At 39.1% G+C, this 144,179-nt stretch overlaps 1 protein-coding gene across 3 annotated transcripts; it reads right to left on the bottom strand.

Moving 5' to 3' along the window:
• Window positions 1-51,024: 51,024 nt before the first annotated feature.
• pcdh17 (protocadherin 17) lies at window positions 51,025-137,556 on the bottom strand. 3 transcript variants are annotated; one of them, XM_063881936.1, is made up of 5 exons: window positions 136,902-137,556; window positions 133,324-136,122; window positions 117,162-117,220; window positions 116,573-116,745; window positions 51,025-51,228 (listed from the first exon to the last, which is right to left on the bottom strand). In XM_063881936.1, the coding sequence occupies exons 2-5, from the start codon at window positions 135,817-135,819 to the stop codon at window positions 51,197-51,199; spliced, it is 2,760 nt and encodes a 919-aa protein (XP_063738006.1). In that variant the 5' UTR covers window positions 135,820-136,122; window positions 136,902-137,556; the 3' UTR covers window positions 51,025-51,196. The 3 variants fall into 3 exon arrangements, with proteins under 3 accessions (XP_063738006.1, XP_063738004.1, XP_063738005.1); XM_063881934.1 differs by lacking the exon at window positions 51,025-51,228 and adding an exon at window positions 85,319-90,014; XM_063881935.1 differs by lacking the exon at window positions 51,025-51,228 and adding an exon at window positions 85,319-90,014 and having other exon boundaries at window positions 116,573-116,742.
• Between the last annotated feature and the right edge of the window lie 6,623 nt (window positions 137,557-144,179).

Here is a 144,179-nt window from a genome sequence, read left to right as displayed (position 1 = left end):
AAGGACACAAAAAATGACAAACTCCAAATTCTGATGTATCTGTACACTTTATTATCAATGTTTTAGCATACTACCTACTTAAGAATGAAATACAGCACAGGTCATCTGTCTCTGGCATTTATATTTATTAACTAATTTTTCATTACCCACCCTGCTCTCATGTGAAGCAAGGGTGAATCATTTCTTCATTGTGTCAGGGCGTTGTTCATGTTGCTCCTGCCAAGAATGGAGATTGGAGATACGTGGACCACTCTTGGAGAAACAGTAAAAAAAAAGATGGGAAAAAAGTAGGAGGGCTCCATTTCATTAAGAAAGCAGCAGATGTTAAAGGTACACTAAAATGTGAACATATTACTCCAGTACTGAATTCACTTTAATGGCTCTTTGTACAATACAGAATCACCTTCAAGATTCTGCTCCTATGAATCACTTAATGGTTTGGCTCCTCGCCAGATGTATGATGTGCTCACTTACTATAACCCGTCAGGCCTCTCAGGTCATCAGGCAAAGGTCTTCAGAGCTAGATCAGGGTCCAATGAGGGGGCCTTCAGATACTGTGGTTCAGCTGTGGGGTTTCTCATGGATTGTGATGATTAATTGCGTTTTTTGCTGATGTATTTGCATGTATGCTATTAATTATTGATAAGACCTATTACCATATTCTTATATTTAGTCTTTATAGTTAAAAGACTATTAATGAACATATTAAGAAATGTGCCATTGCCATTGCATGCTAGGATAGGCCTTAACCCCCCATGACCTTGAACATGATAAGGGGTTTAGAAAATGCATTGCTGTACAGTTTAATATGGCAGGGAAAACAATACACAAACAAGAAATGTACATTATGCTTTACCCTGGCATGAATTTGAGACAGACACATACTGCCTAGGGTTATTACTTAATCCTAAACCAACCCAGACAGCACAGCTGAGCTGAGCCAATGATGGGTGATGTTTGGAAATATTATCTACTGATTCCACACGTTTTCATGTTAGCCTGCTTATCTCTTGTTTACATGTTCACTTTTCCCACAATCCTAACTTTGTCCTTCATACTTTTTATGTAACTATTGAACCTCATAATCCCAATGGTGGGTTATTCATCAGGGATGTACAAGGTCTAGAATTCTGCCTAGACTTTGAGACAGAGAGGCCTTTGTTTTGGAGCTCAGATGAGAGATGTTATACAGAATTCCTTTATTAATTAAGATTGGACATTTCAAGGCAGCTGTTGAAAAATACCTGAGTAGCCCAGTGATAGTGAAGCGTGAACTGCTAAAATCATGCCTAGGGCAGCACAATGATCAGGGCCGTGTTACGTCTGGGGCACAATAAAACCCAAATGCACGACTCGACACAAAAAGAGTTTCCAAAAAAAGGTTTTTTACTAGAGGTAATATTCCATAGTCACAAAATTCTAAGCATACACTCACTAGCGTGGTGGCAACTCAAAACGATTTGGCACTGGGCACAGAGACAAACACAGCTTAAATACACAAGGTGAAAACAGGTGTAAACAATAAGGGCGGGGCAGTTAATCAGGTCAAGGGGAGGGACAACCAAGGAGGGGAAATCAAGCGAGACACAACAGTACCCCCCCCCTCTAGGGACGGATTCCAGATGTCCCAACAAAGTCCCAAAAAATCCAACAGGGTGGGCGGAGGGGGTCCGGAGGCGGGATTCGGGCGGACGACCCGGGGGCACGGCAGAGGATGAGAAGGACGTCTCGGGCCAACGGTCCACGGGCAAGGCAGAGCACGAGACAAAGCACGGATGGGCCTTGTGGCAAGGGAACTCTGGAGGGCGACCTGGAGGACAGTGGAGTAGCTCCGGAGGGCGGCGAGAAACTTCTGGAGGACGGCCTGGAAGGCGGCGAGACAGCTGTGGATGACGGTCTGGAATGCGATGAGACAGCTCCGGGGGACAGCGAGACGCCTCTGGACGACGGGCTGTAGGACGGCGAGACGCCTCTGGACGACGGGCTGTAGGATGGCGAGACGCCTCTGGAGGAAAGTAAGGAGCGCCTGGAGCAGGAGGTGGCAGGGCCACCGAGGAGACAGGAGCACCAGTCCGCGGGACCCCCGACGGGGCATGAGCTTTTTTTTCGGCGGGACCCCAGTTGGTACTGGCATCAACGGGACCCCCGAAGAGGCAGGACATGGCTTTGGCGGGAACCCGGGCGGTAATGGTGTCAGCGGGACCCCGGAAGAGGCAGGTGCAGGAGTTGGCGGGACCCCCATCAGAACAGGTGGCGGCGGGACCGCAAACAGCGCAGGATCAGGTGTTGGCGGGACCCCCATCGGAACAGGTGACGGCAGGACCCCCAACGGAGCAGGTGTTGGCGGGACCCCCATCAGAACAGGTGACGGTGGGACCCCCATCAGAACAGGAACAGGCGAAACTTGAGGCAACTGGAAAGGTGAGACTGGAGTCGACTGGGCATGCAAGGCTGGAGTCGAGGCTGGGGTCGAGGCCAGAGTCAAGGCCGGAGTCAACTGGACAGGTGAGACCGGAGTCAAGAGGAAAGGCGAGGCTGGTGTCGGCATGGCCGGAGAGGCCGGAGTCGACAGGACAGGACAGCAGGGGCTGGAGCAACACTGGGTAGAGAGGAGGGCATACTCCCCAAACGTGTGAGCACACGTTGGACCCGTTCGGCAAGGAGGTTGATCTGTGACGAAAAGGCTTCCCGGAGCTCCCTCTGGCTTTCAGTCAAGGACTTCACTCCCTGGTGTATGGCCGTCATATTCTCTTCATGCTGCCGCAGGCGTGTCCCTTGAGAGCCGAGCGCTGCTCTCAAGCTTTCTGAGTCGGCTGGGTTCATTTCTGGCCAGATCGTAATGTTACGTCTGGGGCACAATAAAACGATAAAACCCAAATGCACGACTCGACACAAAAAGAGTTTCCAAAAAAAGGTTTTTTACTAGAGGTAATATTCCATAGTCACAAAATTCTAAGCATACGCTCAATAGCGTGGTGGCAACTCAAAACGAGCTGGCACTGGGCACAGAGACAAACACAGCTTAAATACACAAGGTGAACACAGGTGTAAACAATAAGGACGGGGCAGTTAATCAGGTCAAGGGGAAGGACCACCAAGGAGGGGAAATCAAGCGAGACACAACAGGCCGGGCCTGACACTACTACTAGAAGGACAGTTGTGTAAGTGAGCAATAAGATATCTAATCAGTTCAGAAGTTATTTGAGATGACACAACAGCTGCATTAATTTGTAAAAGAAGAGAGGCAAGAAAACAAAAAAGGAAAAGCTTAGAAGGTAATTGAAAAATAAATTGTGGAACGATCACCAGGCAAGGAAGTAAATACGTAGGTTTGAAATGTCAGAGGACATAGCTCTGTAGATACATTGATGTAAAGTAAGTAAGTAAGTAAGTAAGTAAGTAAGTAAGTAAGTAAGTCAGTACCGTAAGTAAGTAAGTAAGTGCAAAATGAGGTAGAGAAAGTATATTTAGAGTTTGCAGCCTGAGACATGTGTAAAGAACATGATTGAATCCATTCTTGGAGATGATAAAAGCAAAGGTAACTGCACGCTGTACTGACTGGAGATGATAATCTATAAGTGCCCATGGCGCTGGACACAAGTAAATTGCACCCCTTTTCAGATGTGCCAGAATAGTACTTGACACAAACCGTAGAGCAGAATAGTTGACCCATTTTAAAGGCATACAAAGGATTAAGAGGAGATGGAGAGAACTAGGGTTAGCTTTGACTGTTCTGTGAAGTTGAGAATTACTCTGTTACCAGGGAGCCCCCCCCCCCCATCCCCTAATTACAGCTGTCTAACTTTCACAAAAATATTTTTCACTGTTTCGCCACTTAACAAAGCAACCTGGTGGGATATAAAGTTTCCAAAAAATCTACTATGTAGATTTCACAAATGCCTGCAGGGGGAAGCCAGCAACTTCTTTCATGGAGTAATGAGTCACCGCAGTCACTCAGACCACTGCAGCCAATAGATGACTACTCCCCAGTGGAAAAGGAAAGGCATGCTAAGATTTTAACTTGTGTACCGCTGTTATTTGTCATTACATTGAGTAATGTTTGGAAAATGTCACTTCAGTCTGTCTGCTAGATAAATAAACACGTGTGTGGTAACATGCAGACTTTCCTGTGTTTCAGCAACATTTCTGTTTGTGTTCAATGTTTTTGCATATTCAAAACATTGCACACATATTTGTGATATTGTTTGTAATACAAAAAAAAAAAGGGTAATATTATGAGAACCAATTGTTAATTTGATGAGAAGAACAAACTGAACCTGCCCTGCATTATCCCTCTGCTGATATGGCAGCATCTGAAGAGACTTTAGTTGAGACAAAATGTAAGAAAGCACCTTTGTGGTGCTTTTCTAACAGAAACACTTCTCATCAGGTATAAATGTCACCATTGAGTGGCTTATTGTGCTCACAATTTTTAACTTCACCACCCCTAATAAAATGCAGTTAAGAGCAGCTTTTAGTGGGAAGCATCCTGGTGTAGGGAGACACAGAGCAAAGGTATCTATGAAAGGGGAGGCAGGGACTCAGAGGCCGGTCTCGAAACGTAATGATCACGGAAGCCAAAGCACCAGCAACACGACAGCCTGGATAATCTCGTGCTCTAGCCTGGAGCTCTCTCCTCTGACTAAGCGAACTACGCTGCTTCTGATTCATCCAATATGCACTGTAGCAATCATATTGCTGCATGTAAAGAAGGTGGGAACAAAGCAAACAAATACCTATTTCTCATGTTATTATTTATTTGCGTGTTTCACTATTTAAAGAGTTTCTTATCTAGTGGCAACATGGAGGAATTCATATTTTATAAAGCCAAGAACAACATTGTATCTAAATTTAAATATACATGTAACTGTTATAAATTGAGTAATTGGGACAATTATATTCCCATGGTGGGAGAACGTGACTGATGGGATCTAAACTATTGTAATATGCCTAGTTGAGTAGTATCTTTGAAGTGAAATGAAGTTGTGCTTGCACTGAGATGGTTAAAGAGAAGGATAATACATCTATAATGCGCTTTAGTTGACAATGGGCAAAATAATAAAGAATATTTCTGTGTTTTTACTTTATTACCTGAATAAGTAGAGGCGCTACTCCCTTCGCTTTACTTTGTTTTGTTTTAGTGTCAGTAGCTTATGCACAATGCATTCTAGTCATTACAGGCAGGCACCACCGACAAGCCTCCACATGCAGGGCAACCCTTAGTCTTTCTTGGTCAATAAATAAAACACTGAGGAATGTATTTGAATGCTTTGTGTTATACATATAATTTTGTTCAATTGTTATCTCTCTCCCGAGGACAGAATCAGAAACTTAAAATAAAGCAGGTTTAAAACATTTATTTTGCAAGTGGAAATTATAAACTTCATATACAGTTGTGAAGCTTCAGAGTAATCTACACATCAACTACATGTGTAATGGTGAGTTAAGGTAAGGTCATTTATTCTCTTATGTAAGTTCAAACCCAATATAAAGTATCCTTATTTTTTTATAAAATATTATCTAGTAATATTTTATCTACTACGTCATACTAATTGAAGAATTGAAGTTGCTCACGTGTTTTAAACACCTTAAGGCACATCACCCCTATTTTTATAAAGAAAGATTGAAAAATATATCAGTATTTTTCTCTTTCCAATTTAAACATCTAGTATTCAATAATAAAGGAATAATAATTCAAAAAAATCCAATTTTTATTTGGTTCTAAAGCGCCAGGATGACATTGCTTCTCAGTGCTTTTCTGAAGGAAATATATCCTTTATCTCTTTTCAAAATGGTTTCACACAGTGTACCAAATATCAGACTTACATTTCAAATTTCTAACTCTTTTGAGGGAGCTTCATTAATAATGACTTTTTCAGGTTCTTAACATAATGCATTTTCTCCCCACAGGGTAGGATGTTCGTGAGCCAAAGAAAAGACTGTTCAGTGGAAATGTTTAGAGAAAACCAATGTACCTTACTGTAAATGCTCACATAACTTGAAACACTATAACAGAATGGAACAATTTTATGGCCTGTAAACTTTGCCATTATGATATACAATATTCAGAGTCTCTGTACATCTTTCACTAAAAGTCTCTACTTTTCAGATCACACCTATGTAAGACACAAAGGAATGTATTTTCAGTAGGGGGGGTGTCCTGTCCATGGGCATGTGCAGGACAGTTTATGTCGATAGACGTTTTATGCTTATAATAAACAACTTGCTGAAAATAATACTATATTATGAAGCAGATGATCATTAGCATTTGAACCTGAAGCAAGCTCTTGCCTGGTGAATCAGTCCAATCGGTAAAACTGAAGTACCTTTAACCGGCTTAACACTGTTTTTCCACATGTCATATACAGTATGTCGCATTTTTAAGAGACTTTAGATGTCCATTCTGTCCAAGCTCAGAATCAGAACCGTTTTTTTTACTTTCTCCACTACCTTGTTTTTAAATCCTCCCTGCATAAGTTAATAGTGGTTAGTGCAAGCTGGACGAACCAAATAATTGGCCACTCCCCTATAGGAATTACTATGATAAGGATGTTTTTTAATGTGAAAGTCTGCTTTTATAATTGTGTAACTACAATATATATATATATATATATATATATTGGCACTTTAGAATCAAAGTTACCTAATGTGAACTACACAGGTGCAAGACAACGCCAGACACACTGAAATGTCTTGTCAGTGTAAAGGGTTGAAAATGGAGTGAGGACAAAAGCAATCGGGCACTTTCTCTCCTGCCTTACTAATGGGCTGCTTTGAGGCAGAAAAAGCATGTTTTCAGCTCACCATGGTAACTCATGATGAGATTGTTTGGCTCACCTCAATGACTCTATTTTGCCATTTTTCTTTTTGCACCGAAGATGACCATGTATTTCATGTCATTATCAATCAGTTCAGTAGTTTTAAAGTAGTTTAAACATCAATAGGTACAGTAAATGACATTGAATGCTTGTCAAGTGTTTCTCTTTATGTAACATAATCCATGTTGATGTTTTAACAAAATATACAAATGTCTGGCAACTCTGTAGCTGTGCTTTGAAATCAACAGTAGTAAGTGTGTTAACTGGGCCCTATTTATTTATTATTGAACTGACTATGGTAATAACTTAACCAAATATCTGGATAATTATATATCTCTGTGGTTCAGTGATTTCAACACAACCCTAGAAACATGCTTATGAGCAAAAATATGATCATGATGTTTCGCTTATGGAACTAAATATAATATATGTACTGTGTTTAAAAAAAACAACCTTTCTCTTATGCTGTACTCATTTGTGGATTTTTAAACATGCCAGGCTTGCTGATTATAACACTGCTTCAGCCTTCTGTATGATGAAACCACGAGACAGACTCATAAATAAAAAATACAGACTTAGGCCATGAAAACATGTTATTTCAAACAAGCATGATTTGATTCCAACACAGAAATACTGTATTTACTTTTTGTTACCCAAGTGGTCCAATGTGATTCCTCACAATGCACATAGGTAACTGAGCCCTACATGTAGATTTCTTCAATAAGTTATAACTGTTTGTCCCATTATATATAGAGACATCAATTGGGGTTCATAACAATGTACTTTTATAACTTCTTTGTTACTTGACAAGCAGCTACTCTACAGTCTGAATATATCTACTGACAATCAGAAACAAGTTAAGCACCAGTGACTGCACACCGCAAACTACACATGTTGTTACTGAATCAAAGCTTAACATTAGCTAGCTTGCAAGGTAAGAAGACTTGACGGCACACTGTATATTTTTCGTTAAGAATTATCATTACAGTGACACACAATTTGCGCCACAGTAATGGCTTTTTTAAAACCACTTTTTTCCCCTTCCCCATAGCTTTCCCAACAGCATAAGCCCAGCAAACCAAGGGGAAAGTAAAATTCTTGACATTTTCTAAACCAATGGGCTGTCATATATTGCAAGCAATAAGTAATTCTCTCTTACAAAAAGAAAAAATGGAAAGGATGCATTTCATCAGAATTTCATCAGAACGACCGACTGGTAAAAGACAAAAGTATTTTACGGTCGAAAGACAGATGTAGGATTGTACAAACAAAAAAGATATTTCATGTGTCAGTCAGCTTCACATTAAGTTTCCTTTGAATTTACCCCAGGAGAAACATGGGTTCAAGTAAAATCCAAACATTTCTCTATCAAACAAAAACTTTTCCCAAAGGCAACTTCCATACCTGTCCCTGTTGTACAATACAAAAAGACAACCTTTATCACATTTAAAGGGGACAATGCATTATACTTGAATGTTTTTGGTTACAGTTTGATTACATTGTTCTGTTTTGTTATTAATAAAGTATCAAATATTATAGGGTGGCATTTCTTTTCAATAACTAGGAGTGTATTAGTGACAGAGACTGTGCTGTAATGAGCCTTTTTCTTCACTTTTTTACTCATCCACATAGAACAATTTTCTAAAGCACAGTTAGTCCATCGATAAGGTGAATAAATAATATATGTATATATAATATGTCTCTGTTGTTTCACAAATATTCAAAAGCTTAAAGCTAATGAAACAGATCTTGCCGAATTTTGACAACTTTGAACTCTTATGCATGCATGCATCAAAGCATTCTTTCATTTAACTTTTACATACACTTCTACTATGTGTGTGTTTTGTTTTGATACCATAGTCTTTTGGTCTAACCACTTGTCGTGGCGTTTTAGTCCTTTCCTTTAAGAATTAAAAGGCCACTCTCGAAGTGCCGGGATTCGTGACGGGCCTCTGTTTGTTCCCAAAAAACACGAACCGAGATCATGGAGTTGAATCAGATTTGTTTGGTTGATCCGGCATACAAACAAACATAGGCTTTTTGTTTTAACGTAAAATAAAAGGTGTGTCTCCGTGTCCAAACAATTACAAAAAGAGCACGGTCAAAAAGATTATACTTGCTCCCGTCTAAGGTCCCCAGCTGTGTGTGATTGCCCCGCTATGCGCACTAAGATATATTATTAAATAAGTTATTTCATAATTAATAATATTCTAAACAGAAATGTGGCATACAAACATGAATCTAAATGGTCTAAGCCAAGAATGGCTCTAACACCACTACTAATGAGTTTGACCTAATGAGTGAATTAATTGCGATGCACGTGTTGGGAGTGGTGATTTTTATAGTACAATCATGGGTTGATGAGCGTGGTATTACACTGGGTGGATGATTTGCTCTCCTGCTGATAGGGTATCATTGAAACATTGTAAAATTACTCTGTGCTGTGAAATCTTAACCTTAGGCATGGATTGAGCAGAGTTCAAAGGATAACACTTAAACAAAATATGATGTCCTGCATTTACTTGGTCACTATCAACATTCTCTGCATCATTTTGCTCATTGTATTTGTTTATTTTTCTAACATGTGGATAGTTAACTTCCTCTGCACTAATTGTAGACTGGTCTTGCTACATTACCTGCACAGTTTTATTCTAATTTATCTTACTCTGTTTCATTTTAGCACAATTTTCTGTATATATTGTATGTATATTATTTTTGTTGACCTTACTACATTCATATACCAATCATTGGTTATCCTGTGTGCTTCACACTGACCATTAACTTTTCATCTCTGAAAAGTTTTACAAAGTTCTCAACAGAGCCATTCTCAAAAAGTTAAAATTCAATGGCATAGATTCAGGGACTGACTGTGGGTGGAGGTCACCAAGCATGAACACAAAGATGACTGAGCCGAAGGCCGAGTTAAAACAGAATATCAACCTAATAATCCATATAATTTGTTTGATCAGTTCGAGGTTAGGATGTAGGAGCAAAGCGTGGAGGAGGGATAAAGGACAATATAAAAGATGTGAGGGAGGCAACACCTGGATGTACTGCTGTGTTGTATTCATTACTGATGAAAGCCTTTTGGCAACGGCTGATGTTCAGCTGTCTTTTTCATACATATTTAAGAAAAATTAACTTGTGGTTTCTCTATAATGCTTGTGTTTTTGTGACAACCTGTGAATATATGACGTTTATACTGATGGGTCAATGCAGCACATTGTTTGTAAGTAAAGCATTAGAGCTACTAATCTTCTCTGATTACTGACATATAGCTATTTTTGTTGCATCACTTTTTCATATATTTAAATGATTTAAAACTTACTATTAACATTTGGTTTATGTTAAAGAATATGATTTCTAACAGAGGTATTTATGAAGATATTTTTCCACTTACAGGATTCGTATTCCGCTTCTATCAGTTTATGTTGATTTGTTCGACTATCATGTTATTATGTTAGCCTTACAATAGCCGTATATTTATCCCAGCTTGTCCCGAAATAATCTGAACATCATTATTCTGCCACTTGTGATGGATGTTCTTTTTGAATATATTTTATTTTATCAGCAATAATCCGGCAGTACTTCCCAAACTACACTGTTTGGACAAAGCAGTAAATTACGGTTTCATATGATTTTGGCTCTAAAAGGATTTTCCCTTGACCACTCGCATTTTGATCTGCTTATCAAAAAGATATGTGCTTATAATTAAAAATACAGCATAACATACTTATGTTTACACTGGAGAACATGGTGGAGTATTAAGCAGCTTAAGAGAACGATACTTTCCTCACGAGTCAGGTAGAGTCAAAAAAAAAAAGAGCTAAGATAGCCTGAATATTAGGCTTACATTTTTCAGGAGGACACAAACACAACTTCAAAGGAATTTTCCGCCATATTGCTGGATGTTTACAGTAAAATGCTATTGTTTGCAGCATCTAGTTAAAGCAAACATATAGATAGATGGATAAAATATATCAATTGATATATAATGGTTCTCAACTGGTTTCTGCTTCCACCAAATGGACAAAAAAGAACCAGCGTTCAATATTCAAATACAGACAATAATGTAAGTATCAGACAAATACATCTTAAACTCAGGAATGAAGATATGGTTCACCCACAACTAACCAAGCCGAAGCCTGTTCATGACAAGCATCACATAACTGTAATGTCATTTGGTGACATATTATCTGCAGCCTTACAGACATTTGCCAGTCCAGTGAAACAGAAAGAAGCTGATATCTAACTACAAGAAGGAACATACCTTTCAACTCAAATGCAAGGCTTACCAGAGAGAAAGACATCAGATATGGCACAAGCCTAAAAAATTTCACCGATAACCTTCACACTGCAATGCCCCTGAATAAATGTCAAATACTATCTTCTGTTTGCTCAGTGTAACCATTGCATCCAATCTGCCCAAATGGAAGTGAAGAGCTGTGGGAAATAAATCTCGAAATCCCACATGGGAAATTTCCAAAGAATAAACAAAAAACCAAACATGCCTTTATCACAAATAATATACAATATGGGTCTTAACATTGTGAGAGTTGTTTTTAACCATTTCCAAAACATATTTAAAAAATTGTCTGTTGTTGTCTTCTCATGCAATTTTGAGAAAGAGGTAGTGAAAGAGATGAATGAGAGATGTGTTATTTAACATGTGTCCATATGACTAGCAAAGGATTGCTTGCCCAAGGATACACTCATTGACGTCAGGTCCATGAATATTCCATTAGGGCGAGATGCAATCATTTTTTTTCCATGGAGGGCTCCAGCAGCTCATAATGAAGTTGAAGTTATATCTGTGTCTTCTTTTATCAAGGATAGGGTTATCAGATTTCTTAGTGGCAATGTAAGCAAGACAGCTGATCCAACCATGAAGCCCCACCCTTTGGGTTTACTGGTGTTACTTGACTGTTCGTATTGATGTAACCATTTCACATCGAGCTGATGCCAATCAAAAAGCGTTTACATAAAGGTGCAGGTATTTCTTTTCCTTTTTTTGTCCGCTGTATTTTAATATCAAACATTCATGAATGCGGATGAGTTAATTCTCTCTGTTCAAAAAGACCCAGTAATTGAGCTTGAAATTGTTTAGCCCATTGCTCTGGACAAATGCATGGACAAATTATTACTCAAGTTCAAATAATCTCAATTGATTCAAACCTTGCCCCCTCTTTTTCACCGTTTTGTCTAATGTACTTTCTGAACTCAAAACAATCCCTTTAGGCTCTTTTGCCCTAATGTCAAAATCCCTGTCAATTATTTTCTGAAATAAAAATCATTGAGAGAAATTAACCTTTTAAACCTTTCTTTCTGTGCTTTGCTAGCTAGTCAAAATTCCATGTCCAAACACATGTTAAATAGTTCTTGCATTGTTCATTCACTGACTGGTAAAACCATCAAGGACCTGGAACAACACGTTTCTTTCTATCTCACAATACTGCTCCACTGCAACAGCTAATAATTTGTATCATATGTATCTATAATGCAACAAAATTCATAAATTATTGATACAGTTATTTTTGATAAATTTAATATTTTAAATATAACACATTTGTGAACTAACTTTTGTGTATCAAAAGGCATCCCAAAATGTTCTCAATCTATCAAATTTCCTCCATCGTGTTGTACATTAATTGGGGAATTTCCCCCACAGACTGAAAAATAATAGGGTCTTTCTTTTTTGAGTTTTTATTAAGTGCATCTCTATTCACACTGGATGTAAGAGGAGTAAGAGAGTATGTTGCGCCTGAACAAAAACAATCATACATAAATTAATTATTGAACAAAATAAAAAATTGACTAGGGAGGTGGAGTTTTCATTAGGGACTGCATACAAACTTAGATGTAGTTTGATACATCTGATACTCAATGGGGTAGACATGAGGAGAGATGATGAGATAAAGGTCTCAGATGTTGGTATCGTATTGCAGCACTTTGCTCCCTGCCTATCGATGCTTGCCTCAACATTTTAACATGATGCTTCAGTTAGATCTGGATCTAAGGTGTTACACTTCTCTATGGCACATCCTTGTGCCCCTCATTAAATAGGCTGTGATTTAATATCACAACCCTCAGATATGTATAGTATCACTGCTATCTGCTTATAGTTAAGATCAAAGTGTTGAGAGGTTGCTCGTAACCTCAAACTTGTGGTGTAGCTAGGCTCGATTTACATTTTGTCGTAATGGAAGTTGCTGTTTTTGAGTTCTAAATGGGTTCTTACAAATTGTTAATGTAAACATGGACATTTATCTGCTCTTAATAAAATAAGTATTCACTTTTGATGCTTTATCTTTCAACACATATATTTTTGCAGGGTTACTATAGATAATGTAATCTGTTTTACAATGAGAGACTCTCTGTTACTACGTTCACAATCAAATCTCCGAATTGGTCTCTGATCAAAACTCTTAAAATTCTCAATTTTAAAATTAATAATCTAACGTTTTTTTCATTGTGTTATACCATAGTACCATATACCAAATATTGACCATAAATGGTTTTTGCAACATGTCTATACATTTTGACTTTAGAGCGTGGGCAATCCACTCTCTAGAGTCCAAATGGATAGACATGTTGCAAAAACCCTTTATAGTAAATAACTCACTTTTAAACTCTATAATGTAACATAGAATGTATATGTCTTACATTTAAAAGCACCCAAACAACTTCAATTATGTCAAAAACAAATTACAATATAAGACTGACTAATGAGTAATAATTTTCTTTCTGAAAAAGACACATTTTTAAAGTGCATATTAAATTAATAATTGTAATTAAGCAGCTATTTTGAGCATAAGCAAATAAAAAAATATCCAGAACAGATGGAGGACTATCAGACTATAGGGGCAAAAGCGTTGTTCAGTTTATTTCATGATGGAGTGTACAGTTAACATTACCTATTCCACTTCAACTGTGTAAGGATCAATCTGTATTTATTTGTGTTTGCTCATAAATCTTAATGCATTACTTAACATCACTTTTCCCTAAAGTATCTTTTAGGCTTCAAATGTATTTTTCGTTTGACATATGTGCAGAATACATCTGCTGCTGCTTTGGTGCTCAGGTGTTTAATTTTTGGGCAGCCGGTAGTGACAAGGCCTATGGGGAATTTGTGAGTGGACCTAAAGGAAGCTCACAGATTGCTCCCCACTGCAAACGGTTCCTCCAGTTTACATTTATGTGATAGGTGTTTCAGTTCAATGTCTTGCTTTTAGGAGATTAACTGACCTTTCAATTTTTTACAGGTGCGTGACAGCAGCCTTTTAACCTTTAGAAAGCATGTCATTCGTCCCATACATTGATAGTTGCTGAATCTATACAACTTCATATGCTAACCTTACCCAGATCATTTGTATCTATACCTTTTGAACCACCTCTTAGAATTGTGTGACCAGTCACTGGCTCACACCATAAATGCTCCCTTTGCAACAGTTGAAAATACCTAAGCTAATCGAAGAACTCTTGAGATGCCAGAGAAATGTTTGGTATTGGTGTTTCTGTACTTCCTCTAATCACTAATAAATGGCTGTAGACAGACAATGTTCCGATACCTGCACAAGCTGTCCTTTAAAAGGTCAAAAGACACATGCAACTTGTCTTTTCCACTTGCGTTCAGCTTTCCTGCATAGTCGTCCGATAGCACGACTATGTCTATGTGTCAATCCAAGATGGCTCAGGTCAAGGTTTTGAACGCATGATTTTAAATGAAGTGACAGTATCCAAGATTCTTTTGACAGGTGGAATAAAATAGTTCAATGACAAAACATGCCTGAGGAAATCACAGGCTATCCTGGGACTTACAATGGTTTATGAGGTCCTTGTTTTTGCCCCACATTGATACCATAGAGAATCAAAGTAGGTGTCCTCTATCAGTAACTCCATGCCCTGTCATTGAGAACACATGCCTCGGTATGTGGATGGCTAAGGAGTTACCCCTTTGGCAGAATGTACAAGTTTTCAAAAGAGAATGTCTCCTTTTAATGAAATCAAGCAATCAAGTTGGCAGCAGTCGACGTCCTAGCTTTACTAAGGGAGACAGATGCATCAATAAAGCAGCTGCGGATGGTGAGGGCACCAACATCCTCCCTTGTGTGTATCAGTGACCTGGGGTGCAAACTGTTTCACTGTGTCCTTAGCAACAGTCTGCAATGAAAGACAGCTCAATGTCTAAATTGACCAGAATAGCAATGCATTAAATTAATAGGGTTTGTGTGTTAATTAAGTAGGCACCACTGTTGTTTACAAAACCACTGTCAGATACATACTCTTACGTGAATATACCAGGTACATTTGAAAAAAAATACATTCATTTTCTTTTGAATGAGGATTAAAGTACAACTAGTGAAGGAGACCAGAAAGCACCATGCTTGCTGAATATAATTTAACACAAATTAAGCTCCAGGCTCCATTGAGGACCAACTACTGTTGTTCAGCCTTGCCGTTTCAAGTGCCCTGGGGTTATATGTGCCTCTACTAGTCAGTTCCTTTACAAGACTTAGCTGGGTTTCAGCACGTTAAGAGTGACCATGGTGACATGTTACGTAATTTAATTAAAATGATTTGCGGAATAATAAAATTCACTTCAGTTTGTAACTACTGTAGAAAAAAGGGGGAAGCCAGAATTGTAGTTTTTCTATGATTTATCTGGTATTTTTTCATTGCATTAAGTCTGACATTACACTGTTGATGTAGAAAGCTTTTTTGAACCATTACCTCAGCCGTGTTTATACCATAAACAAATACACTTTTTACACATTTATCATTTTCCCTAAGGAACCCATGAAGACTAAATTTACGATTGTTCTTTATCCTTCCTGCAGGCTTCTCTTGACATCTTTCTTTCTGTTCTGCGCACTTCTCTCTCAATCACACAGATAAATACAGAATTACTTTAGTGTGTAGTCCCTTACTTCCTTTGAGACATGTGGCTTGACTAAAATCAGTGTAAGGAATAAGTGTAGATTGTTTCTTAATCTCATTTTACTCTAACATATGATGTGACTGTAAACCCTCTTCACCTAAGGTGCCTATTATTGCCTGTGAAATCACAAGCACTGGCAATAGCAAAAGGGTCATATTCAGGCTCATTTAAGTGTGAGCACCACATGGTCGGTAAAAACAGTTTCAGTCAAAATGAACCATGAGTGGGCGTGGGCTGGCATCAATCATGAACATGAATTCAGCTACATTTATCCCCCTGAAAAGCAATATTCTTCTATCCTTTGCCTATGTTGGTGCAAACAGTATCATAAAATAACCAAGTGGGTGTCGGCTCAAGAAAAATCTGCTTTCAGCCCATGAAATTGATTCTTCCCTAGTGCAAGGTCACTGCAGTTGATTTGCACCAGCATGAAAATGGGCCCAATATATTTTTATTGGACAGTGTTTTGCACACAATATAGTCTGCAAGGCTTCAAGATGTCACTGGAACTGAATTACATTTTCTTTAATCTTCAGTCTAAATGCCACTGTAAACTGTGCTGTGTAGACTAATATACAAAATAGAAACGTGAGAAAACTAGTATCCACATTGTGTGCTTGAACAGGTTTTTAGGAGGTCTAAGGGTTGCATCATATACTCACATTAGACTATTAAAGTTGTTCTACCATTCAGACTCTCATAAGCCACGTAAACAGCTGAGTGGGAAATTCCTATGTGCATGTATATTTGTGTAATGTCATTGTGAGCATGTTAGCAACTGATGATAGTGTTTAACATATCAAAGCCAGAGAGAACATAATACCTGCTTCTGTATTTATCCCATACTTTGTGATGACTTATAAACACTTGATCCTGTGTAATCACAATGTAATCATTAATATAGTAATAATGCAAAGGGCACTTGAGGGGGAACCTCCAATAAAGTCCAAATATGCATTAAGACGCTCCTAATGTATAGGAAGGAGCCCTTTCATGTGTTAGGAAGTTGTTCTCCAACGGTGTGTATTTGAGTTTCGGTTTTAATGTGAGACATGGCTGCTACACAGAAGATGCGTTGTTGTTTCATTACAATTGTGGTAAAACAACAAATATATACTGTATATGTTTTACGTAGATGTTTCCAGTTGGGAACTAGTTTTGAAATGCAATATCCTTCCAGCAAGTTTATGGAATTTGTTTTTGTAATCCTGCTGACAGAGAGACAAAACGAGCCAAAAGAAAATAGTTATTTTGTCATTTTTACATCTTTTCACAATGCACAAGTGTAAGAAATGCATTTATGCAACATTTTTTCATTCCAGTGTGTGTGTTGTTGTGACAATAACCTTCCCTTTGAGTAGCTTTTTATGTTGGCTTGGAAAAACATCTAACCACATCACCTCCTCTTTATTTGCCAGGCTTCCTGTCAGCAACTAGCTGTTACCTACTGGAGCAGGCACCTGGACAGGCCCCTCCAGCTAACAGATATGTCAGCTTTCTCCTTGGCTGCAGTTGACTTCCCTTCACCTGGCCTGTGATTGTAGCCAACTGATCTTTGGCTCGAGGTAAGCAAGAGGGGGAGGAATTGAAAGGAATTAAGGAAGTGAACACAAAAAGAGGGATGATGTGAAGGAGAAAGGGCGTTAAATTGCAAGAGATCTGCGGAGAGCAAAAGAGACTGGCTAGCAAGTAAGGGGGAGGACACCTGGGACTGGGCCTTAATCCAGCTTGGACATCTTGCCACACCTGTAGCATCGTCTGTCTGGCAAACTCAAGTGAAGAGAATAAAGGGCTAGCCATATGCTCCATCGTGACCTTCTCCTGTGTGCTGCCATGGGGATTTTCTTGTCCAGCCAAATGTACTAAAAGGCATTGCCCAGAGAAAACAACTCTCATCCTCCACCTGCGAATCCCTCTTGTGCTGATTAATTTGTTGATTTTTCCAGTGACCACCGTCTGGCTGTTACTATTATAGTTGTTAATTCAAGATAAAAGGTCTAAAGAGGGGTTAAAGACACAATATTAATGATAACCCTCACCATGGAGGAAATGTTAAAAGTGATTGAGGGAAGCTTATCAAGGGAAATAATGTCCCTTCGAAGTGCAAAATGTGTGGTATAAAGAAAGAGTGCAATTATTTCCAAATGATAAATCATAAAACATAGTTTAATTCTAACAAGCGAGGATCAGAGCTGACCACCCAAAGTAGAATTTAAAGGCTCTTATATATTATTGAAAGATTTGTAAAGTGTTGGAGTGGTGAAGAAGTGACATTTTACTGCAGCATCTCTGTGGTTTTACAACATTTGAGGACAGACAGAAATCCTGATCAAAGCACTAAAGTCTCTGTTTCGGGTATTAGTAGCACTTCACTGGAAAAGGAATCCATCCAGTATTCATTGTGAGTATTAATAATTCACCACATGTACTGTCTAGTACTTGCCATTCATGTTGCTACACATATCAGGGACACACGAAATTGTTAGATTGAACCTTTAGTAATGATCAATATTTCATCTCGCATCAACCCAGGGAGCATGTCAAATGTGTGCATGTGTATGGATATGTGTTGTCAAATGTGTGCATGTGTATGGATATGTGTTGCTGTGTTAAAATATGATCCTTTTCTTGGTTTTAGAGGGCAAAATTGATCAAGAAAAGCTTTTATGAATCACCAGTTAGCACTGCATGCATTCATATACTATTTGAAAATCAGTAAACCATTGTTCACTAATCTGTTTTCTTTGTAAAAAAGTAAACATGGATCTATAATTTGAATTTGTAACTCGGTCTTAGCCAATCATGTGGAGTGCAGGAGCCCTGTCCGATGCAAGATGAATCCCAATTTGTGCAGCACTATATATTTACAGTACGTTATTTATTGGAAGAGAAGCGCTCTGTTGAAGTCATAGGAATCAAGAATGTTCTTAATTTATACAGTACTTTAACAGTTGCGCTTCTGAAATTAGATTTAGCTTGAGCCTTTCAATGCAAAGTTATTTCAATTTCAAAAATCAATTCTTTTTAACATAGCTTTTACAGAACAACGCATTACAATGAACTAAGCATCAAGGGTTCACTCAGAGAAGTTTGCTGCATTCAAACTTGCACTTTAATTTCCTTTACCTTATCTGGTAAACCAATTTCATTATTGTACAATAACACATGTTTAAACCATAAGAAACATTATCTTTATAATCAAAAATCAAATGTTATTGGGCTCTTATATTTCAAAGTACATGAAAAGGTCTGCGTCCAGAATCACTTAGGTGATGAAGAGCATAGACAACAGCATGACAGTCAAATAGAAAAAGACTGAAAGACTACACACTGACGTTTGTAAGAGAGGCATCTTGGTTTGATCTGCATTCTGTCAAAATGTAGTAAACCAGGTTTATGAACGTTCGGCTGTTCCTGATCTTCCTACATGTTTAGTGTTTTATCAACAGAGCTACATATTTACTCTATACTACTTTATATTTCATAGATACTAGATGATATTACTACTGTGTTATTACTGTGTTTTATGAAATGTATTGTTTATATACTGAATATACGTCCAACCTCATGGACTGCCAATTGAAATACCAAAGTCTAAAAAATAACATTAAGTCAGGGAGATGAGGAATAGCCTATGGAACAATCTAAAAGGTATGTTGCCAGAAATGCTTAGGAGGGAAGAAATTCACATTATCGGATGTGAAAGAAAAGCTGTAGGCACAATAGAGGGCAACACAAAGTGTGTCAAGCTCTTTTTTTGCCTCTGTCCTCAAAACAGGCAGGAGCTACAACTTGATCAAAATAAATTGATAATTGTGAGCAGGCTAGCCCGTCTTACTTACAGCAGGAGAACGTACAGTATAAATTGTTTTCTATATAAAACAAATCTTTACAAGGCAGCGAAATACTGGTTGAAAGGGCACTTAACCAAGCATTTATCCATTGGGGATTTAAGAGGAGTGTCATTTTTATCTATTTGTTGCCTCTCTGGAAGGTATTGTGGAGGTATAAGCCTTGGAGCTTTGTACAATATTGAAACAGATTAGATATATTTCTTATTTCTAGTCTATGCAGCGTAGCCTTGGTGTTTATTTGTTCACTGTATTACAGGAACATTGTTCACGCTTATCCAACACAAATCTAATCAATTCATCAGAAGCAATTCATTAAATATTTGAATTAAACTTCTTGATTTTAGAAAAAAAAAAGATTGCTAACAGTTATAAATATTAGGTTTGATCAGGTTTGGATGCCTTTCCAAATAAACAGATTAATCAGTCTGTTTATTTTAGAAAGTCATTTGCTGCACAAAATTATTTCAGAAAAATACTAAATAACTGCTCAGCAGCAGGGTTACGGACAATTTTTGTAATTCTAAAATTTAATTTGGGTTTTAAATGAAATATTTATTTCTACATTTCCACAAAATTCATATTAAATGATCTAAATGTTATCCTGTTGAAAAAAAACCCACAAGATCCTTAAAACCCAGCTCCCTTTTATAGAAAGCTTATATTTCCCAATATTGTCACCTCTGCGACACAAAGCGTAAACAAGGCAGACTTTTCTGTATGAAATGGGGCGATGCCTGTGAGCTAGTTCAGGCAGTCAACTCGAGCACCAAAAATACCTTCATACACAACGCCCCCTGCCACTCTTACAACCAACCAAATACAGTTTCCTTTAAAAGCTACCAGATCTGCCTCCATCCGCATGGCTCAATGCTGGTATGCTGCTACTTGACGTTGTTGCTGTTTACCTGAGTTTTCTGTCATGTTTTTACACATCAATCTTCTTCACATAAACAGTAACATCAACAATATAATCCAACTTGATTTATCTAATTTAAGATAGGACAGCACTGCAATATTACTGCAAAAGACATAGATGGCATATGAAACAATGCAATTTCATACAACTATGCCAACAGTGTCCAAAGAAGCTGATGTAAGTGTTTCCTAAATGATTAACCTCTTTAGCTTACTAGCATTAACTAGTTAGCAGTTAGCATATTAGTTAGCAGAATGGGCCATATGAGTGTATTGTGTTGGTATCCATTTCCTCTATTTTAAACTACAATCCTCTTTTTAGTTGTGCTACTTTGTAGGTGGTGGATAGTAGCCTGCAGCCTATGAGGATCGGAGGCAGATAGGAGCAGGTAAAACTTGTGTGATCCAGAAAAGCAGATTTAAAATGGAGTATTCAAGTAGCATCCGTCTTGAGGTTCAAAGGGTAAAGATAAGATAATATGCAATTAATGTAGCTAGCTTCATAATTGGGAAGATTTGAAGCCCCAAACATGTGCAAAACAGTGATCAACCTGCTCCCTCACTTTGTACCTATCCTCCAAACTTTTTGTTTATCCCCTTACCTTTTTTTCTCCTTTAATTTTATTTCTGTCCTTGTGAATGCATCTGTTCCCTCCCCAATCCCCATTTTTTATGCTATCCCATAGGGCTCTTCATTTATTTCACCCTCCTTCACCTCTCCTTTATCTTTATTTTCAAAGTCTCTTTTGTCTCTCCCTCAGTTCTGCTCCAAATTTGATTTATCTAGCTTTTTTTGGCAGTTCCCCTCTCTCCTTTTTGTCTTAGCCAAATTCTCTCCTTCCCTCTTCATGAAAAGTTTATAACACAGACAGGAGAGGAACATTCAGCTACTCTTGATGGAAGAGGCTGCAGGACATTAGCTTGTTGATGTCAGAGTGATTTTTCTCCCAACTGATGACTTGGAGTGTAACACCTGATGTTTGATCTTCCTTTCTTTCCTTGTTGGTGTTTTTCCTTCCATTCTCCCTAAATCTGTTCTGTAATGTATTTCTCTTACTTTCCCTTTCATTACATTTCCCAACTATCTGGCTATTGAGATCTCACAAAAGGTCATGCCAATCACTTTTTATAAAGATTACAGTCAAATTTAGACAGACTGTCAATATCTACAGAAATGCCTCCATAACATAACCCTTCAAAACTCAGCAGTGACTTGCCCAATATCCTGCCCACAAATATCAAAAACAGAACAAGGGGAAACATCCATTTTTTTGGGTAACTGATCTCTTTTCAATGATTCTTTGTACTTTGATTTTTTGACATCAAAATCAGGAACCTCCAACAAGTCATGACCCTCTCACTATATTCTTTGAGCCTAACGTAGCTAAAAGATATCCAGGAAAGCATATTATGCCTTACTTAAACCTACATATAGACAGAATAACCTTGCCTCTTTTCATATTATCTGCATAGAGAAAAAAAAAACAGACTTATTCTAATAATAAATGATTGTTGTTTCCAGTATCTTATTCGCTTATAAGAAGGCAGATGTGTGCATCCTTGAAGGTTAGACAACACCTGGCATACTGTTAACTGGAAATGGGGACCAGCACCCCATCTGCAATCCAAGGTTTCCGTTCCAAATGTGTGACATTGAAGCAACACTCAACAGAAGTCCAACTGTGTTCAATGCCTGCTGCTTTTTAGAACAAATCTTATACACAGCCCATGCCTTGCTTCTAAGGAGTTTTATATTTCAACTCCCCTTGTGACATCCTCAAACTGCTCATTTGAGCTTCCAAATATGTCATCGGTCAAGGTCTGGATTGATTGACCTCTATTGAATTACTTGGTTGACTTGGTCTTGACCCCCATTCCTTAGTGACCAACGTGTTTTCTAGAATATCTTTGAGGGCAAAGATCACTAGAATCTATCATCAGGTTTTCCTGTCAGTTGCTCTTCAGCAGTACAGCCAACATCTAGCTATTGCTTTCTGAAGCTGTTTGTATGGATCACGTTTTCTCAATGACCGTTCATATTTTGGTCTCCCGGTGCACAAAGTATAAGCATTGAGTTGTCAGCACCTGCCTTAGTTCAACTAGCTAATGCAAAATATTGGAATACAAAGAATAACTCTCTCCAGTTTATTCCCAAGTCATATAGCAATCAATGCAGTCCATCTTTTTTATTGAGACAACATCGGAAAGTCCGAATGCCATTGCATTCTTAATGTATGTATTAGGAGTGTAAGTCTGTGTTAGAGTTCAAGACAGAAAAAGCAAATTCCTCGGGGTGTGGACAAGCACAAAAAAAAAAAGACATACAGGATTGTTCTGGCTAAACTGGTGGTGTTCTAAACAGGAGCCATCACATTAGGCTAATGACGGCTAATGCAATAGAGGAAAGATTAGTTACTGCAGAGAGAAAGGGGGCAGTTTCGTAGCTAAACAAGAGCAAGGGTCTAGGGTTGAATAAGGCATTGGTCTGAGCATTCAGAAGCGTACAGCAGCAAAGAAGCTGAACTTACTGTGCAATTTTCAACATCTAATTCCCATGGGTTCTGATGAAAATTCAAAGAAGGGAAGAATAAAAGGAGCTTTAACTACAATTTTATGCAGTTAATTATTGTACTGAAGTAAGATTCATGGTTTTTGGGTGATCCTTACTAGTGGAACCAAAACATGAAATTGTCAGTGCTCACTGTTCGTTGGTCTATAAAAGCAACATAGCTCTTTGAAACGTGCAGCACCAGAGATAAATTAAAATCTCATATTTAATCTCACTATCTATTTCAGTTATTATAGGCACAAATAGTAATTGCATGTTTATATCTTGTTATGTGATTTATTTTGAATTGGCCTTTTTTGTTTGTAGCCACTTTCAAACCCCCGGTAAGCCTCTCAGACACAGGGATAATCTTTTTCGATCAGATGAAAAAACAAGCGCTAACAAGAAGACCTCACAGATAAAACCTAAACAAATCCAACAGAATGATATTTTAACATTTAACATGTTGTGAGAAAGGGATCAAAAGAGAGCAATCTAGTCCTTTAGGCGTTTTGGGCAGCTGTTCAACTCAGTTCTCTTTCTACTTATTTTTATTTTCTCTCTCTCTCTCTTTCTCTCTGTCTCTGTCTCACTTTCTCCGTCACACATATTAATGTGTGTGTGTGTGTGTGTGTGTGTGTGTGTGTGTGTGTGTGTGTGTGTGTGTATGTGTGTGTGTGTGTGTGTGTGTGTGTGTGTGTGTGTGTGTGTGTGTGTGTGTGTGTGTGTGTGTGTGTGTGTGTGTGTGTGTGTGTGTGTGTGTGTGCATGTGTGTTTGTGTCTGTATAAAGTATTTCCTGTGGATTGTGACTTCTTCACAGTTTACATGTATGTCTCTATTTTTCATAGGTTTAACATAAAAGCTATATCCTGGTTTTAGTTTTAGGCTTTACCAGAAAGTCATGTGTTGAAATCGTGTAAGGTGTTGAGGGGATAAATCACGTAAAGAGACACTTTCCTCTCCACAGCAGGGACTAAGCCCCAAAACACAGGCCACCAGCTCTGACCGCTGAGCTGGTTAGTCAAGCCCACCTCTTGTCAATATGGCCATGGACTTCACAGACAGCAGTCAGCTGATGTCCAAATGTTCTGCATTGAACTATATTTGTTAATGCTGCACTAAAGAGTATAACTGCAGTAAATACTTCAGTGAGCTACCACACATTTTATAAGAATCCCTTATTCGGCCAATGAAATCTTAATAACTGCACTTTACTCCATAACAGAAAGCACAACAATCTTTAGCAGTGTTTCTCAAACTTTTTCAAACTACTTACTTAAACTTCATCTTTACAGTGCTACAAAAACTGCTTGTTTTTCCACTTGCCGCACACACTAACTAAGGCACGCATCTTTTTTTAACTGTCATTTGACAACTTTAATAGAAGCTTCAAATGTTAAAAAATAACATTGAATACAGCCTTAGGTTTCCTTTCTTTAAGTATAGCCTCCTCGCTCATTGTCTCTGTTGTCACCTTAATGAGAAGAATTGTGGTGCCTATGCTGAGACATCATTAAAGCAACGTCTTGCTTCACACTGGAGAGTTTAGGTCTCAAATCAGGGTTTACTTCCATCTTGTTGTGCTTCTTTGTTTTCAATGTGAGGCTACTTACCATAAGGTATAATCTCACCTTTATTCCAAATGTCTTATGGATAACTTTTGCCATAGATCATGGCAGTTTCACAAAATGGACAACACCAGAAAAGCCAATCTGAATAGCGAATTTCTGTTTAATAATATTCTTTTTTTTTTTTAAACACACACTAGTGGCATCAGATCAAGGAAAAATACATGTTCTTAGGACCTTCAACCTGACATCCTGACCAAACCAGTGTATTGAGAAAGTTGCATGTTTGCTGTAATTTTGATTTAGACCATGCTATTGGACCTTTGTAAAATAATCTATTCTGTTACTGAAGATTGATTGTACTAATTTAGATTAATAAACACACTAACAAATGGTCATATGGATATAAATGTGCTGCATCAGATAGAAAGGTCACCTTCGGAGTTATTGAAGTACATGTCATAAAACACGTTTTCTCTTTACCATTTAACTGTTAGTATGGATTGAAATTCAATAATTAAAATATGGATAGATTTTTAAGTTATTTTTGTTGAATTACATTTTGTATTACCATCAAGGACATCAATCAATCATTTTATTTCTTGGTTTATATTTGGTGCATAAAAGCAACTATTTCAAATGAGAGCTATATTTAGTAAATGTTTGGTTATTTAATTTGAATTAGGACCTATTTTGCTTAATGCATAATTAGCAAGGATAGTTACAACTGATGTTTGAACGGTTACTTATTTTCCATAGAACCTTGAAAAGTGCTGTTTCAACAAGGGCAAAGTATTTAAGGCTTATTAAAAAAGAAGGATAGTCTTATACGGCAAAAATATCTCCCTTCCCTGATAGTGTGCTATCACCAAGTCTATATTGAGAGTTTTAGAGAGGCATCATGCTTTTTGGGGTTATCCCTTTCCTGTTGTGTGTTTCATAGGTTTCTGTGCATGTTAAACGTCTACAAATGCTAAAAACCCAAAGTTCATGCCAGGAGAGTTTCTATACGACACATAAACACAGCTCGCCCCTACTCCCCCCTGCCTGAAACGCCTACAGTTTACATTTTAAAGCATATAAACATGGCACAGTAAAAGGACAACCTATGTGAACATTAGCATATTGTATCCTCTTTAAACTCGTCTTCTATGTTTCATTTTTTGTTTTTCTAATAACAGGTATTTGTCCAAACTCTCCTTTTTTTTCATTAACTCCTTAATAAAGCTTTTATGGAACCCTATGCATTTTTTTTTTCTACAGTCAGAGTTCCATTTTCCTCTTTAATTAATGTGCTCAAGATTTTGCTGCCAAAAAAGAACACTTGTACTTGTTAACGCTTCCAAAAAACCCCTTTAATCCATATTATAATTGGGAGGTTGAATTCTTTGTGTCTTAAGCTTTAAAATACTGCTAGAGCTTTACTCCTGAAGCACTTAAAGCCTTGTTAAAATGCCCTTAAGCTCTACTGTTTGACCAAAATAATTGTATTCAGTTTTGTGACCTCCTGGGATTTTTAATGGAGTGTTGCATGCTGCAAGGCAAGTGTTGTATTAAAGGTTACCGAAAGATTTTCGACACAGATAACAAAAATGTCAGTGCATGTGCAGTTGGAAACTGTTACGATGTGGTGAAGCTGCAACTGCTCGCAGTTGTGCACTTATCCAGCTCTAGCCACATCTAAAGGTATGACTAAGAAGGTTTCTTCATTAATAAACAACATGATATCTTTTTATCTAACAAAATGCAATTTGGTCTTGAAATCTCAATGGTAGTGTATCCACACATACTTTGTCAGAGCTTTGCACTTGTGCATTCAAATACAATATGTTGCAAAATGTATGGATCAAAAAAGTCATTAATGGACATTGCCAGTGTAAAAAGGCGTGCATTATTGTGGGTGCCACAACATATGTTATTGTAGTGACAATCAAAAGGGTCTGGAGAGAGTCAGTGGATTAATGACAGTTAATGGTTAGTTGTGAAATCCACCTGTTTGAACTCACATAACAAGACAAAGTCCACCGTTTTTGTTGTATGTGCGCAACAGTTTTATTATAAAACACAGATTACAAAACACATCATAGTATAATTGTTGCATATACATTCGGAAGCCATTTGTTATGAATAAATACATTCTAATGTGTGTCTCTTGCCGTATAAAGGTGGAAAAAAGGGAAGACTTATGTTCTTCAACGGATGCTGACCCTTTAAAAAACTGCATGCTAGTATGTATTAGAATAACAATTCCTTGGTGTTGTGGTGGTTTAGTGTGATATATATTTACAGTCACAGAATCTTCCTTCTGGGATATGCCAAATCGTATGCCAGGAGACAGGTTTTAATTATGATCTCACCAGTATGTTGCATGTGCCTTGTGTTGGCTCTGATTAGTGCCTAGGGAATCAAGGCTGTAATTGTTTGTGCTAAGCGGAGTGTGTATGTAATGTGTGTGTGTGTGTGTGTGTGTGTGTGTGTGTGTGTGTGTGTGTGTGTGTGTGTGTGTGTGTGTGTGTGTGTGTGTGTGTGTTTGTGTGTTTGTGTGTTTGTGTGTGTGTGTGTGTGTGTGTGTGTGTGTGTGTGTGTGTGTGTGTGTGTGTGTGTGTGTGTGTGTGTGTGTGTGTGTGTGTGTGTGTGTGTGTGTGTGTTTGTGTGTATATGAGTGTGTGTGTCTCAGTGATGAGAGTGTTTGGTCACCCATAGGGCTTATGTTTCTACTCTGAACAGAGGAAAAGTGATTTATTTGCTCAGGGCCACACTGTGCGTCCAATCAGCATCAAGCACCCTAGGGTGACACCATCATGGTCATCTCCTCTGCAGGAAATGATGCAAGTTCTACTGAATTACATAGGGTGTGAGACCAATAAAATGGGCCCTATTCTTGTCACAGCATCAGATAAGGACCGGCTGCTGGATGCATTGCAGCAATTACTGCAGGCCTGCGCTCCTCGGCTGTGGAATTGGGAAATGATCATCTGTGAAGCACAGCAGAGTACCATCGCCTCCAGCACAATAACTCAACATGTCTACTTGGCTATGTCAGCTCTGCATGAAGAGAGAATGTGGGAAGAGGGAAAGAGAAGATTAGAAGGAACAAATAAATAAATAAAGAGAGCAGAAAGTAAGAAAGGATAGTAAATGCTATGAACAATCCTTAAGGTACATTTTATCATAAATTAACAAGTCTGTTAAACGTGTTTATGTGCAAGGATTCATGTCCTTACAGCAGTCAATATCAATATCAGTATTATATACTACAGATTGATCGTAAACAGTCAGCATCCTAAAATCAGGCATTGTTGCTCTCATTGGTTGTTAAATGGAATTCCAAATAATGTAAAATAATCGGTGTTGCACTTTGTGGTGCTCTTTGAGCTAAAGTGAACTGATATATTGGATTTTGCTTTGAGCAAAGACAGAATCAAATTACTGTTAAAGACAGAAGAATTACTGGAAATAAATTTGTCTTGTCCAGTCTGTTTTCTGGTTGAGTTCACCTATAGGCAAGACAACAGATGAAAGCTAGCATAGGGAGACAATAGGAGGATACATGTGGTTTTTAATGAATGAAGAAAATGAGAGAAGGAGTCATAGCCACAGGAGGAGAACAGATTCATAATGAAGATCTGGAATAATGAGGTGGATGTCTGTTTGTATCACCGGAGACAAGATGGCCAGCCATCTGCAATCCACCCTCTTCATCGCTGCATATTGGTTCATGCCAATGATCGTCTCCCAGTGGAAGTGTGCACAATGTCTCTGACAGGCTTACATCCTCCCTGTTGGAGAGGGTAGGTGGGAGCACAAAGGGGGGCCCAGTTGCAGAAGGTCTTAGGTCAATGACTGTATTAGACACACTGATTGATCCTGTGGAGAAAGGTGCTATCACATTTAATTAATGAGCAGAGAGAGGGTTTTGTGGGGAGGCCCTCTTTCACTAACCCGGAAAGTCCGACATGAGCAGGAACACTTACTGAATGTGAGTCAAAGGAATTATCTGTTTATGCATTAATATGGTATTTTGAATAAGCATAGGCTTATATTATGGCAATTGAATGTGTAAGTATGTAAGAACATGTGCTATGACCAGTAGAGGGAGGGGACAGGAAACTATTCAAGCTATTAATAGTTTTATATAAATGTGAACTAATTACCAACAGGGATTCAATTCAGAAATATGGTATGCAGGATATTATAAGGGACCATAAACCTTTTATGACATTGAAAATAAATACTCTTAAACGGGTAAATCTTTCACTTTAAATTCTGCAAAAGCTCGGAGGAAGAAAAGCCTTGATAGAGTCCTTTGTGTATAATAGTGTATGGATGCTAAAATATAAAAGAGTTTTTAACAAGCTGCTAAGTTAACTGAAAAGATGTCCTTGCTAAGACCATGTCCCTTTAAGCTTTCATGAAGCTATGTGTCTTATGGCATGCAATATCTCTGAATCGTTTCACTTTTCAAGTCCACATCGCATTTGGAAAGCGAGAATGTCTGGGCTGAGTGTGTTTGCTTGACAGGGGCAATCTGGCTGTGTGTGGGCACTGATGGCATTTATGTGTACATTTTCAGAATGTGTTAAGGAAACCGAGCAGAAGGATGTTCTGGTACAGACAGAAATGGAGCTTTCTCAAGGCTCCTGAAGAGATGGATGAATGATTGGACAGGAGAGAGCGAATGAGTGGAGACGTCACAGTCAAACAATTTTTTTTTCTTATTTATCAAACATTGTTATACAAAAGGAAACGTCATAAGCGATAGTACTGTAAAAGCAAAAAAAGATGATCCAGACAAAACAATATTTGTGTGAAATACAATCAGAGAAGATAAAAATAAACTTGTAGTTTAGTGGAGAAAAACAAAACGTAATTGTAAAAAAATAGGAGTTAATATGTCAGTAGTATTGTCCATTTCATTTTGTTGGGCACCTTTGGTTCTACTTTGGCATTCTGTAATTATTATAGGCGTGCATGCTTGTTTTTCTTTAGATCAGTACCCTGAGGAATAGTGCCTCAGTGGGTGGGCAGGATTGTTTCTTTAGTGTGAAAATATAACAGTTTAATATGCCTGACCCCAATGCCTAAAACCGAGGTTCATGTTCTGTCTCTCATCAACAATTAATGTTGCTTTGGTATATTAATATTTAACCACAAAAACCAAAAGCTTAACCAAATGTGTTTTTTGCCTAACCTTAACCATATTATAGATGCCTTGTGTATACTGTAAGAATACAATTATTAAAAATAGTAAAAGAAAAACATATTTCTAAATAGAATCCAACTTTTTTTTTAACATCAGTTTCTCTTTGCATGCTTGTAGCCTGAATTTCCTTAAGGATTGTCAGGGTTAGGGTTAGCATAGTCAAATCAGCACTTTGATTTCTTAGTTAAAGCTACACAAAAGAACCAGGCTGTGAGAAGATAAAAATGTACTTTGATTTAGAGCTGTGTGTTTTCAGATTTCAGCCTCAGTTTGGCCTGACCCCTGAGTCATACAAATATCTGTTATATTGTTATGAGTCCCATCGGTGTTTAGAAGCGCAGTTGGTGCACAGAGAAAACAGCTGCCCATCACCCCAGAGAGCAGATTCAATTCCCTTGCCTCACAGCTTTAACCGTCAGAGATTGTTTTCTCTTTTTTATCCCCTTTTCTTTACGCCTGGATCATTTGTCTCAGACTGATCTTGGCTTTTGCTCCCTGTTTCTCCTGAGGGTTTTGGTGTGGGTTAATAAGTTAGTACAAACAACTTACAATTCAGTGATTTTAAAATAGGAATAGGATTTATTTTCCAATAGAAAAAAACTATTGTTAACCGCAATTTCTTCCTTTGGGCACTCAAGGCGATAATGGCCTGAATAAAAAATGATGCCTTGTTTAATGCTGAAAATGGTATTGTACTCTGCACACAGTTTTTGTTTATTCTGTTATTTCGTCCCTAATTTAAATGCCAATAACAGTACATTTATGACCAATTTACAGAGATGGCCCACTAGTTGTTCTATCATCAACTGCACTTAAAAAAGCCATGTGTTTCACGAGTGTTGCATGATATCCAGCTCATACCTTAGAGCTGTTGGTACACAATGTTGAGAGGAAGGTTGTTTGAATACATTTTGAAGGTGACTTCAATTGCAAGTGGGGAATATTGTATCTTTTTTATTTTTTTTATTCCCTGGCAGGTGAAAGGTGACGTGTGTGATATCCTGCTGGGACAGTCTCCCATTATTGCCTATGTAGGGACATTGCAGATAATCTCCCACTGCAATTAATCACATCAACCTTAATTATCTCATCATGAAAGGCAATTCATCCCTCATGATTCTCTTCACAGAGAAGCGTAAATCCACTGTGAAAACAGGTGAGAAGTTGAAGAAAAATGTATAATAATCCCAAAAGATATGACTAAAAAAAGATGTGTTCTTTCAGGCTCTATTTCACAGTCTGTGTCTCTCTTTTTCCTATCTCTCGCCGCTTACCTGGCTGGCAGTCCCACATGCTGACAGGAACTGTCGAGTGAGAGATCTCTCCCGCAGCAGACGGCGGTGACGCCTCATCAGACTTCCAGCAAGCCCTGTGGCCCCTGATGGCGCCACAGCTGGGTGGATGGACATGATCACTCACTCACAGACAGGATTAACCCCCCAACTGCATCTGTCTTCGCTGTCCTGTTTCTAATCTCTGTCTCCTGGCCTCTGTCTGTCTTCTCGCTTCAGATTGTCTCTATCCCACAGTGCTCATGTCCATGTCAAAGTGGTGTTAAGTCTAGACAAAGCAGGCAGAAGCCCGAAGTGTTAAGAACACTATTTACTGAGCGGGCTTTCACAGTATGATTTAGTTGGTATCATGCAGGGTTGTGCTAGAAAAGTAAAATTGTTGGGTAATTGTAACCATTTTGACATCTTCAAGATAAAAGGTAAAATTATGATTATTTTTAATCAAATCATTTAAATAAGAAAATAAAATATTTATACTGAATATGCCATATCAATTCTGTTCCATATGTTGATAACAAGGCTTTAAATTATAACTGGAAATACATGATCAAAGTTTCTGGACTTGCTTTTGTCAGAAATAGAGAGGACTATCATTTCACTCTTCCAGCATTAAAGCCATCCCATTATCGTCTCCAAGACTCTCTGATCAGACATGTGCTATCTGTACTTTTACTGGAAATGCAAGCCTTCATTTCATTGTCTATTTGCTGCCTTTGGGTCACACTGCTTTAGTGATCTTTCCCCACTAAACATAAAATGGAAATGAACAGCGTCTGAAAGCTCTTTAATCCTGCTTAAATATTCTTGCAAAAACCGCCCTTTCCTTTGAATTTCTTCTAATCAGATTTTAGATACATTTTAGCTCTGTTGATCTCTAATGATTTTGCCTTGTTACTATGTCTTGGTAATGCACAAAGAAAATCCCATAGCATAATATGCGAAAGGAGCAAAATGCAATGTACAATGCAGTGCACTGCTCTGTTTTGTATCAAAGGAGACCCACACTCAAATATTAAAGGGTGATGGTCGACTGACATTATGAATTAAAACATGTATCAGTTTTAGTTTATTTTCTTCATAAAAGTATGCTAGATTTTAAAATAAATGTTATAAAGTGAGGTTAAAAAAAGAAGAAAAAATGAAAATACATTAGATATCTAAATTATGGGACACAATGTGATATGCGGCGGTAAATTCAAAGCTTGTTCAGGTCATTGCCACGGTTGTTTAACTTCCTGGGGTGCGAAGCTCACACCATCACACTGCACGGTGCATTTCAACCGGCACCATAACACACTGGCTCTGCCCACTATGGCTGCACTATTCACACCAGCTAACGCTTTTAAGGTCCTGACAGACACACAGGACACTGTCATGCTGAGCTGCTTTGATAGAGACAGCGTACGTTCTATCACGAGAAAAATGGATTGAGGAGTAGGGAATGGGGGTTGGGGGTTGGGGGTTGGGAAGAGATGAAAAAAAAAAAACTGACAAAACACTACATCAAAGTCTTGTAACAGAATAAATTGTGTTTTGCTTTCCATGCTCCTTTGGTGTTGTTAATGACCAGTGTATAAGAAACGAGCTCAACATAAACTTGGTAACCTACATACAAAGCATTAGAACCCCACCTCACTTGGTTGTTGCTTTGTCTTAATGCCTAATGTTATTTTTTCTGACAGTGGCGTTCTTCTGAAAAACTACATTTTTCTTAACAACGACATTGTGGTTGTTACACCAGGTAAAAAAAAAAAAGATGATATACTTAAAATAATAAGAATTTAAAGGTGGCAATATCAAGATGAATAAATACAACAATGAATAAATGTTAGGATTCCTTATAGATGCCCTAATGCATTTGCTTTCTGTTTACTCAATCATATTTATTTATGCACTGCTGTCTCCATAAACCTTGACTGAGTTTTTCTCGTGGGCAAAGTGTTTCTGTGTTAAACAGGCACTAAATTGCATTATAGGAGAGGTAACAATAATGTAATAAATAAAAAACAAATAAAGGAAACACTCAACATTTCAGATGTGAAGAAAAACTACATTTGTTTTAGATGTGTGAAAATATGTAATATGGAAAGAGCAAAATCACAATAACATAACACAATAAGCAATTATCTATTATATCCTTATTATTTAGAGGCCAGCGAAAGCAACGTGCATTTTTCTACATCTGCAAATGCCTCCCTCCAGGGATGCACCACCTGTCTGGCTCTCTTCAGCAGTCTCCACTTGTCAAATGTTCCACCATGATACAGGAACTAATTGGGCATGAAGGTGACAAACCAAGAAGCATCCTGTACAAGCCCCCTGCAACACACACCTGTCATAATGGAGCCAAACTCAAGAATATGGCAGGTTAAGTACTCAGGTCTGTGTGTATAACAACATGTCAGACTGATGAAACTAATAAACGATCCTCAAAAACAACTGTAGCCATGTGTTCCTAACCGATAAGCCCATCAGACTGATATAGTTTTCCCTTTCCCCAAATATTAGGAATAAAGAGAACAGCACTAGAGGCATTGAAAGAATCAAGTGGCGTGTCCCAACACAATCCTTCAATAGACTGTCGGAGTCAAAACAAAGGTTATTTTATCAAACAAGCAGCCTAGTAATAAAACTTGCAGGAATAATCCAAACATCTTTCTAAAGCACAACCAAAATCTATGTAAACAAAATGGCTGAGGTGTGAATGTCGACTAGAGATTTATGTGTTCCAAATAAAACAATATTGCAGCATCAAATATTCATAGTCATCTGTGATCAGCAATGCATACTCCACCATTGATCCATATGGAAAATGCAGCTGCCAGTAACACAGCCCTGATCCATCAGCGGCAGGAGAAATAAGAGTGCGGGACGTGGAGTGCAGGAGCAATTTGCAATCACATGGAGAAAATACATGAATTTCCTGGAGTGGAGTTTGAAGGTGAAAGATGTTGCGCCTACGTGAAATTGGAAGCAGACACAACCCTTACATAAATATGATCCTTAGACAAGTGGCTTTCTCCATCTTGACAGCTTATTTTCTGGGCAGACAGATAAACGATGTTTCAATGGGTGTGACAGGAAGAGAGTGGCTGATATTTTTCCTTGATTCTATGAGGCCAAAAGAAGGCCTTTTTGCAGAGAGGATGGAGATGGAAGGAGAGGATATGTTAAGTGATGGAGAGAGGTTTTGTGATTGAAAGAGACTTTTAGAGAGGAAAGTGTTTTTGAAAGAGGTTGAGCAAAATGGGAATACGGCTATTGGTTGGCAGGAATGCAAAATAATATTTTCCAGTGTACCATGTTCGGTGTGTACAGTATTAACATATACAAAAGGAAACTAAGCATTTAACCAGCAGTAACTTAATATGTCCCTGCATTGCAAACATGAATGGTGTTTGCCAAATCATTTGTTTAAATTCGGCCTTGAATTGTTATCTATAGCCTCAATAGAATGACAAACAATCCTAACAGCAGGTCTCATCCTCACAGATACACATTGGTTGGTGGGCTTATCTTTCAAAGCACAAGGTCACTACGGCAGAAACTAAAAGCATCAAGAAGAAGAAGAATCGGAGGATGAAACCCTCTTTATTTTCACATACATGCACACAGCGAAATTGGTCCTCTGCATTTAACCCATCCTAGTACTAGGAGCAGTGGGCAGCTAACGTGCAGCGCCCGGGGAGCAATGGGGAGTGGGGATTGGAGATGTCCGGTGCCTTGCTCAAGGGCACCACAGCAGGGCCCAGGAAGTGAACTGGGACCTCTCCAAGTAGCAGTCCACTTTCCATATTTCAAGTCTGTTTGGGGACTTGAACCGGCGACCCTACGATTCCCAGTCTAAGCCCCTACTGACTGAGCCACTGCTGGCATCAAGACATTTTGACAATGTTAACAGCACAACGGTAAAGACAACAATGCGTTTCATCAGAGAAGTTAGACCAGCTTAAACATGTCTGCTCTGGGAAACCATTTTAATGCTCTCATAGTGTTTGAAAAAAGGAAGGCTTCAGAACTTGAGTGCAGTGTTACAGAATGACGTGGTAGAGCTTTATACTGTAGGTGAGCAGGAGGCTTGTGAAGTCAGTTATTAGGTTCCTATATAATTGCACATTTTGATTGTCAAAAATCACAGCTGTAAATAGTAATAATCTGATACCATTATGATTAAGGTTTGATTAGGTTTAGACACATCTTTAAATTATTTTATGGTTTGGTTTAGAATAATCAGTCGGTTTAGGGTTCATCCTTGATGGTTTAAATAATGATGCATATATATTATAGTAATTTGAATCAGAAAGGATGTATGTCTAACATTTGTACTGTATGTATGGATACAAGACTTGAGCGAAACTGTGGCTTAATGTATATAAGGAAAAAATAGCAGAAAACTGCTATAATTACTTTATACTTTTATGTATATGTGCACTTTTTACCTTAAGATAGGTTTAGCAACAGATTTTAGAAGTCAAAAACACACATGATACATGGGTTTAATTAAACAGCTATGAAAAGGAAATTTAACATGATCTCAATATTACAGTTGAGTAAAGAGGTTGTGCCATATACAACATGTGTGCTTTATTACACATGAAGCCGCACTTTGTGCTCTTTATCACATATTTCTTGTTTCCAGTATTGATGTCATTGGTAGATCAGTTTTACAAATGTAAATCGTAAAATATAATTTTTATGAGGCTTCACAGATGTTTAAATTAATTGTTGTCTTTAAACAAATCTCAGTGACTGCATGAAAGGTATATCTTGTTGATGTATTATCTTACCTGGTCATTCGGACTTAGATGAGGTCCATTGCCATTTTAATCAATGAATTTTCTTCATAGGCATTTTAAGAGATACCACTGGTGAGAGAGGAAAGATGTGTGCTCATATCCCCAGTTTAAACCAGACACAACTGAAGTTGCTTAGTATCTATTCAAGATCCCCATCTCAAAAACTGTTGTCAACCTATTGAGCTTACGGGGGTGTTGGTTTGAGGGATAGAGGGAGTTAACCCTTTGTGCGTTTAACTGTCTTTCTGTAAAATGAATGTCAGATTGTCTTTTGCTTCAGTAGGTCTACGCTATTGACGTTTACTTTTCGTATTATCTTGATGTGATCTGGATGAGCAATGGGAGTAATTTCAATGCAGGACTGACCAAGCAGTCCTACATTTTAATAAATGATTCTGTCAAATGCATGGTTTGAGAAGAATGCCTTTTAATCTGTAGATATGCATCACAGGAATATATGCCAGCAGCCTAACCCAGTGTTGCTGAAACAGGAAAAATACCCTGTCAGTAATTTAGAATGTAAGCAGTTTGTTAGAATTTGAAAACGGTGGCGGCAGAATAATTATTTTAGACAAGTCGATTGATAGAGTTTTAGGGTGTTGACAAATTGCCATAACAAAATCCTGTTTCTGTCAGCCCCTTTTTGTATTACCATTTCTTTTTTTGAATGAACAGGACATTTTTAACATACAAATCGGCAGCTGAATTGATACAATCTGTCATTTTCAATACATTTCATATGTCTTTGTCAAATGTAGAGATTTGCACAAATGGCATTTTGATTTAAAAAAAATATGTCCCTGTCTTATGTAGGAATGGTTGATGATACAAATGTTACTTTCCTGTCTTCAAGTAAGAGAAACGGACTGTGCTGTGGAGCTACAAACATGGACCAGAGAAAACTCTCTAACACATTTTTTTATTTTTTGATCTTCTTACCAAGAAGCAAAGACTACTACCTCCATGTGTGTTACATTCCATCAAGTTAATGACTAGTGTTGAAAACCTGGCCTTCTCATGATGTTGCCAGAAGAACCAGTGATTGTTGAAAGTCATTCCTGAAAATCTTGTGAACACGCAGAGCATCGCCACTACAGACATATCAAAATAGAAGATATAAAAGCAGGAAGTTCAAATAATTTAAAACAGCTCTTTACAAGTGTAAGTTTAAGAATGTTGTTACGTGAAGTGATAGTTAAGTTCGAGTATGTTCCCTTTGGGAGGTGGTGCTATCTGTTTGTGTTAGAGTTTAGTCTCGGTCAGTCTCAGGGCACAGTTTTGAGCTTCCCTCTCATGACTTGTTAGAAATACATCTCAAAGTACATTTGATTTAAATTTATGAGGCATCATCATTCAAAATGAGTAATGAATGAAACAAAAGAAATATACCAAGTCTAAATACTGCTACAATGCTTCTGTAAAATAACATCAACACTGGATCACCAAGTGTTCCCATAATGAGGACCTGAGCGCCCCCATAGGGACAATTAGAAGCAATGAGAGAGTTGTGCTGACATCGTTGATCTGCAGAATAATTAACACCTCTGCCCTTCCTGTTATCTCTGAGGAGAGACCTTCTGCACCACAGTGGTGCGTAAGGATGTTGGAAACTTTTACACCACTGTAATTAACACATGCACAGGCAAACGTTCTACAACAACCGCACATTAAAGTCTTACAGATTAGCTGCCTGTAAATAACCCACAGAGTAACATGCTGAATATACATCTAGACATGGTTGGGATTATTCCATTAAAAGTATACAATTTAACAGCTAAGGAGTACTCTCAGAGAGTAATGATCTTTGTATGGTTTGCTTTGTTATTTGAGTTATTTTCTATGTAAATCCAGCTATAGTGGTTTTGGAGGTCACATTTAAACTGTTTCTATTAAAAATAACAAGTATATTTGCCATCATTCCTCTTAGGCTCTGTCAGTTACAGCAGCAAATAAGGGTGAGCAGTGGTTTTTGCAATTACTCAGAAAATTCACATATATTAGTTCAGAATAGGCTCTGTTCTTCTAATCAATAAATGCTTGAGAGGGGTCCAAGTTCAGACTCCATCTCTGTCTGGAGACTCTCCGCCTCCAGTCGAGCCAGTCAATGCGAACTCCATCCCCCAGGCACTGTTATTCACATCTCAGTATGACGTAGTGTTCAACGACTTATTAATGAAAATACTTCCAAAACCGATTTGACTGTTTGAATGCAAAAAAAGAAAATTGAACAAGATGTTGGATAATTGAAAACAATGCTTACATGCTTAAATCAGTTACCACACTCTAAATGCTGAACCCCGGGAAATGCTTTAAAAATATCACACTTCATATACACAATATTTTAACTTTAATTACGTTTCCACAGGTAATTTCTACCCCTCACTGTTTTACTCTAATAAAGTAAAGATGAATAAGTGCAAAGTTTACACCTGGTGCTGTAAACAAAAATTACTCTAGGAAATATAAAAAATCTGTCTAGATTCTCAAACTGTCTTTCATCATCTTTGCTATTGGTTAAAGAAGGATGAATTTGAGAGCTTTGGAATAGAGGGAACCTTTTTGAGTAATAGTTAGTGTCAGCCACAAGAACGGTATGATATAATGTATAACAGAAAAGAACAGCCTCTGTTCCCCAAGGTACCCACATGACTCCTTGTCAATTTAGCAAATTATATTTCCATTATTTTCTTTTCATTCCACTTATTAAAATGGTTCAGAAATTAATGAGGGATATACCTGCAATACAAAGTTGCCGTGAAGCACAGTTTTTTTCCCCATGTGCTAATCACCTTCCTCTTGAAGGATGGAGTGAGAAACATGGGGGAATAGGAGAGAGATACACTGATGGAGAGGGGCGTGCAAAGGGAAAAGTTGTGGGGTGAGTTAAGAGGACCCTTGGCAGCAGCTTTGAGAGTCACAGATAAAAGTGAGGAGGTAATATGACTAGGCTGAGCAGGTGAGGAGCACTGAGATCAGCCTAGAGGAGAGATAATTACACAGAAGCACAGGGATTACCATGATTCTAGATGAAGTGGAAAAGCCATGAAAAGCATATTATTATGATGAGAGGAAGTAGAACTAGATCTGTATATGATTTATCCTCTGTGGCAGCATAAGAAGAGAGGATTGAAAAACTTATTTATCCCTGGAGAAGTTCAAGGTATTTAGGCCTAAATAACAAGCAGGGAAACATCAAAGAGAGCTCTAACCAAGTGCCATGGTTGCCGATTGCTAAACAGATCCATAGATCCAACAGTGAGATCCCTCATCTATATCTGCTTGAACTGTATTGGTTTTCTGAAAAATGAATACGGATATAGTCATTTCTGTGAATGTTATATTAAGGGATATGCCTGCTAATCACGTTCGTTTGAACCGAACGCTGAGCAATCAAATATTCATGCATGAGGGAAAATACTTACAGGAGAACACACGTAATATGTGTTAAAATATTCATGTGTGGTTTTACCCAAGATCTCAGCACTTGTGGTTTCACACATTAGGAGAAAAATAGGACAGCCTATGGTGATATGATGGTATGGAACATGTTTTTTCTCAGACTTTTGCCAATCATATTGCCTGCTTCATACATTACAGCATTTTGTTTCATTACAGATATCTGCTAGCTGTGTTTTTCAGCATGTCATTTGATAGTAGAAGGGAAATGAGTCTGAAAGGACTGTTTTCTTAATACAACAGCATGATTTAACATACTGCAGCATTGAAGAACAGAGTATGTGGACATACCTACATTTATTGAAGTAGCAATGGTGAAGGCAATAAAAAGATGCCCAAAAAAAACATGTAATATATATTTTAGGTACACAATTGCGATATGTGCGGTATTTGTTGTTGTCTTTAGCTACATGGAACAGGTTTGGGTTGTTGTATCTCAGAATAGAGGAGTAATCGTTAAGGGCCTGTGGACACAGAGAACACCTCAGGAGTGTCAGGGTAACTGGGTGGTGCTTTCTGGCCATAGTATTGGATCCAATGTGAGAGTAATAAGTGGATACTACTGTTTCCTCAGCAGTTTACAAGTTCCCACAGTGGCAGCAACAAGGGATTGTGATGAAAAGACTAATTTTCCATTACACACATTACTCAACTGAAGGTCAACCTTAGCAATAAAACAGTTTAGCTCCATCTTCAATTTTTCACTCAGAACATCAAGGCAAGGGCAACCATGTGAGAGTAAAACATGGGTCAAACTGTCCCCTTGGCCTTACAGATAAAGTGCTATGATACAATAGTGGCACTCGTGAGAATGTGGACATCTTCCAAGTCGACAGCTAGTCCAGCAATTACTTGTTTTTCCACATTATGTCATATCAGAAGATCCTTCACTTCATCCCATGTCCCTCTAGGTGGGTTTATGTCGGTTCACTCATTTACTTGTTGAGCCCAAATTCCACTGGGATGATTAAATAAAGATACAGATATGAAAGCATAAGAATACTCTGATTATTTTGGAAACAATACAGTAGTTCAATGTATGTTTGACTCTTTTTAGAGTTCTCTGCTCTGTCCACAATCCTGAAGTATTTTCCTCAACACCTTTTTTTTTTAAGATGTACATTTCCTGTGTGGATATATTTCTTCTGTTGCCAAAACATTCTCGCTGTTTTGTTCTCTAAGCCTAGGCTGACCCATCACCATGTCCTGCCAAAAGAAAGTGTGGAGAGAGGGTTTCACAGTTAGCACAGCCAATTTCATACTCAGCGGTAGATCTGACATCAATGGAATCTTTTGTTGAACTAAAAGCTTTTCCATCAGTTGGTTTGGTCTTCATTGCCATGTTTCTTCCAGTGGCATTAGTATTTTCACGCCATAACTTACACAGTTTTTGATTTCAGTTTTTTGACAGTGAGAAATCTCTGAGAGCATCTTTGTGATTTAAAAACAAAAACACGAAATTACAGAACATTGATTTATTTATGATAGAATATACTACAGACTATGACAAACGTATATAATACATAAAAATGGATAAATAAATGTTATTCTTTGATATTGGGGTCATAACATACATTGCAAATTTGTATTGGTGTACAAACAGTGTATTAAACCATTGTGAAACACCCCCTGGGGCAATAAATCTAAAGGTCTCAACACACTTTCTACTTCAGGTAAAGAGTATAGGTTATGCGTTAACAAAAGCTTCATGACATCAAATTTAGTGAACAATTTTGGATCCCTTAAATGTCACAAAAGAACTGAAAATTCCTTTCCAAACAGGGTATTGCGAGGTGGATAAATAAGCTTTCATTTTTCATCCTCTGTCTTGACAAGGCGGGCAAACTACCCTCCACTTTCTAAGGTCTTTGCCAATAAAGACAGAAATTTGATATCTTAAGATAACAGAAATGATATTACCCAGAAGCCATAACTGAGTCCTGTCAGAGAGGAGACGGAGTGAGTGATTGCCACGAGTTATGCAAGAGCTGATCTATCCCATTAGGCTTTGGTGTAGGCGCAAGCCCAGAGCTTGTGCCGCTGAGGCTCACTAGCAGTTATTGCCTGACATGAAAATTCTTCTTCAAGCGTAAAGTGTCAGAAAGTAGGATTGATGATTCTGCTCATTATTGCTTCTGCATTTTGGGATGAGAAAGGTAATATTAGCTTGGGAAAAAATATGAATCCTAAAGCCATGTGATTGATAATTCTGGGGACTTGGTGGAAGCTGAGACTTCAACTGATATAAATGAAAGAATACCAGAATAAAGGAAATAAATAATCTTTTGAAAAAGCAAAACATTTCATTTCACATAAAATGGCAAATGGTGACATTAATTTCACTTATTTCAGTAATCACTGAGAGACAAAGCTATTTTGAAACATACACACACAGTCCTAAAGAGACTATGGCACACACACTGTAGGAATATAAATGATTTTTCAGCTGTTAAAAGTCCTCAGGAGTGTTTTGGAGAATGTAGTTATTGTGGTCCAACCTTTGTTTTTCCACATACAGACACATGACAGACAAAACTGCAGACTTTTTCAAGTGGATTTTCTTCTTTTGTGCCATTGTGTTTTATTGTAATAGGGTGACAGCAGTCATCTACTGCAGACATCTTCAACCCTTGCCAAATCAGACTGAAACAATTTGGAAGATAGTATTCCCGGTAAAATAATAGGTAGATGACCTTTTAAGTAAAAAATTGTGTGGGGATGTTACGCTCCCTATATATATATTTATGTATAAATGTATATAATTACCCACATAGGTTATATGTAAATACATTCTGAGGGCTGTGCTTTTAAACCATAACATTGTCAGCGGTTTTTCTTACACCGTTGGAGCCACATGCTGTCTAGCAAAAAAATACAACAATGACAGATGGGGGTGAAAGGAAGCCCCAGGGGAAATGCCTTATGTCTCAGTTTCACTGCAACAATGGAGCACGTGTGCTAGGTATTGTCGCTATTGTTCACCAACACAGTGTGCAACAGCTGACCAGAAAACGACATCACATCCTGTCTCGGATCTATTGATCTTGAGTTACCGGGCCTCATGTTATTTTAACGGATGAAGGGGTTTCCTTGGCAATCTTCTGCTGTGAGAGGGGCCCCTTTGACCCTGACATCCGGCAGTTGCATCATTCAAAAATGAACACAAAAGTGATGCTTGCATTTCCACCAATCACATCATGACATTTCATGGGGCTTTACCAATCAAACATCCCTGTGTCAAAACAACTTTTTGTTCTATTTATCTCTTGAATGATAACATGTTCTATCACTAACTGCCTGGAAATTGAGCGAAACTTTGAAAAGTTATCTAACAAAGGGTTGAACTTAAAAACATTCAAAGTCAGTGATGGCTAATAGTTGTAAGTCATTATCCTTTTTAAAAAAACAATTTTTCTTTATGAGCTCATCTTATTTACCAACACCTCTGGTCAGGAAAAAAAGAAAAAACATTAAAACAAAAATGTATTCTTTGGTACTTAGGTAAAAATAAACTTGACACAAAATAAAGTAACTTTGGGGCCAGTTTTTATTCAATGACTTTTTTTTCATGAAATCTTTCAAATGTATTTGTTCCTGGAAAAGGGCCACCTGTTTGCCTTTAAAAATCTGCTAAAGCTTTGTCATCAAAACATCCTCCACTTTGTTTGTTGCGCTCTGTGATGGTTAAGGATACGTTAGAATTCCTCATTAAGATGTTTGGGCAGTTTCAGTAGGGAGGCAGCTGGGTTGAATAGCATTGAAAGCAGAAACCTCTCAGAATGGGAGGGGTTGGACCGCTAGACTGCTTTCTATTGTTTACCATCTGTAAGTGTGCCTCATACACACACAACTGTTGGGCACGGGCCAGGGGGCGGTGTCAATAGACTTACTGGGGGATGGGCAATTTCTACCGTTGATAGTAATTATTTTCCTAAGGGTTGTTTTTTTTTAAAAGAGGGGGTTGGGCGTTGAGACACTTAAGGATAAGGTATTTATTTCAGTTGGTTGAAGGGAAAGTTTTGGCAGTTGACATCACATTTGTTATGGAAGAAACAAACCAACATGTTGTAGTTATCATAAATAAAACAATTACAGGACCAACCTTATTGGCCACAAAGCTCTTTTTTTTTCATAGTTTTTTTATTTCTTCACCTTATACCGTATATTGACCATATGGGATTTCATCAAATTGTAAAGTCACCTGTAACACAAGCAAAAGACCCAACAACTGTTTTCAGATTTTAATTCAAACAATGCTGAACCCTGACTGGTGTTCAGATGTGACACCACTTTTTTCAAACTGAGCGCCACCTATTTTTAACTTGTGAAAGGAGCCCTTCAGTTTAGTTATATTGTTAGGTATTCAGTTTGAAGTTTGCAGAACAGCACATTCAAATTTGCAGGTTTAGGACATCTAACTGGACATGCCAACCCTTCCCTGCAGGACGCATGAATGGCCGTCATACCCATAGCAGGGTGTCAAGGTTACAAGGCTCTGTCTGTGCTCACACTCACATTGTCACACTCACACTGTGAGTCTGGCCAAGCCACTGCAACTGAGAATGAATTACTTCACAAAATAACACCTGAATAAGACCTGATGTGTCTTTATGTTTTTAGGGAACCTGAAACTAAAAACAGATAGAGGTGCAGTTGGCAGCACAGTGGGCAGTGTGTACCAGGTGTATTGGATATTTCAAAAGTGTAAGGATAGGTGGGTGTAAATCAACAACAAGGGGAAAGATCTTTAATGAAATAGTGTGAAAAGTGTCCAATGCTAGCTGTTGACTGGCATTCAATACACATGGAAGCTGTGAAGCATACTGAGTCATGCAGTAAAACATGTATAAATTTCACAGATGCACAGCAGTTGGTGTGGTTAATTTGCAACAGTCTGGGGTTGGATAAAAAACAAATTAACACGGTACCCATAGTGTATAAGGTATACAAAAACATTGGAAATAAATAAGGGAGCCAGAATAGAGGGGTAAAACACATCAACTGTCTACTCTCTCTCTCTCTCTCTCTCTCTCTCTCTCTCTCTCTCTCTCTCTCTCTCTCTCTCTCTCTCTCTCTCTCTCTCTCTCTCTCTCTCTCTCTCTCTCACAAAACAAGGTTACCAAATCAAAAGAATATTTTGTTTTTCAGAGAACTATACATAAGACTGTTTTAGCAGGCAATATTGTATAAACAATTCTTTCAAAATCAGCAAGGGGAAGCGATTAAAAACAGATGTTCTGGCAGGTCCTGGGCCACAGCTGGACAGCTACTTTCTACCAAGAGTTGTGTATTGCTGTTTCCACAGTAAAAGACTGATCCTGTATAGCCATAACTAAATGTAGCCAGTAAAACAGCCATTTTGGCTCACAGCTACAGTATTTTGAAAATCCACTGATACTGTCCTACTTCTATGTAAAAGCAAGTGGTTTAGTCTAGTAAAGTGCTATTTAAATGAGGTCCAATAACCATTTACCAAAACTGCCTTGTTCCTGATGTTTAACCTGATTGCTATCTCTGATGCTGAATATTACTGAAACTTCATCTCTTCAATAGGTAGCACATAATGCTTAATAATCGAAAGCCAATCTGGTGATTTTATCTATGACTTTATAAAAGAGATGACAAAGGGATTGACAGAAGGAAGCTAGCTTCCATCCTCTTTAGAAGTCATGGTTTTTAAAGGTTTTCTAACAAATTCATAAAGGGAAGGGAAGTAGTTTATCCATGGTCCAAAATACCAGTAAGAAGGACACATATACAAACTGATTGAATTCCTTTGTATCACGGCAAAAGTGAACGTATGCAGAGAAATTCTCTTTACAAACATCAATAGTAACACATAGGCTTTTCTTCCTTAATTTGCAGTGATTTTTCATACCTTAGGCTATTAGTTTTATAAGATTAGTTATGATCAGTTTATTCTTTGCCTTTCAGGGTTTTTATTCAGGGCTACAGGCCTGCAGCTTATTCATGTAAAAGTTATTTGAAAAGCTTTGAAAGACACCTTATGAAAAGGCTAATTCTGTTATTTTGAGTACTATTATAATGCTTTGTCACCACAGCGAGCAAAATGGTTTAGTCTATTAAATATCATTGGACTAGTTTAAGTAAGTTTGAGAAGAAGTTGTATTTTACCATTTTTTGGATGCATAACACAGAGACAGCATCAGTAAGAAAGGTCAGTCTTGGTTTTAGTAGCATCCAGGGAAGTCACTGTCCTGCTCTCAGTGATATAAGATTATGATAACTCTAAATCACCAAGGACAAAAAACTGCAGCTGCACTGCTTTCTGTACGCTGACATTGTTAAGCATGTTGCACTTCTCCTTACACCCCAATCAGTGATGTCAAAGCCATTTCAATCAGATTGAAAACACCTGCATGTATTGTCTTGCATCTGAGGTTATTTCAGTGCCTGTTATTATACACATTTATATCCCCAAAAATCAGATGGCCAATAAACAGGAACAACCCAGTAGATATCAATGCTATTTGCCACCCTGCTCAATGATCAGCTTCATTTGCTAAGAAAACAAACTGGGGCCAGATGGCGAAGCTGATGAGTGGTCATCGATCTAGTGTCCCTCCTGCATACTTTGCTTAATTTGGGAAATGGAGGGGTTGGCCTTTGACGGGTGAGAAGGAAAGCTCTGGGGCAGATGTGGCATCCCTCCTCTAGGCTAAGCAACTACACTCAAGTGTGGTACAAGAGCAGGGCCTTTGGGAGTTTCAAATAGCCCCCCTATGTTCTCCAGACTTCCAGCTGTCTGTGTAGCTTAGTACCTATCTCTGTGAAATTTTACTATGAATCAATATATTAAAGGACCATATTAGTATAAAGACTAACCGTTAATTCGGTGTAAATGTGCCCTTTTGGTGTCGTAATTTTCCCCAACCCCCCCATGTGACAGGGTTTGATGAGCACTTTTTTTTCTCAGGTAGAGCAGATTGATCACTTATGTAATTTGAAAATTGTTTTAGTCAATTAACATTTAACCTGCAGTCTGGTTTAATATCACCTCTGCCACTTTCATGTTTGCATAGACCTCTTCACAGTTTTCATAAATGAGTATGCGTGCAACCCTTAACTTGCTTTTATAAATATACATTTAATAAAATGTAAGTTTAATTTGGAAAAAGTGAGTTTCATTTTATAACAGTTACCTGGTCTCCGTAATACCAGAGACAATCTCTTAATATTCAAATCATCTTTTTCTTTTATGTTCCAATAGATACTGAAGATTTCAGAATTAAAAGTGAGCAGCAATTTCATTTGGATTTGACCTGAGTGACCCGACTACTCAGGATGAGACATTAGTCGAACATTCCTGTGAGAGAGAACAGGCAGCTTATTAAAAACAACCCTTCATTACCATAAGACATAGCAAAGCACTTGGCCTCCTAATCTTTAGGAAGCTTCAGATGAATATCTATTCATGACCCAAAAGTGATTATAGACATTGCAGTGTTTGCCTAGAAAGAGAAACCGGTGGTTGCTTTCCATTTTTATCAATCAAATAACTATAGTCTCTGTGAAATCATGTTTAGTAATGCTATGATGGTCATGTGATGGCAGGGACATGGTTGTTGAGTAAAGGCCGAATGGAAGAAGAAGACAAAGAGACGTATAGGATTTGGTCCATGTAAAAGCAAAAGGATAGAATCCCAAAGTTCACTGCCTGAAACGCCTCTAAATTTGTAACATAATGACAACACCATGTAACACTCATGCTGAACCGTGTTCAAGTGTTGAGGTCTGCTTATGTTATGTTAGCTGAGTAGATAATAACTGTTTGCTTTGTTATGTTTTAAACAAACAATGAAGCTACTACTGGGGCTTTAAGTGTGAAGCTGTTATGGACGTTGGGTTGCAAACTCAGTGCTTTCTTTGGCAAAATTGTTAGCTTATAGTATCATTTTCAAATGTTTGTGCTTATAGGTGGTATGCCCACCTAACTTAACCTAAAATGGTGTCCAAATATGGAGATGGTTTTTCATTCAGTGTAAGTGTTGAGGTCTGTTTATGGACACAAGCTGTAATATAACGGCTGCTATTAACTTTAGCTTGGCTATCTTGCTTTCATTTACTGGGTTGATAATAACTCCCCCACTGTCGTGCCTGCTTATAGTCTTTTTGCCAGCCAAATTTGACTACAAGTGCCCATGCAAAAGATAACACATTTTAACTTAGTTTGGCTAACTTGATTATGTCCAGCGATGTTGTAAATGCACCCGGTTTTGATCCTGATTCTAATCAAAATGAAATGGCCCTAAGCATTAGAGAACCTGAATCCATACCAGGGTATGACAAATGCATGAAGGCAATGGGAGATGCTGAGTGAATACCAATTGAAGTGGATACAATTTGATGGTGAGTGATGTCTGAGAAAATGGTATGCCAAGATCCAACCTCACCAGTAGCAAGAGACCATGAATGAGATCGAGCTGATAATGCTGCTGATTATGTGAGCAGGATGGAAGACAAGCAGCACTGATAGCAATGGAGGAGGAGCCCCTGCCTTCTTGATGAACAACTAACTGATTTGCTAGACATGCAAGATAAAGCCATTATGCTGATACAAGGATATTATTTTAACAGTTTTATTTATGTTCCTTGGCTTATAGTTTTGATTTAATTTCACATGAATCGAAATCTGATTATAAATCTCAATAAGGCACTAAGGTCCATGTAATTATTTTTGAACAATAGTGGAAAGCTTGCATAGTACTTAATGCATTTTAAGTGTTTTGCCACAAATACTTAACCTTAAGACTTCTTATTTATATAACCGTGTTATATTAACTTTACCGCATTACTTTTGAAATAACCTTGTATTAGCAATACCTAACCATCCCCCTTATTCGTTATTTTACACCATGCATAAATGCCAAATATTTCTCAAAAAAGTATATATATTTTCCAATGTACCCTATTCTTTTTTGTATACGTATTAATATACAGTATGTTACACATACAATAGGCTACTGTAACTGTTGAATGACTGGTACCTACAAAACAGAAAATACACAACAAAATCAGCCATTGTCTTGAGGAAACATATGTGCTCTGAGTTTGTGTAATAATTCAAGTATTTTGACAATTGTGCCACAACTCAGCTTCTTTATAATCTGATTGATCACTAAACCCAACCTCATCATCGGCTGCTTCAGGCTTATCTTTTTGAGTAATTATCATGCGGAAATCTCCTTTATCACAAAAGTTCATACCTGCATTGTTCATTGCAATGCTGCATCATTATGTTACTTTGACAGGTAAGGTCTTAATCTTTATCCTCGCATTGATTCATAGTATCAGTAATACATGCATAAAATGGTTTGAAAGAAAATCTTTTGAGAAAACAATCGTCAACGACAAATAGTTTTAAGAATTTTCATTGCTTGAGTGCTTGAAACCATTTGACATAGGAAACTACAGAGATTGCAATGCCTGGCACCCAAGGCATCCTTTTCAGAACAGAACATCCCAGTCGACTTCTATGAACCTATCAGTTTGGCATCTTAGTGCCACTAACTTAAATCTCCAAAAAAACATTGGTTGCTTTTGGGAAAAAACAAATAACTTGGCGGGAATCATTCTCTAATTATGTTTTGGAAAGACTGTTTTTTTGCAATGAAAAGCAAAATAGACACAAAAGAGTATTAAAAAGACTTCCATTAAGTAAAAAAAAAAGAAAAAGGAAATAGATATCAGTACAGCACTCCCAGCTTATTAATTTGCATTAAAAACAAATGGATATGCAGAACCCTTTGAGTAAACAGAGCTGGAATGTATTGCCTTGTAATAAAAGATAAAAACACAATAACAATGTCTACCCATTTTCACTTTCTCATTTTCTTCTCCTCAGTCTCTTTTTCATAGTAGTGTATGAGTTGGCTTCCATACAAGTTCTGAACTGCTTTTAATCCGTTTCTTTACAGTGTTGTGGTGTGGATTGCCGCTGAATCAGAGGTGGGCAATAGAAAGGCTGAGGCTTCAACAGAGAACACAGGGTTTTTCATGTTCTTCCTTTCCCAGCATTAATGGCTGGAGCATTCCTATTACCTGCTCTGAGCCCTGAAGATGGGATTCCTGTGGTGCAGGCCAGGAGCTGCTCTGCTGCACTGCATTGTGATGAGTTCTCCACTGATGTTTTCCTGCTCTCGCTCCTCTGAACCCTGCCAGTTCCACTTTTCCCTCCCGCCTGTCTACAACCATGGTGTCGTCGCTTTCTTAAAATGTGTAGTACTTTTGTGCTTTTTTTTCCTATCCTCTTGCTGGATGTATCCGTGTCCTTACTTTGGGTTTTCTTCTTGTTGTGTGTGTGCACATGCATGTCTATGCATACCACAACTACTACGTCCAATTTGCATGGAACTGCAGTATACTTTTACATTTCCTTGATAGTCTATATTCAGGTGGGCTATGAATTAAGGTATCAGGTTTAATGCTGTCATCCTGTCAAAGTACTCAACATAAGCAATAGTTTTTGTATTTTGAGTCTACAGCTTATTCAACTCTCAACACAAACTGTGATAAAAGGAAAAAAAGAATTGTCTTCAAAGAAAGGGAAGTTAAAATATATATTTTATTATGATGGATTATGCTTTAAATCAGAGACACATATCTGAAGTACACTTTACAGTCATCATGAAAATAAAAGCAGCAGAAGGAAATGAATCCATACATTATATTCATTATCTGCAATGAAAAGACTATTTCATGCCATGAGATTTTTACCCCCATTAGAGAAAAGGAGAAATATTGCAGCATTGCTGGTCCTTACTGTCAGTTTCTCCTCTCATTTTCACTTTCTCTCCTCTTGCCTTTTTTCTTTTCTTCTTTGTCACTCCACATTCTGCTATCAGACACCATCCTTTTCTCATCTGTTCATACTCTCTTGGGAACTCTGTTTGTCTGCTTATTCCCTGGACATCCTCCTCTCCTATCCTCCCCTCTTACTTTTTCTTGCCTCCCCAAGAGTCTCCTGTCACCTCCTTATAGCTCCCAGAGGTAAATCTAGGAACAAACAACCCAGAGACAGCAATGTGATATGGACAGAGCTCAAATTAACATAGATACTGGAGGATCTAAAAAGTTGCATTGACAATCAAATGTAGTATGCACCAGGATTTGTCTCCAATACTCTCCTAATTAATGCGTGGAAGTGCAAATATGGAATGTGTTTGTAACTGTGAATTTAAAATGTTTCACACATGGACTTGATACAGTAAGATGAAGTCTATTTTCCCCAAACAACCCTCTCAGCTTCCCTCAGGCTCTCGCCCCTCCTACTTTCACACCCATCCTCGGGGTAGTTCTGACGTTGGAGCTTCTTTTGCTGTGGGGTTTGACAGGAACCAATATCTCCCCCATCTAAGCTTGGATGAGATCTGGGTCTCTTATCACCAAACTGGCATCCTGACAGCTCATCCATTCAGCATGGCCCCACTAGGCTTTGCCCCAATGCTAGCTGCCTTAACTGGGTCTCCATAACAAACCTCTCTGTAGTGTTGACTGTGGCAAGCAAAAGAAAGCATGGAACTGAAACTGGCCAGCGTGTCTGTTGGTCTGGCCTCAAGGGCTCTGAGGTGGATGAAATGAATGGGATGGAGAAGGAAGTGCTACGGGAGTGAAACAAGGAAAATGAAGAAAGAATAAATGAAGAAAGATGTTACAGTCAATAAGTAACCTAATACAGCAGTGGTGGGCAGACCAGGCATTCCTCTTCTCAGTCCCTCGTGGTTAGCATAGCAAGCAATTTTTCAATTTAAAGAAGGATTTGGGTTAGATGTGGAAGCCCATGAGAGTCAATGTGGCATTTGCACAATGCATTGGGAACCTGCGGAAAGAAAGGAAGATAAGATATGTTAAAATGTGTAATGAAAACTCATCTAGAAGTTGTTTACAAACTGCTTATAAATGCTAAATTAAGTAATAAAGTAGACACAATGAGAACAGAAAAAAATAGCTTTGTTATGAGACTTTTTTGGTTTTGGTTTGGTAGAAACAGGGAAAAAATATCAAACAACAATACAAACACATTCACCTTCATTGAGAACAATATGGGCACAAGAAACCATTTTAATCACTTAGACCTAGATACTGAGGAGCTCAACCAAAATAGCTTTGTGTTCCGCCCTGCTTATTCCCTCACGTCTGAGTGGGAGCACCGTTGCTGAATAACCTCCTCCACACTCTGATGGTGGCCAGCTTCTACTACAGATGGAGGGAAATTGAATGGATAGAAAAAGAAATAGAAATAGGACAAGCTAGGCCTGAAGCAAATAAAACAGAAGAGGGATTCAATTTTATTATCCAATTATCATTTTCGCCTGACCCCTGTGCACTCAATATTACTAGTTTCAATAATAGATTTTCAAGTGCTTTCCCTACAACATAATTATTATAACTACTACTTCTCAGTTATGTCCAACTTATTAAATCACAATACATTATATTGTGTATGTAGGATGTACCAAAGTCAAATTAGACATACCCACATATTCATGTCAATTAACATTAAATGAACCCAAACAAAGTGTATAGTCTGACAGAATGCACATAATTTATTCCTTTAAATAGATAAAACAGACAACATGAAGCCCCGCCAGTGAATAAGCATGATTAATCATATCATGCTGAGCCATTTTCAAGCTGTCATTTGCCAGGAACTATCACAAGTATGAGAAATGTTTCCTCAGATGGACTGCTTACTATTGCTACAGAAAAAATATTTTGTCTGAATATGCAGACAATGTGGTGCCAACGGAGTTATGAGGATAGGGTCCTCCTCACAGCAATCTGCATAACTTCGATGCTTGATCAAATGCTACGTAACATCATTGAGCATCACCAGCTACGTGTCTTCATTTTGACTTATTTTAATATCCAGATGCAAGAAGAAAATGTGGGGTAGCATTCATCAAACTGTCAGGGGATCAAACTAAAAAAACATTCCTTTGGAGAAGTGCTTGCACAGCATAACAAGTCCTACATTAATTAATTGCACAGATACAACTAATGCAGTGTATGGCATTTGTGGGCATATTTTATGCTAAATTGTGTGACATTTTCCAAGTTTACAACCAATCATAGGTGTACATTTTTGATACTGTATATCTTCCTTTATCTTATAAGACTCAGTGACAGAAGACATGGTGCAGCCACTGTATGCTCTTTGGACTATGGACTCAACACGTGCCTCAATTAAAATAAGTTAAAACTAAAGCCGCTGAATAGCTAGAGCATGATAATACTGTTATTACTCCACGTTGGTGGTTTACTTTTTAAAGAATTCAGGCATGATTTTACTATATCAACTATATTCATTATTTATATATACACTTCAAAATTACATCATCATCCAAAAGGGGTTTGCCCTGTTCGTATTGTAGTATGCGTGATAAAAATCTTAGGTGTGCAGTGTTGTTGGTTTTGTAGTCAATGAGGATCTGATTTTGGAATTTCACCTTGTTAATTATGCAAAATGTGCCCAATAGTTTCTCATTGTGTAAAGCCTGCTTGACAGTCACTTGTTGCCGAACCTTCATCCCAAAGGTGTTTATTGAGGATATTGGATAAAGATTAGATTGATTCTCGCAGTTAAGGTCCAGTTAAGATACATTATCTTTACCAGTTGAGAGAAATACATGGATTCTTGATGAAAGTGTGGACTGCATAATGTTAAATCATACCCACGGATACATCTTGTGATTTATTAATCAGAAATAAACCCCAATCAATCAGTGAGAGGGGACTTGCTTGTCAGGGGACGTTTAGGCACCACTAGCCTGAAAAAGCAAAGATGTACTTTGTGTAAAAGCATTTAATTTCCTTGTTCCAGACACCGGTCGTATTTATTGAATAGAAGGGGTCACTGACCTTTAGCCCACATGAACTACTTGAACCGTGTAGGCCTGTTTATGTGCCCTGCGTGTGCTTCTGTCACTTTGGGACACTCCAGTGGCAGCCAACAATGACCTCTGTCAGCATGTCGCAGACCTGAGCTGCTCTCAGGATAATGGAACAAATTATGCAAGGAGCAGTACAAACAGGATCCGAAACACACTCCCTCTTCCCCTCCGTCTCATGATTCCTGTGCAAACCACAAGTAAAATTGACTTTCCATGCTTAAATCTATAATCCTCAACCATTATATAAATTGGAGAATTTTACTTTTATTTCCGTAAAGAATTGGGACCTTTAGTGCTTTTAAAGATTAACTTAATTACTCAAGGATTGAATTCCTCTGCACTCAGTTGTCTGAGACCTTACTCACCTTTTACCTGGCAAGTATGACATGCAGTTTAATGTTAGTATGTCTTTTAGTTTTTTTTCGGTTGTGGATAGTACCTGGTTCTTCTTGTAGGACCTCCTTAGTTGAGAGTCCAAGCCAGCTGAGCCGTAAGACAGAGTTAAAACACTGCAAACCTCTGATGTTGACTCTAGAGAACATACATCCTACTCTGTCATATGCTAACCTGAAATGGACAAAGTGCAGACGTTCCTCAATTTGATCTTCCATGAAATGGGCAACAGAGATTTGCGTTGAAGAGGATGTCACAGCAGTTTCATGCTGCGTCTCTATGGCGATTAGGTCCTGTGCTATTCAAACTTAGCTGAAAGGTAACATCTTTCAGCCAACAAGCAGCTCTTGGAGAGATATAATCAAATTACCAATTGTCTAAATACATGAATGGAAATTGTTATTATATAAAATAACAGAACGGAAGTAGCAGCTGCACACCCTGGAAACATTGTCCAAGGTTGGATAGTGTTTCCTTTGGGATAGTATTGATTATGTGTGATTAAATTAATTTTGTTGGAGGGCCGGCTCTTAATAATAAAGAAACCTTACCAACTTTGTTTGTTTTAATGGGGTGTGATGGGTTTTATCTGCTGGACTGGATAGTGACATTTCCACCACTAAAATTGATTATTTTAGGTGTGTCAGGGGAGACACTACCAATAGATGCAGGCCAGCCCAATGTGGCAGAGGTTAGTAATAAAACTCAAAGTAATTGTAACAGTTTCCGTAGAGACTGGTAGCAATCCATATGGGAACCTTGCAGAGATTAAAGCTTTTGACCTCAGTTTGGACCCTTGCAGGCAGTCAGGGCCCGCTGAAATGTATTTTAGCTGGATGAATGAAACTCGAAAGAGATAGGTACAACTAAAAGTCATGCCTTTAAGGAATTTTACCAACACACCAAACAATTCTGAGAAATGCTTTTTTCCCTTATAATAGGAAAATTATGTTAGGACTTTCTCATTAACAATTTGAAAAAAAAAAAACCCATTGCAACCAGGAAGTTATTTACTTGAAAAAATAATCTACACATGATGTGATACATCATTTAGGCCATCCATTAGTAAATTATACTGCACCTGGGCTGGGCTAACACACATGAAGAAGGCCGTCTGACCTACATGTTGACGAAATTGGCGATGAATGTGTGCGATTCTGCTTTTTTCCTTTTTTTCTATCCTTTTTCTTTCTGTTTCACAATCACATACAAACGATTATCCCAACTTGGCTTCTCCTGCATATGTTACCTATCTTTCAGTCTCGGACAGTATCTCGGCTCCGAAGCGTAGTTGGGATGCTCGCTGGCCTTTGAATGTCTGACCCTGGCTCGTTGTCAGGACGGTAACCAGCCGCCTATTTTTACCTTAACAAAAAGATGAGGAGGCGTTTGGGTGCCGTTGGAACATCCGCCACTTTATTTCACTCAGAACGTGATAACATGTCTTCAAGCAGGTTCATAAAGAGCTAAACTGGACACTTTTTCCCTCTCTACAGTACACATGTGCACCTCACCGCGGTCGTCGCCATTACAAAGCCAGACAGTTCTCTTTCCCACAACCCCCAGGTGCACACGTCACACACATACCTCTTGGCTTCCGTTACTAAAAGGAGACAGGCCATGCCTGTAACACATATACTACCAGTGCTATACATACTTCTTAGAAAGCAGAGGCTGATGTACATGTCTATATCACTTGGACACAGGCATTAGGGGGCCATGATATGTATGCCCTTATTCCCATTGTAAATCAGTGTGAATCTGTGTGCTATTGAAGCTCACTCATCTGGCAGACATCTGGCAGTTGAAAGACACAGAAGGTGGTCAGCTCAAAGAAAGCCATAATGCGAACCAAGAAACAGAGTGGGACCGGTAAGCACAGCAAGTGGAGAACGCATCAATTGCCTCAGACAAAAGGTAATCTCTAAGAAACACTGACAAACCTTGTGGGAAAAAAATATCCCCTTTCCAAGTGACAAAGATACACCTAGAAAATGCTTGCAATCTTCCTGTTGCAGTTTATGAAATTAAGTTTAATTATTTTTTTATAAATCAGTCAAAACTAACAATTTAAACAATTGGCAATGTAAACCACACCCATAATGGATACCCTCCTTAGATGATCTAAGCAGTATTAGAAACATCCTGCTACAGAGCTTATTGAAACACAGTATTGAGAAGAGGATAACCAGAAGTGCACGACCCAGATGGCTGCAGTGAGTAAGTCCCAATTGATAAAACTGTGTAACTCAATTGCCCTGCCACCAAAGCGATGTTGATTATGCCGAAGATACTGATGTCTTGTTTTGGCAGCGCTCCCTACCCAGTCTGATGTCTTGATGACAGGATCCGCAGTCCCCATAAGTATCAAACAATCACTCCAACGCAGGCTCTGTCTGAACACGTTAGGCAAGAAATTGAAAATATGGTGTAAATTGTGACAGAGGGTGAACACATCTTTATACGAGCATTATACGACTGTGTGACAAAAGCACATTGATGCTTTTCAACCTCTACTGAGAGGCTGAAATGTAATTGTGTAATCACAATTAGCAACTGGATTTGAATCCCTTCATGTCCACAAAAGAAACAACCTTTTGAAAAACTATGTTTTTGACAATTGATTCTCTTTTGTAAAGTTTTTAAAGATGTACTATAACTCTTAAAGCATTTTCACCAAGAGACCTTTCCTTTGTTACGCTTTTATGTAAAAAGTTTATTTCAACTTAAACAAGAAAAGACCTTGGAATAATATTTTGTTTTACTGTGTTCCTCAACAGCACTTATAAATGTTTGGTATTCGGCACAAAAATGTGTGTGGTTCTTGTACAGTAAAAGGAAATTAAAACATTGCCTCAGAGCATGAGCATGGCTACAAAGTAGTGTTTGAAGTTTCTGTTTCAAGGAACAAAACAATTATGTACAATACAATAAGCTCAATAAATATTTAGACACCTATACATTTAAGTTACATGTTCATATTTTTGAGCTGAAACAATACTAGGAAAAAATAAACAACCACTGGATTAAAAGCTCTTTCTTCTTTGATGAATTGGTAGTTACAACGTGACGAGCGTGAATGTAGAGTAAACAGTTTAAGAACCAGATGAGCTACATGTTTTTTGAAGAGAATCTGATCTGATCATTAGTTATTAATATACAAGTGCCTAGAGAGGTGCAGGTTTTGATATTTGGTGCAACATTGGCTCAGCATTGCACAATGAATACAGCTCTGGATGGAATACATTATCATAGAGTTGAAGAAGTTCAGTAATGGCCCATTATATTAGCTCTTTTTATTATCTTTAAAGCAGCAGACCAATTTCTAATGGGCATGAAGAAGTGTCTAGGTCAGCCTCTTGTGAAAGAAAACAAAGCAAACCAGGTACAAAGACACACTTCTCAAAACTGCTGCCAGGAACAGATGAGGTCCCCTTTTAAGCTAAATTTAATTTAGATGATGCATTTATTTTCTGTTTCCTGTGTTTGATTTCAATATTAAAACTTTTACAATTTTAAATGAGGTTCTTTTTTCTTCAGTAGGGCAAAATGACAATGCTGCAAATGGTCCCACTAAATGATCATGCTTATATTTTGTTTAACTAACTACCCCACCCCCTCACCACCATAATCATATCACCAACAACACATGAACTTGATGTTTGTAGAACAATAGTATTAGAAAATAAAACCCTAAGAGTGAAAAGAAACTAGGCATTTCAGATAAATGTTTTACAAATTCTGCTATTTAAATGAGATGTTTAGTATTTTTTAGCAACAGACCTAATAGGAATATTTCCTTTATGTAATGATACAGTTACATTTTGTAGGAGTGCTGTCTCCCTCTTTTCATCTTTTAAACTTACACCAAACTGAGAGCATTATATTACTTTCCACTTGATCAATTCCAGGCATTGACGGGAGATCAATAAGACATGCTGTTCACCCCGCGTGGTGTTTGGAGATAATTTCAGGATGGAGTGATGAATGGCAGAAGAACAGGCTCAGCAGTAGGAAAAATGAGCTGGACAGGAAAGAGGAGGTCAACCAGGTTAATGATGTTGGCTGTGATTATTTGCAGGTGTGAATGATCTGGTATTAATCATTTAGAAAGAAGGCCTAAATGACAGGAGGTGAGAAATGGCTATGATCAAACTGGTGGATGCATTCATGAGCTCTCTAAAACCTTTACTGAGGTCAAACAAAAAGAAGTGAGAGGAAATAATGCAGCTGTTTGCTCTCCACTGTGTGAGGCAGGATATATGCTAAAGTGTTCATGTACAGCGCAACTATTAAGTAATTTAAACCTTTGTTCATGGTTAATACAAAATACCGGATTGATCATGACCTAGTACTAGATTGCCTAGTACTACTGACAATTAGAAAACCTGACGAGTGATTTCTAGTGTCTTAATACCGACCATCTGGATAGTGTGAGAAACAATAAGGTATCACAATTAGCTTGTGGTATAAGCCACCCAGCATTATTTTACTTTACTTCCTTAAAGTTGCATATCGCTAACATTGAGATGCACAATCCCACGTTTAAGATTTTAAAAAACATGTTATATGTCAGTGTATCATAACAAAAAAGCTTACTTAATCTACATGTATTTAATTTATACATAATGGATCAGCTGCATGCAAATGAGATCAAGATAAAAGACATGACTTCAAGGGCGTTTGCTAAATAAGCTTAATTGTTGAAACAGATGTATGTGCATATTGTGTATCTCATCAAGGAAAAAATTGAAAACGTTTCAGGTGCATTCACAGGAAATATAACCATCATCTCCCTGACATGACAGTAACGTTGCGCTCAGTCACTCAACTGGACCAAAGCAGATTACCCAAGGCACTGACAAGATGAGATACATATATGTTTTTAAGACACACTCTAGATCCCCAGAAAGCAGCTGATATAGATTTATCAGATCTGATTGAAATGCATCCACACGTACATCTAGGACTAGCTGTCCGTATGGCACAATCAGCAGCACACTTTGTGAATACTGTTTAAATAAGGAGAATGTGGACACAGTTCCAAAAAGGAGGACTGATATTGCAATTTGTGTGTGAATTTTATCTACATAGGTTGTTTGAACTGAATTGTAGTGTTATAGTTCAAATTATTTGTCTTTATATTGTGTTTAAGATTTAATTTAGAGGCATAAACAACTGCATACAATATACAACCACAATTTGAATGCTTATATGCATATGCATTGCCAATATTTCTTTCCTAATCTGTGGTGATTTTGAAAGTAACATCTGGCATTTAATGTAATGCAGATATTATTCATCATTGTTGGACATATTGTCCATAAATGTCATGGGGTGACTATGAATAACGTTTCAGCAATACAAGTATAAGGCATGACTCGTGGGAATATAATGATTTGTTACATGTATTACATATGCTGTTTTATAACATAATTTAATGATAATGACAAGGTCCATTGTTATAAGGCACGCATTTAATCACAGATAGAAAGACATGATGTTGTTCCGTTAGCCTGGCATTGTGGTAAAAGCACACAGCATGAATTTAGAGTTAATCAATGAATTTACCTCCCGCAGAGCTGTTCAGGTCTTACGCAGCTGACACATAATTGATTGATACAGGGGAATTATAAAGTTAATCAATCAGATGTATTTTTTTTCACCAGCAATGTGTCAATAAGCTGCATACTCTAAAATCTTTGGATAATAAACTGAAGCAGTGTTGTGCTGTACCACAGCAGCAATGGTGGAATGTAGGCAAGCAATACAGACTTCTTGTTAAACAGCGTCTCGTTTCAATTTAAAATGAAATCACATTTACCTTTAGAAATATTCCAGGCTTCCATACATTTAACATCAGGCCATTCCATGCATTTGAAATGTGTTTACAGTTATAATGTACAGTGTTGGGTGTAACGCGTTACAGAATTAACGGAGTTACAGTAATGTATTACTTTTTTGATGTAACGCAGTAATATTTCTAATATAATACAATTCTCAGTAACGCAGTTCCAACACATTTTAACCCGAAATGATGTGGTGTTTTGTTTCTAAGAATTCACAAACATCGCGAGAAATTCCGACACCACAGAAATAATTGTGCAGGTAGAATAGTAACTCAGTAAGTCTGTTTACTATTGGTTAAGACGGCTGAAGAAACAGATTCGCAATGCAGAGCTGCAGGCTTGGAGAAAAGGCAAGAAAAAGACACGAGTGCGCGCAGGCCAAAGCAACAGAAGGTAACTTTCTCTCTGGCCGCATGCCTCTTGAACCCCGAGAAGTTAAGAGACTCGTGGCAGAGTGTTGAAGATATGCAGCCTCTGTCCTCTGTGGAATCGCCGGCTTTTAGAAAGCTTGTCAGCCAAATCCCTGTTAACACACCAATGACAAGGTGAGCTAACGTTGCCATAGAGACTCGTTCATATACAGCAGGTTACAGGGCCGTGCAGAGGCTCCACTAACATGTTATTAACAAACAGCGACGTATTGTTACCGGTATCAAATATTATTTAGCACACTTAAACGGAGCATGAGTTTTTCAGTAATATATCAAATAATAATAATCTTTAAAATTAATTTAGCACTTCTGTGACTACAACAAGCAGGCGTGAGAATAATAAAAAAAAACGTGTCTAAACAAAACAGTTAAAAATTCTGATTAGATTTAAAATAAGCTAAACTTCATTCCCACTAAATGCTTTTGACATACGTATTTGACCTTCGCACAACACATGTTCCTCTTATATATAGGGACTTGGCAAAATGATGATTTTAAAAAGTGATGACACTTTTATAGTTTGAGAATTCTGAGCCTTTTATTTATCTTTCTATTTTGATCAAAGTAGCTAGCTAATATCAAGATGCTTTTAACTTAAAACATAAAACATCTTGCACCTTGCAGTTTTACACTTTTAGTTGCTTATATTCTCTCTCAGGGAGATGCCTGTCTGAACGCCACTATTCATTTAAAAAATGCAGGGAAGGTGAACAGCTAGTTTACTGTAATTGGCCAAGCTTATTGACAGCCCCTAACCAAAGACTATTTACCTGTGCCATGTTTTCACCCCTTCTTGGCTGTGAACCTGCTCATGGAATTAACACAAATATCATAGCCAACAAAATGTGTATTTGCAAGAAGATTCCCATTCTAATTAATAAAAAAGATCTAGGCTTGAAATGCTAAACTCTCAGAACAAGGAGGACACCTATATATTTATAGACAAACAAATAATGAAGTAGTCGCTTCCTTAATTTCAGTACAGGTCGCATGTGCTTTCAAATGGTACATCCTTGAAAAGACCTAGGTGTCAGAACTGTAATCAGACAAGGTCATAAAGTGACCCTGTGAAATGATAGATATGCTGCTCTGAATGTGCACCTGTCCAGGACATCCAACATCTCAGGGCTCTGTTGCTCTGAATAAATTGTGCAGGCAGGAGCACACTCAGTGTGTTATGAACAGAGGCAGAGTTTTACACTGTGTGGGATTAGGAAAAAAACATAATCAATGGGCGTGGAAGGGATTGAAAAAAGCCATGACCTATTAATTCACCTGTTTTCATATCCAATGAAAGCAGTGCACACTGCAAAGGGCCCCATTACAGAGGTCTTTCTCAACACATGCAGACATTGGCTGAGTGAATATACTGCATCTGAATTAATTAACTTGAAAGAGGAAAAAACATTTGTGTTTTGTTTATCTGGTCCAAGGTGACGCCTCTACTAAAGTAGGAAACAATTGTCTGTGGTAATGTGGCACTAACGATTGGCAGTAGCCCGAAGTAAAAGAGAGTTAAGACAAACATATTAACTACTGCATAAAAATAAACAACAGTCCAGTTATAAATTCATTCATTCATTCTTTCATTCATCATAAATGTTTTGTTGTGTATGTTAAGTGTTGTGTATGTTAATGGAAAAAGGTAAGGTCGGGAAGCATGGATTGTAAAGAGCAGATTTTCCTTAGTAAGTACAGTATATTTGTCTGAGTTAGAAAACATCTCTGGTTCGGCACTATATAAGTCTGGAACATTTGCCTGACAGGGCCAAATTGAACATGTTGTGGCTGCGGTAGGCGTTGTTTAATATCCTTTGTTGTCTTGACAAGCACCTCCTTTCACAAATATCAATGATGCTCGGTAAATGGGTGTAATACAGTCGTTTTTGAGCTTTATCCTACGGGATGGATAGATCAGTGGTGAACATGTCGAGTTGTCCGTAATGCTGTATCTGGAACTTAAAACTGTTCATTTGTTTTACTTGGCTCCATTGATGTAGAGAAGTGTTGCCTCCTCCTTTTTCCTCAAATAAATATCAGCTTTGGTTTAGCTGTCAATAAGCATTTAGGTTGTTCTCTGAGCAACACTCTTTTGTTAAAACATTTGGTAAAATTGGTATTTTCCTCTCTATATGAACCCTCATCGTTATAACCTGAACAAAGATAGTAGTGTCATCCACAAACAGAGCTCTCGTTAGGTTGGGGGTTGCAGTCGTGGCTGTACAGTGTAAACAGGTTGTTCAGCCATTACAAAAGTTCCTGAATAATCAGTTTTATTATGAAGGTTGAAAATTTAAACCTTCCAAAAATGCTAAAACTGTTTTGAAAAAGCCAGGGAATGATGACTATGATATAAGCCCCCACATACATTTAAGAGAATGCAATGGACCTGAAAGAGTCTTCAGATATTATGAAACTGCAGCATTATTCATGATTTCAATTGGTCTAATACTCAAAGATAATTGGAGTGATTCATGTCAAAAAAATACAACCCATACACACTACTTCAAAATCAAGAGAGTTGCTTGTGTTTCAAGCTGGCTCAGTCCTCCACACTTGGCATATTATTTTTATTTTATTTAGATCAGTCACCTTATAAGTATATCGACAATGCCCTTGATTCTCAACAATAGCATTTATTTCTCTGTTCACTTGCAGGACTTTGGTATCACACACTTAGTGTGAAATGTAATAAAGAAGCATTTCCCACTAAATTCTACATTATTATTCTGAAGGTAAATTCATCCAGAGGGAAACTGGAGAATCAGAACAAGACTGTCATACTGCTCTAATCTTGAAAATATAGGCACTATAGCGTTAGGTTAATAAATCAAAGATTGGCTGAATATGCTTCTTCTAATGGGAACGGATTAACTTTGAAAATAAAATAATCATTCTACTTTTATCCTGTATTTGCTAAGAGAGAGAATAACATCAGCTGTATCCCTGTCTTCACATCTCCTGAGGAGTTAGTAAACACAATTGTTGAGCATTTAACCAACATCAATCTGGGATATTACTCTCAAACACTGTCATTTTGTATAATTAAATGAAAACTTTTGGGTACAAAACAGCAATAAGATTGCACATTTTATTACTCTTGCAGACAATACATTTACTAAATGGCAAGCTTCTGACAAAGAGTGAGTGTGAGTAAATCATAAGAATAAGATCATAAAAGCTGTTCCGTTTTTAACCTCTCTTTCAAGCAATGTTATTTCTGAATTCTTCTCCCATATAAAATTTGATATTTTGAACATATTTAACCAATCATTGCAAAGACAATCTTTTCGTGAGAAGGTTTTCTTCAAACGGTGGCTGTCTGCAACTAACATAGGGTCCCCAAGGTAGAGATAAAAAAAGTGCTGTTTAAAAGGCTATTTAATATAGAAATAAAGTGGAGAGCAATACAATTTAAGTTTGCTCAGTTGGAATTTTTGAGTCACTAGGACAATTTACAAAGGGCAAAAAAAAAAAAAGTTGCATCAATGATCTTTGGTATGAATAACAGAAAGGCTGATTGATGGGAATTGAAAGGTCAGTCTGTCAACCATGTGCATCTATCCATGAAAATTAGAGGTCAATGAATCTGTGAAATAAAATATTACCTTAAAACACAACACAGTATAAAACATTCTAATTCATTCCAGCAGGAGTGCCAGGGTTACGGCTGGCTCGCACTCCTTCCCCTCCTCCTCCCCACTCTAACTAATGAGAAGCTATAAATGAGGAGGTTTGGATAGTGTTTATCTATGTGGCTCTGAGGGGGCCAAGGTGCCCTCACACACAGCAGTGTGTTGAGAGGGTGACTGCTGGGCATAATACTTCACACATCAGCTGCCTCTCACATATGGCTGTCCTCGCCTAGCCCTGGCTCCTGCCCCATCTGCCTTCCCACCTCGGTCCCCAAAGTTTGTTTTATCCACCAGTGATTGGCTGTGTCTGAGTCCTTATTGTGTTGCCTCCTTGAAAGCCAGTCGTTCTTTCAGTCCATTCCCCTTTTTCATTGTCATGTGCACCTAACAATCTGTCCTTCTCAACTCACTTCAGTCACCCTCCTGCCACATAACCTTCCCTCAATCCCTCCCCCCTTGGATAACTGCCCTTGTCCTGCCAAACTTGGCGTAGGGTCACATCTGGAATGGAGAATTATTGCCGACCCATTCCATCCCAGCCCTCCCTTCCATCTATTCACAGATGGCCTGTTGATTTTAAGCCCTTGACTATACAGTGAACGGAGCCTGTTGGTGTATAAAGGATGGTTAATGTGGGGGAAGGCCTGTCAAGGGCTGCAATGGCTGAATCGGTTTTCTTTTTTTTCTTTTTTTACAGATGCAAGGATTATTACGAAACAGATCACACTTATACATTTCCAAAGTAATGATCTCCTCAGGTGATCATGGGAATTGATCTGCTGCTTGGTAATGCCAAGCAGTAATGCACAGATATATTAGATTACTGAGCTGGATCAGGCTAAGGTGGTTTGGATTGATGGAGCAGAGTATGACCTGTTTGGTAGCAGTTAGGCTGGGCAGGGATGAATCTAACCTGACATATGCTGCCTCTTTCAAATAGTAAGGATTAACTGCCGTATGTTTTCGATGTCACTACTTGATTTTCACACTGCTCACGTCTTACACTGTGTTCGTTTATCACCAAATGGAATGTTTACAGTGCTTCTCACTTACCTACCAGTGATCCATACACTGTATGTTATCCTGCACTTAGTATTAATTGAATGTTTGAAAGAAGCACACCATGTAAAAATAAATACTTGCACCACATGTATTTGCAGATAATCTTTGCACAAGGGAGTTGGCTGATTTTCAAATAATCCACAGGGTTCTGTATCCATGTAAATTCAATATTGTATTATATTTATTCTCTGTCTTGAATTAATGTAAACATTGTTTTGTGTATTATTTTTGCTCAATATCAAGCCTGTGGTTGTTATTTTCCAAACAATTACGGCAGCAGGTTTCCCACTATCATCTGCTGGATGCTCTCAGTTTAAGAGGTAGACTGAGTATTAGTTGTGTCTGTTGCCACTGGTTAATGGACATATTGATTCTAGAATTTAAACAATCAATTTCTCTGTTACAGTTCATTTACACATGTCTTTGTGCAATACAATATTATTTGTGATTATTTTCCCGACCAACAGTTACTTTTGCTAGGATATCTTAACAAAGTGTAGTGTAAATAAAGTAGGAAACAAAACACACCAACAGTATTTAGTTGAGGGAAACCGACTAACAAAAACTCTATAGTCAGTATTTGCACACAAAATCAGTATTAGGAATTATTCTAGTCTTAATTGCTGTATGTTATCTGTTACACTTCATACATTAAAGTACAAATCTGGTCTTGGAATTTGTCACCTACTGTTTTTGTAGCATTTGCCAATAAATAGATTTACTTTTTAAATGTAGATCACCTGTACCCAGTCTTGGGAAGGATACTTTCCAAACGTATTCCGTCACAGAATACAGAAAACATGCCCAAAAATGTAATCTGTAATATATTCCGATACATTACCCAATCTAAGTAACGTATTCTGAATACTTGGATTACTTCCACATTGAATTTTATTTTATAAGTGTAGGAATGCGGCCATCAAATCCTGTTTACTAAATGGGCCTATTCTGGTGTGTTCTTCTGTTCCAATTGGCTAAATGTGTTAGGCCCAAGTCTGCATAATACAAAAATCTAACTCCAGTCTAAGTTAACGCAAGCTAATTTTAGCTAACGTTAGCTAGCAGGTCAAACTATTCAGAGTCTTTCAACGGCTCCGGGGCTAGTAAATCAGCACATAGGATACAGATACTGATACAACTATAAAATAGCAAGGTGACCAGTAAAATTACAGCAGATGACTACCCCTGACCAGAGCTATATAGATACTCAGAGTTGCGACACTCTTTGATGTGCCGCCAGGGCAGTCACGTGGTTCATGTAAGCCCCGATAGTTCCAAACAAACGCTGCGCTGTCATGTTATTCTATGGGACAGACAGCAGCGATTGCGTTACTGAATGGTAAATATTAAAGAAAACACACACCTAAGCATTTTTTCAGCTGTTATTGCATTATTGCATATTTGTTAATGTCAGTTTTGCATTTAGAGAGGCAGGTTGACAACAGAAAGCTGTGTATTACTTAGATTAGTTTTACATTTTTTGGGGGAAAAGCTTAGTGTTCATGTTAGCATGGGTCACACTACTGGCTTTAGTAGTTCTAACTTAACTTTTCCTTTCCATATCATTCATCTGATGATAGACGTCTCATGATTTTCATTTTAACGTAACTGGGCTGTTTATTGATTCATGATTTTGTTAATAAATTCCGATTCAACCATTAGCCTACCATCGTGGTAGCTCTAAGAGGTTTGCTGTGGTCCATTCAGCATTCGCCTAGCTCAGTTCTTCTGATGAAAGTGACCACCCCCAGGACCACAACAAGATTCGCCAAGAAGAATCATTCAGAATCGTTCTTTCAGTCGCGTTTCCGGTACAACGTCATTCAGCGGGGAATCATGGAATGCACTCTCAGCTCCTCGTTCGCAAACGATCGTGGAAACAGTCAACACAACACCGTAGCCTAGTTCAAGGCAAATACATAGCTGCAACTTCATGATTATGTGTACTTTTAGACAACACAACATTGGCTAATGCGTATATTCACCTTGACATTTATTGAAGGTAAATACTAATAGAGTAGACTATGGCTTGATCCGTGAATTGATTGTCTTACATTTTTTTGTTCTATCTCAGCAAGGGCTACTAAATAAAGAAATAACGACTCAATATGCCGACAAACATGTTTAAAAGCTTGGCAGAAAGATTATATTGATGAAAAGGTTTCAAGTCCCCATTTAGCCTAACGACTAGAGAGGAATAAACAAGAAGCATTCCTTTCTCTCATTGGCTAAAATTCAACGAGGGCGTCCTAGACTCAACAGACAACAGCATACGATTGGCACAACGACTAGTCCGGGGGAGAACGAACGAACTAACGAACGAGCGAACGAACGAGAGGAAGGTGAATCGACGAGTCAGGTCAGTTCGTTCGTTTCAAAGAGTCGTTCGTTCGAACTGATTCGTTCAGGAACGACCCATCTCTACTGCACGGTTATATTCCGTTCTCCCTTCTCTTTCTTTAATGTGAAATGCTGTTTGAATTTCCAAGATAGAAACGTATTCCTGCCCTGGCTCTGTTGCGCTGGCTCCGGCTCCAGCTCTACCTCTAGCTGCTCCTCTTCCGACTCCATTGTAGGCAACTGATCACGCAATTCAAATAGCTCATTTTCATTCGTTTTCATGTTGAGGCTTCTGGGAAAGGCATCAAGTTGCCTCAATTTATTTAGAGAGTGAATAAACTCTTGAGACAGAGAAGTACTGTCATGTAATCCATTGATTTCAACAAGGTAACTGTATTTTGAATACCATCTATTTAAATTGTAACTGTAACAGAATACAGTTACTCATAATTTGTATTCTAAATACATAACGCCGGTACATGTATTCCGTTACTCCCCAACACTGCCTGTACCACATGGACCTTTATCCATATAATGGCAAAAACAAGTTACTTTAAAACTGCTGCTTGCTCCGGAGTTTGGCAAACAGTGGCGGTGCGTCAATAGTGGGCGCTTGGGCGCCGCCCACCCTGACTTTTTGAGTTAAAAAACGTTATATATACAACATAATTGAAATAAGAAATGTACCGTGTTTATGGGTTAAATGTGTATGGGAGACCACTGTCAAGAACCGCTAAAATGTGTCCGGACATAATATATTGCCATTCGCCTTTTCTGAGAATAGGCAGGTCGGCTACCGTCCGTGGGCGCCGATAACATGGGAGTCTATAGGAGAGCTTATACTTTTCTCAGTCATTTTAGCAAGGATAGCTTTTCATTGGGGGATGAAACTTAGATCTGTGGGCGCTAATCTTTGCGCCCACAGCCAATGGCATTGTTTCTTAGTTCAATGTGACATTCTTAGATACGCGATTGGACTATTTCGGCGAATCAGCATCGTTATCATTCCCTAACCACAAGCGTAAAGAGCAGCACCGTAGCTAGCTGAAACTTAGATTGAGTGAATATGGCGACATCGATGGCTGAGAACTCCGTGCAAGCTCTACTTAAAACACCGTTTCATCGACTATCAGATGTCGAAAAGAAGAAATTGAAAGACTTGGGACCCGAGCGTCCGGATGTAAACATTCAACAGACGACCACTGATCGCGGGAGAACCTACACTCGGACTTTCTCCTCAAACTTGTATGCTAAGCGGAATTGGTTAGCTGGTTGTACAGTGAGCAATGCCTTTTTTTGTTTCCCTTGTCTGTTATTTCAAAGTCCTGGGACTGAAACACTTTGGACTACAACCGGGATGAAGGATCTAAAGCACTTCACACAAAAATGTAAGAAGCACGAATGTGGCCGCAGCCACCTAACCAACTGTCTTAAGCTAAACCTCTTTGGAAGACTGAGCATTGCCGAGCAGCTGGATGAAGGATACCGAATTGGCATTCGGGAAACATAATGAAGAGGTGAGAAAAAACCGACACATCCTCTCCAGAATAATAGACTGTGTGAAGTTCTGTGGTGCCTTTGAGTTGGCCCTTCGTGGCCATGACGAGAGCGAAAACTCGGAGAACCCAGGGATTTTTCGTGGCTTGGTGGACGTCGTTGCATCACTGGACGGTGTACTGAAAGAGCATCTGGAGAGCGCAACTGTCTTTAAGGGAACATCCAAAACAGTCCAGAATGAACTTCTTGACTGTATGCTGTCTGTTGTGAGGGAAAAGATCATCAGTGAAGTTCAAAGCAGCGATTTTCTATCGATCCAAGCAGATGAAACCACGGACATTAGCACACAAGCCCAACTTGTGCTTGTGCTTCGCTACATCAACGATAAGAATCTGGTGGAAAGATTCTTTGAGTTCATCCCTCTGCAGTCGGCTACAGCAGAGACCATTGCCGATGCTTTAAAAGAACGCCTTGCTGCCATCCTCCCAGGTGAGCAGAAAAGTAAACTCATCTGCCAGGCATATGACGGTGCTAGTGTAATGAGGGGTGCCACTTCAGGAGTTCAGAAGAGAATCCGGGATGACTACCCAACAGCCCACTATATCCACTGCTATGCCCATCAGCTCAATCTTATCATGCAACAGGCTACCTCCCACGTAGTCAAAGTCAAAAACTTTTTTTCCGACCTGGGTAGATTTTCTGCGTTTTTTTCAAGATCCCCCAAGCGGACCAGTGTGCTTGATGAGGTAGTGGCCCATAGACTACCAACAGCCAGCACTGTGAGATGGAACTTTCACAGCCGTGCCGTCAATACTGTGTTTGAGCAAAGAGAACACCTCGTTGAATGCTTTGAAAGAATTCGAGCATCAGGTGGCTTTGATGACAAGACCAGCCAAGAAGCAGGAGGCTACATCAGGCTACTGGAGGATCCTCAGTTCAACTTCTTCCTGCAACTGTTTCATAAAATAATGCCACACGTGGACGTCCTCTATGCAAAGCTCCAGAAGAGAGACATAGATTCAGTCCATATAGAAAGATGCATCCAGCAGTTCCAAGAGGACATACAAAAAATCAGGTAATCTCATTGTTATTCTGTAAGCGTAGTCAGTGCATTCTTTCACTTGTACCATAGTTATAAGATAAACATGATTTGTAAATTATTGTTATTTTTATTTACAGAGATTCTCTCCATGCAATGGTGGTGGAGCAAAGCAGTGGCTCTCAGCAGCCGACGAAGCGCCGGGCTGTGTCGGAAGATGAGCTTAGAAGGATTGCTGCTGAGGTGAGTGTCAAAATCAGCAGATGCCTGTGTTACAGTTAAATCCATGCAAATAGGTTTGATATACAGTATATTTGAGTTAATAACATGGCTGGAGTTCAATATTTAGAGACTGAAATACTGAGTTCTTTGGTGGTAGGGGGTGTGCTTGACCATAGGGGTATGGCCATACAAATGTTAATGTCATGGCTTCAGACATAGGCCAACCATCAGGGTCTGATTGCTCTGGCACCTAGACCAACAAAAGCCAGGAACCAAATCTGATAGCTCTGGTTCTTAGACACACAAAAGCAAAGAACCAAGTCTGATTTAGTCTGGTTTAAACATAAACAAAAGGCTAAGCTTGATTGCTCTGACCTGGTGCTATGCAAACTAAGAGTGTGGGTCTATTTGAGATGTAGTTTGGTGTGTAAGATTATGGTCTGATTTAAATAAATCATCTAAACTTAACCCAGACTAAGACTTGGCTTTAAGTGATCTGATATAGATATTTCCCACAACTTATCTGTCTCTCCTCTCTCTCTCTCTCTCTCTCTCTCTATATTTATCTGTAGGTATGTGACACCATACTTGGACACACCAAGGAACGCTTTGCCTTCAAAGACCACCTCATCAGTGCCACCTTACTGCAGGGCAACCAGTTTGAATGCTACCTCAAGGTATTCCCTGAAGTTGCTTTGGCCACCACATTGAAGGCCTATCCAATTCTGGATGGAGGCAAGCTGAAGACAGAGCTTGGCCTCATCTATGGCACAGACGAATTCAGATCCTGCCGTAGTGCTGTGGATCTTTTCCAGTTGTTCATGGAAAACAATCTATCTGAGGTATTTTCAGAGACAGTTACACTGCTGAAAATCATGATCACAACTCCCATGACCACTGCTGAGGCTGAGAGGTGTTTTTCAACTCTGAAAAGGATTAAAACCTTCCTCAGGAACACCATGAGTCAGGAGAGACTGAATGCCTTAGCCATGCTCTCAATGGAAAAAAGGCTGGTCACAGACATGATTGACTTTAACCAGAGAGTTATTGAGGAATTTGCCAGCTTGAAAGAGAGGAGGGCTGAATTTCTTTACAAGTAGTGGGGCCTACTCTGGCACATAAATGTCAAATGTGATGAATATGTGTCTGAATACTAATCTAAACCTAGTTCCAATGTTTGTAATGAGCAGTGTGTTTTTGTTTAATAAATCTTTGTTTTTCAATATATTCTACTGAATCTCTTTTGTGGGTTATTTTCTCATTGCGGAGTGCTATTTAAACCGTGCCGCCCAACTGCGCCCCCCCCAAAAAAATGTTCACCAGCCGCCACTGTTGGCAAATGTACAAATATTACAAAAGTGATCTTAAGCCAGAGGGGTGATGGTGATGCAAAAGAATCACTGTTCAAAGTATTTTTGTCTGTTTCCTATCTGCTCTGCCAACAGACAAAAGGAATATTTCTTTATCTAAATAAATGTAACTTTCTTCTGGGGATCGAGTTAACCTACCATTGAAAAAATAATTAGATTTGCAGTGAGTGTTCTGTCATAAACACAATACTGGCAACATCTGTTTGTCAGACTTTTACACACATGCAGCAAGTGTATGTGAACTTTTATAAATAATGTGATTGACGAAAATAATGTCTGTCTGTGCACAAATCTTGGTGTAATAATTGTTCCATGTAAATGACATCATATTGCGTGTACTGCAATTATATTGGAAATCTGTGACAACATATCAGCTTCCTGTTAAAACAAAACGATAGAGAGTATTGAAGTTAGAAAAGAAATGGATCCCCATCATCTTAATAGGTATTCACATATTCACATATAGTTTGTTCTTAATTAACACTATGTCACTTGCAGTGTTTTCCCACATCGACATGCAGCATTGTCTTTTTGCCACTAAAAACTCACTGTTAGTACTGTAGTATGTCTTTGTGATTTCATGCTAAAAGTAGAACATACGAACACCGGGAATAAGGCACAACAACAAAAGAAAAAATACAGATTTACAGAATAGATGTAGTAAACCAACAACCTAAGAAAGTCAATCCTAGACCAAAGAAAAATAAATCATGCTTGCCAGAAAAAGATTAAGTTGTTTTACATGTTGTTTATAAAGTAGCCTCTCTGAAACTGTTTAACATTGTGGATCTCTTGGCCATAATGGCATGATATTGCTTTATAACAAAGAATAGGGAAAAATGGCCACATTTTATCATCAAATCCCAGATTATTGGAATGCTTAGCCTTCCAGCATGTCTCTCTTTCGCAGTCATTCTATACAACTGTCCTTGTTGTGCAGTTTGTTTTCCTTTGCGTAATTCATGGATGGAAAAAGGGAGAAAATCCTGTTTTCCAGTACTTCCCATCCAAGTGGAGGCATTGTGGAACACAGTTGTTAGTTTATTAATAATATAATTAAAAAACACGTATGAAGGGATAAATTGCACAATGGAGGTTGTTGTTTCCATTAAACCATTACAAAATGATTATTCTGCTGCAACCTTTTAGCCAACCCGAACAGTTGGCCTGGGGAATTTCTGTGTGATATGGTATTTGACAAGCTTCACTTGAACTCCTCTATCCCCTGATAGTTCTCCGCTGGTAGATTCTGGCAGCACAGGTAATATTTTAGCATCACTGATTATTTTTAGTATTATGATCATTTGTTGTTTAAGTCAAGATGTGCATTATATTCAAAATATACAATAATAGAGGAATTATTTCAGCTTCTTGTACATTGTCTTGCCACAAAAGCAACCCTTAGGGTCCATATCCAAAAAGCCCCTTTTCTGAGCACCAGCATATTTTTAACAAATTGTTAGGAGTGAGCACATGCCATCGCATGCCGTCTCCTTCTGAAAAAGCACTGCATTTCAGCACCTTTTTTTTCTGAAAACCCCAACGTCAAGCACTACTTGAGTTACATCACTGTTAACATTGGAGGAAAACCTTGTTTTGGCAGTGTCTTTCTGATTGAAACTATCATAATAAAGACCCAAAAGCTCATTTGTTTGAGTAAATTGGCCTTGCATACTCTGGATGTTGCTGCTGTTGAGTGTATAACTTTAAAAGTAGACTGAGCGATGAAACTCCTACATACAAAGTGTGAGAGGAAGAATCTTCAACTTAGTTAAAAAATAATGTCAAAAGAAAAAAAAGCTTAGAAGCATAAACATAGAATGAAAAAAAGAATGTTTCTCATACAGCATTGGTGAAAGGTTTTTGAGGTATTGTTGTCATAGAAACACAACTTGAAACATTGGAAGGAGCGTCTCCCCAGCGCCCTGCCAGCACCTTTCTGCCATATAAAAGCCATATGTAAACACAGGCCCATTGTCAACTGCTGTGCACATGATAAATCTGGATGAAAATGTTAAGAGTCATGTTTGGTTGACACAACTTGATCTGAGTAGTGAAACACTTTTTCAGTGTCCGTTTAATACCATGTGAGTTTTGCTTTATTTATTTATTTATTTTATCAAAAGTACAAAGTTGTTTCTGTTCTCCTGCCTGCACAGAGAGGTCAGAAGTTCTGCTATTAAGTATCCACTCTGGACCTGGTGGGGAATGAGGTAATATCTTACTCAAAGACATTTAAAAGTTGGATGCTTAAAGTGACAAGGCCTTTAAGATGAAGGGTGATGTCCCTGCTTACAACTGTCTATTTAATGGGATCTTCAGGGAAGGCAGCAGGATTTTGAGATTGCAATGTTTGTGGGATTGCTCCTGACCAGCCGTAGCCTTGTGGTATGTGACATTCTCATGCTATAAAAATGAAGGATGCATTCATTACCGCAGTTAAGGAATGCACGGAACTGGCAGTGATTGCAACAGACTGCACATATCCATGCAGACTCTCTGTTGAGCCATGGCCTGTAAGCTTGGAAACAAAAGGCTAATTTTAGGATCCCAAACCTAGTCCTCCACAGAATCAAATGAAGAAATACAGACAAAAAAAACAGTTGACGCTGTAAGTTTATTATTTTCAGCTTACATTGGAACAAAGACTAGATTCTTGGTCTTGCCCAAAGAAAGGTAGGGCCTTTTACATCAGTGGGGGGGATCAATGCAGAATAAAGAGGTTGGGGTTTAAAAGTAAACAAAAAGCAAGCTTTATTAAATGAAAGCTGTTACAAACAAATGCTAGAAAAATGCAGGACTTGGAGGACACAGGCGGGCAAACGAGGGGAATCCATAAAACCAGGAGCCAAAACCAGGGAAACAAGGACAACGAACTGACAGAGAACACTCGGGAAGACATGCCTAAATACACTCAAGACAAGACACAAACAAGACATGAACAATAATCAGCAGCTAATGTATCTTCCTCTGTCATCTTTCAATGTCTCGGGAGGTATAGAGTAACTTTTCCTTACTTCATGAATCACCAATTACCTGTACATTGCTTTGTTTTCCTCAAGAAACAGGAAAAAAACAATGTCTCTGAATGGAAACAAAATTCTTGTTTTTTATGCTGCAAATATGCAAATAACAGATTTTTTAAAAAAGGATTTTTTTTTTTCTTTAGACACCTTTCTGGCTGACAATTGTTAAAGTTACAGTTAAGTTAGTTACAGAATTAACTACCTCTATATACTTACATTTATTGTCATTATAACAAGGTCACACAGTTTGCAACATGGCAATAGAATAAACCAGTGCTGTTGAACATTATAAACAACAGTGGCAATACTGTTGCTTTTTGTACAGTGACAGAGTTGGCCACTACTGACAAAATAACCCAAAGGAAGACCCTGGGCCGCATCTATGTTGCATACGCTTAACCTGTTTCTATAGAAGGATGGGAAAACCATTACAAATCTGCCAGTGGATGTAACTTGCTCAAGTTCAGTGATTTAAACAGCCCGACATAACAAACAAGACAGTCTAAAAGGTTGTAGTAGCAGAAAATAAGCAACATATGAAAAGAAACACACAATAGAGAGAGAAAAGATTTTTTTAAAAATAGCTAAAAATGTGATCTGTCTGGTCTTTATCGTCAAGGGTACTCTGCACTAGGCTACTGGGTAACCTAATCCTCCATCACTCGGCATTCTGCCACTAAACAAAGTGATACATTTTCAAAACAAGCTTTGATATTCTTCATGAACACTTGACTGCAGAAGTGGCCTGGAGGTTAGAGAAACAGCATTCTGACTGAAAATTTGCCAGTTCTGGACTGACTACAAAAAGCTGAGTGAATGCCACTCTTACCCTCCACAGCTACCATCAAACATGTGGATGAGCAGGGAACCCAACCATCAGTTGTTCCAGGGGAGTTGCACAGTTGCCAACCGAAAAAAAGAAACCGAAAAAAAGTAATGGTACTGCTGAAGTGTGAGTGTAAAATGCTAAGAGGGTTTCAGACTCTCTGACTTAAACAGCCAGTTTGTGTGTGTGTGTGTGTGTGTCTAAATAAAAATATCTTCTACATTAACTCTTCTTGTTTAGTCAACAATATAGAGTCAGTTGTAATGTATTGAAACAACAACACACTGAGCCCTGGAAATCTGTGTTGGAGAATATACTGTATCAATGGAAGTACATTTATTATTCATTGCATCACCTTGCCTCATTTTTTTTTATCATTGTGGGAATGGCAGAGGATGTGAGCTGACTACTAATTTACCTTCATTTTGCATTTGAAAGTCACAGCGATTTGTGTTATTACGGCTCTGTCAAGCTGGTGGAGGCGGGATTGATGGGGCCGCTGAGCTGTTCCCGAATGCTCAGATGAGAATAGAGGTTACAGTCTTTTTCTCATCAACACCTGTGACACTTAGATGAGTGGAGGCTTGTAGTTTTGACTGACAACTAAATGCAGAGGCTTGCCACATACTTATACTGTATTTGGATAAGAGGCAGCATGTGACTCTAATTTCTACAAAATACTGCAACCCACGAAGCATAGAAAGACATGGTTATAGAGGTGTGTGAAAAGGGGAGATATAAAGGGAGAGGGAGGGAAGAGAAATGAGAGAGGAGTACAAAGTTAGCAAACGGGTGTGAAGTCAAGGGGAGCAGGGACAAAACTAATGTAAAGGGAAGCAAAAAAAAAACACAGGAGGGAATATAGCATAGGCTTGTATCACCAGTAGTGTTGTGCATAACTGTATTAGCTTACTACTTGTAGGATCAGCCTTATTACACAACAGCAGGCAGAGGTCTAGGCAGAGGCAAAAAAGAAAAAAAACACATCCAGCTAGAGCAGGAGTAGACAATGGTTATGAAACTCTTGTTCTATGCCAGCAGAGCTTGGCTACCCAATTGACCCTGATGAAAAGAACGGGTAAACAAACCAGGTGCAGGGAAAGGTTTTGTCTGTTACGACTGGAAAGTGATGACAGGCTCAGAAGTGATTACAAGGTAAGCAATTTGACTTTAGAGGACAAAAGAGAGCTTGATTTGGTCCAAGTACACATCCAGAGATTATTTATCTGTAGTATGAAGGTAGAAACCTAACATTACTAGATTGGTAGTTAGTAAGGGTGGGGAATATTGCTGCTAACAGTCACCACCAAATGTGTCTCAAACGTTATGGATTGATTTGCTAAAAAATCACAAAAAACACCAAACATATCATTTTGTGTACTATGTATTTTTAAACAGTTTTTGAGTAACAATAGGGCAGCTGACCTAAGCCTACTCCTTCTTTTTCTGTTACAGGCAGCATTTTTTGTTTATCTTTAATTTGCTATTCATACAGTCACTGAACTTAACAGTAAAAATTATATTTGTACAAGTTGAGCATTAAGAATAGTCCAGTCTTAGATTATCTCTGTTTGTTTACATCATCAAAACGTTCCTTAAATTATGAAATAATACATAATCTTTTTTCAGACTTTTGCTCTTCTTTGATGCAATATTTTCCCACATCACTTTTGTTGGTGCATAGAAAGCTGCTGTAGATCCTGAAATTGGCCTCCCTGAATTGAGAATCAATATTGCATCAGGAATTGTTTTGAATAAAGAATCTATTTTGATTGGAGAGAGGCTACAGATGAAGATTCACACCCCAAGCCATGTTGGTCAAAAGTGACCCTAGTTACAAAGGGGCCAACATACCACAACCTTTTCAATGTCATGTTCTACATCTGTCATAGCATAGCATCTGTCAGTAAACATAATGCCAAAGAGAGAAACAAGCATTGAGACTTCAGAGGAAAACTGGTTGATTATCTGTCCTGTCTCCCCCTCTCTCTCAGTTTTGTTTACATGGTAGATTTATGATGACCTATGATAATGAAGAGAGACAGGCGGAGGTCACACCAGACGGTATAAGAAGCCATGTGGTCACCATGATCCTGCCATAAATTCGCCCCTTTCATCTCTGCTTTTGCCTCTCAGAGTGTAATTTGGGCTTTTTTGCACGAGTGCTTATAACAGATCCTTGTCCCCTCCACAGCAGACATCCGTTGGCAGTTTATCTAACTCCACAGACCTCCTTCATCAAAACAGACCTCCAGCTGTCATAGGAGACATGCTTCCAGCCACCACACTGAGGGGAGAAGAGGTTGATTCCAACAGAGATGCTTAGGTTCCTCTCCGACACATAAGCCTTCTTAGGAAGTTGAAGCTAAGGGAGCTTTTTTCTCTCTCCTGTGGCTCACTGTGCAAAGCTAGTTATTATCAGTAGGAGGAGGTGAGAGAGCACGTTATGAGGCAACAAGGTGCCGGATGAATGCATCTCTTTCTTGCTTTCCTTCTTTCTTCTTGTTCCTTATATATTCAACAGTGTCTCTCCCTCGCTGTGCTTCTTTCACCTTTCCTCTCCCCATGTCTCCCCCTCTGCTCCTGTTCCACCCAGCTGACAACAACACAGGTAATTCTGACTAATGTGACAAATACACTCTTCTAATCTCAACAAAGCGGCTGTTGCTTTCTCCTGTGCATTCATCTATGTTAAATCAAAGGTTTTATGTAAATGAAAGTTTTTACTGGGTCTTACTTTTCATCCAAATAAGCAGCTATATCAGTTTGTAAGCTGGACAGCTTTGAACTTACTATGTAAACAAGTGTCAGGCATCATGCTGAAACGCAAACCTTCACTTGTCAAAAGCAGACTTTTTCTAAAAAATGACACCTTTTCTAGTGATGTAACATGTCCCGTGGAGAGGATTAATTTTAATCAGGTGTGTCTGATGAATGATTCACCTGCTCCGCTATTTGAAACTCCTGTGACCTTAAAGAGCTTAGCACAACATCATCGCTTGGCTCTCCACTGTACAGTCTTACTGTATATGCAAAGCTTTACTCTGTCAGCTGTGCAAACCAGATAAATTATGTTGCTAAAGGCTGCAATTCCACAAGTAAAGACGTCAGATTTGTATGTCTCAGCAGTCTGGTCAATCATATCCCAACTAACATCTTCAAATAAGCTTTATACATCCTATTCTTTTTTTCAATTCTGTAGTTGGAATGTACATTACCTTTGTTTTTGCCTGGTAGTAAAAGTGTTTAAACATTAACTACAATACATCAGTATAGTGCCTGTTAAGTTGGATGCTGTGTATGGCTGGGAAACACATTGCCAAAGCACAGCTGTCTTGTAAGTGAGGGTAGGTTATGTGCAGCAAAAAGACAAAGCGTCACCCTGCAGTATTCATGAACATTTTTTAGACGGGTAGTTCTGAGTGCTCTCCTTTGTACTCGCCAGTCTACATATCCTGACCTACATAACCTATGTGTGACAACAAGCAGTCGTCTATTGAGTGCTGTCTGGTCTCCAAGGGAAAGTCTTTCTTTTTGTCACAGCACCATGTACTCAGTTTAATTTGCTAAACAAACTATTCAATCAGAATACAGGTGCTCAAAGAAAGCTGCAACTCTTGTCATCTAATCTGAATCACAATAAACCTTTTCCATGGTATCTAGCCACAGACAGTGGCAAAGGTTTTATTTGCCATGGTTTCAGGGTCTTTGCCAGTGAGAAATACACTGCCACCCAAATACAATGCGAGTGAATTTGTTTGCTGCAGCCGGTCTAGACTGTGTACTATTCTCAGTAGCAGGCATGTCTGAAATTTCTTTTGAAAGTTCCAAATGTAAATTTTTCAATGCTTTGTCATATTTTCAAGAATAAGGCAGAGCACGCTCACAGAGCTACAGTATATTAATCTTGTGAAAAGAAAAATAATGTAATTGATTTTGTGAATACGTTATCATTAAATGATTCCCTAAACAAGGAATCTGTTCGCCCCATGACCAACTGCCATGGAACATGTGAGTGTGTTCCACTGGGTGATAACAGAAGGAGTGATGACGTCACACGTGTCTTCATCCAACACACTTCAGGCTGAATTTAAGTCAACTCATTTGGATAAGTAAAATACTAGAGAGACCAAATGTCTCAAGTTGATTGTTTCTTTCATCTTTGGTTATGTCCACTTCTTTTCAATATACTGATATAATCTACTTCTATTGAGTGCATTTGCACATGAGCTTAAAGAAATGAGTTGATAGTAAATATATAGGAATAAAGAAAAAATGCAAATATGTTTTCCGAAAAATTGTCATTTTGAATGCATTGGGCTGTTCTTTATATGACCTTGCCAGTCATCAGCAGGCATCAGTTTGTGCCCCAGTGGTCATAGATGATGCCATCAGGAATGGATGTGGTCTACATACCACACAGACCTCTCAATACCATGCCAGATGCAGCTTTGCCACCCGTGGCACCAACTCAACCTTTTGAAATTTAACGGTTCACGTACGTCAGGGCTGAACCATCTGGCCCTCTATAGAGTTTTGAATGTTAAAATGACTTTGGAGGTGATGAAATGGACAACATGAAAAAATGCATTTTCATTTTGTCAGTGATTGATTGCACCATAACATTTATTTATGCATTGAAGTAACCATCTGCCATTTATTATTTGTTGTTTATCATTTTCCATAGGATAACTACCGACTAACCTCATCCTGATAATGCCATTTTAGGTAACGTGTTTCTTTCATCTGTTTTAGGAAAAAGCTGAAAATGTCCTCAGATGCTACCAAAATTAGGTTTTCTGATATACAGTAAACCCTTTGTGTTGGAATGTAAAAGTATTTGGTAATGAACATGCATCTTGTAGGTTCAAAATTGACATGAAATATGGATATGTTTCATTAACCCGTGTCGGCTGGACACCTTTGCAGCATGAAGCTGGGGCAAAGTGAATTGCTTATTTTCTGTAGAACAGTCAGTTGATCATAAACAGGTAAGTCAATAAAATAAGACTTACACGTGATTTAAAAAAAAATGAGAAATGCCATTCAACCTAATCAATTGGCCTGCATTTGTATGTCCTTTATTGTACGATGTGACACCTTTATTGTAAACTGGTGTCAGTCACATTGTGTCACACCGACAGCAGATCTGAGACAGCACTGTCACTGTCCTTCTGCCACTCAACTGCCACTTAAAAACAGGGTGTTCAGATGTGCACTGGGCTGTGATCTGAGCTGTAACACAAGCCCAGATGCACAACACACACTCACTCGCACAAACTTGTGTCACTCGCTGTGATAGTCTCGGTGGTCCAAGGAAAGAGACAGACAGAGAAAGGGGGAAAAAAAGAGAAGCATATCTGAAGGGGGAACATAAGAAGGGCATCTCTTATGTTTTCCATTAAGGTAACAGAGAGTTGATGGCAGGAATCCTGGACCAGATAAGAACAGAAAGAGACATAAATGGTTTGAAACACTTTTCCCCCCCGGATAACCTAAGGCTGGCATGATATCAGGGTGACTCCAAACGCTCATCTAGTAGCTGTGCTTCAGTCTTAGGCTGGCTTTCTATATAAAGTTACAGTACTGCTCCATGCGCAACACTAGCAGAATATTGTGCAGCATGTTGTAATTCAATATATGTTGCGCAGGTTTGTGCAGTGGCACCTGACATGGAGACAAAAGCTGGTAACATTGTTGAGTCAAATTGAGATTCCTTAAAGATAATTCCCTGCAGGTGGTTAAGTAAATGTCACATAGCATTCAAACAAATCAAACTCCCTAACCAGAGAGTCTTTGCGTTATGTGGCACACATCTCTGGGGAGTGCCTGTTATTTACACCCTCTCATCCTGTCTAGGTTGGTGCTGTGCGTATGCATCACTTTCTCACACTGTTTTAGATCAGCTTTAGACTGCTTAAACTGTCAGCCACAACCCTTTAATCACTCAAGGTCCATTTTATGTTCACTAGCCGTTAGCTGAGGAAAAGGCCTCTCTACACATGTTGCCCAGCTTATTTAGCAACTCTTTGTTTGTTTTTCCCTTGCTGATTCCCATTTGATCGTTTCATTCCTCACTCATTGATGCAGACTTAGCATTACTTTCCCCTAGGGTTTCAAAGATAGGTTTGGGGAATATTTGGGGGTGGGGGGGCGCAGTTCAGAGCTCTAAAGGATGTTCTAATCACATGCAGGCATGCTGTCAGACGCTTTAATCGCCTTTGTCATCCATGTCTCTGAGTTCAGAGAGGGGCCGGCGTTCCTGCATGATACCCGCTGCTGTGTTTATACTGGAGATACATAAACTTTGAAAACAAAGGATGGAAGGCAGAGGCACAAGCCTTTGATCCTACATAAAGCTGCCTGTTGCCGTAGCTGTACATTCTATGCCAAACAAGTGTGGTCTGACCAAGTATTTGAAAAGGTGCCAACAGACAAAGGTCTCAGACTTTCACTGTGGTAAATTGAGGCTCGAAATCAAAATCTTCAGCCATCAAAGTATTATTCTTGGAAAAGTATTTTTCATTCAAATAGACTCAGTGAGCATTCATAACTTCATAAAAGCTGACAACAGTATATGTAAGAACCTTTACTTCACAAGCTATTTTGTGTATAAAACCATCTTAAAATTTGAGCCTTCTACTGAAAAGTCCCCTTGTTTTCATTTCTGTGAGAAGGACATTTCTTTGCTAATACAAAGGATTTAAAATCTTTTATTAAAAGAATAAAATGTATACTTGATAGTTTAGTCTTCTGAAAAATATCCAGACTACCGAATTTAAAAATATTTACAGGGATTTCTTAGGATACTAATAATAAAGGTTATTGAAATTATAAAGCATATAAGTCTGTTTTTATTTGTAACATTGGCTTTCTGTTTGTTTGGAAGAAACATAGAAATCAACATAATCAACAAATATGTGATGAAAATATGGGTAGCTCAAGATGTATCCCAAAGAGCCCAGTCAAAATGACATTGTGTCATAGGTCAGTTAATGATGGCACAGCTAATTGATATTAAAGCAAAGGATCAATGGCACAGCTTCAACAGTAAGGAGATTGTCCCGAAGGTCATATTCTGTTACTGTAATATTGAACTTCCTGTTCCCTCCTGACATTCTGTCCAAATCACATCCTGTTGTCATCATACAGCCATTTAGGTATCTGTCTTCTCTTTCAACCAATACATCCTCTCTGTCAGAGCTTCTGTGCCAAGTTATCTAAGTCTAACAATAAAGCTGACCCGGGTAGTATCTTCAGAAACAAATTGTCCAGAGTAATTCCCAGTTTGCCTACAGATTTTTAAATGATATTAATATTTATGTGGTCAACATGATTTTAAGAGACTTATTTTTAACATTTAATTGATGTGTGTTTCTCTGTTAATGTTAACAAAATATCCAATGAAATCCCCAAGCAATTTTAATTAGGTAACCGTGGCATTCAGTAATCAATCAGCTTATGTTTGCATGAATAAGATTAAATATATTACTAATGCCCTGGAACATCTAAGGAATGTCAGTGAAGCTCTACAAAGAGAAGAAAATCAGAGACTGTATCCAATTTTACAAGAAACACCACAATGAAAGATTTACCAGTAACAAATTAGGTGAATGAAATTGGTTCAAAAGTTCAGGTGGCATTTAGTGAAAGGTCCTCTCAGCTGTTGAGTGTCTTACACATCAAGAATTTGATATTTATGAATTGATTCAGCAGTGTCAGTGAGTCCTGCACTTTGCCAGAGGCACTTATTGTGATCGAATTCTCATGTGTACTTCATATGAAGTTTTCCATGTTGCTTATTGACCTTTTCATCAACCAATTTTTTTCCCACACTGATGTTAGCCTGTTCCTTCACAGAAGCTGTCTTGAGTCATTATTTTGCACATTCTAGTCTGCTTCAGGTGGGAAACACAGCTTCTCTTGGAGGTGGCTGCAATATGGCTTACATTTCAAATGGAACCAGCAGTCTGAGGCATTGGGTGAGTCACAGCAGTTTCATGAATGAAAGAAATGTGTTAAACACATTATAAAAATGTGCTTCCACCTTCATTTTGCTCTCTAGCTAGATCTATTTTTGTGTTCAAAGTTGACAATTTTCGCTCAAAAGCATACAGTACAATATACAAACAGTTCATAGAAGTTAAAGGATGGCTCTCTCTAGTCTATTTGCACATTTATAAAGAGCATCACAAAAGCGTTTATCACCATGGTACATTCACAGTACTTTGCATTGTTATTTAGGCATGTGACGTTGTTTGCCATAATCTTGGATACCTACTGTGCTTCTGGGGGCTTGTTTAGGCATCAAATCAAAGCCGTTATGATTCCTGTTGTAAAAAGTATGTTCATATTTTCAACATCAGCGCCTCTTACGTCTCTCTTACGGAACGATATACACACACTCTCCCTGCCACACAATCATACACACATGCACACAGGCACCTTTTCAAATTGCCTGCCATCTTGAACACATGTCACAAATAAAAGAAGCCTTGTCCTTTAACTGTGAATACCTTCTGTTCTTGGTGTTCAAAATATCTTCATTCCGTTTGCCCTTTTAGCCAGCTCAATATGGAACTGTACTTGAAAATCCCATTACCACAGTTATCCTGATCAGGGATCAAGGATCTTGTTTAAAATGCAGAAATATGATTTTCCTATGTTGTGTGAGTATCAAACTAAATTTGCCTCAAACTAAAAACTCAATGAATAGTGGACTAAAGTATCGCCCAGAACTGTATAGAAATGTTTTCTTGCTGAGGGTGTTTAAACATTAAACAATATAAATTGTAATGATAATTATTACATTTGTGTCATTGCTTTCAAGCACACAGTCTACCATACCATCCATATTTCACACTTTGTCACAGTTTCCAAGTTGTTCTGATCTGAAATAAAAAAATAACCTATTGAAAGCAACTGACGTGTTTGGAAGGACATGCTGTTATTTTTTTGGAGGCATGGTTTAGGTTTAATGGAAACTCTAACCACTAGGCCAGATGAGAAGGCAAAGCATGAAGCAGCTGCAGTCCTACAAGCGGTGTTTGAAGAGAGTACCTCTGCTATCTTTTTAATTAATATCTGCCTAGAGGCGACTAATTAGATACAAACAGAAAAAGGCCTTGGTGCAGTACCAATGGCCTTCAAATCCAGTATTTAGGTATAACATTCCCTGAGAATGAATTTGGTTGAGTCTTCTTCAAATCATTCTTCCAATAATTGATCTTGATGTATTAGAGTGAGTTCTTCTTGCCACTCAAATGTTGTACAGATGAAGCACTAATATACCAGTTGATTTTGAAAAAAACAAACAGGTGTATTAAGCTGGATTGGGAGACATCACACAACAGATTTAAGATTATTTTAGATTTTCTTTTCTTTTTTTAAGTTTCTTAATATTGAATCATGTCAGCAAAATATCCACTGGCAGGTTATGGGAAATATTTGTGTAGTTAGGATGTGATAGTCATCAATGAGTCTTTAGTGAAGAGAGAAGTCTGGGAAATGACAAACTTTGAGAGTTATGTGTGGAATCACAAGAGCACATGAAATATGTAATGTAATTCTTTAACTAAACAGTGCTGATGGAATATATTCCTGCAACACATGTAAAGATGTATCATTAGGTCCATGGTTGTCATTTTGTATTGGAAAACACTTAAAAAGGACATTGGACAAACTGAAAAAGGACAATAAAAACCCTTTTATGGACTTCTATTTTGGGGGAACTAAAGACCACTCTAAACATCTAAGACCTAACATCCATTTCTTATGAATTAAGCAAACCATATTTCACTTAGTACATGGAAAGCATACATTAAATTTCTTACCACAGCCTGGTGTTGAAGAGATTTGAAATTGGCCTTTGAATGAAAATCTAGCTGGCGGTTAGAGTGCAACATCTTATCTGAGAAGCATTAGTACACATCATTTCAAGCACCAATTTATTTGCCTCCGAGCAATTAGAAGGAAAAACAAAACAGTATTAGCAGTTATCTTTTGTGTTGCAAAAATGTGAATTAATCGAATGAGTTAAAGAGAATATGCCGGAAGCAACATTTTCAGTGTATAGGCTTGGGAAGGACCTGATTGCATATGAGCATTTAAAACCAAAGAAATGCAATTGAAAAAGCCAATTTCAATCATTTGTTATCCTACCCAAAGAATGCTGGCACTGTGAATTAAACAGTGCAATCGTATTTGACAAGGCAAAATGATGGATACTCGTCAGAACAAAAATATCGGGTGATCATGGTTATCTCTAGAGAGGAGAGAAATTAAGTCAAAGCCATTCTTTAACAAACTCATACAAGGACAAGAGCAAACATTATTAGTAATTGCTTTTTTATTTGATCTTTTCATGTTTTTTTTTTCAGATAGATCACAATGAACACAGCCTTTAGACAATAGCAGTTGAAGATAATCCATACAAATGAATGTCTCTGGTCTTTTCACCAGTTGCCCATCGTAGCGTGGAGCCCTATGCTATCTGTGTGGGTTTGGGGGTGAGGGAACAACACTGACAAACATTGGGTGCTTGTTTTAACTAACCAAAATGGCATGTTGTCTCTACATGTGTGAAGCAGTGGTTGACTGAGTCTGTGTGCACCGGCATCAGTGAGTCAAGCGGCGGTTTGCCACATTCAACAAGGCCATGTCTTCATCACTCAATAAAACCAACAGTCTCAAGTGGGCAAAAACAACCCACTCTAGATTTGAGTAATGCACTGCCAACAGTGTAATACACCAACAGTGTGTAATTAAACAATGAGAGGCCTTGCATTATGCTCAATCTCCAACTATATGTGGACCTCAGCAGCAGCCTCTGCTTTAATAGCCTGAGATAGGGGCCATGGCTTTAAAGAATACCTTCCATCCCCTTGACCTAGCTCAGTTTGTGAACAGACTCAGGCCAGGCCAAGGAGAACACCATTCGAAGGGACAGTACTTAAATGTGCATGATATGTGAAAGTGACTGTTTCTAGCAGGCAGACTGAACAACAGACAGGTTGTGGGGTGACCCCTCACTTTAATTTAATGTCCAAATAAAAAAGAGACCACAGCAATCTAGATTTTTTGTGAGAGGAAATTGAAGCTATAGGACACAGGTTAAAGAAATAAAATAAGAAAAAAATGAATTGTTTTGTCAAACAATAAGGGCCATGGAATGAAGTCACGCACAGCTATAAACTGCTTGATCCAGCATGAAGACTGTGAACAATGGGCTGAAAATAAAATAAACCATGAAGACAGGTGTTTCACATTTTTCTGGGTAGTGATTTGCCCTCTCTTTCAGCCTTATTCTTACCTTTAAGGGGCTATGCATTTAAATGAAGGCAGTGTGCTGCGGTGCCTGTCTGTGTGAATCGTGCTATGTGGTTGCGCACACGTGTAACAGTGTTTTTGTCAGGATCACAGTCTCAGTGCGCATTTTAAATGGCACATTTTAACTGTTTTTATAATGTGAATGTCAGGCTTGCTTGATTTATCCAGATACTTGAGAGAGATTTCAAATAAAATCTCATTTAAAAATAACCATAAATATTTTCCCCTGTCAAATCTTCCGAGCCCTCTCTAAAAACAGCCTCAGCCATCTCCTAGGAAAAGAGCAAGGGTAAACCAAAACCAAATACTTCACAGACAAAAGAGAGGAGAAAAGCTAACAGTTGCTTTGCTCTTCAGAGGCGAGAAAGCAAACAGCCGAAGACAAGGAAAGTAAGCAAATGAATAGTGAAAAAAGATAACAAGTACACAAAAGAGACAGGAAGGATGTCCAAACATGTAACTTGTTTAAGAAAAAGAAGCCGGAGCATAAATACAAAAAAGATCCAAAGTGATATGGGTGGAGGATAACATGTGTTATATCCGCTTTCAAGATTCAAACTCGACACCAATAGTTTTTACATTAAACACATCAGGAGCCTTATGAACGCAAGTCACTGTTCCCTCTCACAGCTTCATCTTACATAGATTTGGCGATTGTAGTCATATTTTCCAAAACACATATAGTCTAATAGCCTACTGTTCTGCTTATTCTACTATCAGAGCATATTAGAAAAAGCACCTCCCTTATTTCAGAGAGTGGCCGAAATGTGCCAAAATTTTCAAAAATAAATGTCTGTATCATTGTTTTAAGAAAGCCTGAATGTGAAGACACTGGGTTATATAAACCGTGTACCTAAACAGCTAAGACATCAAATCCAAAGTAACTTCAGATAGAATTTCAGATGTCGAGTTTCTCTGCAAAGTATGAGAAGTCTAACATGTATCGAGAAGGAGTACATACATAAACAACATAGACTGCTGAAAAAGAACCTCTTTTGGTCCTTAATAGAAAATGCACATTCTGGTGGACCAGGGCTTTATAAGCAGTCACAAGCTCCACAGATACAACAAGCTCTCCGCAGAGACAATAAGGCAGTTTTATGATCACCAAGGAAACCACTCCACTTTCCATATGGCAGGTTTCTTTTTTGGAAAGAAATTAAAAACATAATGAACACAAAATACGCATACTAGTTATTGTTAAAGAAAATAGCTGCCCTGTAAAAATCTGCTCAGTAAAAATATTTAAACTGTTATCTTGTGGTTGTTGCTTTTTGTTGTTGGTTTGAATTGTATTCTTTATCAGCTGGCTCATTAAGCTTTCAACAGTTATTAATTTTGATCCAACTGGACCGTCGGGTAAAAAGAGGCGACATCTCAAAAGCACTGAAGCCAGCCTGCAAAGACGCAGAATAGAGAGGAAACAAAACATCAACGAAAAACCCAAACTAAAGCAAACTCACAGAGTTCGACAGCTACTAAGGCAACTTTTGCCAAATACAATATAAGCCCATGTATATTGCAACACAACTATATATTAATTTAATAAAATACACAATATAGCTTTTGTACACATAACAATTTGGCTCAAATGCACAGAAATTGCAGTAAAATCAATAAAAATATGTCAGTTTTTTGATGTAAACACATCTAAATTGGATACATTTACACATATAATGATATTATGTATAGTGATTATGTGAAGGGACATTTTCTTGTTTGTTTTTATTTTTGGATATTTGTCTTCGAAACAATGGCAGTGTCCTTTGCAGTTCTTTGAGTTAATACCCCGCACTTGACCCTAACTCAAGGACACTTTTTGCTGAGATTCCTCATTTCTTTTTTTTTCTTATAAAATGTATAAATATTTTGTTAATATTTGGACACTATGCATGGATTCATACATTTAGTTATCTATATGATCATATAGATATCATCTTTTCACAGTTAAGGAAAAAATGTCCCTTTTTACACAACTTGTGATTGCCTTAAGGCATAGTCACACACATGATAAATCACTGTACACAAGGGACAAAAAGCTGATGATGTTCATGTATAAGACAATTACACAGATGGCCAGTTGTGTGTAAGCATTAGTGTGTATGAGTGTGTGTGTTTGTAGGGGCATCAGTGCATGTGTATGCGCATAGTGTAGTGTACATGTGTAAGATATGTGTAAATTGGTGCATGTAACTACACCAGTGAGCAACATGAATGTTTAAATAGAGGCGTGAGACAGACACAGCTTACACATGTGGCTACAAATGACAGGTGAAACATGGTTACACTGTTAATAATTTTCCTTCAGCGTAGCAATTAAGCCCCTCAGTCCCCAAGTCCTTAACTGACCCCTGTGATCACACACCTGATTAACCAATATCTTCAGGTTCAAATACAGGATCCATCAGACACTAAACACCTATATTAAAGTCAAGAAAGATAAGGTTGTTTTGTGTATTTCGGCCTTTCACTGTCCCAAATGGATCAGAATTTGTTTCACTGTTTCCGCATCGATTGTCATGTCTGACCATAAATAGTCCTTTTTTCCTTCAGTTTCTATGGCCATCATACACAACAGAAATCCACCTACACACACTTAGATATGTAGGATTTCACGAGAGACCATGAACAACACACTTATGAGCTGGTGGGCACTTAGATAATAGCTTGCGAGGTGCCAGAGGCATAAGTCTCTGCAATTTGCTTAAGAATCCAAAACAAAAAGAGATAAAAATTCATCAGAATTCAGATGTTTGTTACCCAGTTCCTTTTTGTTGGTAGCGATCTTAGCACCAAAACTGGTGTCAAATGAATAAATGTTCCCATTGTCTGTAAAGTGTCAGTATTTTCAACAACAAATAGAGAAAAGAACTCCTATGATAAGAGCCTATTAACCTTTTTGATTGGTTTTGGTGACAGTTTTGGCATTAGAGTTTTTGGAATAGTAGTATATTCCTCTCTCTACCTTCATACATCTTTTGTTGCAGTCCTTTGTGTCACTTCCTGAGTGTGCCAGTGGCCTCACTACCTCTGCAGTCCTGCAATAGTTTGTCGATGTCTCTGACCACCTGGTCAGCGTCCATTCTGTCACGGTTTGCGTCAGGCTCCACCTGCTCCAGAACACACTCCATTTCCCCTGTTGCCTCTTGGCTGATCCTGGAGCGGGCCTCTGCAAGCACCTTGGCCACTGGGTCCATGGGAGGCAATGGTGGGTAGACCCCCTGGTCTCTGCTTTGTTTGGTTGGTGACAGGTACTGACCATCAGGAGGCCCATAGTGGCCTGAGCAGGTGGCAGGAGGAGGTTTGCCTTCAGCTCCGTCAGCTGGGCTTTTGACTGAAGAACAGGGAGACATGGTTGAGCAGCTCTTGGTGGGACTACCAGAGGCTGAAGGTCCTTCTTGGAGCAGTGGACTAAGAGCGCGTTTGGCCTTCAAGTAGGGCTTAACGTTGGCGACTAGGATGGTGTGGTCACGCCTTTCTTTTCCAAATGTACAGAACGTCTTCTTGCCATTGGGGTTGACAGTCTCGTAGGTCTCTGTCTCGGGCACAGTCTCCATCCCTGCCGGAACGAACATATTGTTGCGGTAGTCAACTCCCTCTGCCTGGTTTCCACCAGCGGGGAACTGGGGCATCCAGCAACGGTCAGAATGGCCCAGTACCCGGCACTCTTCTGTACAGTTCACGCAGTCCTCATCTGTAGAAAGAAGGAAGGGAAGAGGATGGAAGGAGAACAAAGCAATGGTTATGTTAGAAGTGTGCATAGAAATTAAGAAAAAAACACAGAGCAAGAGGGTAATATTATCATAGAACGATCATGAGACTAAATTGTACAAAGAGTCGAAGATAAGAGGAATAGAGTCAAACCAAATGGAATGAGGAAAGAGTCAGCTAAGGATGTCCTACTCCAAACACACATGTTTGCATGCACATGTGCACACACCTTTCCAAGGGACTGGGGGACACCTGCTAGCATTTTCCAAAGCTCTGATCAAGGGGATGGCAGAGCATACAGAAGGGTTGGGGAGGGAGCGAGAGAAAAACAACAACAGTTGAGGTTTGGCAAAGGCATAGTGCCGTTATCATAAATTCATGTCAGTAGGCTTTGAAGCCCTCCCTAGACAGAGAGGCTGTGCCAAATGGCTTGCGCTTCCTGCCTGTGTGTTTGTGCCTGTTTATTTGTGTGCTCCTTGTTGTTGTTGTGTGCATTCGCTGGAGTGTATAAGTGTGAGTGTGTTCTCTCCTCTTTCATCTCTATTCAGAGGGATGCACACTCTGGCTGATTATGGGAGTGTTCATGCCTGAGTCAAACAGATCCAGAACTTGGTTAGAAAAAAAAAAAAAATAGTAATAAAAGACAAGCCCATTTTTTTCTCCTCTTGGGCGTGAAGTGAAAAATAGAGAAAAGAAATGGAGCATCTGTTGTCCCATAAATGGAATTTTTCCATCGGCCGGGTGGGATGAAACCAACAGAATACAAAGAGATGCAGTCTTAACAGTTGGGACTTTACAAATGAAATTGGTGTGACTAGTCACTTGTTTTTTATCCTCATTGACACATTAGACGTTGTTATGTACAGTGAGTAATCAGTCACAACTGTTGTAGAGTTATTTAACACTGTCTATAATGTTTTGCAATGCTGTGGCCAGGCAAACAGATGATTGCAAATTCTACTTGACACATTTCAGTATGCTGCCTTTACACACTCCACAATCATTCTATAGGTTAAAGAAGTGTAAACTTAACAAACTACAGGTTAGGAAAAAAAACTAAACTGCAAAGATATTCAACATTTGACCCCTTTCTCCAGTAAAATCTGAACGTTGCTTGAACAGACTTCTAAACAAAATGCAGCATCTCCAATTTGCACATTTGTTTTGAGATATGCAATGCATGTCTGTCTTTTTGTGGAGCCAAACCAGAAGACTGCAAACAGAAACCACAATACTGATTTATTTTTGCATTGCGACAATTGTTTGTTGGCTAAAATACACTTTTTGGAACAAAACAAACTGGAATAGAACTGAGGCAGTTTTCTTTGTTATGAAGAATTAGGCAAGTATATTCATTGGAGCTTCATTTTGGCATTGTTGATGTTTGTATAGCACAATGGTCCCAAGCAGAAGTGAAAAATAACAATATAAGAGCTAAAATGTAGTCTTAGATTTAGCAAATAGATCCATTCCATTTCATCAACTGGTTGTAGTCACGTTTCACCTCCCCTACTAAATGTTGATGATTTCCCATACATAAACATATGATGAGTCTTTGTCCACATATATTGAATGTGGATTCAAAACTATTTTTTTATATTGTAATGTGTCTTCCTGTAAGACTTATTTGGTGATTTGAATTCTTAAACTAAGTCAAGAGGTGGATTTCTATAGGATATCTTAATGCTAGCTTGAAAATGTCCCATTAGGCTTAGTAAAGGTAACGTCTAAGGTTGTACGAATTAGGTAATAGTGCTGTACAGAATATCCACTGTGATTTTCAACTAAATGAGAGAAAACAACATCATGTCTGTTCAGAGCTGTAAAGTCACCCCATCAACCCCATTATGGGATGCATGGATCTTTAAAGTATGGCGAGTGTGCTGCTGTAAAAAACATAAACTTGGGACTAATATAATCTTTCATTGATGCAAATGAGCGGGCAGAGTGGATGTGCTTGAGTGCACTTCGCTAGGCTGTCTTTGCTGTGTTGCGGGTCAGCAGCCCAGATTCCTGGGAGACTGCCACACTAAGCTGAAGCGATGAGCTTAACACTTCACAAATGTTTGAAGAAGCCACACAGTGCTGGCAATGAGAGCCTGACATTTCCCATGTCGAGGCAGTCATCTGAAGAGGAAATAAGGTGAGCTGGAAAGCGGAGGCCAGACCACTTTGAGATGGACTCCATTTAAGTGGTGTGGGATGAAAGAATTCATCTGCACACATTGAGAAGCATTTGCGTGTGTGCCTGTGTTCGTACACGAGTGGCTCGAGATTTAAGAGAGAAAATACAAACAAGATGTCAAAGCACAAAAGACTGATGATACAGACAAAAGATTGTACATAAATAACACAAACCTGAATACACTTTGCAACAGTAACATGCCGTTATTGTAATCCATCATCAAGCCACAAAATATAGACCCTTTGTGTAACCAAGCTTAACAGCTCGACAACCACTGCCTTTCACACAGCTATAGCTTGCACATGCATTTTTAAGACACACACAATTAACTTGGCCCCTACAATGTCTTCATGCTCTCAGAGGTGATTGTCTATTCACCGAGTGCATATTAAAGCATAAATAATCCATGCAGACATATTTTCCTCTATTTAGTTGGAGGAAACCTCTGATAGATTATTTATGTCTCAGCTGCACGTTCAACCTTGAGGCGTTCTCCTCATATCTATGGTTAACAATATGACATATGAGAGCAAGGGTGACATCCATCTCTCTCCCTTCCTCCCTCCCTCTAGTTTTGCCATGGCTCTACCAGCTCTCTAAAAATGGCAATGGGAGCCTCCACCAAGGACACATTTGCATGTAGTGATTTGGCTACCAGGGGCATGCTCGGTCTCCAGTTTCTCTCGCAGTTCTGTACATGGTCCAAGATAAATTACACTGATGCTATCATTTGTCACAATGCAAATCACCTCTCAGTCAATTATTTGATATGATAGAAATATGATTATTAGTGGTGAAGCACACTAATGATCGGTTTTATTATTATTATTTAAATATGCAATAAATCACTAATAAAAATAATGATATTATCATATCGACTATAATTTAAAAAAAGACTTTATTAGCTCCACTATCTGTCAAAGACTTACTCACGGTTATGTTGATATCCAGGTGGTAAATTGTGTTCAGATGAAAATTATAATTTCTATTTGTTATAAAATGAAAACCCTACAATAGCTTGAATCTCAAGATATGAATCTGTGTTGAGAAAAGGCAAACTGTCCTTTTTATCTTTCATTGTTCACAAATCTCATCTAACAAAGAAGGCTTGAAAAGGGCAGAACATCTTCTCTAGACTGACCCTGAACCAAACATGAACAAAGAAGGAAAAAAAGGGGATGGCTCAATGATTACTCAGTATTTTATGATTACTCAGTATAAAGCGTGAAACTCATTAATGGACAGTCAGGAGAGAGACGCAGAAAGACAATTGACCTGAATCCCTGATTGAGATCAGATATTTATTACACCTTTATTGGAAACAAAACAGTTTAATTAACTCCACACACTCTTTTGTAGTTTGATTTCCTTCCTTACCACGAGTAGCCGGAGCTATCTTACTACCCATGGCAGGGTTAATTGCCTTGCTTTAGGGCAGAAAAGCAAGACTGGGTAACAATGACTAGAGATAGCGCAGCTATGTAGCTGCAAGTTATCTTTATTGCTAGAACACATGACACACATATTAAAATAGCAAAGCTGCTCTAAGAAATATATGAGCAATTGCAAAAGGACACAAAGTGTCAAAGGAATCTTTACGTCAGAAAACCCTTTAATAGAGCGAAATTGCAAAAAAAGTGGAAGAAGAAAATGATCTGCCTTCACTGTGTTATTTGTCAACATCAGATACTGCTGTGCCACGCAACTTTGTTGAGCGAATAGAAGGATTTGTTAATTATGATCTGAACCAATGAGGTCCCTTATATAAAATGCAAAACTCCCTTACATGTTTCTAGTATACTAGGGAGGCAGTTCTTGCAGAAACAAATGTAGTGTGTCATGTGTGTGCCCAACGTTTTTTTTAAAAACAGAAGGCAAGGACGAAAGAACAGAAAACTGAATTTGTCGTGCTTTGAAATTGTTAAGAATCTAAAACCATGGCAGTGAATGCGTTTGCATTAGTTATTGTATAGCTATATCAATTCTTTTTTTTGTTTTGTTAAAAAGTTAGATTCACAAAGTCTTCCTCTCTGATTTCTGTTAGTTGAATTGCCTTATATTTAGAATCCAGAACACATGTTGTGTACATGCAGTTGGTGGATTTACAAAAACATAAACTATTATTGGTCATTTCATTTTTCAAGCTACCCTTTTCTAATAGTCCTTGAGGAGACCCATGCAAGCACACAAACACACAATATCCGCCATCACAACTCCACTAGATATGATGTGCAACCTAGTGTCCACTGTAAAATGTCAAGTTGGAATGAGGTTGATATTAAAAAACTCCAATAACCCAAGGGGGTCAGGAAGGAGTGCCACAGGAAAAACACAACTTTATACAGTTGAGTACTAAAAACTGTGTTGGGCTGTGATTTAGGTATAGTTACCATATACAATCAGCCACATTTTTTATCAATGTTACACATCATGAGTTATTGGTACTGTGAAAAGCTCAAGCAGACTTCTTTGCATCACAGCAATATTAAAGATGATTATTCTACTGAGCCATAATAGGCCTTTTATCTCTCAACAAATGCTTCTCTGTTTTTGCTCTACAACATTTTCTATTAACACTTTATTAATCAGGGCCACGTAACGGCTATGCAAAATAAAACAGAGATCAACAAGAAGGCAAAAGAAGGACTTCTCTCTGCACAGATAATTAGAAAGAAACGGGTCACCCTTCTGGATCCTGACTTGTTTCTCCTCGAATAAAAATGTTACAACTTAAAGGGTTGAAGTTCTCAGTATGATGTGTGAGGGATGTGCACCTAAACCTGCGAGTATAAAAATGTGCAGGTGTATCAGTGTGTATCATAAAGCAGACTGTGATTTCCCTAAACACCCTTTCTCCCTCCAGACGCCTGCCCCCCCTGGCCCTACATGCCCATCCCTCCTCGCTTTATTACCCAGCCCTGTGATTAATGTCCCTCTGTCACACACTGTAGTTCCTGTGGTTGAAGGGAGAGAGAAACCAAACGAGAGCTGTACTCACACCGAGGCTACTGCTACCAAAACAGAAAGCTGGACACAGAACTTGCTGCTTTAGTGAGGTACAGTGTTCAAGTAAAAAAAAAATGGTTCAGGAAAGTACAAACCCATAACAATTTAGCATCCACCGCAGTGTTGGTAAATAATGTTACGATCATGCACACCTGGCTAGTCATTAGACAGACCTATGAGCTCCTAAAGTAGTCTCCTGTAGGTGAATAGAGAGAATGATCTGAGATAATGTGTGTGTGTGCACTTGTGTGCTGAGGTTGTGTTGTGATTAATATCCCCAACCCACCCAAGGTGGACAGGAGGAAAGGCAGCTGACGAATTGCGCAGAGCATCTGTGACAGACCATGACTGCACCTGTTCACCTGAGGGAGCTCACAGTGTGTGTTTGTGTGCATGCGAGTGTGTTATTGTGTTTTTAATATCCTCGCCTACTGAATTCCAGCCCAGCTGATACATGCAACCCCCCGCTCCCTGCATTCTCAGCCAATCAAGTTGACTAAATATTTGAACTGCACAGACGAGAGAGTCTGCACTCTGGCTGGGCCTAATGTTTAGTAAATATCTTATGACTTCTTAGGTTTCCAGTCTGACAAAGAAATGTCTTGTCTGAGTAAACAGGCTGTGCGTCCGAAATGTCAGATTTGTTTTCTAAGAAATCAGTTTCAGAGATGGACTAGAGGGCCGATTTGTTCCGGGCTACACATAAAAGAACATTTCAATTAATATGGTAGTCACTGTTGAGGGGGATTATACAGTTGTGGAAATGACTTCAAATATCATGAAAACTCTGTTCTCTTATTTATTCTACTGGAAATTTGGTTTACCCTGACACAGAGCAAAATAAATCCACATTATATATTTTCATCACTTCAGCTATAGAGCAAGCTTTTTAATATACATGTATCTTACTCAGCATTGCTGTTGTGAAAAAGAGAACATTACTCCAGTGTGTTACTGAATCTGATACTGTTATGATGTTATGAGAGCAGGGCGGGTGAAGCAAGTTGTTTTCCACAGTTAGCAAGTCTGTTTTGTCAACATTATTTCAAGAGGTGGCAATGAAATAGTATGTCCATGCTAGTGCGGTTTGGGTTTCTCAACATAGTTTTCTCCATAACTTTCATGTTATGCTGGCCTACTGCTCTGCGTGAAATCTATAAACAACAGTAAATGGTGCCCTTGGTGTGATTTCAGGTGGTAATTGGAATAAAATGCGGTATTAAACACATTTGAACCTTATTTTCTGTTTTAGCTTATCCATGGAACCACAGCTCACAAACAATATAATGAACTGGAATACTTTAGCTGTAGCCAGATTAAAAGAGTTGTATGTTATAATGTGATAATAATTGTTAAATTATTTTAAGTTCTATTGTGACTGTGAGGTTGAGGGAATAGGTGTGGATTGTTTTTTGCAGTAGGTGGCTTAGCACTATGAAAAGGATACTTCTCTCCAGTGTAATAGCTTTTATCACAGTGGGAGGCAAGAGAATACTGATGCATAGCAGGAAAAGCTTTGCAGGAGCAGTGGGGGTGCCCGGTGGCTTGCACTGCCGGGCCTAAATCAAGGACATGTATCTCAGGATCAAACACGTCCTCTCTTCAGGCGTTCCCTCACGAACTGCAGGCCTCTCCGTCAGCTAATGCAGAGCTAAGTTGTTCAAAAGAACACCCTGAGGAGAGAGTATTTAAGCATTGGAGAGTGAGGGATAAAAACCCAAGAGGAGGAAGAAGAGGAGCATAAGCTTATATTCAAACAAAAACAAACAAACACACAAAGCCTAATCAATGATGAGCAAGCAGAGCTGTGTCCTGTGGATGAATAGCAGGGTCTGTGGGCTGAGAGATGAGGGGCATCTGGGCAGCCATGTTGGTGTTCTCATACTACACTTCACCTTTCATACAAAGCAGCTATGAGGGCCCTAAAAACGCACAACGTGGTCATTATAAATACAAATTAGATTCCAAGTGACCTATCTGGTTTTATAAAGGCTATTACATGTTTGTTTGTGCGTTTGCGTCTGAAGAGCACAGAACATAATGTGCACCTAGGCTCTGCCAGTGTCAATGTGTTTGCAACTTGAGGGCATATGGATTGTTTTTAATGAAGAACATTTAAAATATAAATAGCTTTCCGTTATATTACACATTTTCACTACATGCTTTATTGATTTGCTGCCTGATATAATCTCAATTAGCAAACGTCTTGCATTTATTAAGTGAAGGTTTGTGATGAGATGACTATTTGCCAAACAAAAGGAGGGAGGGGGGTTCTCATGGTGTTATCTGTTGACAATCTGACTTCAGACTAAAAAAACTAGCAACCTAAACAAACAGTTGAACGGCCATGGGATGTGAACCTATCCAAGGCCAAAAAGCGCTGAGAACAGCAAACCAGTGTTTATCTGTAACCACATCTCTGACGTGTGACAGCGCTCTTCAGAAACTTCCCACAGCTGTGTTGGAACAGTCTCTTCAACACAAGTTTAAGTTGTCTTTATTGAGCTGCTTTCATTGCTGGTGACAGAAAAACACAACTTACATCATTTATGCGTTTAGCAGCTCAGAGAATTCGCTATTCACAGTGGTCAGAGGCACTCAATAAATATTGCAAGGTCAGTCAAGGAACTACTTGCTTCAGCCAATCATATAACCTGAGCCTCTTTCCAAACCTGCCACTGAAGACCTTGTATAATTCACATTTCCTCTGGCTACAGCTCACTCTTCAACCCCCTTTTCTCTCACTCGTTAAGTGTTCTAATGGCTGAGCAATTGCAGCAGAGCAGCCACAGGCAACCCATTAGATATAGATGTCTGAGAGGACCAGGCCTTACATCATTCCTTTTAAAATCAATCTATTTATACCTATCAGACACTGAACATGGAAAAGCTATAACATGGAAGAACAATAAACATCTATAGTTTAGCAACGTATATGCATTAGCTGTATGATTGTCATGTATAACTAACAGCTACAATGCACTCTTACCATATCTATATCTGCACAATGTAGGTTCATTTTTTGTACAATAAGCCAAGTGTTACGCTACCAGGAACCCAGATACAAGGAATAAGACACAGGTGCCATTAAAACCTTTACTAATTATTTTCAGATAATCACTCAACATGTTGTTATAGGCTTCAATGTAAGAATACATTGTTTATTTGACTGTTTATTTACATAAATAGGCTACATAAGAACAATGTTAAGAAGATGTAGTCCCAACCCCTTTAGATTAGAAGTATGTATCCCATTGAACAAGTAAGTAACATAACAAAAAATGTTTGACATATTGTGTGAAAGCAGAATTTAGGCAATTTCTAGTGTTCTAAAGTTGTCAATGCATGATTAAAAAATACGTATGTGCTCACTGTATTCACCAAAAATAAAGACAAGAAACAATGCCCTATATCAAAGTGTTAAACAAAAAGCAAAACAAGCCTGCCAAACAGCCTACTTTAAAATGGGATTAGGTGTTGTGGCTGAGGCAGACACGTTAGCAAGAAAGAACAAAGAGACACAGAAACCCACAAGTCAATAGTATCATGCTCCTTTTACCTGAAGAAAGACATGTATGGGTGGGACAAAGGGTGGCAAGGAGACAAGGAGGAGACTTATTAGAAGATGAGGCGAGCAGTGTGGTGAATCAGTGGCTAATCCTCCGTTCCCTCTAAGCCTGTGTAATTAGGACATGGGGGACTGCACCGTGACAGGGGATGCTTCTGGACCGCCTTACTTTTTCCCCCCTTTTTTTGTTTATTGCTTCCCTCTTTAGCCTGGTTTTATGGCAGTTTATCATCTAAATATAGCATGCCTGTGTGTCTTGGCTTTATTGTGTGTGCATCGCAGCATGTTCACTAATAAGGAACATAAACAGACACAGCATGCCTGCACCATGCTTTGTTTAGACTCACTACTACTTACTGTTTGCAGATGTGAATGGAAGTTCACTCTTTTATTTTTGCTGCTTGGTCGCTGCGTGACACCCTTAAAGAGTATTTCGGTTCTTGCAGAAATAAAATGAGCGGTTTCAGTGAAACAACACTTTCTCCGTGCGCAAGTACCTACGTATGCACACACACACACACACACAGAATACAAAAACACCATGTTTATAGGGTATCTCTAACCGAGCACAGTATGGGCTAAACATGAAACCAGAGACTGGAAAGGATGATCAGCATCCTTCTGTGTGTTAATAGCCTTAATCTACTTCCTTCCCCGTTAGACGGCAACAAAAGTTGCCTTGGCCCATTTAGAGAGACAGTGAGCCCAATAATGAGGATGAGAAAGGGGAAGAAAAGAGGGAAGGAGGGAGAAAGAGAGAGAGAGAGAGAGAGAGAAAGAGAAAGAGAAAGAGAGAGAGAGAGAGAGAGAGAGAGAGAGAGAGAGAGAGAGAGAGAGGGGGCAGGAAATCAGAAGAAAAATTCAGGCGAGAAAATCTATGACTCACTAGCTCATTACAGAAATCCTGTTTCTATCCAAGGAGAAAACAGGTTTAAAAACACCCTATTAAGAGAAGAATGAAGGGAAGCCTTTTGTTGCTAATTCGCAGAGGGTCTTTTGAAGTGCTTCACTCAAAACACATTTATTTCCCATTCCAACCATATTACTTGTGTTGCTATTTTCAACACCATACATTTGAGGAACTCAAAACTATAGTCTCTTCTCTAACTGATTTTGTGTTTAAAATGAAGCAGAGTAGCCCTGTCCTGACAACTGGCCTAAAACAACAAGGATTAACACTCTCATTGTGGAGACCTCATTCAGACAATCCATACAACAACAAGATCCACAAGACATCACACAATCCTGTCACATTTGCTGAATTAAATCACTTTCTCTTATTGTCTTTCTCCCTCTCTGTCTGCCGCTCTGTTTGTCGCTCTCTTTTGAACAAAAGGGATTTAAACAACTCAGGGTGTCATGGCTTTGTGCAAGTAATCATTCCCATGTGCACTGCTTTAGCAGGATTAGGGAAACTGCTTCTGCTTCTATCTCTTAACAGAACCATCACTCTGATACTCGGCCTTCACAATATACAGTAGTTAATATTGCTATAGATGTACGTGGTATCAAATGACTGTGATTATGTTTAGCGTTCAGTTTATGTACATGGAATTAAGTTAATCTCTGAATGACAAATATAAAACTCCATCAAGAACATGCAAAAAGAGAGGAAAATACCAATTTCATAAGAGTACTGCTTATTTGACAGAAAGCTGCCACAAGCAAGACTGTAGCTTCCTCTTGGCTGGAGCAGGTCAAACTCGATGAACACAGGGCAGGTAGGTGAAACATGTCAAGAGGCTTTTCATTTGAGTCTAATGATTGGCCAAGGCTGGTGCTAAGTGACTTGGGGTTACATAAAGTGTTTCAAACAAAGTGACAGAAAATATCAGGAATCATGTTTTCCACAGACATATTTATGTTTGTGTGTTGACACCAGAGGTGGGACCAAGTCACTGTTTGGCAAGTCCCAAGTAAGTCCCAAGTCTCAGCAGTCAAGTCCAAGTCAAGTCCCAAGTAAAGACAGAGAAGGGCAAGTCGAGTCCAAGTCCAAGTAACACCAAAGCCAAGTCGAGTCCAAGTCCAAGTCCCAAGCTTCTTCGAGTCCTGAACAAGTCATCATGTACTCTTCACTTAATAATGCCATTATCAGACTAACGATCACACAATTTCAACATATCAACCTAATCTTCAGTATTTTTTTATACATACAGATTAAACTATGCATATATTTTATATATCTGTATATACGCATGCGCCCAAAGACTTTCAAAGTATTGTGTGTGAATGGTGGGTTAGAAATGTATGAGCACGGAAGGCACCACTGTCATCCTAAAGTTGGTAAAGCGCCTTGACTAGTGAGGCATGGACTGTGTGGATGCATGTAACTGGCATTGATGCTTCAGTGGATGCCAGTTACAGTAGGTCAACATTTTGCTTAAATCACAAAGAAACCTAATATTTCAATAAAACAATGTTTAATCTGCATAACAATTAAGCAGCATGACTACACACAATGAAAGGTGCTGGGGGTAGGCGCTTGAGAGACAGACAGACAGAGAGAGAGACAGAGTACACCTCCCTAATCTTAGTTATTTGTGTACATACCTGCAAACTCAGAAGGGCTGAAAAAGGTGACAAACTAAACCGTTGTAGGGGGGTCTGGGGGGTCTGGGGGGGGGCATCCCCCCCCACCCCCCCAGCCTTTGTACACGTTGCCTAGCAACGTCGCACATGCGCATTATATCCTGCTCCGCTCCGAGTTATAGTAGTAGGCTATTCATGGGAAACGCATGAACAGCACGTTAAGATCTCGGCCAAGTCGTAATTAAAAGCAGTTGTTCATTATTTAAGTTAAGCGGCGGTAACGCCAGTGTTAAACACGGTGTTAAACACGGTGTTAAACACGCAAATGCCGGTTGGTGTGCGTACGGTACTGAGTGTTTATCGGTCCACGGCCGTAATGAACGTGTCGCATTGGTCCATATGTAATGCGCACGTTCTGTTGTTCCCATTGGCATAGAGCTATTGAACATTAATTTTAACAAAGGATACGGATAACATATCGCCCACGGCAGTTTTGTCATTGTATGTATAGCCTATATTTGTATTACGCTATCATCATTCAACATGTAGAATGAACGTGTTATCTATAGAGTCGATTTACATAGATAATTCACAACCATGAACCTAATCTGGATCTTAAACCTGCCAATTGCAACTGAGAGAGACGCAGACCAGACGGACAGCTCTCGACTAGCGCACTTCCCTTCCGTGGCACAATTGCATCTTTTCCGTAGATGAAATCCGGGGAAATCGTGAATATTAATGAGGGGAAACCCGGGGATTATCCAATCACGCTGGTTAGGTCCCTGATCCAATCCAAAAAGGCCAAAATCCACCACATGATTGCATTGCTCGCACTTGCCTGCCGGCTCTCTCACTTTGCGGTCTTTGGGGCTTCGCAGGTTCGCATTGCAGGGAAGGATGTCCATGATCAGGAAATTTAGCTTTTGACTCGAGGCATGTCAAGTCATTACAAGTAAAAGAGGCAAAGTCCGAGTCAAGTCTCGAGTTAATAGTATTCAAGTCCAAGTCGAGTCGTAAGTCATGCCGAATTTGATCAAGTCAAGTCTGAAGTCATTAAAATCATGACTCGAGTCTGACTCGAGTCCAAGTCATGTGACTCGAGTCCACATGTCAACTTGACACCATGATATCTTATGTTTTCTTTTTTTCCAACAGACTTATCTGATTCAATAAACTGGTTTACTATTGTGTGCAAATATGTTCCTAAACATCTTCTACTCACGGAGCTAAATGTCAGGTATTTCGACTATGTGTATTATGTGTGTGTAAATCCACAAAATATGCAGTATTTGCATGTTGCTGGGAGATAAAGGGGTATATTAATTTTGTTCTTGGCGGAATTAATGATATACACTGTCATCTACTAATAATATATAAACGTAGTTAAGTTCAAATTACAGAACTCTCTTCTTTGTGCCGTACTTGGCATCAATACTGTGCGAAGTATCAAACTAGATCACAGTATCATTACCTAAAATGGGATTGCCTGCCTTAGTGCTGCATCTGCCAAGTTTGGAAATGGAGTGTGAATACACACCTCCTGTAAAACTACCTTCCATGCTGCATAGCAAAACACTACTCTATATTTATCCTTCAGCATGTGTACTCATGAGACTAATATGTGCAATAAGAAAACTGTACACTTTAACATGTAGGCATTTGATCAATCGTGCCAATGAACAGCAGTGTAGCTCCCCTAAGGATATTGGCGGGTGTTGAACAGAGGCTAAGTGGAAAGGTGGAGAGAGGTAGGTTGAGTCGATGGTGTTGGCTTTCTCAGCCCCGGGGCCTAACACATTTAGAGAGAGCTAACTGACACACTTTGGATGTATTAGCCACAGTGAGCTCTGCCAACCTCTCGTCTATTTCTGCTCTACCTCCCTCCTCCTCCTATCGCAGGCTGTCTGTCACTACCATCTCCTCTCCATGCAAGACTGAGGAACATGCTTAGTGTTTCAGCAACATTGCTTTAGCATCGATGTTCCCCCGCGCCCCAGCCAAATTGGTGTTTGCCGTCTAGACACTGGTTGCTTGTGTCTCTGAATGGATAAACATGCACACACACTAACACTCTCCCTCGTTGTTTATACGTATGATTAGATTAAAAGTAACTGAAGGAAATGCAATAACGGTCTATTAGTCTGCCCGTCAAAGGGGATAATCATTTCAAATAGAAATGCGTTTTCCATCCCACTATCTAATTTATACTTTCTTTAGCTCTACATCAGTTTCACTCCTGAGACTGGTTGGGTATGAGCACCAGTCTTTAAAATAGGCAGGGTTCAAGACCAGGCCACTGCAATGAAACACAAATAAATAGAAATGCATAACAATAAATTCCTTCAGAATAGGCTTGTGAAAAAATAAAACCGAATGGCTAGAGGACCCCTGCTCGCTCTGACAAATGTATGCATTGAATTTGAAGGTGAGAAAAACAACTCTTCTCAATCCACAACACCCCATTCTATGTGGTGGTTTAAGATTAGGGTCAAAGATTAGAAGGCTTACACAAAATAAGAATAGGATTAAAAGGGCTCAGAGATGTAAAATTACAGATCAGGTCAGAGAACTGGTAAAAACACACCTGAATTGTAAACAAACTCATAAAACAGCAAACACCTGTCGGGGTGGAAAATCCTGATATCATGGGGGGGAAAAACATAACATCATATTCCTGATGAGAGAAAGGGAAGTGAATATTATGGAAGCAGAATCCAATATTCCAGAGAGAGATTCAGCACACATCACAGGATGCCTCCGCAGTAAGTCTGTTAGATTTGGGATTAATGGACTCCAGAGGGGCTTGGACACACGCATGCACACACACGCATGCACACACACACACACACACACACACACACACACACACACACAATCCACTATCACAACTCCTGATAAGATTCACAACCCAGGCTAGGAAAGCACTGCAGTGCACAGTATATCTATTCTAGTAACTCTTAACAGTAGACTCTACTGCAGCATGATTCTGTCTTACAACATGTTGTTCATCAGTGAAGGCAGTAAGTGTAATTTCTTAACATTCCAGTAAATGTTGGACTACAAAATGCTTCAACTCTCTAGTTGGTCTGAGTGCAAGATTTCCATGAACGTTCTTTATTTTGCTTGTCAACTTACAAAGCACATGCCCAGACACACACTAACGTGCATGCATGCATACGTGCACAAGCAACCGTAAGTTGCCTCCGAGCTCCAATGAGTTCATGCAAATTAAAAAATGCAAATATTGGAGGTACGGCTCAGCTGTCCTCTGATGCAGTTTGAGGAAAGCACGACAAAATGGGCGAAACTTACAATGAATCTATTTCCTTTAATCTCGACAGACAGAAAGACAGCCTAATCCCAACCCCGACTGCCTTTCCACCCCAATGCCCAGCCTCTCCCCATTCTGCCACCCCCCTCCTGCCTCTTCTGCCCTCTGGGCTAAAACCACAGGTGCAGACAAATGCAAACCACTGGGTGGAAAATGCTCGTTGACAGCATTCTGGTGTGTTTGCGATTGGTCAGTGAACAATGAGGGAGTTTCCTGAACCACTTGTCGTGCTGATGGAACAGCTGGACACCAACACCAGACACGGATCAGGGTGGGAAGAGACCATGCGGAACAACAGGGAACTTAAAACTAAAATGAGATTTAGAAGAGCTTAAGCTCACTGTCATTTCACAAACTGCTGTGAGTTGCAAGAAAAATCAAAAACACAATCAGAGCTTAGTCCTGCAGTTACTGGGGAAAGTTCACTCAACTTAAATGCTTTGACTACATTTCACACCGCAAATGTACTTGTTAGTGATCAAATTGTGTGTGCTTCTGTGCAAAGTAAGATTTGGCTTATTCTATTTTCACTTGAAGTATTTAACCCATATCGTCCGACAAGAGGAGGTCCTAATTTAGCAGCTCTAAACTGAAAAAATAAAAATGGTGGCAATCACCTGTTAAATGTGTCCCGAATTCTGATGTGGTTGCCTGGATACAGAAACAGAAAGACTGTGTATTTCCCTTGTTTGTGTGTTTTTTTCTAATTCAATGACTCACTTGTTTTATTGTCTGTCTATTCTTTTGAGCAGCAGCATGCAGGCACACAAGTGTACGTAAGCACAGACCCACAGCCAGGACCAGCTTTCATCCACATGATCATCCTGAGCAGCATTATCACAATCTAGGGAACTAGATTATCCCTAGGCTCAAACTTCATCCTCTTGATCCCCACTTGGGAGGGGATGAGAGGAAGCACAGGGGACCATCAACCAGATTCCCTACTTGTTAATCAAGGCAGATTTTGATCACCTTCAAGGACAGATGGGCAACTGTTTTCAAAATATCTCCCCAGAATGGGCACTATGCTATTGAGGATACTTCCTTTGGCTGCAACAACCTCCCAATGTTTCTAAAATCCCATGATAATCTCAGTAATGCTCATTTTCTCAAACTAAATGATATATAGCTGCCGACATGTCATGCATTGTGGGGTGCTTTGGAAAGTATGTATATAAGTGGAACATGAATTCAGCCTAAATAATGTATTGCTTCACTTCAGGACGCTATAACAATTATTTTCTTCTTGCTACACCTAATTCCTGAAATAAAAACAAGACTGAATCTGGTGCTCACATTTGGGGGCAGAAAATACATAGGTTGAGGGTTTTTTTCTTCAAAACCTGTAACAGAAAAAACCTACACATCAGCAACACATCCAACCGTCTAACCCACCGTGGTCTGAATTTCAATGAAGTGTGTGTGAGTACACCAAAAGAGGAGGTGCAAATACAAATAAGCTCTGTATGAAGATCCATCACACTTAGTTGTTTACACTGCAAGCCTTCTCAATCTGCATAATAGATCTTCGTTGTGGTTTGAGGTGGGATGGTGAGGTCAGCTGTTAATTGGCTGCTGGTAATTACAGATGCATTCTAAGCTTGCTGACATTGTCCGTTGGGCTTCGGAGACCTGCCTTTCCAACTAATGCACCACAGAGATTACTGCAATGTACAGAAAATTACACAACTAACACTACTGCATAATTAAGCAGTAATTAAAAATGTCTTATCCTAAGTCTAACCATGTTTTCACCCTGTCACGGATCCACCGTAGGCATCACGTGTTTGTTATAAAATGTATTTAGTGTCATAAATGTTACTTTGGTCAAAAGGGTCCTTCGTTTTTCACCCTGTCTTTGCCCCACCTCTCATAATTTAAATGTTCAAGATCATCACTCCTTTAACTCTTCCATCCTTTGCCAGTAGCCACGAGGGTGATTTTCCCCTCTATGGGGCTGCTTCCCAGGGATGGGAGGTAGTGCAGGGACAATAGCAGCCACCCAATTAAAGCTGTGTTGGCCTCGCAATTCCTCAAGGTATTGCCATGTGACAGTTTAATTAACCAAGCCCCTTATCTTAATTTAGCAGGATCAAAAAGTAACAAACTGAGGTTATCTGAGAAAAACACTCTCAGTCTCTATCCTCACATACTCACTAAGTCACACACATTCTCTCTCTCAATCTCCATCACTTTGAGACAGTGTATGGTACAGTGCCACACAGAGATATTTGATACATTTATACAGCTAGCTCTTATTGCCACCCAAACAGATAAAGCAGAGTACTATTTATGGTGCAAATGCTTTAACGCATATTTAGTGCAGCTGCAGGGGTCGGCGTAATGACAGGAACATACTGGTACAAACACTGTGGTGAGTGAGCGTGTATATTTGACTAAGTTCAAGCTTGTCTTAGCAGGGTGTCTGTTTAGGTTGACAGGTTTCTCTTTTGAATTTGAACTGGTGGCTCAGTGAATGCAGGAAGCCCGGAACCATGCGTGCTTAAGCCAATCTCCCATGGAGCCCGCCTGCTGTACCACCCCTATTCATCCATCCATCCATCCATGATCTCTTTCTTCTCATCATATGATTTCTCATGAACTGTTTGACACGGTTCTTCCTTTAGTTGTTGAGGTCCCTTTTTTGTACTTGAATGCGTTCGGCTCCCTTAATTAGGTTTGTATTTTATTTAATGCATGTAAGCCCCACTAGTATTTCTCGATATAAAATAATATATAAATCCAATTTGAGGTTTTTTATTTCATTTCTGATCATTCCATCCACTGTAATTGCATAAACCACATCCCCTGTCTTTGTTTTAGCATTTCCTCTTCTTCAAATACGCCATTATCTGTAGCACTGCAGGCTGTTGCTGAAAGGCCATTACTAGTTATGGTTGAGCAGAGGAGAAGTCCTGATGCCTTGGACAGGCCAGGCCCATTTATCTCTCTGGTTCCTGATGCAGTGTAACATGGAGAAACAATTCCCCAGGGCACAACAAATATTCATTCACATGAGCAAAAGGAAACAGCCTGGACTAAGTGTCCCTTCAATTGTATCTTACTGATTCAGTGGGAGTTGTGCTATATTCATTGTCTAGGAGACTAATACCAGGCATTGCATGTATAGATAATCAAAGCTGAACAATTGCCCTTGTTTGTAAATGGCCAAATTGTTCTGAAAATTGATCACGCAAACTGCCAGCAATGTTATACAATGTTATACAAACCTTAGAAGAGGAATCATCTGACTGTGGGTGTCCTTGTTAGTTAATATGAAAACACATTACTGTAATTATATGTTTACAGAAGGTTTGCAAATTATACATTGTCAGTAGCGAAATGCAACTTATACTGAGCATAGAAGATAGTAATAGATATACAGCTATGTTGAGTTACACAACATATTCAGTGAGGCCATCATTTAGCTAATTCATAGTCATTTTTTCGAATACTGAGTAAAGGCAGTAACCTGTAAAGACAAATCACACACAGGACATCATTTCAATAAGCAAATGTGATTGATGTAAAATAAAAATGAAAATACAAATACCAATCAACCAACTCATTCATTTAAATTAGTGCTGTCCATGGGGCATCTTAAAGGCAGTCCTTTATGTAAAGTCTTTTTAAAACAATTATCAAATTTGAGATGTTGAAAATGTTGATGCACTGTATATGACAGTGACAAAATAATCGTTGGAAACAAGAAGAGGTTTTAAAAACATATGTGCTAGAGTGTGGTTAATGTCTAGAAACACACACACACACACACCCTGCTGTCCATGGACAGAGGACAGATGGCCGCGGAGTGGCTCTGGTCCAGGAAGTGACGATGTTCTGTATCATTATAATCTGCTCCGTAGTATCCTCCCTACTGCTGTGCTGGACAACATGTTTCACCCACTGAGAGCAGACACTGGAACAGCTCTTCTGCTGCTCTGTCACACATACTCTTCGAGAGGTGCTGGGACAACAAACTAACTTAAATTAGGAGTGCTCCTTCATTTAACCCTTAGAAACGTTGTCACTACACAGCCCACAACCACCTTTCTTGAAGCAGCAACAAACCATACACAAGGACAGTATAAATGCACTGTAGCAGCAATCTCTTAAACACATCCACTCAGCCTTTTACAAACCAGCCTTGGATCGCCCACAGAAGTTATTTATGTCAGTCAGTCTGTGTATTTAACCGAAACAAAGACACAAGCATGAGGCTGCACAACCCTGATTCTGAGCCAGTTTTTTGTTTTTAGTTAAAGCTGACTTGGTACCACTCATCTGCTTAAAAACTGCGTAAACATCTCCACTCTCTGAATCTAGGGAAAGCATGATACTCTAAGTATTTCTGCTGTAATCACAAATTTAACGAAGCTTTTGAACAGCCATGGAGCTCAGGCACACAAAGTTAATTAATTACATTTCTAGCACAGACACCACATCTAGAATATTGTTGTTTATGTGATTAAAAACAGAACAACTAGGAGAATAGACATGTCTGTCATGATGATGAAACTGATAAACAGATGTTACTTTGGGGAATTCTTGGTGTGGTAGAGCACATTTCACAGTTTCTTTTTTTCCTTTGGCAGTTAAATCTCACCGGTGTGAAAACATAAACTCTGGCGTAAAATGTAGGTTACTAGCGTGTTTACAGCAAGCAAGTCTGTGTGCATGTATAAACTGTAAACATGAAATATGCAAAGTCGGCAAACCTCCTGGATTTACTTACTGATGTCTATTACACACAAATGAGGCATTAAAGCAAACACATTCAAATTCATCTGCAGGTGAGGCTCCTGATAAGAACAACGACCAAAAGCATCTCCAGCTTGATCTACAGTTCAGCAAAAAAAGTGTGTTTAATAATTTACATGTGAAATCTGTTTTTCAAAGAGCTGAGCAAAATAAATAAATAAACAATAATAATGTCCCCAATGGTTTCCCTGGAGAAAACAGTAGATGAAACTTTAACGTTACGGTTGAAGAGTGATTAACTTGAATCTCCATGACTCTGGACTAATCCTAATACTCTGTGCGCCTACATTTTTTAATGGGCCTTGAATAACATTCCCAAAGCATTTAATGGCTCTGTGTGTTTTCTTCATTGTCTAATAAGAGTGAACGCACACTTGAATTAATACCCTGTAATGTTCTCATTACAGAGCGGTAAGAGGAAAATATCTGGGCAGCCAGCATTTAGGGCCGGCCGCCCTTATTGGAAAGTGCATGAGAAAAGCCCTCTCAATGGTATCTAATGCTATTTATTGTAAAAGAAGAGAAGTTCAATCATGCTATGATGAGAGCTTACAATGGCTCTTAGAGCGAAATAAGACATATTTGTACCCATTGCTTCAATAAACATGCCATAATTATTCACTGCCGCTACCAGGCTAAAGGTATAATGCCAGAGATTTATAGCCCAATTGGTAAGAGTCCGAGATATTCATCAATCCTTTCCAAAGCCGTGGTGCCACAGTGCTTGAGATAGGCTCCAACGGCTGAATGGGGATCAGGGGGTGAGCCGCTATGCAGTCGGGCTGAGGTTTAGAGGTGGAAATCACACCCCCGCTAGCCCAGCCCAATATACACACCGAGCATAACAGGAAGGATACAAGACTGGACATTACCCTTCATGAACCATAATCATAACAATGGAATTTAATATAACTTTGTGTATTAAAGAAAATGCACTAATCCCTATAAATCTTCTATAATGAGGGAGAAGAAATCCTAAGACTGTGATATTTCCCCTCCCTTCACCCCACAAGATTTTAGGCTTTCAACAGGATTCCACTAGCTTAGCCGCAAATCGCCTCACTGCTGTGCGATAGCGCAATATCCGCTAAGAATGGGGTGAACACACGATCTGGCACACATCTATAGGCACAGAAACACAACTCACAAATCTTATTTGACTTTGAGTGATGCTTCCTGGAAATGTCCTGGTTGCTGATGGTTCTCACTTCTCAACCAGGAGAGCAGCTGGTGATGTTGCCATGAATCAGGCTGAATAATCCCGGCCAGGGACAGGCCAAGGAGGGCTGAGAAGATGAGCAGCAGGGAAAGATGAAAGGCCTGGAGAGAAATTGTCTCTGTCAAGTGGCTCGCACACAGTGTTAAAAGAAACATGAGCATCTGGCTGCTGTTTTCAGATCCTAAATGTTTCTTTTAGTAAATTACCCAGATCCAGGAAATTACAATGAAAATACAATCAATGAGTAGGTAGACCAGCAGGAGCTCTGAAACACATCCAGTTCTTCTCATGCTGCTATAAGAGAGTCCAACTGATATGAGGCAGGTACATGTTTTCACTGAAACAACGGTTGTAAACACAATCTGATGGCCTTAATTAATCATGTTTAATCAGACAGATGTGATAGCATCACATGAAACCATGACTCCTCCATATGCTACTTGTTTGGAGCAATGTTTGTAAACTAACTAATTACCATGCTCTCAAATAAAGCCACTCTCTCTGCAGATGTTTGTCCATTAACCTGCGGAACAAGTACTTTAACATTGTGTGAAAAATTGTACATTAACGATGCCCTTTTTGCCACGGAGAGTACACCCTGATGGAGTCTTCAGTTTATTGCGCTAACTTTTATTCAGTAGACATTAATGCAATGCATTAACAAATGCAATTTAATCTTTTTTGAAAAAAAAAATGTATTGCTGTGTAGATCAATGTGGAAGTAAAAGTACATTTGTCAACCGGCTTGTATGTAAGAGTAAATCAATGAAAAGTTATGTTGTTATTATTATTATACAGTAAGGACTGGGATTATTTTATGCAATATATTATTTGTATATTTCATTTTCATTTTGTACTTAATTTTTTAGTTCTAATTATTTGTATTTGTTTTGCTTCCCTTTGTATTTCGCTGCTGCAACGCACAAATTTCCCGGTTTGGGATAAATAAAGTACTTCTGATTCTGATTATTGATAAAAAGCCTCTTGATCATATGGCCAAATTTTATGAAAGGTATGAATATCATTCATCGTAATAAGAATAATGCTAAAGAGAATCACCCTTTTTTAACCAAAATTCTTGTTTTTAAGTTTTAATCTGATGAATTCTTGACTACAAGTCAGTTTGATGATTGAGTCACTTTCTGGCTGTGTATCCATGAATGCCCACTGGACATTTCTCAGAAGACGTGTGTCTTCAAGCAGCCTGCCTGTCAGCAGCCAGATTGTGTGTTGCTTTGTTCAATTGTTTTTTGAGATTCAATTGTCTCTGAACTCAGTGTTTCTCTCTCTTTTGTCCTTTCTTTGCTTTGACTTACATAAACACAAGATAATTTTACATTATAAGCAAAGACAAAATTACATATAGATGTAACCAAGATATTCGTATTCATCAACTATGCTGGCCCACGTGAACTATTTGTAAAAATAATGACATGCATGTAAACAGTGAACTTGCTGCCTTTTGAATATACATTCAGAATAATTTAACTCATAGGTGAAATATACAACGACCCACGCTATCAAAACGTTGTCTGCATTAATCTGTCCATGAAATATGAATGATGTTGAATGAAATGCCCTTTTCCAACAGTCAGATAAAGGTTTATTGAAGGCCAAACTGAGCAGGATAGAGGTTGCCATGGCTGCAAGTGTGAAAAGGGCATCTGATCTGACTTCTGACCAGTCAATTAATCTTGGAATTGCAATTTTTTTTTATCAAAAGGTTCAGCGCTGATTCAAAATTAATTGCTGCATATAAAAAGAAGAAAGGAAAGACTGATATTGTGGGGACTTGAAACACTTTGGAAAAGTACAGTAATGCTAGAGTCTTAAGCTTAAGACTGCCACAGTGGATGATGGGTGAATATTTAAGATGGATTAAAGTCTGAATATTAAGTTTGCTTGGTCTCAGTGTGAACTGGGATGAAAAACTATTATTCCACAAACAACATATAAAGACTTCATTTCCTCATGATTTCACAGATGAATAGTTGTAAGGTCACGCCCTCATCTTGCTTGGAACGCACATTTCAACAATAAGGATTCAAAATGATTTGTTTAAAAAGATAAATTGTGCTTATTGTTTTGGGAGCTATATTTAATAGAAAATCCAAATGATAAGAAAACAATATGAATAGTGGTGAAATTCATCAGCTATGAAACAAAAGAATGAATCTTGCCGACCTTGTTTTACCCAGCGGCATATTATGAAATACTGACACTAAGATAGCTGATACTTTGTGGAAATTATAAGCTCTTGTAGGATGAACGAAGCAATGTTGTACAAAACTGTACTGGTGTGATAATAGACAAAATAAAATACATTAAATTGCTGTTGGATAACCATTAAAAATACAACATCATCCTTTATTTGTCTACAGTATCTGTGTTTGCATTTCCATCTTTTTTATGGTGTTTATGTGCCATAGCTTGCGTGTTTGAGAGTTACTGACAAAGCATGACACTTCCCTTGTTTAAGCATTTTAAAAGCTTTGGGATAATGTGGGTGTGGGGATTTATTTCACCCTGCAACAAACAATGGTGAAAAGTCAATATCATTGCCATTTTCATAGAAACACATCTCATGCTGCCTCCCCTCATTGTTTCCAACCTATCTTTGAAGTATCATGACCTCCTCGCACGTCCCCCCTCTTCTTTCCCACATACTGTATGCCTCTCTTTTAAAACAAGGCAGGCGGTTTCACACTCTAATCGCAACTAATTAGGACAGGTCAGCTGCCCGGTACATTTGAGCAGTATCCCTGAACAGTGTCCCTCCACGCTCCCTCCTCTTCCATCAACCCGCTCTCTCCCCATTTTCTTGGACAGCCCTATCAGTGGGTAACATCTCCCCACACTACTGCGGCCTGTCTGTTTGTGATAGCGACCGTGGCAGTCATCTCCACAGAGGCGAGCGATGTGCTGCCAGCCTCTCCGCTGGAGCCAGACAAGCCAGTACCAACGTCTGCTGCAGGCGCGTTAGAGCATCAATTAATCGCCGTTTAGAAGTGGTGAAAAAATGCATTTGATATACTTAAGCTTAATTAATACGTTGCTACCGATTCTGCAGGGCTAATTAATCAATTTAAGCCTGGTCCCTGGTGCAAAGATGTCCAGATTAGGTTGTCTAAAAGAAAACATACTGCAAATAATGGAAGAACATCAATTACAAGCATGGACACGGGGAGTTTAATGGTTGTTCTACCAATGCCTATTAACACAGGAGAGCATAAATAGAGAAATGTACGGGAAATAAGTAGAAGCAAGAAATAAATAGATGGTAAAATTAAAAGCAAAAAGGTGAAAGAAGTGTACACTGTAGGATAATAACCTATTGACTTCATGGAATCTTTGGGACTTGAACTACATGCTTTGCGCTCTTGTAGTTCTGTTTGTACTGAGCCAGTGAATGAGGCTGCAGAGTACTGGCAGGCAAGCACAGAGAGCCACAGAGAGTAATTGGGAGGGTGATGCTTGGAGAGAAACAGAAGACTTGGAGATGGGAAGAAGGAGGGAAGGGTGGGGTGATCGAAAGAGACATATAAAGTAGATGTTAAGTGCTGAGATGTGTAGAAAATAAACCCTCAGGAAAACAACCCCAGGAACAGTGACAAATGACAAGCTCACTTTTCCTTTTTTTCTCATCTGATAATGGACATACTTTTGTGCTACTGTGTGTATAGTAAATGTGTGTTCACACAGGGAGCTACATTACATCACAGATATCAATACCTGAAACTAGAGCCGCACATTACGCCATATTTATTTGAATAGCTTGTGTTTCAGTTCATCTCTTTACTTTCTTTCTTTTGAAAAAGCCAAATTAGTTAGCTTTAAAATTATTATGATGAATTACCTGGCAGTTCATGATCTTAGCAAGTAGCAGATGGGACTACTCTTGAGCTTACAGGGCACAAGGTGACCATCTTGTGATTTATCTCCAACAGCTGGAGAACATAAAACATAAAAGCATTTCTAAGCAGATGAAATTGTAATCTGAGAGCAGAAAAATCAAATCATAATAATCTTTTCTCATGTAAATATGAACTCAGAGTAAGGCATAATATGTTGCTTTGGAGCATTCAACTGGTATCTTTGCAACTTAATAAAGATGAACTGGAACACGGCAAGAGTGATGTTCAACACCTCTCACTCCTCATCACTGCTCTTGCACCATGCATTGGCCTTTTGCCCCTGCCCTCCCCCACAGCTTAGCTAAACCCATATGTTATTGGCTAAACACAGCCAGCTGCAGCCAGTTAACTGTCTAATCTCACATCAATTGATTTGCCCAAACAGGGAGAGGTGGAGAAGTGGAACGAAAGTTGTGTGAGAATAAATGAGAGGGCAGCAATGAGTGAAAAACCGGCTGAGGCAGGGTGCAGCCTGAGTTTCCATTGGGCTTTTGTGTGTGTGTGTGTGTGTGTGTGTGTGTGTTTGTGCGTGTGTGCGTGTGTGCGTGTGTGTGTGTGTGTGTGTGTGTGTGTGTGTGTGTGTGTGTGTGTGTGTGTGTGTGTGTGTGTGTGTGTGTGTATTTTTGTGTACTGTTGCAACAAACTTTGGTTCGTGGGAGACCATCAAAAGGAAGCTGATCGAAGATAACACACAGAAAACAGAAAGGTAGATGGACAGGCTGGAGTTGGCACTATCAGGCAGTAGTAGTAAATACCAACCAACAATGTAGTATTGTAGACTTCTGGCCAAAACACTCCTAGCTCAGTTTGTCATGTATTTTGTTTGTATAAATGTGATTCTTCCAGTCCCTCACGGACAATTAAATAGTAACATTTTCAAAATGAGAAACATATGGAGCTTTTAATTGGCCAATTGCTCTTGCCAACGTGTGTGGCTTTTTTTAATGCTAAAAAATGCTATCTAGTCAGACATGCATATTGCAGCACAGAGTGTGCAGCACAAATTGTCATTGTCCCTTCGCAAAGACTTAAACAGCCCTTCTGTTCCCTAGATTAATAGCACCATTACACAGAATCCATGTTCAGTATACCACACTATACTTCTCGATCCAGTCAGTGAGATACATACTTCCTCATGAGACTTTAAATCTTTATTTCTGTGGGAATATCTGTTTTGCCAAGCAGGTAATGGCCCACGCAGAGGAACATGACTGGATGAAGCTGCAGTGAGAAATGTACCATACCTCCTCCTGTTCTGTTACTTCTTTCTGTACCTATGTATAATCTTGGCTTTCTTGCTCCTGTGAACCTGCACTAATCATTTGAGGCAGCTGGGGTGAGTAGGACTGTAACAACCCATATCTGGGGAGTTATTGTTCTACACATGTCATGTGTAATCTGCCCGACCCACAGTGCTTAGAATAATTATTCATATTTAATCACCACACTACGAAGCTACATCTCCTGCCGCTCACTAAGTCATTTTCCATGTTCCATTATCAAAGTTTCAGAGACGGGTGCTCAGGGAAGGGGGACTAAATGGAGAGGCTGAAGAAGTTGGGCTTATAAAAACATAATGGGCTTGTCTGCTTTGATAAACTGAGGACGTGTATAGAATGCACACACACACACACACACACACACACACACACACACACACACACACACACACACACACACACACACACACACACACACACACACACACACACACACACACACACACACACACACACACACACACACACACACACACACACACACACACACACACACACACACACACACACACACACACAACACTAACCTAAATAAGAAAAGTGCAAAGAACAAAGTAGAGGAGAAGAAGTAGCCCAGTATAAGTTGAGATTGTGATCGCTGCGATGCATTCAGGCAAGTCAGGAGCTCAATCGTTCATACAAATAACCTCAACAAAAAAAAAAGATAGTCATTTGGTTAAAGTGTGTCTGGCTGGCGCAGCATCTTTCATTTGCCATGTCGTAAAATATAAGGATGAGAGCTCACCTTGCTCCAAAGGCGGTGGTTTCACTCCTGTAGCCTTCAACTTGAGGGCTTCTTTTGCAGACATGTCGCAGCAGGAGCCTTTGTTGGTGTCCTGGTCACTGTCAGCCTGGTCACTGTCACCATGACCACTGTCTCTGAGGCTTGCTCGCTCTGGGTCTTTAAATGTCGAACTGCTAAACACATCATAAAAAAGGGAAGAAAAAAAAAAAAAGAGATGTGTGAAGGCTCTTTCTTTTTTTACAACTCAGAGAAAATTTTGAGACAGTATGAAACATTGATGAACATCCCTGAAGGCTTAGGTAAAACAAGAAAAAAATATATTGATATGATTTGGAGATAATGAAAACCACCAACCATACTTTCTGCTAAAGAAGACTAAAGATGAAACAAAAAGCAACACATCTTGTGAGTGATTATATTTTCTGTATTATAGAGAATACATAATTAAAAGTACATGCCCTTTGTGTCCATGGTATGACACAGTCTTATTAATAATCTCATTTAGTTGCTGATGCTATAGTACTCTGTTGGGACTATTGAAGAAAAGAAAACAAAGGTGTGAGAGACTGGTATAGATCCCAACCCTTACCTTTGAACAAACTGTTGTCTGCTTCCCATATAATTAGGCTCAGTGGGGAAATTGTCCGTCTGTGGAGAAGAGAGAGAAACAAAGTATGTAACAGGCTCTACAGGAATTATTCCTGCTGTGAAACAAGATCTCCCAGTGACATATGATCAATTATGCAGAAAGAAATGAGGTAGAGGACAGAGTAGTGGTAAATACAATACTGGAGATGTGAGCTCTAATTTGTTTAAGTTTGAGCATTTCAATAACCACAAAAAATCTAATTACGCTTTAAACCGCAGAGCTGACCACCAAATCTGGCAGAAATGATCAATAACTGGTAGGACAGTAGTCTTGATGAGTATAGACAACTTGTCAGACAACCATCTCCAAACCAGAAATGTAAATCCAATTTGCTAGTTACAATATTTCTGTGAGAATATGTTCACTTGTGAGCCTCAACATTTTTGTTTTTCTTCAGGAACTGAGATATTGTTTGTTAGGAACTGGGGATTTTATGTGAACCATGTGGTGTTTATGGCAGGGGGCTACCTTATCATACACAGGGAGCTTCATGCTATGCGAATCGATAGAAAAAGCACAAATTCTGTGCACAAAAAGACCCACTAACACTGAAGTCTTACTTAGAAAGCCTCGCAAAATCCATCAGTTTAATGGAACACTGGTACAAAACCTAAAATGCATAAACATCACAAACACTCCTCTGCACTGTACGCAGTAGTGCATTACAGAATAGATCAATCACATGGCCACTGGAAGTATTGTCTCTCTCTTCTTAATTATTTAAATAAGATATACGAGGGGTTTTTAATCTTGTCATTTGATCTAAAAGGTCACAAAGATCCCCGTTTATTTCTGGCATTACTAATGAGAACAACTTATGCAAAACAATTAGGTGTAAAGACCCACAGAACATACAGGTAGAAGGAAACTAATGTGCTTACATTGCTATTAAAGTAATTATAGGAATATTAAAGTATTTTCTTAAATAAAGGAATTTAGGTAACAATTGGCTTCTAGAAATATAGCTTTCATTCTGGTGTTGTGCTTTTCATCACAGTAACACAAATAATTTCCCTATGTAGTGCAAAACTTCTGTTCTGAATTGATAGCAGTAAAATGTCATGTTAAGTGAGTAATGTGTCCTTGTGCCAGGCTTTTTCACACACACAGCTTGACTCGCAGTCGATAGAGTATTTCAATGTCATCCGTTCTCTGCGGTGGCACAGTATGAAAAAAGGGTGTGTGAAGGTCAGACAGGCCACCCCAGTCTTTTGACCTTCCATGTTTTTGCAAACACCTTTATCTCTACCTAAACACTCTTTTCCACTTTAGCCTTCGCCAAGATTAAAAGAAAACACCCACAGAATGTATCAAAGGCTGAAATTTGACCATGGGGTAAGAGAAGAATAGATGTTAGAAATCGTTTGGCATTGGAATGATAACAGCCTGAGTTTCTCAAAAAGAAGAGATGGAAGTCTTTATATTCACGTCCTTGGACATGCTTGAACTCAGCTGTTGGCACTGAATTTGATCAGAATGAAAGGACATTAGCAGAAAAAGGGTTGTGGTTGATTGTTATAGGATTCAATGTACTTTATGCACATAGAGCAAAAAACAAAATGAAAGAATGTGCACAGGATATTTGCAATATAACAATAGACTATGAATATCTTTTTTTAACACACTGTATGGTTTACAGTTAATGGGTTAATGAACTTGAAATTGCAAAGGTACACTGTGTTCCTTGATAGTGTGTCGAATAAAAAATACACCAATGAATCCCATAGCTTGTTATTCATGAGTGTTTTCTTACCACAAAGAATAAACATGGATGTCGCTCAGTTCTTCAACAATCTACTGCCCCCACCCCCTACATGCCAATAAAAAGCACATTACACCACTTCATAGAAACCTCTTTCCTGCCAATTAGAGTCCAGGCTGATCTTAAGCTTCCATCTCTTCCTGTCTGTCTATAACTGCCCAGCCCTTTCACTACAATGGGCCACTTTCCAATTAATGGATCGATAATGCCCAGTATGCGCTGCTTTGTACTCAGCCAGTCATAGCCCACAATGAATACAGGATCATTTGAGGGGGAATGATGCATACCATCTAGATGTCCAGTCGTTTCATTATCATTATTAGACACTGAATTATACAGTTCATAAATTCATTTAGCAGTGCAAGTTTCATTGAGTTATTTTAATGTTGCATGCTTGCAATTCTTCCCTTCAAATTTCCTCTTGTGGGGCATTTTGAAATGAACTGAATTGAACTAAAGTGAACTGAGCGTAACTAAACCAACCTAAATTGAAAGGCATCAACTGAATATTTGAACCAAAAGGTTTTAATATCCAACTTTTTTAATGGTCCTGAAATATGAAATTTGGAACTCAAGATTTACAAAAGTATCAAACTTCTTAACACAAGGTACATTTAACAATTATTGGTCAGTGCAAAGCGTACATATCAGCAACGGTTAATTTCATTTGGTAGTCTTGTGAATGAGAATTGTAAAAGCTGATTGTTGAATTGTACTGAATGATTGGACATTGTATCAAGTCTACCTAGCAAGGCCACAAAGGTCAGAGAGCTACTGAGTACAGTGAGCTGTGTAAGTGTAAAAAGCTGCACTCTATTCTGTATTCCCATTGAGACTCTAAGACTGACCGAGCAGACAGTAGGACAATTGAGACAAATGGGACGAGCATATTGGTGTGCTATTCTACTCTCAGGACTTGTTGGTGTATTTTGGGGTACCGCTGGTGTCTAAGGGGCTTTGTTTGTGTGTATTAGTATGCGTGTGTACATTTGTGTTTGATATCTTAGGTAGGGGTTGGGCAAAAGGACAATTTGCAGCTTCTCCTTCACACATCATTGGACAGCTCTCTTTTATTTACAGGAATGCAAGTACACTCCCTCCCTCTCTCTACCAACCCAGCAAGGTTTGATACATGCATTTGTCCTTTACTGTCTTCCAAAAACACCTATACTCACTCTGTGTGTATGCTTGTGAATGGTTCCAAATGCACCATAACATTGTCACTAAACCAAAAGATATATAAATGTTTGTTTTTTTATTTGATACGCTGTGTGGGTGTGTGAGTGTGTGTGCGTTAGTGCCGTTACCACCAAGGGAACTCTAGTTTATTCCTCCTTGAAAACTGTCAAGTAGCACAGCAACAGCCAAATAGGAAGGAAGGGTAGGTAAAGGATAAAAGTGAGAAATTGAGCTTATAAGAAAGAAGACGGACTGGTATAGTGGAATGCAGCAAAAGCAGGAAATAAAAGAGGAAAACAAAAAAAGGTAAGCAATACGGCAAAGTGAAAGGATGATAAAGGAAGTAAGGGAAAATGGGTGGAGGAACTGGACAATAATTAGACTGCATTGATTACCTCGTGGCTGAGGAGCAATTGTAAGTGATCAAATCTAATTAGCTGCTCCTATACATCTTCCTGGAGATAACCGAGCAATCAATCAATGGGCCTAAGTGAACTTAAAGCCATCGCAGTCTGCTGCCTGCTAAATATCTTCCACTATCTTCCAAATAACTTGGGGCGAGGTCAGGTCCAAAGGAATTTCTGAGAAATAAGGAAGTGCCACCGGTGCCGGTAAATGGTGACTAGAGAGATTTCAACACAGTGAGGACTTATCAGCCCAGATGGTGACCTTGCTATGTATTCTCTACCAAACCTAATCAAAGATGAGACTTAAATAACAAAGGTTTGCAATTCAAGGTGACATACGATCATTTGGACATTGTTTTCTAATACAATTCAAGCTGAATAAAGCTGCCTGCATGTGTAAGAGTTGCTGCTGCCTTGAAATATTGTAACAGTTTTTTTTTTTTTGTAGAACTACCATGGGGCATTCTGTTAGAATAAAAAGCTGGTGACTCGGCCAGCTCTAATGGGATAGTCTCATCATACTCAATAGTTTCATCTTGTTCATCATAGTTTGCCATATTTCCTCATTTTTAATAAAAACACATTCATTATTTTTGTTTTGTGTTCCTGTTAATGATTGAGAAAATAGGGCTACTGTTTGATGAAACAGTGCTAAGTAACAAAGCTTTTACATACAGCTGTAAAAAACTGCATGACCTCTACCTTTCATTTTCAATGTCCACCAGCAAAGACACAATACCCATATAATTTGCAACCACTCATATTGAATGTCTTTTATTTTTGGTTGACCATATAGTGTCATTAGTGCCCAGTGGAAAGCATCAAGACTTTAGTGGCGCAACTTTCCAATGTTCAATCTATCAACCACAACAAAACCATTTCATATAGTGAGAAAAAACGCAGATATGAAATAGCTGATTATTCTAACCACACACTGCGTAGGATACTTAATTAATCGATAGGTGAAAGGCAAAAAAGTAAAAGACATAAAAGACAGAAAGCACAGAGCAGAGGGAGGGCTGAGGTGGTTGTACTTGCCTCTTTTAATCAAAAGAGACGGGACACTACTTCAAAGCTGATTTCCTTCAACCTGTTCGGTTACTGATACTTTATTATTCCTTTTGAGCAAGTACATCAGCAAGCATGGATATCATGTTATCTTGGTTCTACAAATGACTTCACTGGTCAAAGTTCTAAGGCAGTTACCTTATGTACATTTGGGATAACTGGATTTGCATTGAAGTATCTATCAGTGTGTTTTGGGGTTTTTTTGGTTTGCAAAGAGAAACTTTTTTAGATAACATCCATCCTTTGTAATTGAAAGTATTCACGAAAATTAATTGACAGACAAAAAGAGCCTGACAAAATACTGTAGGGGATAAACCGACACCTCTGAGTCAGAGATGGGGTTGATAAAGTGATGTTAAATTCTGTTGTTAAGTCTTTCATTAGCCCCATGAGACTGAACTGCATAGAACATCTTAAAATGCATTCCTCCTGAGTGTGTATGTTCATGAACGTGCACGCACGCACGCACGCACGCACGCACGCACGCACGCACGCACGCACGCACGCACACACACACACACACACACACACACACACACACACACACACACACACACACACACACACACACACACACACACACACACACACACACACACACACACACACACACACACACACACACACACACACACACACACACACACACACACACACACACACACACACACACACACACACACGCTAGAGATCTCACAGTCTAGCCTATTTTATGGGGAATGAAAAATCAAATCATGGGCTAAACAAAATCTGGCATAAAGAAAATGGCTCAGAAGGTTTGTCCTGATAAGCATATAGTATTACAGAATAATCTGTTTACCAGAAATGACAAAAAATAAATATCTCCTATGCATGTAATTGATTTACTAATGGGCTGATTAAGCTATTATTGAATGAATCATGCTTATCAGACTAAAAAGGACAACATTACCCATAAAGCGTTATGATGTTGACCAACATGCCCTCGGGTAAAGATTACAATAAGCTGCCAACTTGGAAACACACAACTGTCGCTCTATGCTAGCACACTGGCAGACTGGATTGTGTTAGCACTGAATGTAAATAATAAAAATTAATCTGACTGTGACCCATTTTACAATGGACCGGCAGTCTCAAATGAAATGCATATAGTTGAATTGGTTTAGTTGAGGAACTCATACCTTTGAGATAGAATACATGAGTTTCTGTTTGCCCCTATTAACCAAGGGCTTAACCAAATTTAAAGATAGGTTCGGCTAGATAAAGAATTGCAAAGCATCTGATGGGTTAATGCTACAATCCTTCAAAAATGAAGTAATGACGTGGTTAAGAAGTTTGTTTAATGCTGTTCTAGTTTTACAACACATAGGGGATATGGTGCCTGTCTTTTCTAACTTTTTATTTCTCCCGTTCTATCAAAATATAAACATATAACTATTCTCAGTTTTTATTAAAATAAGGAAAAAAATAACTAAATATTATAGATTTGTAGCGCTTAACAGAGGAGCACAGCACACACACACATATGTATATATATATATATATATATATATATATATATATACAGCTCCGGAGAAAATTAAGAGGACGCACCTATAAATGAGAAAACATAAGAAAATGATAATGCTGAAGTGGTCTCTTGTTTTTTTCCGGGGCTGCATATATATATATAAAAAATAACATAACCTAACCTTACCAAGAATTGTTTTCTGGGATATTCTGTGTTTACATTATATTAATGTGCCACTATTGTGACATGCAGTCGCACCCTGTGTGCAGTGCAATAAAATGAGGCAGCCTGTTCAGGCATTTGCAGTGAACACTACAAAAGAAAAAAACAATCAAACAAAAAATTAATAGGAACTGAAAATGAAATAAAAAACACTTTCTAAATCACAGTCTGCCTGGGAAAGGTTGAGACCCAATCTCCAGCTTCCCCCCAATTTAATGTTTTTAAGTCCCCAGGCCCTATGGCAAAAAGCACACTCATTCTAATTTTACTCAAGTAATACAGGGCCGGTTAAATTTGCTATTATCTTCTGCAATATTACCTCTGTATGTCTGCAGTTCCTACCAGCATTATTAAAAAAAGCGATACTGACAACAATTCAACAGCTAGTCTCAGCTGCCATTTCAGACGGAACCTTTCTACTCAGAATAGGAAGTACTACACAAGAAGGCACTTCTGTTCTCCTAACAACACAATCCACATCTGTGGCTGTTTAGCCCCAGGAGTAAATGATAAATGTAGCTTATGGCACATATGTATTCTAACACAACAACAAAAAAAACAACCGAGCAGGTTGCCAGTTCTCTTGAAATACCAGTGTCGTTTTCCCTCACTAAGTTTTGTATAGACACATTTAACCAGCTGGTTAGGGTATTTGACTGCTGGGACCAGTCTTATGAATATTGATGAAGGAAAATATTAGAAAGAGAAAAAAAAAGGGACTAAAGTCAGAGGCCTGAACTTGATTTTACATGTTTACATGTTGAGACCGCGAGGAAAGCAGTAAAAAAGGAGGTAACCGATTTAGTATGTGATCTTGGTTGTAAGCTTCTAATCATTCAGTACTTGCTCATCAAAAGTTACAATGGCTTTGCCGGTAACTGAAGTCTTGAGTCAGCACTGACCTCCCTTCACCCTCATTAATCCGAAGCCAACTCAGCCCAAAAGTCCAAAGCTTTTACAGAGCTGAAAGACCTGTCATACTGTGCAGTCAAGACATGCATGTGTGAATTTAAACAAACTACCTATTGGTGCAAAAAGCCTATAACTACAGCTGAAAACAAAAGCTTCTTTATAAAAAAAGAAAGAGATGTATACATGCATCATGTCATTTTGACAGTGGTATTAAATCTAGGAGAAATCCAATTCTCAGACAGAAATGTAATATATTTCCTAAAAGTAAAACATGTTTTCCTGTAAGATCCATGTTTCTTCTTTTCAGATAATGGAATTAATACTAATAATTAGAGATAAAATTGTCCACTGGCAGCCTTTACATAATGCATTTCTAAAGTAAATTGAACCAAAGTCTTAATCCTTTAGTTTTTAGAGTAAGAACTAAATAGGCAAGCCAATCAAAGTAAGCTGACATTCGACTTCAAGTTCTTCAGAAAATCTGAGTGTTTGCAGCCTTTTTAACGTCAAAATGAGTGCCATTAACTTTCAAACTGATATTTTTATGCCCTCAGCATTTGTTATCAAATTCAATCAAAGAAGTACACATTTTATAATTTTGTTTTGAAACAAACAATCCACAAGATGTTATCTTGTTTGCAGATCAACAAGAGAGAAACTAAGCGCATGTGAACGGAAACAATAAAGGACACAATTATTCCATATGAATTGATAGAGAAAGAACTGTTCCGTGGATGAAAGGCTTTTGGATATTTCCCTAATGCCAAGACCTGAGGCCAGACGCGTATAAACACATAAACAGAGACACGCAGAATGCATGCACACATGTTTAATATCAATACATGCACAACTGAACACACACACACACCACCTGGGTTCTTTCTCTCTGTCTCTGTATACACACGCACACACACACACACACACACACACCGTATTTTCACTTCAAGGTGACCGATCTGCTGTATATGTTTTAGGTCAAAGGTATATGAGCAAAGGAAGGGCCAGGAGTGGGAGGAATAAATAAGCATACTGCCCATACACCTGGGTAAAAACTGTCAGAAAAGGCTTTAGGATAATGCTCTGTTGTCAAAGTGTTGGACGCCAGTTCTTCTGACTCTCTTTTAAGTGTGTCTATTGTGCATTAAGTATCTGTCAGACCAGCTTTACCATTAATCAGCTAGCCCACAGAAGAAACAATCGCACATAATCTCAAGCTCTACACCCAGCTGACCTTCTCTTCAAATGCACAGATAAATCCCCCTTCAAACCTCAGTAATTTAAAAAAAACACACAGGCCAAAGCGTCAGCGCTAGTAATTTCTTCTTCCCTGTTCTCCCTCCCCTGCAGAGACAATCTGATTGGTATCTACCACAGCAGCACCCATGTCTCTCCACCTGGGAGTACATTGACTCAGCATGTCAACATGACCTCAAAGAGGACATAATTTCAGACAATGTGTGTTGGGAGAGGGGTTGTTTTGTCCCATCAATCTGTTAATAGGAAAGGAGAGGTTGAAAGAGGAAAAGAGGAGAGGGGCAGAATACATGGGTTCCATTCGTCATCCCAGCAGTGTTGAGAGTGTATAAAAAGCAAGATCTCTTCAGAGTTATCAGTGAGCCAACGGTTCCATCGTGGTACTTCATTTATTAAGACTGTGCTCAGATCAATATGGCAGACACATACACTCTGTACTGTTGACAAGATAATCTCATCATTATGAATTTGGCTTGGGTCGTCAGTAACATGAGGAATTGCATGGCTTATCTAAGATGACAAGAGCAGAGAGAAAGAAAGGGAATCGAAAAGGAAGAGAGTCAGAGCAGGGGGAAGCGTGGAAGAGAGCGAGCGAGCACAATTCTTTTATTTTTTTTAATAAACAATGCTCAGAGCGATAGATAATGAAATACAGTATTTTAGTACCAACAAAGGAAAAATCAATATGAAATGGAGCAAACCAGCAATTGATCTCAATGCTAAAGGACCCAAAAAGATTTCTCTCCTAGACATAAACCCAGTGAGGGGCCAATTGGGTACATCTGTGTGGTGCAATAGGAAAAGATGAGACTGGCCAAATATACAATTTTCAATACGGCATTAGCACTCAACATGGCCACTGCTTCCCTGAAGAGCAGACACAGTAAAAGCGTTTGATGACAAATGTTGTGTTCCCGCAATGCCCGTCATTTGGTCGGCCTTTTTGTTTAGGCAATAACATCTAAGAGTGCCGACTCATTCCCCTCTGTTGCCACAAACACATAACAGCCACTAGAAAACACAGTGGCTGTCAATTCCCTTCAGACACACACAGGGCTTTAGACAAGGGAGTCAGATTTCAAACTGTGCTGCAGGAATATGCAAGGGCAGAGGAGTCTGTGATATTTCTCCTATTAGAGTTTTGGACCTTTTTCTCAAATTGCAATGCAAATATCGTTTCTGGATTACGAGGGGACAATGTACACAAGTGGGTGTATGGGGAAGAAGAAGTCAGTTCTATAACGCCTTGTTTTGACATGTAGTTAGGTGAAACTAGAGTTAATGAGATGGTATTCATGGTATATTCCTCCAATCAATTAATCACATTACTGATGAAGCTGAAGAAGTGCTGAACTGTAGAAGGCAAGGACAAAGAGAGAGAGAGAGAGAGAGAGAGAGAGAGAGAGAGAGAGAGACAGAGAGAGAGATTCTCAAAGAGTAAGGGATAAATCATTTCTCTTATACTAATGAGATAGAAGGTGAGAACAGATTCACATAACTCATTCTTTGAGCTGCGTGTTGTTTCTACATTACATGCCTGGGGGGTACAGTGAAGGAAGATGTGGCAGAAATAAAAGCCCTCTCACGTTGGACTGGTGCCAAGACACAGCAGAGCCAGTTCCACTTTGTTTGACTTTGAAAGTGTTTGATTTACAGCAAGGAGACCCAGCTGCTAGGAGTTCAAAGAATACATTGCCGTGCCATGTACGCCAATGAAGCCCTCTGTGCGCTGTGTATCTCAGCGCACATTACCATGGGGTCACTCCTATATATACACCTATCTACTGCTGCAGCTACATCAGTTTCCTGCTCAAAATGTTAAGTCTAAAGACCCCAGGAGGGATCTAAGAGCCCTCAGGGGGCAGGCGGCCCCTACAGGGAAGCCCATTCCAATCTAAGGGAACCAGCAAGACCTGTGCTTCAGAGCACAGCCGGTGGTAGCACAGGTGCATCAGTGTGAGTGCAAGTAGATACACACGCACATAGACATGGCAGCTTAATCTTAGATTCCTCCACTGTGAAGGTTATGTTTTGTTCTCTTGTTTTTGTGACCTCTGTTGATGCTAGGTTCCTTGTGCTTGAGTTGTTTCAGCACAATGCCAGCAGCACCAAGGTAAATGCTTTACAATCTCCTGGGGGCATGCACAGACTTTTTTGTCACTCTCTTCTTTTTCCTCTATAGTACAGCATATATCGGAGGAGTTAATATCAAAAAGAAAACACCGTACAGTTAAGGACTGATCCATCTTGTGTAGGCGTTCACTTGAAATGCAACAGAAACACGGGCACTCACAGGATCAGCAGGGTTAAAAAAACAAGACAAACTGTCAAAAAGCAAAAATAAAGACACAACAAACACAAATGAATAGCAGAAAACACAACTCAGGCTCATGGTACCAGAATAGAAAAATAATATGGCAAGTCTTATAGGACCTGATATGTAGACCACATCAAACCAAGCTAAATATTGGCCTTTGCTACTTAACAAAAATAAATGACAGTGTGACATGATATTTAGAAGTTTGGTGTCATTGAATTAGGCAGAGGAGTTCTGATCGTTCACTTCCTCTCCATCACAAACACACTCATGCGCACACAAATGCACTATAACTCCAAAGGAAATGTCCACAGACAATCCAGTCTTATTATCGTGCCCATGTCATCTCCAATAGGCTGCTTCCTATTCAACCAAGTAAATTGGTTTAATGTGTCCGGGCAATCTGGCTATCACGGAGGTCAACTCATGTTCTCATATCCTGTCTCTTTGTCTAAACTTGAAAAAATAAAGAACCCTTTGTTTCCCTGCTTTGCCAGGTCGAGAGGTCTGTTAAAATAATGAAATTATGCAGCTCAGAAAAGTGCAGTGACAGAATGAATGCACAACAGCTGGCTGAAAGGATGGTGGCTGCTCAATAAGAACGATATAATGCATACATATATTTTGTCTTCAGTGGTCTTTCCATTCAGTTCTATCTCCACAGTTTTGAATTTACTTAAGTTTGTTAGAAGTTACATGGGGAACCTTTTTTAGTGGTAGGCATCGTTAAGGGCCTTTATTCAATTATTCAGCAGGGTTACTTGGATGTTTCGATTAATAAAATATGCACTACCACAGCTGTGTCGATCTAAAACACAAATTCTTGGGTACTCGTAATATGTTTTTCCAAATGAATAACTAATTGTGTAAATCTTTGAAGAATCTGTATCCTTAGCCCGTTTCAAGGAAAAAATGTCCAGCGAAAACAAAAAAGTGAGGGTAAAGATAGAGACATTGGTGTTGTTCATTAATTTAGTTTTTCTTTCAAAACTTTAAAATGTCATTACCATATAGGTATTGAAAGAAGATATTTATGTTCACTTTCTCTCATGCTGCCACATATTGCAAACAGAGCGAGGTAAAGTAAATGAATGCTCAAATTATATTTGAATTATAAAGTTACTAGTTTAACACTTACTCTGTGTTGTCGCCCTTCATGTTAACAAATGTGTAGCCAGAGACCTCTGATGTTTATCGTGACATATTCTGCTTCCCTCTGATTTGTTAAACATTATGACTTATTAATGAAAGAGGGTGCAAATATAGCTGCCGTGTAGTGCTATGTGTTACTCTTTTCTATGGCTTCAAGAGATTCGGATGCTTCTGTAATAAAACATGCCTCTCTGCAAACTGAAATACGACTAATGGAAGCTAATAAACGATGACAACATTCAATGACAACATTTCTATATTTTAGTTGTAGTAGATACAGACATAATTTACTGCTCCTTCCCAAGAGCATCACTCTGTGGTCTAAATACACTTCCTTCCAGTAGAATCTATCATATGAGCTTGGGGGAGATGAAGAAAAATAAAACGTCCTATTAATAATTCAGAATTTCAGCATGTAGTGTTATGTATAGTAGCAGCAGGTTTATTTGTGGAAATGTGTAGATACACCCTCGGGTGAGCCAATTTGTTTTTTTATGTACTGGCATGCCCAAATAAAACAAATCTGGCCTTCTGGCCCAGAAGAGATCAACTGGGGGACAAACTAACACAAATGACAAACAGCTTCTTAAACTGTCTCTTATTCCTGTAAATGACTGTTATGACTGAGTGCATCTTAGTTTTCTGAGCTGCTCAATCCTGTCAGCAAGCGGGCTTCAGTACATACAGGTTTACCAAACTCATTCCATAGAAAGCTTCAGAGGAAAGCAGCTATCTAAAGATGAAGGGAGAGGGGGAGAAACGAAATAAAGAGCACTTTTCTATTCATTGCCTCAGTGGCTACTGAAGTGTGGGAGCAATTTCACTACAATATATAGCTGAGGCTTTGATAAGAGTTTTTCAGTAGAATCCTTAAAAACAGCCTAAACCTGGTTACATGTGCATCTGTGTGTTTATGTGCATGAGTGTGTGTGGGTTTGTGTGTGTGTTTCTTGGAGGAAGGGTGTTTCAAGGTTCGGACAAATGCAAGATTGTGCTGCTCATAAAAGAGAGGGGCTCTGTCACGGCGCCTGCCAGCTAAAGGCTTAAATCACATGCCGGGAATACACAATGACGTTACACACACACACACACACACACACACACACACACACACACACACACACACACACACACACACACACACACACACACACACACACACACACACACACACACACACACACACACACACACACACACACACACACACACACACACACACACACACACACACACACACACACACACACACACACACACACACACACACACACACACACACACACACACACACACACACACACACACACACTAAATTATGCAGAGTAAGACCATTCCTGGAAGCACCCATTTTCAACATCAACTCCAGCTAAATTGTTGGCATGCACAAGCTCAACGTAAACAGATCTAAGGAGTGAACATTTTATCTCTATATTGTATAAACACCGCTAACATGATCACAGTCGCACCTCTTAACAGTGTTTTTCTAGCACTGAAAAAACGACATTCATTCAATACGTTTAGGGCTGCCAGTCATTTTGAGAATCCTTTTCAAGACCTGGGTTTAGTATCAATTGATAAAAACTGAAATCAGCATAGTTTTTTCTGAAAACTGAGTGCGTATTTTAGCGTTGATGACTTAAGTTTCTGCCTGGTAAATTGAAAGTTTTTTTTTTACTTAAAGCACTCCTTTACCCCCTTGTAACAAAATAGTGTCTTTTATACTATTCCAGAAGAAATACATTTTATATTTCATGCATTGGTAACATATTGATGTCTGAGATTTTATTCATTATAAGTAGCAAGATCCTCACTACCAGATGACAAGAAACAATGTCAAGTCAGTTGAGACTAGAGCCCCTTTTCCCCTTTACACCCTGATCTCAATGCTGCCCTACACAAGGCAGAATGTCGCCACCTAAAGGCAGCTTTTATAGCCTTTCAGACTCCTTGCGCGTGTACCACCTGCAACTTATTAACACGGATGATCTCCTGCCGAGACAGGATTCAGTTTAATTATAATTTCATGGTGAATCAAATTACTACTCAAAACATATCAATATGATAAATTATGGGCCAGTTAAAAGTAATGACACAGGTTTGCTGACAATGAGTGCAGCTTCTTGAAAACATTGGAAGAAAGCAGCAGAAAACTTGTAAACAAGGCAGTGGGCCACAGCCTGGCACAGCTGGTAACACAAAAGTATTCAATGGAGAGTGGGCGCAGGCTCATTCTTTGGAACAATTTACTGAAATCCCTTCTTCCTGCCTATTGAAGAATTTTGTGGCAGATTGGTTTTAACCTTGATTCTACACTAAGTAATTCCCTTCTACGCCTTAAGCGGAATTAGGCATCATTACGTATCATCTATCTCCTTATCCAAGGAATTCTCTTTAGAAATGAAATGAAGCTTTCCACTGGGCCGGGTCCTGGCACGGTGGTGACAATGATAAGGCCAACAGAGCTCTGCTGATATGTTCTTATTATTCCCACATAGAGACCAAGCCTAGCCTGTCTGCAGGTGCACCACCATAAAACATCATTAGAGGCCGGCAGCAGTGTGGAGAAAGACTGGGAGTTGCAGGCAGCTACAGTCCCCACTAGGTACAGATGAAGATAGTAGAACTAAGGTGCCCTTGTGAAAGTGACTGAGCAGGCAATACACTCTCCTGCTTTATCCATGTCTTTATTTATTTTTCCTATTTAGCCTCTCCTCCCGTGGCAACCATAGTGACAGATGGGCTGAGAGGCCTTGGGATCGATGGAAGGGGAATTCTGTCTTTGTTTCCTGACATTTTTCCCATAGCCACTCTCCTGTGACTCAGGTTACTTACTGTCCACACAAACGGAGAGAGAAGGCAGAAGCACGGGAGGAAGAGAGGAAAGTGATACGCTTCTGTACAGATTCTAAAGAAACGTAATGCCTCAGACCATCTCCCTCTACACAGGTTTCCGTTGAATAATACAATAGAGCACCCTACACGTCTGATGCGTTGAGGGGACCCTCTGTAAACAAGACACTGAGGATATTCATTGTTTCTGCACATTTGTCCCCCTTCGAAAGTGGGGAGAAAAGTAAGGGCACAAAAAGGATATGCAACAGTCTCAGACAGTCTAGTTCATCACTACATTATCAGAGAATGGACCAGCAATTATTATGTTCCTTTGATTAGGTCTTGCGTGCTGACCCTTGCCCTATGCAGCTGGGCCATAATAGAAGCAGGGCTTAGACTGAGAGTGGGAACAACAGATAGTGGCCTTCCTCCCTGGTGGGAAGACATCACATGTGATCACAGTCATCGTAACATCCACATCTAGCACAAATAGTGGGAAAGTAAAAGACAGAAGAGAGCCTAATAGAGAGACGAATGGTTGCAGTTCATTGGGGTTTAAAGGGAAGGAATGTCAATCATTCAACGTGCCAAATATTATAAGGCCATACGCAGACTTTGTTTTGTAATACTTGATCAATAGGTAGGGGTTAGTAAAACGTTTTTCTACACTTGCCCATTGTCCCTAGTGTTGCACACCACTGTCTTAAGCAGGCCCTAATCTTTGTCTGCCACGAAAGACTTTTAATTGGCTTAATGCTAAAGAGACAGAGAACTTATCAGGTTAAAGGCTTATACACCCAGGTCCAATGCAAAAACTCCTATAAAGTAGCCATTAAAATAAGTATAATCGGTTTATCTCTAAGAATTCAAATCATTATAATTAACCATGAGGTGCTATGGAGTTTGATGACGTTAAACAATAACATGAAACCGAGTTAAACACCTGTCTGTCACTGTCGTGGTAGAGCAATATAGAATGTACTACCCGTGTGTACAGGTTTATTAATATAGTACATTCTCATTATTATTTATTCAAAAAGAAAATAGTTATTGGATTTTGACATTAGCGTGTTTGTGGGATAAATATAGTTTCAAATGGAATTGGTACTAAAAGAAAAAATGATTATAACTCAGCCACAGGCTAAAGTCTTTATTCCACAGGAATGAAAGGCAGTGATTGAGTGATTAATGAAACATTTCTACATGAAAACTGATTTCAAAAGCCTGGCGTGACATATTTCAGGCCCAACTGATTTGTTTCGATGTCACAGGCTCTGTTCTATGAGAACACCAGAATGACTGTTTAATCCTTCTAATGCTCACCCCTCCCTTCCTTGTTTTCTCTATGCTCTTGGGCCTGAATGCCTCTGCCTGTCCTTATCTCCTTTTATTTTGATTTTACAAAACAAGGGACAAATGTTGAAGTAGGAAATTGGAGCTTTCTGAGGGTTGTGACGTGAAAATTGTGCCATAACAGTGAAGGAGAGGAGTGCAATTTCCCTTACCTGTATGATGGACATGCGGTTAGTAGGTGTATCTGTAGTGCTGGTGACTGGGCCTGTGAAGCTGGTGTGGCATCCCACGTGGCCTTGGGGCACGCTGAGGTTATTGGCAGTGGGTTTGAGGTACATGACCTCTGACCTTGGTGAGCTGAGTGGCAGTCGTGTCTGGTAGTCAAAGTACATAGGAGAGGTGGCCAAGGAAGGGCTGCTTACCACATTCATCACATTCATGGCATCCCGCTCCTCCACCTCGCTCTGCACCAGCATGATGTCGTTCTTGTTAATCTTCTTTTTCTTGCCTTTCCCCAGCTGAGGGTGCGAGTACTCTGCAATGCGACAATTATATGTACGGATCTCCTTGTTTTCTCGCTTGCACTTGATCGCTATGGTCACCATTGCAGCCAGAAGCATGATGGATATGATGCTTAAAGTTACAATGAGAGGCAGGGACATGTCCCAGTTCTGATTGTCATTTTTGCGAGGCAGTCCATCAGGGGGACGTCCGTTAGAAGCCTTGACGATGAGCCTGGCAGCAGCTGTCAGTGTTGGCTTACCATGGTCTGATACTCGAATTATCAGCTCCACAATGGGGTTCACATCGTCCCAGAATGGGTGAGATGTTCGAACCTCCCCAGTCACTGGATCAATCTCAAAGAGGTGCTCCTCGTTGCCATCTGAGATCTCATAAGTGAGCCTCCCACTCTCACCATAGTCATTATCCACAGCCCTTACTGTGGTGACAATGTGGCCCACACCAACATTACGCGGCACATGGATTTCAGCCGTGTCGTTTAAAAGTAGGGGCAGAACAATGACAGGGATGTTGTCATTGACGTCAAGAACACTGATTCGGACTGTAGCGTTGCTCTCCAGGTGTGGCGATCCTGCATCTCTAGCAAGAACCTTAAAGTCAAAATACTTTATTTGCTCATAGTTAAAGGATCTCACAGCATAGATGGCTCCATTAGCAGCATTCACATTAACATAGGTGTTGACATCACCCCCACTCACATTGGAGTTGATTATGCTGTAGTACACTGTGCCATTCTGACCAAGGTCTGGGTCATGCGCCAGAACGGAACCTAGGTACTCCCCGGGAATGTTGTTCTCTGGTATTTGAAGAAGGTAAACTGACTTGGTAAAGCGAGGAACATTGTCATTCTCATCCAGAATCTTTACGGTGAAGGATTTTGTGGAGTTAAGAGGAGGAAGGCCGTTGTCTTTGGCCACAATTGTGACGTTATACTCATCCTGCGCCTCTCTGTCCAAGGGCCTGTCTGTTACTACAGTATAGAAGTTATCATAGTTCTCCTCAAGTTTAAAAGGGACATTACCCAGCACTCTGCACTGAAGCTGCCCATTCCTGCCTGAGTCCTTGTCTGTGACACGGACTAGAGCAATGACAGTACCTGGAGGTGCTGCCTCACTGATGGCTCCCTGTCTCACAGACACAAAGCCTATAGATGGCCAGTTATCATTCCTGTCAAGCACTTTAACTGTTACTTTACAATGGCCTGGGATTGGATTGGGACCTAGATCCTTTGCCTGGATGTCAATCTCAATGACTGGGCTCTCTTCATAGTCAATTTCACCCTGAATCTTTATGACCCCTGTTCTAGAATCTATGGAAAAGAGCTCCCGGATTCTCTCTGGGGCATAGCCACTAAAAGAATAGACTACTTGTCCATTGTTGCCCTCATCAGGATCAGTGGCATTTAAATCGATCAGCACTTTGCCAGGAGGTGAATTTTCTGGAATTTCCACAATATACGACGGTTGATCAAACACAGGGCTGTTATCATTGGAATCAATAACTTTAACATTTATCTGCATGTTACCTGACCTAGGATATTCCCCCCCATCCGTGGCTGACAAAATAAGGGTGTGATGGCTTCGTTCTTCGCGGTCCAATGGCCGTTGAATAACTAATTCTGGAAATTTAGTCCCGTCCCCACGGGATTTTACCTCCAGGGAAAATAGATTGTAGTCATCGCGTGTTATTTGATAGGTTTTCAGGCCATTCTCCCCTGCATCTGGGTCATGCGCGCTGGTCAGGGGAAAGCGTGTCCCTGGCACTGCGTTTTCAGAAATGTCAATATCAATCTGATCCGAGGGGAAAATGGGTGAGTTGTCGTTTATGTCCTGGATATCTATTTTGATCATGCAGATCTCCTTGTCATTGGCAAACACCTCCATGGAGAGCTGGCACTTGGGGTTTCTCTTACACAAGGTTTCCCTGTCAATGCGCTGCTTTGTGTACAGCAGTCCGCTTTGAGGGTCCACGTCGATGAGGTGCGGGGCTGAGTTTTCAAGAACCCTGAAGTTGGCTTTTTTACCCTGTCCTCCCTGCCCAACCTGTTCGAGTCCGAGTCTGGCATCTTTGGCTATGTTCCCAATCACTGTCCCAGGACCCTGTTCCTCCGGGACAGAGTAATTTAAGTTCTTCAATGTCAGGGCTTGAGCCCATAAGAGGAGGAAAAAGAAAATAGAAAGATACATCCCCACTCCGTAAAAGCTGCTATAATCTGTCTTGCGTTTATGCTTCCTTTGACCTGTTGATATTTTGTTCAAATGCGGCGTTTCTATTATTCAGGATCAAATAAATAGTTATGCTCATCATGTGAGGCCTTGGCATGTGTCTTTGTAGATTGTCTTTATGTCTCTCTCTTCTTCTGCCTCTTCCAGCAATCTGTGATGCTGAACACCTAATTTATATTCAGCTGAGCGCCCAGACTCATCTGAGCAATAATCGCGATCCAGTCTCCAAACAGAATAGTCATTGTAAGTGTGTCTTCATACAACCTAAAAAGAAAAACAGGAAAAAAAGATATGTTATAATGTATATGTACCAATTATTCAGCCAAATAAAAGCAGACTACGCTACAATAGCAATTCTGCTAAGGAATCAGATCCACCGCTGAGCCAAAAATGAAACAGGGCTCATGTGTAATTCATCTCCACAATTATGGGGGAAGCTTGTCAATTAGTTAACCTTGGGAAGACACAGCGCAGCCCAGATACACAGAGAAATACTGATTTTCTTTCTTGTTTATTTACGACATGTATCATTAGAAACTAAATGCAGTTCTTATTTCATTTCAACGCAAGACTTGATCCTAGCGTGATGATTGCACATTCCCACATTATGAGAAAGCCGAATGAAACTGTAAAAGGACAACTTTAATAATATACTCATGCAGGCGTGCAACTGAAGATGGCCTATAGTGGCGACTATTTGAATAAGTGTGGATAAAATGAGCCTCTTACACGCATTAACAAATCCGCATAATCCGGATATTTACAATGAGCCTTATAAAAAATTCGGAAATTAGCTGCCAACATCTCAGCACTGCCGTGTAATTCTCTCCACTAATGCCCTCTGTCTCTCTCTGTATCTCTCTCTCTGTATCTCTCTCTCTCAGTGAGATTCAACGGTCCTTGGAAGAAGCTGTTGCATCTGCATGCATAAGGATGATTGTGAAATAACACTCATTTAGAAAAGAGCAACTGACAGGGCTTTCAGTGGGAAAATGCACAGCAGAATATACATGGAGCACATGAAAGACAAAACGTAAACTTACCCAAAAAAGTGCCGTAATAGTCCAAATAATATAACTGTAAAAACCAAAACAGTCAGTTCCAGCAGGGTTCAGGGAGCTTCATTCTCTAACCACTTTAGTGTTAGCCCACCACCCATATCCTCTTTCCCTTCTCTGTGCTGGGAGAAAAGCTACAAGCCTCCGCTGCACACGCAGGCTACAGTGCGGCGCAGTGGAAATAAAAAAAAAAAGTGCTCCAGAAAAGTATGACTGTAATGTCAATGAGCTGAAGTCCTCTCCTCTGTCTGATTAGGATGCAGCGACTCGCCTTCTGCCCGCAGTGAGTCACCGTTCTTCAGGAAAAACAACTGTTCGGAGAAAAAAACTCTATGGGGAGAGAAAACATCCAAATATATAGTATGGTAGATCCAAAGTAGATTTTTAAAGGGCGGTTATTGTTTTTCCCCCCGTCCGAAACAGCGCTGAGTGACTGATTCCCGTAGTGGCATTTTGTCCTTGTCCGTCCTCATCAAAGTCCACACAGAGAGACAGCTGCTGAGGAGGTGGTCAGCGACAACCCCGCATTCTGCCACAAGTCTGTCTGTTGCTGTCTGAAAAGGGGATGATTTTCTTCAATATATACGCACAATTGTTAGTTAGTATTGTCTGCACGTAACACAGCCCTAAGCACATAGAACGCTTCCTCTCACTGACTGAAGTCCGGACACCGCATGGTGCATTAAACATTGTCGCTACTCCTCTGGCAGCCAATGAATTTGAAGAGGTGGGAAGAGAAGGAGGGATTCAAAAGCCGCTCTGGGTACAGACTACAAATGATTGGTGGCTCGTAGTTCACCGGTGGTGCATCTGTGTTTTTTCAAATTTCACACTTCATTGTTGTTTACAATAAAGGAACGTTGGTTGGACAGCTTTGCAAGGGGCTAACGGGGCAGGTTGCAGTGGTTTGAAATGTCAGTTAGATCATTTATCAACGACAGACAGCAAGATTTGGATTTAGTGTTAATACATGTTTTTTGAATGACCCAATTTTAAAGTTTTGGTTCTTAATGTTTTATTTTGGAATTGATTTCAATATTAGAAGAGATGAACTGTTGAGTTTTGTTTTTTTATAGAGTATTTCTTAGATGTAGGCTTTAATCTTAAACATGTTAATTTAAGGACTATGACTAAAATGTGCCACATATCATTCTTCATTTACGTTGTTTGGCATATTGAAAGCAAACTGCTTTAGAGAATTGTGTTTGAACTCAAATTTGAAAGTGTTATAGTTGCAAAGCATTACCTGCACAAGTGCCTTTTTGGAGTATCCATGCAACAATCCTATGATATTATGCAGATTTGTTATGCCCCCCTTAAAAGCAGCAGTGGTTGTTAAACATGTTGGTAGACAATTCAAAGTGTTAAATACCTAGGATATGATGATGGAAAATAATGAGCTTTAGTATTCAAGTGACAACAGCATCACACATCTTTTCAGCTGAAAAAAGACAACACTACTAATTTATAGCTGTGGAGGGGGGGGGGGGGGGGTGCAAGACCAATCAAAGCTTTCTAACTATATTTCTGTGTCGAAATATTGCGACTAATCATTGATTTACCTTTTGAAATACATCATAAGGTATCACATATCCATATAACCTTCAATTCACTGCCCTGATAACTTTTAGTTGTTTTATCCTTGACTGTTGTCATGAGCTGCAGTTTTGTTCATATTCAACCATACCCTTCATTTGGAATTGCTATTTCAACTTGTTTGTTGTGTTGAGTAATCTTGTGGTCGATCAATGTATAAACATGGATCACAACCTCTTTGACTTTCCCACTGACCTTTGTCTTTGACAGGTGGGAATGACATAAGTGTCATTCCCACCAATCATTCGTTAGTCACGAGGCAACCAAAGCTCATTACTAAACAGCAGGTTTGATGTACTAATGTCAAGATGTTGATAACCGATGAAGGTAAATGTCACATCACTGTCTCTTTCTGCATATAGTGTGTGTGTGTGTGTGTGTGTGTGTGAGCGATTGTGTATTTTTATGTGATGCATATTTTGTTCACAGAGTGTACCTTCCTCTGAAGTCTTCAATCAGCAACAAGACAGATGTTTTTGGAAAATATGATTCACAGCACGTGGATAGTAATGACAAAACGTTCCAATCTGCTTTTGAAAAAATTGTAATCATCCAATTTACTCAAGACTTCAGTATTTCCAACACCTTTCCCAAATAACAGGGTATTTTTTGTTGTTGTAGACAAATGAATGCTCCACAGTGAGTTTAAACAATGCCTCAAAAACCACCTGCATTGATGAAATGTCACAGTGTTTCCAGAGATAAACCCAGCCATTAGCAGCTTTCTTCATTAGCCCAATTAAATGGCCCTCAGGAAACACACTGACAGAAAGTGTATTTGGAATGGGCTTCTGGTGAACAGCTGCATTAAAACACTATTTCCTAAATTAAATTTCAATCTAATGGCAATGGCCTTTCTTCAAGTGGTAATAAGAGAGAGAAGGCCTCTTCCTGACTACGCCATTTAACCCATTTTTGATTTTTTTTTTTTCTCCTTTTCCTGCACTCTCTGATTTCTCTTCTTCCCTCGAGCAATAAAAATGTGTTACACAGTTAGAAGAAATTTAAGCCATGAAGACAGACCATGAGGAGTCTGAATGTGAGCTTTTTTTCCTACTACCTGGAGAAAAAACTAAGAAAAAATCTGTTCTCACTTAATACACAGGATTTCTTCCAGCAGCAAACTGTCACCTCTTTCACCGCTACTTTTACCTGCTTGTTTGTCTCCCACATAATTTTTTCCATGTTGCCGTCAGAATCTGTCTCTCTTCTTCTTTACAATGTTCAACTCTTTGCTGTGTCAGGGAAAGGGGGAAAGTAACACCTTATTGGCTACTTCACTTTGCTATGGTAAAGTGTTAAAAAAGCTGGTTCCCATCACAGTTTGAGAACTTTTTGTCTTTGCATACGATAGTATTAACACTGAGACAGCAGCACTGATGACATTTTTAAGAATTTGTCTCCTTCATTGTTCAAAGACATAAGCCATCTACTGTATAATGTACATTTGTTACAGCATCCATGTATAATGCAGTCTGACTGCAAGTTTTTATTTAATAATGTTTGTTCCCACAGGTGTCCTTCATATGTCGTCTTCCTGAAAAGTTAGTTTATCCAGCCTAGGACCCCATATAATGTATAACAGGATCATCTCTGATCATCCCTAAGAGACTGTTGAAGCTTGTAACTGTCTAACTTAACAGCAGCAATATCATTTTACATTCTGATTCAAACAACATGTTTTTTGTCTTAACTAATTTTCCTGTGAATGACTTCTCCATGGAGGGTGACATTTTTTACAACTTACCTGTATCAATTGCATTAAGCTTGAGGTAATGCATAAATTAGGGTGTCTGCTTTTTGGTGGGCACCATTGAAAGTTTCTAGTCCACGTTCATGAAAGCTAAGGAGTGTCCAACCGCCAGTAAAACAAGCAGGTCAGGAGGTTGGTTAGAATGTCAAGTCTGATGTAAATGCATTGATCCACTCAGATGGACCACCAAGGTCGGTCTGACCCGCTTCACTGTGTCTTATAGACGTATAAGTAAGTACTGATGAGCACTGTCATGGTTTGCAGTTTGAGCTGTATGAATCTATCATATTCACTATGCAGCCTCTCCTTCTTTTCTCCAGCTCTAATGCCGTCTTTGTAACAGAGCTGCTTAAATCCCTGACCCAGCTTAGCACTGTCATCAAGCCTCAAGAAAAACAATGGTTTATTCAGAAAGGTTGATAGATACAACCTGTTCTGTGCATTGTGAGAGATATTGTGTGTGTGTATGTGTGTGTGTGTGTGTGTGTGTGTGTGTGTGTGTGTGTGTGTGTGTGTGTGTGTGTGTGTGTGTGTGTGTGTGTGTGTGTGTGTGTGTGTGTGTGTGTGTAAGCATGTCTATATGTTGATTTTATAATTTATCTTCACATGGGCTGCAGGTAATGAATGCGTATTTCGCCGAGTGTATTGGACAGGATGAATGTGTTTAATGGTTAAACACAACTTGCATCTGTTAGTGTGCCTGTATCTGTTTGTCCAACAAATGTTCACTGTTTGTACTTTCCAAGAAATATTTCCAAAAAAAAGCTGACTGTGTAACCGATTCTGCCTTATCACATTCCTTCCTGTGGAATTGTGGCCAGTGTTTGGCTTCAACAGGCAGACGGCTTGGTCACAGATAACAAAAGTGAAAATGACTTGTTTTATTTTGTGATATGTGATATTCTTGTGAAATGTGATACCTAGAGGGAAAAATAGATCCGAGACAGAGATTCATTCCCATCGGATGGGGTTTTTCAAAGGCAAATTTCTGGACATCCTATACTTCTACACTGATGCTCTAAAGGAAGTCAATGAGTCAGATGCATACATTAATCCTCTCAACATACTCTTAGTGGAATAACACTCTTCTCCTTGGAAAGAACAGGATATACATATATTGTAATCATATTCTATTGCCTTCTTAGCATCACCTATAGTGCTCCAAAAGAGCCACATCCCATTTGGCAAGCCTAGACTGGACACAGGAAATAGGTGCAGTACTGAGAGACATGTTCAAAGTTCTACCTTCAGTAAGCGGTGCATTCACCCTTAGGTGCAGATAATTACCTCTCTTCTCACCTACCTCGCCAAGTATCATGCTGAGACCAACTGCCTCCTTTAGCTTAGCATCAAAGTTACACCAACTCACATAACACAATGTTTTATCTCATTTGCCTGCATTCAAAATGTCTACAACATCATTAGTTTTTCCAAAAAGCACAACCAAAGATTCAAAAAAACCTTTTATACAAACCTTTGATAGACATAAGGCTGGGTATTTGTATTAGAAACAAATACTTGCATCTTTCCCCGCAATGCTTTTGTTTAGCTTTTTGATTTTAGAGCGATTAAACAAAGCAACCCACAGAGGTGTCTATTAGACAACATAAAGGCCTTACGTAAGTGACAAACGAAAGCCCCTGAGAAAAAAATAAGCACACAACAATTGTTCTTTAACACTGATAACAAGTATATGATCCCCTTGTATAGGCCTGCTAGACTTCACATTAAACAAAGGTACATTTTTCACGTTTGTTTATTAATATGAGTTGTGCAATTTAGGTTATTGATTTCCCAAAATGTTTGAAAAAATAAATAAGGATGTGTGTGATGTAATCATGCATGATGGTCCACTGGATGAAAGCACCAAAAACAATGTGTTATAGGAACTGCATACTGGAAAGGTAAAGCTAACAAAATATATTTTGAAAACATCTGAAATCTGTGCTTACAACAGAAGAGAGAAAATAGAATGTTTTACACTGAAAAACTTGCTGATGAACAACAACACATGTGTGGGCAGGAGTCCATGCAAAATGGTGGCTTTTTATTACCGAAAATGAAGTTTACGAAGAAAACTTTTAGCTGAAATTAAATAACACATAGTAATGAAACCCACAGCCTCAAAGTGAACTTCCACCGTATCCCTCCAGACAATGAATGGCATTATCTTCTCAATCTGGATCCTACCATCTGCTCAGCTAAACAAAGGGGTGCAAGCATTCCAAGAATATATAACAGAAAACGGAATTAGAGGTGCACTTAATTAAGATATTGTCAACATTTTGCTAATTTGCATGCATATAAGCTTTATTATTAAATTGGCTTCTAATTTCAAACAATTTTGCCTTACTTAAATTACTTGGGAGAGCCCCATGAGTGATAAAGCAGGCGATGCAACAACACAAACACAACTGAAACAATTGTACGCTCTGTTTTTTATAGAACTTGACTGATAAATTGTACTGAAACAATTGACTAAATTGATGATTTTACACTTTAATAAAACTGCTAATGTAGTGTAAGCTTTACATTTGAAAATTCAGCACAGTGACCTAAAGCTTATACCAACACCTAACCTCCAAGTCTAACCTGATACATACACGTATATTCGCAAAGCTCTTTCAGCTTGATGAATTAAGTATTGTTAATTCAAATGGCACTGACTGATGTACAGAGTAATGTCTAATGTCTAAACATGTTATCTTGTAGTTAATATGATCAAAAGAAAACATAAGAACAGGGTGTGCAATACATCAAAATAGGTCAAAGTAATTTTCTACAGATGAGATAGAATCATATGGGTCACTGCATTATTTCTGGATATTCAAACAGAACAAGTGTAGTAGGATTGTGAAATTACCAACCAATTTTATATAGGTGACCTAGTGGAGTGTCTATATTTGTCTTGCGTAAGGCTTACTGTATGTGGATGGTGTGGATTTGCTTCTCTCTCCTTTTCACATCTCATTTAATTTTATCTGGACTTTATCATCTTAGCTCTTTTCTCTACATGGCTGCCTGTCATTGTTAGCTGCCTATGTCAAGGCTATACCACTATAACACCACTTCAAATTTGCATTTTCAAAGCCCTTCACTTGTCTGGTATTTTCACAAAATATCTCAAGGTCTTTTTTTAAATAGAGAATAATAACTCTCACAATCACGCCTGATATCAAACAACTAATCCTAAAATGAACTCTTAATTGTTCCATTTCATTCAACAACACTTCTGAGTCGCATTGTCATTTTGATTTGAAGAGATTGGGGATTTGAAAACTGGATTTTATATCTCCCCTTGGTGTTTTCTTTGACTTGGACTCAACTAGGCTAGATCAGTTTGTCTTGTCTGAGGCGATTTTGACTCTAGGGATGGTCAGGGTCCAACCCTCTGCAGCTGTGCGTCCCTGTCTCTTCGCCTTTATCTCCCCCCCACCCCCCTTCCTCAACAGCTATCTCCTTCTTTCTGTCTGTGCACTTTACCAACCATTCATTCTTCTATCTTTTTCGTCTCCTTCACTCTCGGTGCCCTCTGTCTCAGTCACCCTGTAGCGAACAGGTGTATCTGTCTCTCCCCTGATGAGTTTATTACTCCGAAGTGTCTCGATAGTCCCCGTGGACCCCCTGCCTCCTAATACGCTTAGCCCTCAAAGCTTATGTCAGCCAGAGTGGGTGGTCTGATAACGCTCCACTTGATCAAGCCATCCACATCAGGGTCCATCTGGTCCACAGTCACTTTGGTCAGCTTGTATGTCAGGGGGACGACACACAGACAGACAGACAGACACCCACCCACCCACACAGAGTAACCTTCCCCCACCCATTAAAGGTGATGGGAGTGACACTGCAGTGTGGTACTATGGTGGTCGTCTTTCCAGGCCGTGGGGAACATTTTTAGACATCTTTATTTTTTC

Source organism: Eleginops maclovinus, chromosome 4 (genome assembly GCF_036324505.1).
Source record: "Eleginops maclovinus isolate JMC-PN-2008 ecotype Puerto Natales chromosome 4, JC_Emac_rtc_rv5, whole genome shotgun sequence".
In the NCBI taxonomy this organism is placed as follows: domain Eukaryota; kingdom Metazoa; phylum Chordata; class Actinopteri; order Perciformes; family Eleginopidae; genus Eleginops; species Eleginops maclovinus.
This window is presented reverse-complemented; position numbering and strand designations above follow the sequence as displayed.

Bases quoted from the DNA above. Each gene is read 5' to 3' on its own strand.
- pcdh17 (XM_063881934.1), bottom strand. From the start codon at position 135,819: ATGTATCTTTCTATTTTCTTTTTCCTCCTCTTATGGGCTCAAGCCCTG. The intron at 116,746-117,161 runs GTAAGGGTTGGG...TGATGTGTTTAG, and splicing joins AGACAACAGTTTGTTCAAAG to CAGTTCGACATTTAAAGACC. The intron at 90,015-116,572 runs GTGAGCTCTCAT...TTCTTTCTACAG, and splicing joins ACCACCGCCTTTGGAGCAAG to ATGAGGACTGCGTGAACTGT.